Source organism: Psittacula echo, assembly GCF_963264785.1.
Source record: "Psittacula echo genome assembly, chromosome: 6".
NCBI classification, from domain to species: Eukaryota; Metazoa; Chordata; class Aves; order Psittaciformes; family Psittacidae; genus Psittacula; species Psittacula echo.
The window spans coordinates 52,403,118-52,547,296 of NC_137743.1; the positions used below are offsets into that span (position 1 = coordinate 52,403,118).

At 38.0% G+C, this 144,179-nt stretch overlaps 1 protein-coding gene across 3 annotated transcripts; it reads left to right on the forward strand.

The window, feature by feature from the left end:
- Positions 1 to 1,057: 1,057 nt before the first annotated feature.
- On the forward strand, positions 1,058 to 118,218 carry LDB3 (LIM domain binding 3; the record flags this gene model as incomplete). Of its 3 annotated transcripts, XM_080620825.1 has the most annotated exons (17): positions 1,058 to 1,545; positions 32,728 to 32,879; positions 48,194 to 48,269; positions 60,593 to 60,615; positions 64,054 to 64,257; positions 70,780 to 70,949; positions 71,926 to 71,962; positions 86,732 to 86,767; positions 93,276 to 93,440; positions 95,056 to 95,163; positions 100,265 to 100,312; positions 103,056 to 103,183; positions 109,774 to 110,068; positions 111,289 to 111,469; positions 113,685 to 113,805; positions 115,214 to 115,329; positions 117,387 to 118,218. In XM_080620825.1, exons 1-17 carry the CDS (start codon positions 1,453 to 1,455, stop codon positions 117,474 to 117,476), a joined length of 2,043 nt encoding a protein of 680 aa, XP_080476951.1. In that variant the 5' UTR covers positions 1,058 to 1,452. The 3 variants fall into 3 exon arrangements, with proteins under 3 accessions (XP_080476951.1, XP_080476950.1, XP_080476952.1); XM_080620824.1 differs by lacking the exons at positions 95,056 to 95,163; positions 100,265 to 100,312 and adding an exon at positions 88,908 to 89,114; XM_080620826.1 differs by lacking the exons at positions 86,732 to 86,767; positions 93,276 to 93,440; positions 95,056 to 95,163; ... (5 more) ...; positions 115,214 to 115,329; positions 117,387 to 118,218 and adding an exon at positions 75,840 to 75,936.
- Positions 118,219 to 144,179: the final 25,961 nt, after the last annotated feature.

Here is a 144,179-nt window from a genome sequence, read left to right on the forward strand (position 1 = left end):
GTTGCCCCATGGTTTTGAAAAATGATTGACCATCTCCTCAGATAAAGACTGGGCCCCTGATAGTGTTTGCTCTCTGCCATTTCACCATCAGTTTTTCTACCATGTTTTAAGGTAGGTGTATGGGCAAAGTGCCCTACTATCAGTGTTCAAACTGAGCTACCTCATTCCAGTGCGTTACGTGGTTTTGGTTGTCTTTTTGATTATCAGAGTAGAACCCATGCGTTTTTTTTTTGTCTCCCACACCGCAATGTAATGGGAATTTCTTTCTAACCAGAGAGTAAAGGCAGGGATGCTGTGGAGTTACAGGAGAGCGGTTCTGGAGGTCCTGTGCGTATTAATGACTTGAAAGGGGTGAGTGTTATTTATTGTTTCTAGCTTTACCATGAGAGCAGAAGCTTTTTGTTTGTATCTGTAGTTCTGCCAGCAACTTCTTCCCTTCGCTCATATTCTCTGTATTTTAGCTATCGCAAATCTAAGGCAGAAAAGCTATCCAGCATTACTGAACAAGAATTATAAAGTTTTAAAGTTTTATGGAACACCTAATGTGGGAATATAAACTATGAAAAATCAAGGAATGAATTAAGGAAGCAGTTAGCTAGCTATTTGTATTCTTAGCCTTCTATTTAAGTGTCACACCTTTAGAAGACTTGCATCAAAATAATGAGAGAGGTATGTAGTGAAACTGTGCTTTTGCTATGGAAATTAAATGCTGATTATAAATAACTCAAAATACCTCTGCATTCAAAGAGAACTAATTTTTATTTTCCCTTGAGAAGGCAAGGGCTATGGAACCAAGAGCCAAACATGAAATCAGGGTGGTGGGGGGGGTTGTGATGCTAAATGCCTGTAGCATATACTTTTTTCAGTTTAACAAACTAATGCAAAATAAAGTAACCACTTACTTTGGTGCCTTTCCTGCTACATATGGAAACATCTGTGTAAAAAAAAACTTGTTTGTAGTACATTGTATATCACAATGCAATAAACATTCTGAAGCAGAAAGTTAAAAATGGCTATGTAGCTGTTAATGGGTTAGTAAAGAGTTTTGGGTGTTTGGGATTTTAGCATGGAGTTTTGTTTTATTACAAGATGTGTTTTGCCCATAAGGTAACTGAGCATAAAGAGGGCCTGGAGAAGCCTAGAAAGATCTGTCCCCTTCCCTGGAGGCTATATTAGACCTCTGAGTCATGAAGTCTTTGCATAGTAGGTGTCTGGTTACACACCTTTTATGGACCCTACTCAGCTGGGATATCAGCATCTGCATTATAGCTCCCATCTATTCTTAGGTGATATCAGAGCACAACTGAACAGGCAAGGCAGAAAGATAATCACTTTCGTTATATAAAACTCTTCCCTGTTTTAGTTCTGGCTTTTTTTTTTTTTCATTTTCTCCGTCTACCCTATCCTTCTGTTCTGCAGTGCCTTCTCATTGCTGTGTGAAAGAGATACACAATGGCTTACAGCGTGACTCTGAATGGACCTGGACCATGGGGTTTCCGACTGCAAGGGGGCAAGGACTTCAATATGCCCTTGACCATCTCCAGAGTAAGTGAGCAAAAAAGCCTTGTTGAGCTTGTTTAGGTTGGAAAATAGCAGTGAACTAGCTATGTGTACACTGACCTGGCCTAGCAAAATAGAGGATCTTTGCAGCTAGGTCTGAAAAAAGAGAATATAATGTGGGCTTAAAATTTACCACTTCAAGGCACAACCTGGCATTGAAGAACTGTCAGGAAGACAGTTCGCATTAGTATATTTTTAAGAATGATAATACTGTCTCTTTTAAGTAAGCTTCCAGTTCTGTTTTGTGTGGTGGTGTCTCTTTTTTTGCTGATAGGAGCCTCAATGATATGATATGATATGGTGGTGTCTATTTGGAGGGAAGGGAGTAGAACAACTGTGAATGGGAATATAGAGCTATATTTTTAGAAAATGATCATGTAACTGCTTGTAAATATGTGAGGTCTAGGTGCTAAAACTGGACAAAGATAGGGATACACATCCCCTCTTTTTGGGGGGAGCAATAATCAGATGAAAATGAGACATGTCAAGGAGAAGTCTCAATAGTACTTAAAATACTGTCTTAAATTATGCAGAAGCCTTCCATTTGCAGCTGACAAACAACATGTGATTTAATAATTAATTACCTGGTATATCTGTTGATTACAGTTTAGTCCATTTATTTCCTAGCTGACTCCTCTAAGATCAGTATTTTAAGCTGTTAGAGTGTTATTACCTGAACTCGCTCAGTTGTGCAAAGGTTTTTAATCATTGGATGGTTTTCAGGAAATTTGTAAATGTTTCCTTACCTACCTTTTTCTTGTCAAGCTAGACAGTTCTGTGTAACTTCTGGTTTGGAAACTCTACTTTCTACTCTCTTGTAGCTTCTCTCTCTTTTTATTTTTTTTCTTTCTTTTGTTTCTATTCTGACAATCTCAAATCTGTTCCGGAATCTTCAGATCTTTTTAGAGACATCTTGGTTCCCCACAGATCACCTGCAGAAGGCTTGTTTTGCAGGGCAATGATGAGAGGGGTTACTTACAGAAGTGTTTAAAAGGAATACCAGGATGATTTCATCAGACAAACAAATAGAATGCAAACAAAAGGTCTGCTCCACTGCAAAAAAAAAAAAAAAAAAAAAAAAAAAAAAAAAAAAAAAGCCACTACACTACCCTGAAAACTGTTTGGGTTTGTTGTTTGTTGGGGTTTTTTTTGCCTAATGAAAATAGAGTCTGTGAAGTTGTGAGTACCAAATTGATTTCGCTGCATCATGACTCAGTCATCAATGACCTTCTTAAATCTTAACTGCAGTATTTCATATTCATAATATAAAGCTTTATTTCATCTCTTTTATTCTTATGCACAATATCCTTTTCTCTGAAGACGGAGCCACATTTAACTTAATACTAGGTCCTGTGATGGTAAGAGGAACATTTCATAACCCCTTTTGAAGAAGAGGCATAGTAATTGCAAAGAAGGCTGTTCTGTTAGTGTTAAAAACAAACAAGAAAAAACAAACAAAAAGGAGCCCTGTACACAAAAATAAACTAACTTTATAAACTTATACTAATTTCAGTATGATAAATAATTTTGATATTTCTTTTTTTATCCCACCCAAGGTAAGTATGGAGAGGTGTCAACATATTTCTGTAGGCATTTTCATAACACTTTGCAGTGTGTACTGTATGGTATTGATTTTTTTTTTTTGTATAAGTCATACCCAGAGGCTGTCCGTCAAAGGCTGGTGCTGTGGCACTTGCACTATATATGACACTATCAGAAAGAAAAAAACAGTTGTTTCCCAAAGAACCCATTTTCTTAGATTATAATATCTTAAAGTATACTCACTATGCCCAAAGGCTATAGATCTTCATAGGGCTTTTGAGAGCATATGGTGAGTAGGAGTGAAACTGCAAAGACTGGATTCCCAGAGGTGTGGAGAAATTACCTCTTCACACAGCTGGCTGCATTTCCAGCAGTAGAAGCGTCGAAAGCACTGTTAAATGTTTTGAACTCTTTCCCAGTGAGGCCCAGTTTTTAGTTGCTTTGGGGTTGGATTAGATTTATAGCCTGCCTTAGGGGGAAAAATCAGGCATGCAGAAATGAACGTAGCCTCTTTAGGCTACGTAGCATGGGGGAGCTGGAGTAGGGAAGTCTGCTAGTTGTGATAGCTTTTTAATTGGAACACAGAATGTTAGCATTCTTAAAGTCCATTTTTAGTTTAACATCTCTTACATAAATATATCTCCAAACAGATAAGATATTCCCTTTAATCAGCAATTTGCCATCATAAATGAGTTGATCTGTGAATTTAGCCGTAATTGCAATATTACCATGGGGAAAAAGGAAAGATGTACTTGCATTCTCAAGATATTATTGGGGAGGGAAAATAACTGAAGAAAATCTCTTTCTTGGGAAAGGCACACAGCTCTAAATGTTGCCAGTGGATGCCATACACTTACATGTGGACTGGTTTTGATCCACAGCTCTCCTGAGATGGAATTGGACTTCCTAGGTGCAAGATGAGTCCTAAACCCCAAACACTTCAGCTTTAAGGGTCTTACAATTGCTTTTATTACCAGATGGAGTTTAATACCAGTGCAGTGGCCCTTTTTGTCTACATATGCATTGTATCCCTCTATGTAGGCAGATAGAGTCTATATGTAGACATGCTCATTATTTTCTAACGGTCCAAAAGCAGTAAGACTGACTGGGTGGGCCACAGAGGAAAATTAAAAAAAAAAAAAAAAGACTCATCCTTTCTCATGGAGGCTTTGTGCTCTTCTGTCTGCCACAAGTCATGCTATTAGAGAGTTGCCTCCTGAGAAAGGTGGTGACAACAGTCAACCACACTGGGATTGTTCATCCCATCTATAGTCTTACACATGTATGTTTCAAAGGACTTTCCTGAAAGGGAAAGCTAGTATGAAGCTGGCCCACGCTTAGACATAAAGTGGCCACACTGGACTTATGAACTAGGGCTGTGGCTTACTTGACTGTTGACCTGCACTCTGTCAGCCATTACCTTACAATTCCCACTCAGCCTGAGCTTCACCTGAGAAGCAGGGGTGAAAACATAAAGGTCTTTGAAGCCCAACAAAAGCACAATCTGAGGCTGTGGTACCACAAATGCTTCTGTTGAGGAAAATGCCTTTAAAACAGTGAGCAAGGAAGATAATTAATCAAAGCTGTTTGGCACAACAGTTCAGTTTTAAAGAACTCTTTTTAAAATGCTGTCTGAGATACTGTTATTTTCTTCCCTTCAGGTAGGTTCAGGTGATCAGCTCACTGTTAAATAGTCAACAGCCTAAGACACAGGAGTTATAGTCAGTGAACTGAGTGACAGTTGAAGATGTGTTCCCCTGAAATGGATTGTTCTGCTTATCTGTTCTTTGTCTAAAAATAAGTGCCTGACTAACTTAGAGGGAGTGGAGTGAGGAAAAGACAAGACAGAAACAAGTGGAGAACAGTTAAGGTCACTCTTGCAGCTTTCACATTCCTTTAACAATGGCATTAGAAATTAATCTAGGAATATTGAAAAGTAGTTTTCCAGTCCCCACCCTACAGACCATCCTATCCTCTAAAACAAACTCTGTCATAAGATGTCATGAGGTAGCAGAGGTAGGAAAACAGTATTGATAGACCCTCAGTAAAGCTGAGCATCTGTCAGTCCTACTGAAATGAGTGAGACTTACAGGTTGTTGGCAATGCTAAGAGCTATCACCAGTGGCATGATCATATGCATAAATCTGGTCTTTCCAAATTGATGTGGACAGCAAAGCAGGTTTTCTGCTGCTGCTTGCTTGCACTGTCTAGAAGCAAGGAGAATTCATTAGTTTTATAGACCTAATCCCCTGTAAGAAGGCTTTTATGTATAGTCAGTTACCTGAAGTGCTGAGTTGCCCTGTTACCTAAAATGTTACAATTGCACATGGATAGAAGCAATAGCAGAGCCTCTTCATATGTTGCTGAATAATTATTGGTGAATGGCAAGCTTCTCTAGAGAGATAGACTGGCTTGCAGGTGATATGATGAGCTGGAAGTTATGCAAGAATTATCATCATCTAAGATAGCAGAAATATTATCCAGAACAGTGTGATAATTCGTGACTAGTATATTCATTCTGTGATTATCCATACAGTTTAGTATTTTCTACAAATCTTGCCTGGGTTCCCAATCAAAAGTTGGATCATGAAGCTGAAGAAGATAGTGTTTAAACAAAACAAAAGTTTAGAGGACTATTTTGGCTTTATTCTATGAAGTGAGGAAAATATCTGGTGATATGATTTACATATCTAGTGATGATGTAAATGCAGTGAGGGTAAATGGCAAACACTAATAGGAAAAAAATGAGATTTAGCTTATCTGATACAAGCAGCCTGCAGCAGCTCTTTAGGGGAGGAATCTATTCTAGCATTTTGGAGTCCATATCTCTGGAGGAACATGAAGGCTTTTCTCACATTTGTTGAGTTCTTTCATTTTTATTAGCATCTTTTCCTGATTGCTTCCTGTCCCTCCTCCACTCCCTAGCATGCATATGTCAACCTCTTGCTGTGACTGTATTTCCTTTAGAAGAGCTATGTGAGAGTATTCATTTCCTGTAGGCCTGATGCATATGGGGTATCAGCGCCTTACAACGGTCAAGTGATGTGTGAATGGAGTCCATTTGCACTTTTTTTTGTTCTATTCTTGAATGCAGGGAAACATCAGATTATTCAGGTCAGGCACTATGCATCCTGCAACTTCCATTTAGATAGCCATGTGCTGCTGTACATAACTTTTAATCAAAAGAATGCAGTTTACCTGTTAGACTGAACAAATTAACAAGTTCATTTGAAATGCTAGTTCCAATCATCTGTTAAGCATCCATCTCTGGTGAATCGAACTGCTGAGTAGTTGTCCTACAGCTACAACAGCAACTTTGAGAGTGTGGGTTTGGTTTTTGCTTTAATTTACAAATGTAAAGTCCCTCACAATACTAAAACCTATAGATTAGTATTTATAATAGTTGATATTCTGTGAAACTAACAGGTAAGTTTTTTGTTCTGTGAAAGTCTTCCTTTTTAACTCCTATTCAGTAGAGATGTTTCCTTTTTGCCCCAAACTGAAATGACTGAGTCAGCTTCTGAGAGGGAAAATGAGCTATTTAATGTAATGTCTGTATTATGTCTAGATAAACTGTAGTAATTTCGTATGCATAAGTGGTTTCACATATTTCCAGTCTTCTACAATTCAACTCACTCCAGTTCCTTGTGAGAGGAAAATAAAATACTTCCAGGCCAACTTTCAAGTACACTCCAAAACTTTCCTGTTTCTTTTTGATAAAACATCTATTCTGTGGTCATCAGCATTTCTTTGGGATAGTGTGCTTAACTTGTATATCACTCCTTGAGCAACAGCCACACCATCCAAAGTTATAGCATTCCGAGTTTTATTATGTGCAGTCATTTGTTATATGTACAAATGTGTCGGTGTCATGGGAGAATACTAGTTAGTTTAGATGGTATCTTTGCTTTCAAACTAATTTGCAAGCCAATTCTGGTATGTTTACAGCTACCATTATCAGAAATGTTTGTATTTCTGTATGATTAAAATAATCACTAAACACTAAGCTCACTGGTGAAGGAGTATTTTGTACTCTGCACTGTGTCTGTGTAGCCATCACGCACAGGTCTATTTAATGCTCTGTTTCTCAATTCTATTCATGTTTTGAATTGCAGGAGAAACATTTAGCCCTATTAGAATATAGGCCACCTTAACATGAATAATGGCCTGCAATAGCTGAGGTACTGGCTTAAGTGATGTTACATCATCAAACCTGCTGCAGTTACTATCTTGACACATAATACATAACCTCTGAATTTGAAGCCCTTTCTTTATTTCACCTGTTAAATGCAGCTTTTCTCTTTGGGATGTGATTGTATCTGAATCATCAATGCTGTGTGGCATTAGCTGTCAAAAGAGCTTAGTGTATGAAATAAAATGAGGCTGAACAGCATCTATGCAATTACCAACTCAGTTATAACTACAGTTGGTATTAATTGGTGCTTACTATTCATACAAAAAAAAAACCCTCAAAAAACAAAAACAACAACCCACTCTGCAGTAACTTTACAGCTTTATTTCCTGCAAAAGGGAGGGGAGCAGAACTCTTCATTTGAACAGGAGGCACAGTGTTAACTGTGAGAAACTTGAGCCCAAGACTGGTGAGAAACTGAGACATTCACAAGTGGGGATAACCCTGGTTATTGTGTCTTTATGGAAAAGGAGGAGGTATCTTAATCTAAGGAAGGAGATCCACAACATGAGATATGTTCCCTTTTCTCTTAACATTAGAAAATGTTTCCTGGCAACTGGATAACCTAGTCTGACAAATTGCTCAGCCTTTGGCCTAGAGTTTATTTATTTGAGAATATAATTCTTGTAGTATTTCAGGAAGTTCTTAGATTTACTTAGTTATTATTAAAGTTAATAATTTTGCAGATCCTTTAGAACTAGTAAATACAACAGGAGGTAATCATTAAATTATGAATTTAAAGCTGCTGAACAGTTAGTGTGTTATAAATAAAATGCACAATAAGCTTTTTTCAGGTAGGACTTTCTGTTATTATCTGAACTCTGTAAATGGCTGTTTTCTAACACAACAGATAACCTTGTCATTAGCCCCATTCTGAATACATAATTGCAAAATATTCTCCAGCCAGTGGAACACAAAGAGGGGAAATTAGTTCTGAAAATACATTAGCATTAGCTTTCAATACCAGCAACAGCAGTTCTCCTCTGGTCAGCCTTCTTGTTTAATTAGGAGCATTAAGTGTATGTTATTTTATAACTATAAAATGTATGTATTAAAAAACCAAAATGAAACCTATAAAACTTTAATAGCACTGTGAAAGGATTAAAATGGTGTGCAAGATACAATGGTCTTCACTATAATCTAGTTCGTAGTGGGCTGGAGTTAGCAACAACACAATTTGATGTCACTGATTTGTGCGTAACTAGAAGTTTCTGCACATAGGTACCTGAGATGTCACCATTTTAATATATAATACAGTGTTAGGTGGTGTCCAATGTAATATCAGGTACTGCTTTTTTTTTTTGTGTGTGTGTCTGGGTTTTGTTGCAGGAATAGCCAGATGCTCGATGTGCGCATAAATTATTAATCCCCATTGAAAGATCATGAGAAGGGCAGAGAAAGGAGGGAAATTTTTGCTGAACATGGTAAAAATCAATTCTTGCAAGTCTTGAGGACAGAAACTAATTTAAAACATTGTCTGACAATGTCACCTATGATATGCTTTGAAATGAGTAATGCTAGTTGAAAAAGGATGGCTTATATACAGCATGTTAAAGGGCTCTTTCTTCTGTACTAACGTAATTAAAGCCTTAATAAAAAGGTTACCTGAGAGCAAAATCTCAGGATAGGCTTTTGTTACAGTTGTCTAAATTCCTAAATCCTAATTTGATGAAAGTATGCTATGATATATAATAAATGGCACTTCATAAAGAATTTAATTCTTGCTGGTACAGAGCGAGGACAAGGATGTCAACAGGTGTGCTGTTCTGTCATAATGTGTTGACCTATCATTTACATAATATATGTTTAAAAGCAGACAGGTATCACCTGTTAAAACGTACTGCATAAGTGATATATTTTGTTTAGCTGCTATCATAACATAAGGGCCTAAATGAAATAAAAGCTTGATCATTTGAAACTGTCCCTGAAGCTTAGTCCAGTCCTACTGTTGGACATCCTTTGGAAACAGTTCTAAAAACTTCCATTTTCCAACCTATGAAAAGTGTAACATTTCCCACAAACATTGAAGCTGTTTCTGTGTTCTTCTGAGAGATTTTCAGGAGCAAAAGCACCCAGCTCTTATTTATAGGGGGATGAAAGAACTACTTTTTTTTTTTTAACCCACTGACTTTGAGCGTAAGCACTCTGTGTTTCAGGAATTAGCTACCTGAAAATTAATTGTTTCCACCTTATGAATGGCTCCAGGTGACATGTTGAATGTGCATCATATGAGGCAACTCCTCTTTTTGTTAGTAGCGGCTATCAGCCATTTTTCCAAAAAGTCAATGAGATCTTGCTCTTCTTTTAGGAAGATATAATGGGTCAAATGTCTAAAGGCATGCAAATCCCCTGGTAAGGGTAGAGTTACTTTCTGCACCTCCCACGTGCATAGCTGATGTTGTGATCATCTGTTCCACAGGTGTTCAGTGCCTGGACATTGTGCATAAATAGGTTTTAACCTTTCCCCAAAATCCTTCCAAATACACTTGATTTGTAGTAATGGCAGCTGAGGATTAGGAGGAACACAGCCTTTCATATGCTTGCACCATATCCCCTCCTTTCCCTTGCTCAGAGTCTAGACTCCAGTTGCTGGGCTATTTTGGCTGCCTTACTTCCTGCCGTTGGTTAGCCATACTTGTTAATACAGACATAAACCCTTATTCTCATTAAAGGTAACAGCTTTAAGGGCATACACGTACTTTAAGCAATTTATGGCTCTTCAGTTTAAAGCCAGTGTTAGTGACAATTAGCCTTTGGCATGAAGATAAATAACTGTGAGGCATCATGGTGCTTATTATACCTGTTTAGGGTGCCATGCACACTCTTCGGAAGCCTCTGTGGGACTCTCATGCTATATTTAAAGCATCCTGTAACTTAGGAAGCTATTTTGAATTGGAACGAATACTGCATTTACCTCAAGCTTCTGGAATGGGACATGGCATCCAAAACTCCAAAAATACTACATGTAACCCCAGATTCTTGTACATAGTGCCAAATCAGAATGCTCTGGTATTAGGGTGAATTTGGGTTGCCTTATCTTGATCCTGGGGGTCACTGGAACCATCCTGCTCTATTTGAGAATGTCAGCATTCTCTCCTTACCTAGTCATAGCTGGTTCAAAAATGGCCAAGGGCAGTTGGCACTATGGCAGGTGTTTAAAAAAGAAATAGGCAGCCGAAACAAGATGTTCTTTTTCATCAGGGTTGGCCATGATTAACTACTCTAGGAAATAAATGGGTAGGGGTTTTTGTTATTTTTTTGACAGGCATTGTAAAATACAAGTACCTTTCTGACCTACTGTCAAAATTGCTTTCCTGTCCAGAAGATTATCTCAGTTGTTTTCGTAAATTGTCAAACAGATTATTCAAGATTAAGTCCTTTTGGTCAACTGAATGGGGTGGGGCAAATGAGGATCTCTATTACATGGCTTTTCTTTCTTGTTAACAGGAAGTGGTCAAAAGTCTGTTAAGTGTCATCAGTTGTTTGAACAACAAACCTATTTGAACAGCAGCCTCAGTTTAATTTTCTGCTGCTTCTTTTCAGTGTAACATTTCTAAAATTAAAATGTGTGCTGTGTTGGTATATAGTTATCAGTAGTTCAGGATGAGCACACAGAGTTGTGGGTAGCAGGCCGTTGAAAGAAAGCCCCTGACAGAAAGAGTGGACCTGGTGAAGGGTGATGGAACTGCTTGACTGTTTGATCCCCAAGAGATAGCAGAACTACCCTCTTTTGATGGAGGAACTATCTTACACTTGAAAACTGTATGCCTTAATTGTACCTACTCATAATTGTATGCCTTAGTTGACTGCAAGAACAAGTACTGCTATTGCTGTGGTCTGTAGTCATGTGGGAGACTCCTAATGCTGGCTCTTTGCATTCATCCTTGCTCCATGTGGGATGGTACTCTGGTGTCTCCTCCTTCCATATGCCTGGATGTAAGGCTGCAGGAAGGAGCTGGCTGACCAGGGCACCTTATGAAGGTTCGCAACTGCTCTGTGTGTAGCTGTGGGGTTTCTCTGATTGTATACATACCCTCTGTCAGGGAACCCATGCAGCAACTAATACCAATGTAATTTCTGCATTGAGAATAGAGTATATGCCCACTGAGAATTCCTGAAAGAGACTTTTCTCCCTTTACAACCATGTATCCTATGACCAGCAAAATGATGGTTTTGTCCTGCTTATCAGCGATTCCTTTTTCCTACATTTCTGTGCTTAAGTTTCTGCAGAGCTTTGCTTGCTCACCCTGCAAAATGCCATTTTAGACTGTAACCTCAAACCTTTTCTCTGAGGAAAATGTGCTGACCATAGATAGTAGGACACATTAATCTTATTGAAAAAAGAAGAACCAAAAAGACCTCAAGCAGATAGTATTTCAGTAAGGTATTCGTGGCAAAACACAGGAATATGTGCATCTTTTCTAAGGCCATGAGGCTAACATCATTTACTTTATTGTATTTCTAGAAAACAGTCTTTAGGTGACCTAAAGAAATAGGCAAGTGAGCAAAAGAGTTGGGAAAAAAATAATCGCCCTATGAGTAACATAATAAGCTTTTGTGGAGAATGTGCCAAGTGAAGATGTGCATGTATACATATGCCCTAAATGACAATGGAGAGACCCCCATGACTCACATCAAGAAGGTCTGGATCTTCAACTAACACAGATCGAGTATTTCTTCTTTTATACAGTATGATAATGTGTTTCAAACTTCAGGAGTCAGAGGTGAATAAAGTGGTGGGAAAGAACAAAGCAGAATAAACCTTCTGTAAGCTGTACACAATTTATGCATTCAGTTTTAATTTCAGATCAGTTGCATATAGACCCAATTTTAATTCTTTTCCTAGTATGAATGGGAAGAAGTCTGATTTACACAATCAGGGTTCTTGTTTGGAAGAATATGAAGTGGTTTTAATTTTTCCCAGTGTGTGTGATTCGTCATAGAGGTTATCCCAGCTTGTGGGAATATTCCTGGAAAAAAAAAAAAAAAAGAAAAAATTTAAAAAAAAATCACTTCCACAATATTGAAGACATATTTGTTGCAATATGATTGACAAGATGAGGAGGTGGTATATAATTTCTTTGCACATCAAGGGACTGGCAGTGAATGAAACCAAAACTAGAAGTTAGCTGCTTTATTTATCACTTGAACAGATGCAGTACAAGCAGCTGCAATAAGATCTTTTATACATTCCACCCATGATTCCCTGGTGTTCATGTGTCCTAAAGACAACCTGGAGAGGAGGCAGGACACTTGGTTGTACAGCATTATATTTTATAAGTACAGTGTGAGATGCTGATCCTTCCCATGGGGAAGGAATTCAGAGCTGGATCTGAGTTTCATGCCATTTGATTATATGGTTAAGTATCTCTTTCTTTTGCCACTCTGAGTGTTTAGTTCAATTACTTAATGTGGTCTTTAACTTTTTTTGTTTTATTAAAACTCTTTGTAGGCCAAGAAACAGCACAAAGGAGTACTTTTAATATAATATAACATGATTATTTGCCTTAGATGAATCTCCAAGCTTAGGAGGCCAAGGAAGAGCTCTTGCCATGTAATTGGTTGTGAAACCCCTTTGTTCAATGTGTAGATAAAGGGTTTAGGAAGAAACTTTGCTTGTTGGTATTTAATTTTAGAACATCCACCTGGATGCCAGAAGTCCTTACTTTTTTATTTTCCCCTGAATCATCTGCTCTTGGATGCTGTATGAGTAGTGGCTATCTAGGCCATATGTTCACACTAGTATGAGACTTTCTTGGGATATACTAATGCTGTAAAGAGAGATGCATTGAAAATACTCTCTAAAATATTATCTTTTCCCACTGCAGGCAACCAATTTTACAATAAAAAAATGTAGATCAGGAACTAGCAAGAAAATTATCCAAATTGCCAAAGTCTCTTTGAAAAAAAGAAGAACGTACACACCATCTTCTGAAGCTGTTCCTATCTTCCCACCATTGCTACCACTACATTAATGTGATACTCAGTAAAAATTAGTTTTTCAGTGTGTTGTAAGAGAAGAGCATTTTTTCTAGCTAAATTCTAACACCCTACAAGAGCTGATAGTGACCACCTTGAAAAGGCAAAGTTGACACATGTGTGGGTTAAAACTTAAACAGGGGGAGTTTAGATTGGATATAAGGAAGAAGTTCTTTACTATAAGGGTGGTGAGGCACTGGAATGGGTTGCCCAAGGAAGTTGTGAATGCTCCATCCCTGGCAGTGTTCAAGGCCAGGTTGGACAGAGCCTTGGGTGACATGGTTTAGTGTGAGATGTCCCTGCCCATGGCAGGGGGGTTGGAACTAGATGATCTTAAGGTCCTTTCCAACCCTAAGTATTCTATGATTCTATGATTCTGTTTCTTTTTTTAATATTTATTTGAATATTTCATATATTTACTGAGTAAAGCCATAATATTAAAAGCTGAAAATACCTTTTTTTTTTTTTTAAAGGAAATATGAAATCAAGTAAAAGCATTTACTTCATTTAGAAAGGTATCAAACCCTAAGAAAAACTGAAGAAGGTGGTGACTTGCAATGTCCTTCATCCTTTTTTTTTTTTTTTTAGCTTAGTTTTACATTTTTTGTTGATACACAAGAAGTGCTCTCCCTATTCCTATTTTCCTTCCTGAATGTATACTGCCTGTCACTTATGTATTTATCTTTGGATGCAAATGGCCTATAAAAAAATCTCCTACTTTGTTCTGTATGCCTGTGATGAACAGGTAACTCTTTAATATATATATATATTCTTTCTCTGTCATTTGTCAGGCTATGACTTACATTTTGCTCTGTTTATCTTGCTGTGCTGCCAAAATAAGTAAATATCTAGGCTGTTTTGATTGTATCTTTCTACTTTTTGTCCAGTTTAATTCCTTCAGTATTCAAGAACATGGATTTTTTTCCCAGAAAGTGCTTTCTTTGCAGTGCTTTGTTTCTTTTTGCTAATCTTTTTCTATGCGTTGCCTAGTTAGACAACAGTTTTGATAGCTGTGGATATTTTCTTCCTGGATGAATTTGCAAAACTTGTCCAACAGGCTCAGCATCTCCAACTGAACTTGTGGGCACTACTGTGAGAGCAAGGACAAATAGCCATTGGTTTGACTGTGCCTCTTGACACTTTCCTCTTTTCCTCTGGTGACTTGTCACAGTGACCTATTGCAAATAGGTTGCACTGTGACAATTCTCAATTTAATTAGATAAAAGAGAGAGTGCCATGGCTTTATGTTTAAGGAGAACTGTCTGTAAGCTGTACTTTAAAATTAATAGTATGAATCTTAACCTCTGTTTAGCTTTGAAATACAGCTTTCTCTTCCTGTAATGTCCGACGTTGTCTTGAAGTTTAGTGGATTTTTTCTTTTCTATTTTTCTCCAACACCTCCATCTTCTAGGGGTTTTTATGGCTAATTTTCATTGCAAAGACTAGTGAGAGAGAGAGGTCTTTATTTTTTGATTAAAAAATACATTGTCTGTTTTAAGAGATGAGAACATCTTATTAAAGTTAACTTGGTGTCCTTCTAGCTTCACTCCAACCCAGTCTTATACTTACTCTTATCATAAACATAGCTGTTTATATCCTCTAAGTTGAACCCAAGTAAGAAGTAACTACAAGGCTGGACAAACTGCATGAATACTGGAAATGTAGGCATATATTCCAAGACAGTGAGGTTGCTAACAAATTATGTACATATTAATGGATATCTAGAATGCATGTGGAAATGACTGGTAGTTTTTGCTTTCCCTGTCATTCACTGTCAAAGCATTTGACAGTATTCTGCTAGGACTGAGATAGTATATTGGGGTTTGTATTTGGATTAATGTCAAGAGAAATGCCAGGATCAAGTCTGAAAGAAGAGAGAGCATTTGAAGCCTATGTACTGGACCATAAGGAATGAGTTTGAAGTCTTGCCTGGTAGTTTTCCTGCTATAACAATACTCCTATTTTAATGAACACAAGATTAATCTATTTTAATTTAAACAAGGAAGTTGGAAGCTTGGAGAATAAATAGCCCTGCTTCCACTTCACTGCTTGCTCACAATATTTACTCTGGGGTTTAGAACAAAGATGATTTATTTGGTGTTCATAGCAAGAAGGAATGTTCCTCAGTAAAAGTAATAAAAAGCCAAACCAACACCAAAAAATCCCAAAGGTAAATTCTCAATAATGTGAGAAATTTAGCCTTGAAAGAATTTAGGTAAATTATCATTATATAATTAAAGAATATTTTGTTTACACATATGTTAAACTGAGTACATGCCCAGTTCTCTGACATGCCCAATTCCAAAAGTCAAATCTTTTATTTTTTTTTCCCAGTTTTATCAAAGTATGAACGTATTGACTGAGTGAGATGCTATTGTTGGCAAGCCTTTGATGAACACTCCTGGAATTTCATTGCAGGAGCCATGAGTTCTGTTTTATCTGAAAGCTCACTGGCTCTTGATGACAGACAAACTCTGTTTTTAGCATTGCACTGAAGGTCAGGCAAATGACTAGTTTCCAAATTGAGTAACTGAAGATACTGGAACAGATTTATTCCTGGTGTAATTCCACTAGTTCTGTGAAGCTGCGGGGGAAATATATTTGTCAAGAGAGCCTTAGGAGTTGAAGAATAATATCGCTGTTCTCAATCACTTGTGTGTAAAAGGAGATTGAAAAAACTGTCATTTAATGTACAGTTAAAATTCCTTTTGCAAGAGAAACGCTATACTCACTAAGATAAGAATAATGCTTTTAATTGGGATACTCCAGCATAACTCCATTAAGGAGAGTAGGCACCATAGAATGTGATATTTTTTTCTAGTATCTGAGAATCTAGCTCTAGTGTTTTAATCAGAGATGAGGTTGAGGTTTTCTGGCTGTGTATGTGTTTTATCATTATCTAGCAAATGTATATACTGCTTAAGGTGCTTTCCTAGTGGAATTGGGGATGATTCTATTATTTTTCGTAGATCTTTAATTTTAGCTACAGTTTTGGCATACCTCAAGTCTATAACCTGACTTATCTAGCAGACTAGTTAGATATTTGACTTCATTTTTACAAGTTATCTATGACCTTAATTCATATACAAAGCAAAAAATTGATTTTTCAGATGGATCAAGAAAAGTCAATAGTAATTTATGAACATGAAAACAATACTGTTGTACCATTGCTCAGGTATTAGGAAAGGAAGAATCAACATCTTTTTAAAATGACATTGCAAAAGCTACTAAAATCTGTGAAAAGTTTCCTGTAGGAGAAGCTTTGCACAGATCACTACCACACTGACTGTTTCCAAATCATTGTGGGAAGTGGAGGAGCATAGACATGCTTATGGATACAAGAAGTGTATGTGTGTCAGCAGGAAGGTGTAGCTAGGGCCAATGAGGGGCTTTTTATCTCCTACGTTGTTAGAGTGAATTGGTCAGTCTAGGTTGGGGACATAGAAATTCAAAGATGCAGAGAGATCTTTTGGTAAAGGCTGTCATCTTCTATGCCTCTTTGTGCCTGAAGTACTGGAGGTACCTTAATTGCCAGCATTGGTTGGTGCAAAAATTCAAGATTAGGTTTTCACGAAGAGGACATTAAGAATGTGAAAGAGATGTAGAATATGTTTACATGTTGTAAAATAGGTGCAATTATCAGTTTTACAGTTGTGTGGCAGAAATGTATCATTTAAAGTTCAAACAGCATTTTCTAATACTTTGGTTTTACTTTCACCAAAAGCTTACACTTCAGTGATCTTTTCCATTAGAAGTGGCGAAATGTTTCTTTAATGACAGATACACTGATGATCATGAAGTACAAACTACTGTTGCCATGAAGAGGCAGGATTTCTTCAGATTCAGTTAGCTTTGACTCTTATGCTGTACCCTGAAGGCTCTGCTTTTCCAAACCACTCACAGCATATGCTCTTTTCAAATCCATCCGTTCTACACTCGCTCTATACCCTACGTTCTAATGTCAAAGCAAATCTATGTTCTACTTGTGGCACCTGCTGTGGCACATACTTCAGCTACTTTAGGGTAGTACTAAGCATACCACCATACTTAAAGTCCTGTCAACATAGCTGTGATAAAGACCCTTTGGAAACTGTATAGCTTCACCCTAAAATAATCATTTATCATAACTCATAAGGGAGAATTAATTGGCATTTAGTACATGTAATAATTTGGATTAGTGCCCTTCATGAAACAGCCATGTACGTAAGTACAGGCCGCATATAGAAGTAATTTAATTTTTAACAAGGCAAATCAATTTCTGTTACAACTAAACTCCACTTTTAAAAAAATACCTAAGACAGTCAGTGTATTAGCAAGTGCCATTGCACTGAATACTCTTAAGTCAGGCTTTGGAAACATCAGTCTGTATTACTAAATACTGAAAGTGCTATCATAGCTAAATTGCAAGTTTATAACAAAAATAGATCAAACTTTGTTTACTTTACTAATATTAACATAGTTCAAATGATGGGTTGACAAAATAGTGTATTAGAATATTATTGTCCACTATATAGAAATATATATGAAAATACCTGTTCTATGGACACTTTGTAGCTTATACAAAAACGTACACATCCCTCAACCTCTTTGGGACATTGCATATTATGATTGGATTTGAGAGTGTGCACTATCTACACGTGGATGTTTCCCAGTTGATTGTTGTATCTATTGCATAAAGCTAGAATGGGAAACAAAAGATGGTATTTGTTAGGTTTTCTGGGGTAGGACGGGGGTACTTTCTTAGTATTTACTCATGTTTACCTCAGAAATTTCTGTAGTCATCCTTTCTTCCCGACGAGATAAATGTACAACTCTAAAATGCAATCTGTCCTAAGTCCATTATACTTTTATTTTTCTTAAATGGATCACCATGCGTCATAGGTTTGTCATGACAAGGATTTGCTTAAGTGAACTTCAGGTAAATGTAGGTAGATCCTTTTGATCCTATGGACCATTCTTCTCACTTGCTGCCACTAACATGGGCTTGTTGTCTGCATTCTGCCAACATAGGCATCTTCAAACTTTAATTTCTGGAATTTGGGCTTATATGTAATTCAAAAAGTTGCAATGATTGTGTGCTTTGAGTGTTTACACAAGGGCGCAAAAAAGGACTCTGGTACAAAGAGGAAGGTGTGCTACACACATTGACTTTGCAAGATGGGAAGTTATGTGTGAGTCCTGCCAGCTTTCTTTTTTTGTGAAGTGAGGCTGCTGTGGCCCTAGCCGTAGTCATCAGACATGGGTCTAAATGGTAGAGGTGAGATGGACTTACAAGTTTTTATTTTTGATAAGAGCAGCAGGGAGATTGCTCTTCATGACAGAAGGAAATGGGGACGTGAACACTAGGCTGCCCACAAACTTGGTTTTACTTCAGTATTCATAAAACCAGCAAACATTAACATAAAACTGTAGAAGAAGTAGAAGAGCTTTGAGAACCCTGTTGTAAATTAAAGATATGTTGTCCAAATGTTATTTGAGAAGAAATCATTGATATTTTGCCTGAGGTGAAAATGCAAACTTTTGTTTACCATTTCCAGGGAGCTATGCAGTCATTTGTAGTGCTACAAAGCAGTTAACAGAGAAACTGAAATATTCGCATCTGCTGTGAAGGGAATAACTTTGTGCTAAGTAATGGGGAATTTGGACCATAATGTTTTTGCTGTGCTAAAGCTATATTTCTAATGTGTTGACAGACAGCACAGAAAAATAATATCCCAAGAGACAGAAGTTCTCTGGTCTTCCAGGTAAACAGGCTGGGGTCATGGGAGGAATATGCACAATGGAATTCATTTCTTGCATCAGACTCCTTGACTCACAAACTTCTGAACAGCTTGATTCACACCTTGGGGAAGGTGCTTGTAATCCTGCTGTTTCAAAATCTGTTAATCATAGAGTGGTTCTGTTCTTTGCCATTCCTTCTTTAGGAGTTAACCACTTTCGATATTCAGACTTCCAGTTCTTCATTCTGGGGTTTTGGTTTGGTTTTTGGTTTGGTTTTTTTTTCTTTCTTTCTTTTCTGAGGGCTGATTGTAAGTTTACTTACCAATAAAAGCGTAAGACTTTCTAATTACTCACTGATACAGCATAAACAACGCATGGCCACCTTATCAGTCTTTACATAAGATGGGCATGACTTGGTGTCATATCTGAGTTGCAGCCAGCAAAATTTCAGATTGACAGCCTAGTGCTTTTTCCCTCTGGACTATCGCATTGCACATTGTTACAGGGTCATCCATGATAAAAAAGGATAAGGGACCTCCAAAGAGACGTGACTGTTACCTTATTGTCTGTGGAGCTTTTACCTCTGTGCTACCACTGCAAGTCTCTTCACAGAGACTGCAACAGGTGCTAGAATTATTGCCTAGACTACAAGGGCAAGTAGTATAGAGCTTGAAGTCCATGCTTTCATGTCAATTCTGTTTGTCTGTGGCATCACACAGGGTAGCAGAGTTAGATGAGATGATGTTAGATGTTTTGAAGTGGAGAGTGAAGACAGTGTCTTGTTCTTCTCTGTCATAGCCAGAATCTTGTAAAACAAGTTTTATCTTTTTATCTCAGTTTCTCCTTTTTTTCTATTTGCATTTTTATTAGGAACTCATTTTATTAACTGGGGGATTTCTTTATACCAGTCTTGTGTACCATTTGGCAAAAATACTGCTTGATGTCTTGTTTGTCACTCTGTGGAACTTGTTGGTTCTTTATTTGCAATACTTGTATTACCTTGAAGTACAGGGCCAGGGAAGGCCTGGGCCCTCTTGTGCTAGGTACTGTACATATGTCGAAGAGACGTGTCAGTGCCTCACTGTTTAAAACCAGAGAATTTCCTCAGATTTGTGGTGTGTCTCCATCAGAGAAGACAATTAGCCAGATTAATCCTAACCTATATTTACATTTTCTGTGTGGTTGATGCATATAGCTTTAATATCAGCTACAGGTTATGCTTTATATTTCCCTCTGCAGCTTCAGAAATCACTCCAATTTGATAATAAAATTTTGGTAGTAAAATGCTATTTCCAGTAGTGACTCAATGTTAAGACGGACTAATGTAAGTCTTTTTCTAGTTCTGACTTTGAATACCTGTTGAAGAATAGCATCATTATGAAATTGTTGCTTTGTAGCTATAGAATAGGAGGTTGATATAACTGGAATAGAAATCACTTTTACTTCAGTGTACACTGGACTAAGTATGACTCATTGGTATGATCTGGATTTGCAAAGGAGCTCTTTTCTGAGGATTTTAGATAGGTGATACACAGGAAATGGAAACAGAAGGTAGAAGGTGAATTTCTTTCAATCCTGGAAATGACACAAAAAGGCAGAGGGGAAGGCCATTCAGAAGAAAATGCCTGTCACCAGCTGAGAGAACCAGATAAACATAATATGTGGTACTATTTAAAATGGTTGTAGTAACAGTTTGGGAGCATCTTTGGACTTTATTAGGCAATTGCATATAAAATGCATGTCTTGCTCCCGTCATATACATATGTATTCTTACAGTCTATTGAAAAGTTGTTTAATTCTATAAATAGAAAGCTCATCCTAGGATAAGAGAGCTTACTAATACAGCTCCATTTGGTGCTTCTGTCTGTCCCAGGAATATCCCCAGCTGGCCAGTAGGCATCCAGGCATTCTTAATTTTAATTTATTTCCTCTTCTTGGTAGCTGAAGTAAAAGCCTCCTGTTGTTAAATAGGTGCATATTCACTTTGAGAAATGTTTTCTGCTGCTATTGCAGTTGGAATAGTCTTGATGTGAAGCACATCTCAGTTCCATCGCTGATAGTTTTAAGGTATTTTCTCTGCAAACATAATTCATGAGACTAAGCAATGTTATTGAACAAGATGCTGTGAGAGAAGGAAGGATACTGAAAAAAGGAAACAGATGAAAAATATACAGTAGGGAGGGTGGGAGCCCGTCATCCACTAAGTAATCTCGTGATTGAAGAGGTTTTGGAGAAACTTGGCTAAGACCAGACTCTGACAACATATTAGAACTCCAAAACTCCTACAGACTTTGTTTGTGCGTGACTGTACAGCTCTGAAAAATATTTCTGTAAATATTACAGAACAGAGAACTTTCATAATTCCGTCAGTCATATTTCTGGCTGGATCTGAGATTTGTATGTTGGTATTAGGGAATACATCAATCTTTAAAGACATTTTTGCTTTATGCCGTCCAAAATGTCACTTTAATTTAGCCTTTCAGATGCTTGCTTGACAAAATGGAATGATGAAGCTCATTGTCATGCAGTTTAGCTATGTCCTCATTTGAGATCAAAGTGGAGGGTTAACTTTTTTCTATGTGTTCCTTTCATTCCTCATTTGCATCAGGCAGATAATGGTTTTACTAGCAGCAGGAATCCCTATTAAAGTAACTGTCATATTTTGTCATCTACACAATTCATTGCTTAGCAATTCATTTGGTACAAGATGAAGGAAAAAAGACAAACTGGGCACAGAAAGCCAGACCACTTTAGACTTCGTGAAATTCTGTCTTGGTCAACCAACCACCTTACTGTTACCTCTTCCAAACCAATTATTTTGACATGCTCCACTGCAGAAGTTACAGTGTCTAACACAGCCAAGGAAAACACTGTTAAGCCAAATTCTGAACTTGATTGCATTCCTTCCATGGACTTAAATAGATGTCCTGTGACCATTTATTCCATAACAAAATATGCAATCAGATTATCATAATTAGTGTATGTACCTTGGACCAGGGGAGGAAAATTCCTAATTTAGACATGCAAAATTTTGCAACTCATTGTGGCTAGGTGCGTAGCTCACTACAACCTCTGCTTCTGAGAAATATGTCTTTAGTTACCAAGGAAGGAATAGAGACAAAAGTAGAGCTTTGAAATTGAAGTGAAACACCCTGCAGAATAATTTTGCTATGCAGCTTGATGATCCATAAGGAGCTGTGCTCTGAATCAAAGATGAATGAATATCTTAAACTAAGAATCAGAACCATGTTCATCTAGATAAAGCCTTGCTAATTACATCAACCAGAGTAATGATGATTTTCACACATAATTTATGCACCTAATCTTTGTTACTCAAGAATATTTTTTAGATATGAATGTGTAAGCTGATTTTGAAATTCTGCCCTAAGCTCCTAAACCACTGATCATACTGCCAAACTGGTAGAAATCCTTATGATTCACTGTTACTTTCCTTCCAAGTATAATTGACTACCTGAAAGAAATAGGAATGAACAGAGGAATAGGATTTGTCGGAGTACATGTAAACAGTGTGCTTCAAGGCCTTACCTGAAACACTGTTAAAACCTGCATGCTCTGGAAAAGTAACCTGCCTTCGCTTGGTGCTGCTTGCACCAGTAAATGGTGAACACCAAGTCTAGATGAGATAAAACAGCAGAGAAGCAGAGTGCCCAAAAAGGAGTTGATAGAAACATTGCTCCCAAGTTTAACAGGTAAAAGTATCAGTAACCAGCAATGTCAGTACCACATGCAAATCTGCAGGCTGTGTTTTGCAGGGGCCTCCTGGTTAGATAGAAAGTGTTCATTCACAGTTCATGGTGCTTGCTTTGCCTTCTGTAACTGGAACAATGGAGACTTTTCACTGGATCCTCTGGAATGTAGTACAAAGAGTTGAAGAATTTATTAAGATGGGACACACCCCACTTAACATTCCTGGTGCAAACTGAAAGCTCTCTAAACCCCATCTGTTGATCAGCAGGGTGAGCAGCTCAGAAGGTGAAAGGCTGTCCACAGGAGCATGTCAGCTGGATAGGAAATACTAATTAGGCTTCTCTTCCTGCCTTAATACCTTTTTTCAAGTGCCAGTTACTGGTCATAGTCTTTGCACGTTGAAATCGCCCTCCAAACACACATGTGCTGCATAACTCCTTGGGGAATGCAAAACCTGTCATCAGAGACAACAGATCAGCTTGTCCACAAGGGAGTGCTTCTCTGTGTGCCTGAAAGACTGGTGGGTGAATGTTGACAAAGTAGGGAATACACTTGGTATTACTGCTGGCAAGAAGTCCAGATGTCATCTCTGTCACAACAAGAAGCAAGTTCTGTAAATGTCAGAAAGTTTCTAGTTTTCCTATTGTAGAAGTAGTCCTGTATACAAGTAGTCCTGTTTTTCTAACAGTGAGTATTTGGAATATGCTGCTGAGTGGGATGGTCCAATAAACATGCTTTACCATTTTTGAAATCGTGGAGGGACTGGAAGTCTGAATAAATAATTTTCCCTCTGCCAAAAAAAAAAAAAAAAACCCAAACAAAAAACAAAACAAAACAAAAAAAACCAACCAAACAAAAAAAAACCAAAAAACCCCCCAAAAACCAAAACAATCCAGTAGTTTATCCAAAGATAATTGAGGCTGCTTGAACTATGCACTCTGCTGAATTAGGAATCATCACAGACTCCTGCCTTTATCTGGAATGGAAATTCCCCAAGAACAGCTTTCTTAGTAGTAGTTGGGAATTTCTGAATCATTTCAGCCCGAAATAGAAGACATGATGTGATGAAGGTGAGTGGCATTTTTTGGATCTGCATATACAGGTCAATTTAAATGAAGAGTCCTTCACCATGGGCAAATTAATGTTAACTAGCTGTGGTTATTAATTTCTTAAAGCTCTTTCTAAATAAGCTGCTTCTAAATCATCTTCTCAAACATCTTCTCAGATTGATGGGACATTCTTGTTAAAATCTTAATTCAGTGCACCCTTCTTGATGTTGCATTTTCTTAACTTAGCAGTATTTTTAGATGTACCTTTCAGGATGTGTTGGCTCATAAACAGTATTGATGTTTAATAAAGACTTTCTCTAAGTTTTCAGAACATAATATCTTTGTCTTTTGTGTAATATTTTGTAAAATATTTTTACTTCAGATTCTCGCTAAGAAATCGTGCAGGTTGGGAAGGGAAGCTGATGAAGCAGTACTCTGTGGGGAAAGAGGACTATCAGTCCAGCTTTGTGTATAGCACATCCACCTGATCTGACTTCTTTCTGACCAGAAATTAAACAAGCTCGTGAGCCCTAGACTAATGTTAAGAGCCACTCAGGGTTTACTTGGCCTCCTGGTTCATCACAACAAGTTTGTGATTCATAGGGGAGAGAAGTCAAGCAGGTCACTGAATCCACCCATGTTGCATTAGTAGTGTTAGTAGTCACTGTATTTTTCTCAACGAATGGTACTTTTTCCATCTTACTTTTAAGTCTGAAATAGCCTTTAGCTACAGACAGTAAGTATGTTTAAACATTTCATTTCTATTATTTCATTTTTTTCTGTAAACAGGAAGCCACTCTAAAGTCACATAAAAAATTGATATTATAGAGTTATGGAAAATTAGTATATGGGAAAAAGACAAAAACATACTTTGAAAACTTTCCATCTTACTACTGCTATGTGCCCTGAAGCCACTGTGAGATGTGTGGGAAGTTACTCAGCTACATTTATGCACTATAGGATTACAAAGCTGATGGATATAAAATTCACTTAGAGGGATGCTTTTACCTTTAGAAAACCATATATGTCACTAGCTTGTGCTTTGTCAAATCTGGGGGGGTTTATTATACTCTGCAAGCTTTAAGTGGAACATTTTTGAAGATTGTTGTACCCACCACTTTACTGGGTTGAAAACCAGCACTGGCATCATCACACTATAAATAAAGTGCAGTCCTTGTCTTCAGCCATATCGACATCCCTCCTCAGTAAAGATAAGCAGTAAACCAAGATACTTCCTTTTTTAAAATTCAGGTTGTGTTGCTTTTAATTATTATTCTGCTAGTCTTCACAATCTTCAACATAACGAGTTTTCCTTTTTGGACTTGAGATTATGTCAGTGGTTCAAATTATTTCCTGTTAAAAAAATGTGGCTCCTGTGGCTTCACAAGGGAAGTGGCATCTCTGTGATCGATTGAAAAGCTAGGAAAACAAAGCTTAAGGTATTACGTTTTAACACATAAAAAGAACACCCTCAGTCTGTAACTTCCCTTGCTTCCTGAAACAACCAGCAATTTACGTACCTGTTAAATGTGACAAGATTGTATTTTAGCTGCCATGTCTCTAAATTTCCAGGGATCCTGCTGGGATGCCTTTCAGGATGTCGCATTATGCACTAAACATGATACAGCATATCACAGAAGAAATTTGCATTGCAGTTTCTCAGGGGAACTTTGCTTCTATTCTTTTTTATTCACTTGGATCTTGAAAGGAATTCTTCACTCTCTGAAGTCTGAAGCCTGTGCTTTTGTTTATTCTCTCACAGAGCATGGATGAATGCTACACGTACAAAACAGTTATGGATAAGGAGAGTGTTTGAGTGATGGATGCTATGTGATGGATGGTTAATGCTGGGCCATCCAATTGAAACAGATCAACATTGGGCTGTATGGCTCCTTAAAATTTTAGATGTAAAAGGAATGGCACAACACCTAATGTCATTCCTGCAAATTTAATTCTGATTTGACATCTCTGTCACTGTGTACATGTGCTACGTTTCGTCTTCTTTCATACAAATGCCTATCTATGTGTATTATACTATTCTAGCGTCTGTAGGCAAAGCATGGAGTTGAATACCACGTACTTATGGTTTAGAGGCAGGACTGCTATTTGCTGTCAAACTGGCAGTTTGTGTTTTAGTGATCAGAGGAAGAATTACTCCCCTGGTATTCTGATGGCCAGAAACAAAAAGAACTCAATAAACAAATGCACATTTAAAGAACAGTTAAATGTAAGCCTGTATCAATGTAATAAGTACCCTAATTTAAAAAAACACAGGAGCAGAAGAGTCACTTACACATCTGTCAGATCTGTGATAGAACCTCAGGACTTACTCAAAGTCAAAGCTATTTTAAGTTGCTTAATATCAGAAGTGACTGCAGGCCACTAACTGCCAAACTGAAAGTCACAGTATTGTCTCAAATGCCCTTTTAGTCAGGGCTTATTGTTGCTGAACCAATCAAAAGCCCTTCAAAGTTATAAAGCATTGCAGTCTTAGTTACATACAATGAACTGCATTAAGCAGAATGAACTTGAAAGAAAGAAAATCTTACCATAGTGGCCAATAGGAAAGGACACAAAGCCCTCAGTTTATTGCTAATGCTTGTAGGGGAAGACAAGACAAATTGTTTTTGTATGAGGAGGTAAAAAGGCTGCACAGGATGTAAAATTGAGGAAGCTGATTGCTGTGAAAATGTGAAAGGCCATATTGATAACTGAGATCTGCCTAGTTGAAACACAAAGAAACATACCACCTTATGAAACTGCCTTGACATTAATTAGAATTTGAAAAAGAAGTAGGGAAGAGGAACGGGAACCTTTGAAGAAACTTGGCAGTTCCAATCCTGCAAGCACTTACAAGCTGAGTGTTACTTTGCTGCAGGGAGTTGTCCTGTGGAAGTCAACAGAACTGCTCAGGCACACGGGCTGCCAGAATACTAAGGATCAGTACCTCAACAGTCACAGTTTTAATTTGCATTAAGGTTATTAAACTTTGATACCAAAGAACTTACTCACTTTTTCCTTAAAAACTGTTGTAACAAAACAATCAAGTTTTGTTATTATATGACTCACTTCTCTGCTTCCATTTCACTTGTGTAAGATACGTAGCACACACTATCTTGGCACAGTATGTGATGCTAACTGAGAATAGACTGAATAGATCTAACAGCTATTTTTAGATGAAGATTATGAAAAGAGAGATTACTATTAGTCACACCATACAAGATTTAGAGAGCTGCATAGTTTTATAGCTATGCCAACACATCCCATTAAAAAGCCACATCCACATTTTTACTCTCATCTGTATAGCTGGTGTACATAGACGAGTTATGCTTCTAACAGGCTAAGCTGCAAAATATTTCTTTTGTAACAAAGGGCTGAAAATTTTTCATTTAGGTGATATGGAGTTGAGGCAAGGAATGGAATAGATCATCTTTCCAAGCAGGAACCAGAGCATTCACACTCACTCTCAAGAAATTCCCCAGAAGCCTTGCCTAGGGCAATCTCCTAAGCATTGGCTATATACTTCCTGTTATTTCCCAGCTGAAAATATTTTACATTTGGCTTATTTTCATCACCTGGGTGTATGAAGCTTAGCAAGAAGGACTAGTTGTCACTCTTCTTCCTGGAAGAGCTTATGTATAAACAGCAGTCTTATAAAAGCATTAAGTAGAAGGAAAATTTCTGGTGTTAATTGAGGTACCATTCCAATGTGGCCTGGCATACCTGAGACTGAGGTAAACTGGATAGCCTAAGTGCTGGTAGCCCTTCTGCTCTTGTAGTACAGATTTCAGTACAGGGTGTCCTGAATTGTAAGTGTTTTGACTGTCTGCCCCATGGAATCTCTGTGCTGCTGTAGCATCATGGCTCTCAGTACCTAAGAGAGGTAGATTAAAGCTATTTTGAGTGTTCTCACATGTCTTGTAATCTCCTTTCTTAACTACAGATGAAGCATAGCCTGAGAGGCCACTTGAGAGTGTCTCTGCAGCTTGCCAGGTCAGCTCTGTTTAATATAAATGGAAGCCCTTCAAGGTGTCAGTGGCATATTTTGCAGATGCCATGAGTGCTCCTGTAAGGCAGGTTTTGTTGTCTCATTAAAAGCAAAAGCAGAAAGGAGAAAAACCAAATTAAACCCTGGTAGTAAATTGAAAACAATGAGACATATTATTGAGGAAAATGGTTGCTGCAAAAAGAGAATTTTCTTTAGGCTTGGTTAGTGATACATGCAAAGACTTTCATTTCCAGTTTCTTGCAATTCTCTGTCTTTACATTTATCAGCTGGCACTGAAAGGTGTAAAAATCATCATCAAAGATAGTCTACACCACAGAGCAAACATTCCACTATCTAAGCTGTTTCTTTCTCTGTTCCTGTTTCATGTCTTCTCCTAATGTGTCACATGAAATGGTGTATTTTCTGCCTGTGATTTGTCCTAGTGGGTTTTATTCCTTTTCTTTTCTGTTTTATTGAATTGTCTTATATTTTCTAGGAAAATCCATGATTTTCCCTTTGAGCAGTATTATAGAAAGTAACACATTTAGATGCTCAGAGGGCTGGAGTGCCTGTGCTGTGAAGACAGGCTGAGAGAATTTGGCTTGTTTAGCCTGGAGAAGAGAAGACTCGGGGGAGATCTTAGGTAGGGCAGCTTCCAGTACCTAACGGGAGCCTACAGGAAAGCTGGAGAGGGAATTTTTGAAAGGGCATGTAGAGATAGGAGAAGGGGAATGGCTTTAAACTAAAAGAGGGGAGATTTAGGTTACATATTAGGAAGAAGCTTTTTACTGTGAGGGTGGTGAGACACTAGAACAGGTTGTCCAGAGAAGCTGTGTTTGCCCCATCCCTGGCAGCATTCAAGGCCAGGTTGGACGGGGCTTTGAGCAACCTGGTCTAGTGGAAGGTGTCCCTGCCCGTGGTAGGGGATGTGGAACTAGATGATCTTCAAGATCCCTTCCAACACAAACCATTATATGATTGTATGGTTTAGGAAACATTAGTATAAATTTCCTCAGCTTGTTCACAGTGGTAGAGAAACTGATGTCTTCAGTCCAGACATAGCTACTTGTATTCATCTTCAGTGTGACTGTACTGCAGTGAGGTTTCAAAGCATGTCTTTCCTCGTTTCAGTAGGTTGTGCTCCTATGTGCTAAATGAGGAGGCTAAATGAGCTGTCATGAGCCTCAGTGCTTAAAAAGCCTATGAAGGCTTGTTGGAAGCATCTGTACAAAAATCCACTTGGAAAATTTAACAGGGGGAGACTTAAATGCTGTTTTCTCCGTAAAGGAAACATATTTTCTAATAATCCTTATTGTCTGTCCTTTCGTTTTCTTGTAAGAGTATATTATAGTCTACTTTTGTAAAAGTATATTATACTGTATTTTCTTTTAATATTTTCTTCTCTTCCAGGGATCCTGAAAAGGAGAGAGTATTCACTCCTAGTGCTTTAGCATGTTTAGTGCTAGCAAATACTTGATTCTCTGAAAAGTGGAAAATATAACTTGTTGATTTTTGGGTTGGGGTTAGGAAGGGGTCAGGCATAACTCAAGGCCTCATAAAAGAAGAGACCCTAGCTAATGCTGCAAGCTACTGTATTAACACCTTCTCAGTTCTATAGGCCTCTCTATGTATTTTTGTCTGACGTGTAAATTAGGAGTTCCTTGAGGTAGGAAAGCTGTGTCCATCCATCTGTTTGTACAAGCATTCTTGTTAGTATTTTAACACTCAGCCATCCAAATGATGCCTGATCCCTATTCTGTGCCCCTCTGAAGCATAGCTGAGGAGGCTTGGATGGGAACACTTGCTGTTCTCAAGGTGGTGCAGCAGCTGCACTTTGTACACTGCCTCCCAGAGCTCCTGCTAAGTAGTAGTTACTCTGAACCCAGTGCAGACAATGTTTAGGGCACAGCTGTCACTGTCGTACTATATATTCACGCAGTATACAGATCTGCTCACAACAAAGTGTAGTAAGAATTCTCTATAGTGCACTGAAAGCAACATGTGGTACTTCCAGACTGCCCACTTGCTTTAAGCTGAGGATATTGGAAGTCAGATGTCTGCCTCATAAGAAATTTGTGAGGGCAGAAAATTCATGTATGTGAAGTAGCAAGTGTTCCTCTGCTTTTCTGAGAGAAAGATACTTGGCTTTTCAAGGTGAAGTCTGTGCTTGGGCTTGAGGTGCTAAAAAAATACTGTTAAAACTAGATGTCAGTGGTATCCTGGCTTGGATTTTGGAAATCAGTTGACAGAAATAGCTATACCCTGACTCTCTGGGGAAGATATCTCTGTAGCCTTGAATAAAGGTGTTTGCAGCACCTAGCGTTTGTAAGCTAATGTTGTAATCCAGAGCAAGTGAGTTACAAAGGTTTTCTGAAATAGTTCTGTCTAGATCTTGCTCAGAGAAGTTGACCATTGGTGGTCAAATTGGAAAATGCGTATTTGGTCTAGATAGTACTGTATTTCTTTACTTTTGTTACCGCTGTTAATAGAAGAGAGGCTGAGATGAGGGCAAACTAGAACTTACTGTGCAGACAGATCTGGATTTGCAGTCTGATTCCAAGAGTTAATTATCATTCATCCTTCATTTATAAAACTATTTTTAAAAAGCTTTTTAAATAGAAAATAATCCTGACAGATTTCTCAAAGGCACAGTGATATCTTCTCTGCTTGTGATTATATTTAGTAAATTTTTAGTGGATCAGAGATGAGTTTTCAAAGGAAAATACCAACAGATAAACACTTTGCATTCCATTCCTTTCTGCTGGATCTTTAAAAATGGGAACAAGATAGTCTTGAATGTGCCTTGACACTTCAGATCTGGCTGCCCTGTATCTCCATCTGTACACTGGTATTTTGTCCCCAGCAATTACTGACTGTTCTTAATGTCTACTGGAAATGCACACTGTGGGTTCACTTGAAAATCTCAGGGAAGCCTGTTAGCTTCTAACTAAAATAGGTGTAATTTTGTACTTTGATTTGAATATTTTAAACAGATTACACATCCAGGGTCTTTCAGTAACTGTACAAGTAGGTTTGCAAATAATCTGTATTCTTTATAGGCTTCTGGATTCTGTGTACTTCACATCATGCAAGTCAATGAAATTACATAGCATAGAACTAATATTTGTATAATAGGCTAGGAAAACAATGCTTGTAATATGAGTCTCTTGTTTCTACTAATCTCTTTCTATGAGGGTGCATTAGACAGCAGAATAAAACTCCATCATTGAAACTATCAGGAAGCATTTTCCTCACTGCTCGGTTCCTTAACACCGGAAAATACGTCAGGGAATGGCACTGCAATCATCAGTCAACTAACTCTACTTTGTGTTAGAACATTGTATCTCTGGCTGTCCTTCACTTGGAAAGCATAGAGTTCTGATTGGTTTTATCTCTAATGAAAAGGAATAGAAAGCTGTCTCTTCCAGTCAGATCAGTTCTGGGATGTTGTTTACAGTGCCTAATTCCGGAGTAATCTCTGTTTTTATGTAGAGTGTCCAAGTATTTGGGGTGCTGTGTTCTAGCATCCTGATAGTAGAGCCTGTGTTCTAGCAAGATGACAACTCCTATTGTCAGATTACACTGTCAATTAGACTGCCAACATCAATACTGAGCACCTTTAGTGGGGTGTTAAGAAAGGGGTTTTTTTCTGTTTTTTTCTTCTTTGTCAGTGGAAGAGAATAAAGAAGCAGTCTAGGGAATTGTTTTGGAGGGACTTTTTTAAGTGTTTGAAGTTCGTATTAGGGAAAGGCAGGTTAAGGAATTTCATTTAACATTTGATGATGAAAAGTGTATGGATTTGTGTTGGGTTTTGGTTTCCTTAGGAATTTAATTTCCCAGTTTCAGTCTGGCTGAATTCACAGGAGAATTTTGGCTCATAATGAGACACATCTTTCTTTTACATTCAGTGTGGTGAAGGAACAGAGTTTTTGACTGTAGCCTTTGCTGTAGTATTTTAGATTATCCTAGGATTTTCTTAGAAGTGAGGAATATAGGGGAATATCTAAAAATAAGAGCAAAGACCTATAGCTTATGGCCACACCTTTTAAGTACTGAATGCTGAAAACAGAGGATGACTCTAATGTGCTCACTAAAATCTGATGGTACGTGAAAGCTCTTCTGTTTTAGCTGGAGTTCCCTAATGGAGTCAAGTTTCATTAAGTAGCTATACTGTATCAGTGTCATCTTTATGAAAGCAGAGGGGACTGTGTAAAACTGAGGTCAGGACACTGTCCATTCAGAGAAGATGCAGTTCACAAGACATCTGGAGATAACAAAATGTTATGCCATAGTGAATGACCAGAACTTTTGAGCTGTTGTCTCAGTAGCTGGGTTTGTAGTTGAAGCATTGTGGCTTCTTATTTCTATAAGTGCTGGTCTGCCTTTGGAGTGTCAGGTCCAACAGGTTGATGAGGTCATCTCGGGTATGTAGTAATCTGTCTTGGTAATGGAGCTGTAGTTGTATATGGATAAGGGTAAGCAGAATGGTTTCCTATCAAGCTTGCTGTGAAAGATGCAAAGCATGTCCAAGGCCCTTCACACACATTCATTTTCTGTCTCTTCAATATAATGAATCAGTTTGGGAAAGATGGGGTTTAGGAGGAAAAATACAATAAAATCATGCAGTAGTTCATTGTTTTTCTGCTTCTGAGTAATGTATCTATATAGTAATCCAATATAAATAATAATTATTATTTCCTTGAGGAGGAGATAGTATATGGTAAGGGAACCACTGCATTGGGCTTAACCTCTCAAAATGGAAGTAATAGCAAGTAGATGTTGTCCTGAAATGTGAGTTAACTTTGAGTTTAATTTCTGCAAATTTTGTTGTTCCACCCATACAATAACAGGTACAGCTAATGTTGTATCTATTACTGTATTTATTGCTGCATCTATTCCTCATTAAAAATCTGGTTGAGTTCTCTGTGAGAGCTTTACGTACAGAATGACTTACCCTGATATGACTTTTTTTTCCTTTTCCCACACAGATCACCCCTGGCAGTAAGGCAGCACAGTCACAGATGAACCAAGGCGACCTTGTGGTCGCCATTGATGGAGTCAACACTGACAGCATGACCCACTTAGAGGCCCAGAACAAGATCAAGTCAGCCAGCCACAACTTGAGCCTCACTCTTCAGAAGTACGTTGATACAAGTTAAAGTCCTTCTATTAACTAAGGGCTTCCTATGAAACTTGTGACTAAGTGATATAAGTGTTTTTTCTCTGTCTGTTAGATTTACTTGATGTGTTCAATGCACAGATACGAGATAGAATGCGGAAATCTGCTTTGATTCTTGTCGAAATCAGCATAGATTCTTACAGAAATCAGTATGGTTGATATGTTGAGTATATCTGTGTTGAATTTAGCCTACTGTATTCAGGTGTAACCCTGTATCCATTCAAGCTTCTGGTTAAAATTTGCTAAAGCAGAATACGTAACAGGTCTCTCAGCTCTTCCTGGTTAATGTTGCTTCCAAGGAAACCTGCTCTCAAGTCAGATAACCTTGCACAGAGATTTTCTGTAATAGTTGCATTAATATTTAAAGATCCATGAAATTATAAAGCAGAGTAACTGCTATTTTTATTGCATTCTGGAGAAGATAATTTTTCCAGAGGCTAGGCAAAGACTGGTACAGAAAGCAGGTTGTAATGTGGAAGTATGATTTCTGAGAATATACCAGAAAATCTCATACATGGATGTGCAATAGAGCTGAAACAGTATCGGGAACAGACTAACACCTAAGGGAAAAAGATCTTTACCTGAGGTTTCCAAGACAGAGCAGGGTAGTCTAAAGCAAAATGTATGGCTGAATTTTCCACATGACTTTGTAACTCCCATGTTTGCCTTAAGTGGACATTCCAGATAATGTATTAAACAAGTACACAAAGTAGAAAGATGCTAACAAAATTGCAATACATTTGTTAGCTTCTGTGAGAACACTGGGTAGACTTAGATATTTCCTAGAAAAGAGTTTAAATTAAAACTTTTCAGATGTTCCAGATTCTCTCAAAGAAAAATCTTTGAGATTTTTCTCAAAGGGCATGCTCTAGCTGTTTCAGTGAATGTAAGTGAGGCAGGGAGATGTATGGAGTAACTTCTGCTGCCTCATAGGATGTGCATGTGTGCCTCTAGTGTGCTTAGGCAAGGTTTTCAGCCAGAGTTAGAGAGACCAGGAGTCTAATCCTAAATGTACTGAAATGGGCTTTATATTAGACACCAGAAGAGAATGGTCTTCCCAAATTGTTGAGGGCAGATGGGGTGCCATTTTGATGCATGTAATTGAATTCTTATAGCCCAGTCCAGCTTCTTTTTCTCTGTTCTAATGAATGCTAGATATATTATATGTATGATACCTTTGTTCTGGATTATTTTGGATTTGAAAGTTAACTAAAGTTATTTCTGATAATTTATTTTAGAACTTCTATCTGCTTTTCTGTTGAATCCTTGTGTTTTTTTCATTGAAAGAAAATGTTTCCTTTTGTGCTTTGGCTTTTTGCATATTTGAGGTTAATTTTCCTGAATATTGGACCTGAAAAATGATCCAGTGGCTGTCTCTGTGACTTGGCATTTAAAACTACAAATAATCACCTCTCCTTCCACACAGAGGATGGATTCCCAAATCTTTGACTAATAAAATGATTCTATGATTCTAAAACCAGATTATCCTAATGCCTATCACAGATGTAAGTTGCTTAAAACCATAATCGTGAGTAATTGTGCTTTTGTACTTGCTGACATCTAAATTGCAACAAATCTAGTTGCCACATCATTAAAAAAAAAAAGGTGATTTACAGCATCCAGGACAACTTATTTATTGTTGAATGATTGAAGTATTTGTTAGTTTTAAAATATTTTCAGAATGCTGAAGACTTATTTATTGTGGTATACATTATTCTTTCTCCACATAATTCTTGTGGAAGTGTCATTATTTACTGCTTTCTTGCTCATCTATTGTTTTGTTTCTTTTTTTTTTTTTAAGGCTTGCCTTCTCCCACAGTTCCAAAACAGTAGTATGTGATTCAGATAAACAAGTAATGTCGATAATGGACAGCCGAAGTAAGCTGTAATGGAGCATTCCACAGACTGAAATATGCTTGCATAGATAATAGATGTAGATGAGTTAAGATCCATTTTGAAAAGAAGAAAAATGGCATAAAGTGATATGAAATACTATTAAGCACTATTAGGTCAGACAACTTCTTTGTTAGCAAATGAGAACTTTCATGGATGATGTTTGTGCTCTAAGTGTGTACAATTCATAGAATCTCCTCTTCAGTACGACAGTTGCTTTTTCATGTGAGCTATTAGCTTGCATTGGTGACTCATTCAGCCTTGCTAGAGCGGTATGGGAAAAACTAAGATTAAAAAGTAATTATTTTTAATAGAGTGGTTTTTAGATGATTCGGGGCTATTCAGAAAGTTGTGCTCAGAGGCATTAAGCTGGCTTTCACTTTGCACAAGTCAGTGTTTGTACAAGCTAAACCATATCAGCATGTGATCTCGGCCAACTGACATATGGATGTCAGTTACACAAGTCCAGCATCCCAATGTCTTGAACAAAAAGCATCTCCACAGTACTTGGGAAGTTAGCTTAATCTCACCTTGAAAAATTATTCCCCTAAGCACAAATGGGTTCATTTGCTGAAGTACGAAAAGATTGTGGCAGTTTAGTCACCTGCACAAAATTTACAATGATTTCTTTTCCCAACAAAAATAATTTCATGAAAATTTTATTGGTGAGAGGAAAAATAGTTAACATGAAAAATATGGGAGCAGTCACTAATGACAGCAATTTTCAACCAAGTAAGAACAAAACAGGAGAAAGGCAGAATCTCCTGCACTTGGTTACCAGGAAAATGACTGTGCTAAGAGATCATCCTCACTTTTTTAGACATGGCTTGCAGCAATGAAACTGGAGTGGAGTGTTCCACTACTATGGAAAAAAAAAATCTAGTTTCTGTAAAGATGGTAGAGATGGGTACAGCCAGTTGTCTTATTCCCATAAAAGTCTGGAAACTTTGGAAATCCTTTCAAATGGAAAGATATATATGTGCATTAGGAAATTCACTGTTGTGATGGGAAAACTTAAGCCCTAAATTTTGGTGATCTTGGACATTCACGTGAAATGGTCACGTGGCTCTACGCAATATGTTTCAAAGTCACGGAATGCCTTACCAGGCAATCTGTGACTTGGTTTCCCTGTTGCAACACTGGAAGTATAAGTGAACTTGCTTGTTTAGTCTAGGAGGCCATGGAAGAAGTAGTGGAATGTGAAATCTAGACATAAATGCTCTGAGACAGAAAGCTTTTTATTTTTCTAATGGCTCTTGGCTCTCAAGAGCAATGGCCTTTCCTTTTATTGATCCTGGCCATGAAGGTTTCATGGGTATTGTTTATAACCTGACAGTTTGGACAGTATTTGCTGCTACTCACTTTTATTATCACACTCAATTTTCCTTTGGGGTTCTTTTTTCAGGGTGGGGAACTGGTTTTTATATGGCTGTCAAGAAAAGCTGTACACGGTGTCAGCACTTGTGCAGGACATCAAATTGCAAGATATCAGACGTAGGAGAAGGGAAACATTAAGAATGCCCATTTGTACTTGCCTCCCTACACAGTGAGAGTCTGCACTCTCTGTCTATACCAACTTAGTTTTTCTTCAAGTACCATCAGTCTGCACTGTTCAAGGTACACTAACAAATTAGAAAATTAGGATGGAGGTCTCACCAGCTGTGCCAGAGGTTTGATCAGGCAGACAGAACTTGTCTTGTTACTAGCTTGCGTGAAACGCTGCGTTTTAGGACTGCTCATTTTCAGTGTCTGGCTACCTAGTTCTCCAGAGCCTGAAGTGTGCTTCCCTGTGCTGCTTTGGGGAAGTTAAAGGATGCAGACAGGCAAGTGACAGGGATTTGAATTATTTGGACCATTCTTGGAGAAAGAGACATGTGATCCAGAGATGTGGAAAGTGTGCACCCTCCAGACCACCTCTGCTTCCTTCAGTGTAGAAGACAAAATAGATCTAGGAAGTGAGTTCTCTTTGTTGAAGAAAAGAGAGCAGCAGTGAAGGGAGAAGGAAAAGAAATTTCTTTGCAGTGTGCACTGTTACCCGGTAGAACTCCATGAGGTGTGATAGTATTGAGGCAAACAAGGCTGATACTCTAAACCATTAGATACTTAAATAGATGCAGCTCTTTCCTTAGAAACCTACATTAATGTAGATGTACTGGTGGGGATTGGTGCAAGTTCTGCTAGACCATGCTATGGAAGGCTGTGATCATACTCTAATGACCTGGGTTGTGGTGGAAAAAGACATTGGTGGGCTTTAAGTCTTTTGTGACCTCCTGGAATTTAGTTCTCAATCATTCTTCAGTATCAGTTTCTAATCAGTTACTTGAGCTACACAGCTGTCCCAGGCATTTTAGTTCTAGGCCAGTCAAAGTTCATCTTTAACGGACTGGCTGTCCCACACATACTTGGCCATGAACTTATTGTCCTGCACGTCACAGGTGAAAAACGAAATGCATGCAAAATCCATTATCATTCCATACAAATGGGTTTCTTTTTAAAATTCACAGTAAATGCAATGCACTAGACTGCAATATTATTTGTCAACTGGTTTCAGTGGAGTATCCGTAACATTCATTTGATCTTAACTCAAGGAATCTGATCAGCCTCCTTGGAAAGGATTCACCAAATGTACTGGCTTGGTTTTGGAAAGTGCTGTAACATGAGCGCGCCTCATTCTGCTGGCACAAACATTCCTGGAACACTCTAAGCCTCCTGCCTTGGTGTCACCCTGTGCTGCTGGATGGGAGCAGGGGTTGTGCAGACTTTCTGTGCTTGGTGTGTGTTGACACAACCTTCCCCTCCCAGGGCATGCCAATGGTGCTACCATTCACTTCCAGACAGGCACAACTGACTGTCTTTTGCTGGAAAATTGTGAGCTAAATAATCCTTTTCTCTAGTGAAAGTCTTAGAAATTAAGCTGTGAGAGACTTACGGTAAATATTTAATAGCTTCCCCTTTTTGTGCAGCTCCAAAAGATGGCTGATCCTGCAGTATTTATTTCAGGCCTACTATAAATAAAGCATGTGGTGACAGCAAACTGCAAGCAAGGGGAATTCAGTGGTTATGGCAAACTGCTTTCTTTTGTCTGAAGCTGTGAATAGTAACCAGTTCTGTGCCTGTATTAGGTGTGCTGATGGGTGTATTTTAAATTGGAATCAGATTTAGGCTGAGTTTATGATCAGAAGAATTAGAAGAGAGTATCTGTCCTAGTTTAAGAGTAAATTAAAACTATATAAACAATATTGATTAAAGCATAGTCTGAAATAGTGGTACTAAGACTGTTCTGTAGAAATGTTTCCTAAAAGCATTGTAGGATTGTAGCATTGTAGACAATTGTAGACAAACAGAAAAGTAAAATATGGATTTGGAATTTTTTACTTTATTTGATTCTGTTACATTCATCAGACTAATGATGTTTTCATTCAGAGGCTGCTTACAGACTACAGGGAGGATTTGAGGCCATATGAATATGACTTTTGGTTTCTTAAAAGGAACACTAATGCTAGTGGTAATTTACTAGTGTTCATGTTCAGCATTGTGAATATATCTCCTGAAATCCATTCTTAGAGTGACTAAGTTTTCCCTGGATGTTCCTGGCTTTCTCACTGCAGTCTTCAAGCTATGGAAACTGAATGCCCAGTACCAAATGACTGCTCCTTTGGTGAGGCTGCAGCAACACTTTCACACTCAGGAGTCCCACCTGGGACTCAACAGCTAGTGTAGCAGCATTTAAAAGTTTAGGGAACAAGGATCACATCAAGACTTTAGTAAGGATCTCTGAATTACTAGATGCAGATGCGAGGTGGTAAAGGCCATGGATTAAGGATATGAATGCCTGCCTCCTATCAGAGCACAGTATTTAGCAAAGTGTTGACAAAGATGTGCCATTTATGTTTGATAATATTTCACTAGAAATTATGAACTCTTGTCCTATTTTAAAGTAAAAATATGTTCATATTGCTGTAGAAATATAGCTTGAAATTTGAGGACACGTCAGAAAAAACAAGAGTATAAAAAGAAAAAATTGAAAAATAAAGCTCTGTTCTTTAATCCATTCCCTTGAGTTCTACATAAATTTTGTTTAAATATGCCACTATGAGTCTCAGTAGGATTTAATGCTTAAATTAAGAAAATACTGGCTAAATATCAGAAAGAAATAAAGTCAAAGCTCGTGCAATGTTAGATATTCCATGTGCTGTTCACTGGAATAATTATGACCTAGACTGGCTCAAGTACTCAGACCTGTGACCATGTGGACAGTCTGTGTTGGAGCTCTCCATTCACTCAGTGAGCACCTTAACCTGTAGGTAACTCCATGTACCCAGGAGAGGTGTTACAGAACCTACCTTCGGGCAGACAAGAAAAGTAGTTAAGCAGCTGCCTGTGTGCTTTCCTGAATCACAACGAGGTATAAATTTAAAATTTTAAGCAAATTAGTAGATAAAGAAGAGGAACACTAATTGTGGATGTGAAATGTGATACTAGTTATTTTGCTTAGGCATGTGACTCTTGAACTCTTGAGAGCCATCTGCCTCCAGTAACCGAGGTTTCCTCCCTAGGCTTCTGATGATGCTGTATGTTCAAAACATTAAAAAAAGCATATCCTACTAGTGGATTAAAGAAGCTACCATGTATTACTGTGAGCTGAGAAGTGGTCCTCTCTCACTTCTTATGAAATAGAGGAGAATCCTATTGCATGGCCAGTTGTCTTTGTATGTGGGTATGAGAGGACAGTTAACAGATGTCAGGCTAGCATTTGGAAAGGGCTGTTACTGTCTTTGAGTAGTAACATTTAATGCTGTTAAAATTAATGAGCAGCTTTTTCCATGGAAAATGAAATAAAATATCAATGTCAGTCACTGCAATAAATATAAATATATTCCTTACACGAGCAGTTTAACTGAGTTTAACTATTTACACTCACTGCATAAAGTGTTCTTGTTAGTATTAGAAAAGAGTCTGGAAACTGTAGATATGTGCCAAGACTTTAAAGGGCAATGAAGTTTTCATTGCAACAAGATTCTACTTAGGGATTGGAACTCTTCTGAGTGCATGTCAATTTTCTTTTTCCTCCAAGTACCAGCTTAGAGCTGAGGTTAAAAAAATCATTCTTACTTGTCTGAGAAAGATTATCTCCGTGAGGATTTTTTCACATATTACACTGCACTCCACCATGGAAAGGTCAAGCTAGGGAAACATGGGCACATCTCACCAGAGTCAAGGGGCTGACATAGCTTACTAAGTACATGACAGTTGTACTCTTTCAGACAGTTACCGGTTGTATTCTACAATGAGGAAGTTGATATGTTACCCAAAATGTTATAGTAGACGGGAAGGTCACAACATATTAGGGCTGGGACCTTTTCTTATTGTTTAATATTGATTAGCTTAAGCATGGTCATGTCAAAATGTAAATTACACGGTTGAAGCTGATTGGAATGGATGATAGAGTATTTTTTAGAAATGAAATGAGGAACTGTTCAATCAGGTGAAATACTTTAGTATTACTTTTAGTATTTAGCTTTACTAGATCAATCTTATAATGTGTTATTTATGCAAGTGAAGTTCATGGTTTCCTTTGGATCGTTTTTACTGTGGTGCTTCTTGCCCACCAGCCACTATAAGAGCTGCCAGGGCTCATTCTTTTTTCACAAAATTTTAATCATTGATGATCCCATTGTTTCTTACAGCAAGAGCAGTGATACACCAAGGTCTGTTTTGCCTGGCTTTCAGGCGTCTTCATGTCTGTGATCTCCCTGGCTGGAGTCTATGGCAGCATGGCAATGCTGAGCACTGGGTACAGGCTGGCCATGTGGAGTTTCTGCATTACTGTAATGACAACTTCAAACAGGACTTGAGTACCTCAAAAGGAAACAGATTATTTTGATAACTCCTGCCTAACTTTCTTGACTTTCTTTCCAGTCAAAGCCTCTCAGATACAGGCATTAATGGAAACCTCATTGAAGTGTTTTAGCTTGGAAACAGAAAAAGACCTAAATGAGGTGGACTGTAGTTAATTTTCCATGGTCACTAATTTTTCTCCCATATATGTCAATTAGAAATACTCTAAAAGCTATGTAGCACACGATAAGGTGCACATCCCAAGTAAGAGGAGTTACAGGAAAATCAGCTGAGTAAATATGCTTCATTAACATCTTTGGGAAACTAAAGAAAGTAATTTGTGGTCAGGATGCTCAAACTATCCTGAGTTAAGCTTTTGCTTTTTGAAAATGTTGAGTGTCAAGGGAAAGAACAGAATTCATCTGCATAGTATAGAAATCTAGATTTGGACAACACTTGAACTCCTCTGTATGAACAGAGGAAAGATAAAAGACAAAGCCTTGGGTCGCATGGTTTAGTGTGGGGTGTCCCTGCCCATGGCAGGGGGGTTGGAACTAGATGATCTTAAGGTCCTTTCCAACCCTAACTATTCTATGATTCCATGAACAAAAGGCAGTTACAAAGCTCTATGTTATTTTTCTGTGAGTCATCATATCTTTGAAGTTCAGTTGTGATTCCCTGATTCGAGAGCTGTCTCTTTAGGGTGATGCTCTACAGCAGTCCCCAGTGCTGCTCTGAAGTCTGTACCTGCATTCTTAAGAATTGTTATTTATTATGTTTACTGGGCACGGTTGAGTCACATCTCAAGACCAGGGTATGGTAGGTTACATACAGGTGCTGAATCTTTATTCAGTGCCTCTTCTGTTCTTTATTGATAATAGCTGATTCTTTCAGCTGTGCTATTAGATCCTTTTATAACTCAAATGTTCTTTTCTGCTCTTAAACTAGCAGATTATCTTCTTACTTGTATGTTTACCTTAAATAGATTTTTTTTAACATCTGTCAGTAATTACAAATAATGAATATAGTAATGAAATTATTACTAATTTATATGCTGAATTTAGAGATTTCAAGAGAGACACTGTATCTGAATATATACCCTTAAGCTTTCATCCCTCTCTGATAATTTTGATTGTATTTCAGCCTCTCTGTTTTGATTCTGTAACTCCATTCTCTATAGTTAGGCAATCCAAATTCTCCATTTAGCCGATTCATTATTAAGGTGATAGTAGTGCCTTTCTATTTATAATCAATGCCTGTTTATAATTTCTGAGTGTCTGAAGTAGTGTGGTTTTGCCTGCACTGTGCTGAAAGTACCACTTTTATTTCCCTTAATGTTTCTGCTGTTATTTTAAAGCAAGCTTTGAGAGGAACTTTTAATGTTTTTAGCTTATCAGTAATAGCTGTAGAAAACATGTAAATGAAAAGTAGAACGTAAAAAGAACCCATCTCCTCCCTCTAATAGACTCCTGTTTCAGCCTAGTTAAAATGTGTTTTACTTGTGAAACCTATGCTGTTCAAATTGAGTTAGTATGGATAACTAGAAACGCTGTGAAAAACTCCTGTAATGAACTCTGAAGTCAAATGTGAATTTCGATTAGGTTAACATTAAAAATTCAGGTAAGTACCATTGTGATTCTAATCTATGAATGAATGGTCTTAAGCAAACTAGGAAAATAACATATTTAAGCTTAAGGCAACTCAGCAAATTAGCGGTGTGAGATGACATTTGAATGACAATATAGTGATGTCAATAAGGTTTTGTGAGCTACAGTTGATCACTGTATAGCAGTGATCTGTTTGGTAATTCAGCAGTAAAGCTCATTTTCAAATTCTTACGATCTGTTTATTATTACATAGAAACCAAGTTATGGATTTGATAGAAATTAATGTATGCTTTCAACAGTGTTGATGCCAATACACTTCTACATACAAATTCAATCAGGACAGCAGGAACAAGTTCTATAACTAGATGAAATTTGTAGGGGATAAATCCACCTTTCTTTATGGGTTACCTGAGTTGAGTTTTTGGTAGCAGTAAGGGGAGGAAAGGTTTGAAGATGGTTTAAAACCAGTGCAAAGACAGGAAGAAGAGGATAACAAGAAAATAACTTGCCTGATTAAAAGGTGTCCATGCTCCATGGAGGTTAAGTGTAGAGCCTGCTGTGTGTGTTGGGTGAGTGCCAGGCATGTGCTCAGCTTCCGTACTTCGTATCCTTTGGAGAACTGTCACACACAGAGCAGAGCGGCAGGGATACTGGCAGAGAATCCCATTTGCCCTTAGAAGCTGCTGGGACGGAGGAATTTTAGTGTTGGTACCAAGACAACTAAAAAGAGATGGAAGCATCAAGAGGTAGTTGCTCCATTCAGGAGGGAACAGAGTGGAGGACAGAATTCAGGGCAGTTGGAGAAAGAACAGAATTTGCATAGCAGGAGGAAACGGAAGAGTTAAGAAGGTGCAACAGGCACTGTGCAGGTGCCACAGAAGTAGAAAGGGTTGAAGAGAGACCAGGAGAGTAGAATTTTCTTCTCAAATGTCTTTTTTTTTTCTTTTTTTTTTTCTTTTTTCTTTTTCTTTTTTTTTTTTTTATGCATACTCTTTTTCAAAAATCTCAGCTTTATGCATACAGTCTCTAGTTCCCTTCCTCTCACAAAAATCTCCAAGGCTTCTTCCCTTTTCCGTTCCCTTTCTATCCCATAATGTTTGTGGTTGCCTGACTCAGTTCCCTTCTAAGGGATGATGGGTACTACATACTTCCAAGCAAATTCTTTAATAGATTTTTTTTTTTAATAGCAGTTTCCCTAAAGGGAAAGGTTGATGTCATTTATACATAAGAAGTTTTTGTCCATATATAGCCGTGGGTATGAACGTTAGATCTGGAAAGCATAGTTGCCTGTCTTGCAATCTGAGTGCAGCACAATGCAGCGAAATAATTAAGAAATCAGTCATCCAGCTAAGCATTAATATTTGCGTTCACCATTAATATATAGAGAGCAAAACTGCTGATGGAAACACTTTCCCAGTTTTCTTGCAGGCACAGATGATAACCTGAAGAGGGAAAGTAGGTCTCATCCTAGCCCCAAAGTGATCACAGTTACATTTTAAATACCATCAAGTGCTTCTGGGTTTTGTCTGTGAATCTCATTGGAATCACTAAGACAAGTGCTTGCTGATGTCCCAGGCAGGGCTTAGAGAATTAAATCATGGTATCACAAGACTCAAGATTTTCTGTGCAAGACTTACAAACAAGAAGCAGCTTCTGCTTGGCTACTTAATTTGCTGAAGATTTAAGTGACAGATTACTGATCTTATCAGTTATTAAATGATCACCTCAAATTGATAACCATGTGTAATATTTAATCTGTCCCTTCTATGCCTCTTACCCCCATCACCCCTGCCAAATGGTCAGGGATACTATTGCATTAAAATAGATACATAGCAAAAGCCCAATTCTACATGCTCTGTTGTTTTGCATCCTGCTATGTGCATACCTGCTCCACTCCAGAATGACTCTGTTTCAATTAGGTGATAAGTAAAGTATGTAAAATGTTTTCTAGGCACTTCTAACCTAATCTAATCTGTTTCATTACCTATCCATGCACTTGATCCCTTTTCATTTTCTAGTCGTTGAAATATTAAGATAACACTATTAAGATGCTCAACAAGGTCTAAATAAGTGCTCATATGTATTAAAATGAAAGGAAAATCTTACTGTAAGAAAAGAAATGCTTATTTTAGCTGTCCTGAGAATTAGAATGACACTGACTGATGAAGATACAAAATATAAAAAAGCCACATAAAGACAGAAAAGAGCTGTTATCTCTTAGATCATGTCACCTCTCTGCAAGTACAGTATTGTGCTCCTCTGAGGACATGGGTTAAACTGATAGTGCATTACAGAACTTTCTTGCAGCCCTTCCTGGGGCAAGCAGCTCCTCTTGATGCAGTTGACTTCAAATGACCCTCTGTTGTGAGTGCAGATACCAGGATTGAAGTGCTCTTCAAGTAAAGATATATTTATATAGGTGGGAACAAGTAGAAATTTTGACAGCTGTATCAGCAGTGCTGTCAAATTGATCTGCTTTGCAAAACTACATCCATCTTGGTTTTGAACATCGTTAAGAAAGAGAACCAGTGTTGAGGAAGAGTGGAGGTGTATCTGTGGAAAGGAGGAGAATTAATACCAGAACAATGTATTTGGTCATCATTAAAACTGTTCTGAGTTTTCATTTTTAAATGAGGTTTTTGCTTCCATTTTTAACTTTGAAAATATAAGAGAAAATGTCCAAAAGTTGAAATCCAATTGCAATCACAAAACCAATCTTGATGGAACATTTCAACATCAAATCTAAAATTGTCACCGTCATTTGTGAGATTTGGACTTTCATCTTCCTCATAGCCCTGCTAAGCAAATGCATTCCCTGAAGGTTTGGAATAAAATAATTTTGTAGTCAATGGATTAAGATGTAAATCTGGACACACACATTTACAACAGCACCATCATCAGCTGAAAAGCAAACTTGTGTTGCATCTAGCAAAAGAGGGAGGAAAAAATTGAACTGAACTTGCAGATATTTTTCCCAGAGGAGTAATGGCCTTTATGTAAATAATCACTTTATTCTGTAAGTGCATACACTTTCATTCTACAAATTGACTTCACCTCCTCTGCCCTTTTCGCTGTTTCAAGACTCTGCTAAATCTAGCAAGTCTCATAATTCTGTTTTTAAATCTCAAAGCTGTAAACATGCAGGGCTGAGTTATGTAGGAAACTCATTGTTCTAAAGTAGCATCTTGAAACCTCAAAGTCAGTGTGAAATAAATATCTTGGTTGGATAGCACTGTGAATGACAGATGTAGCTTATCAGTAATGTGGAAGAAATACAGCTTTTTAACATCATCTTCTCTGGTCAGGTAATGAGTGAAAGAAAATAGACATACAATAAACAACTGAAGTGATGGAGTAGTTTGGTAAATAAATTCCTTTGCTGCAATACCAGTGCTTTCAAATATGAGCCAAACATGCAGTATGTGGTTGTTTGCTATACCTCTGTACATGACAAGCAATTCACAGTGCTGAGCAACTTTGGCACTAAAATTTATGATCAGTGAGCAGAGCAAGGGGGACACTTAGCGTTTACTCTGCACAGCTCCGGTCTTGAGTATGTCCAGGTTCCCCCATGTAACTTCAGAGAAATAACTGAGTGTACCCAGAAATTACACCAATGGAAGGAGGATCAGAATCTCCACCTACATCTTTGTTCATAAATTGTCACAGTCAGTTTTCAGCAATTCTAATTTTGTTCTGGAGTGCAGCTGATTTTTTTCCTTTCTTTGCTGTCTTTCATGCTACATGTGCACGAATATGATTTATTGTTTCTCTTTTTAAGCTGAAATGGTTGAAGGAAGGGTACAGCACTCTCTCCTGAGTGAAGATCAGTCGGTAACTTGCCTGAGGAAATTTTGTTCCAGGCAGTTAGTGGTTAACTCTTGTTCTTAGAACTTAAAGGTATATGTTTCTCAGATAATTATATCTTAGGGAGTATATTGTGACAGATTCCAACTGTGAATATCAGCATTAGTGCCTTTTACAGTTTTCTAGCTTCTTGTTTCAGGAATACTTTGTCAGTGAATTTCAAAGGATAATTATCTGTTGTTAAACAAAATGCCAGTTTTCATTGCTCCTTAAACTGTTCACTTTCATAGTATCTCATTATGAGGTAAGCATCTATTGCGTCATCTGTTTTCAGCTCTCAAAGTAGTGTAACTTCTATATTTTCTATATGGAAATCATACAGTTCCTGTAAGGATTGCTCCTTTTTCCAAGTTGTTTGTTTGTTTGTTTGTTTACTCCTGTTTATGGAAATATTACAGATGTGGCAGCTAAAGCTAAACACACAGCTCAGTGTGGAGCTAGGTATTAATTCAGAGATTGCCTCTGTGGATGAGCCCAGTTTTTGTCTAGCTCAGCTTTCTAGCTGATAGGTGCCACTGGGAAGTATTTCAAAAGAAAGTACAACACAGCCTTCAGTAAGGAAATAATGCTCTTCCACTATTGGTCTTCTAAGTTGTGCCATGACAAATGAGAGTCTTTATAGCTACTTATTTTTACCCAAGGTACAGCAGCTGTTGGGCTTTTTCTTGAAAGTATAAATATCTAATCCTTTCTAATATCCTGCTATTCTTGTAGTCTCAGTGGTGTCTTGTAACAATTAGTTTCACTTCGGTTGATCAAGTATTCTAGGAAAAAGGTTTTTGCCTTTATCAATTTTATGTGTGTTGTCTTTTTAATTTCACTTAATGTCCAGGAATGTAGCTTTACTTCCCCTTTTCTACCACTCATTATTTTCTAAACCTTGGTATTGTCTTCCCTTACTCATCTCTCTAAAGCAAACAATTCTGAATGCCTCAGTCACTTCCACTTGATTTTGCATGCTTTTAAGAATTCGTATTTCGGTTTTGTACCTGTCCTAATTTTGAAATGTACTTTTTAAAGATGAGAATTCCAGGCATAATCCTGGTCTGTAGATTGACAATAGGATATTACTTATATAATTCTGATTCTTTTGTTTAACTATTTTTGCATTTTTCATTTCATTTTCTCTGGTGATTCCATGTGCACTGGAAAGACTTCAGGAGGATATTCAGAGCTATGTAGCTTCTTGCAACACCTCCCACAAATACATATTCATTTACCTGAGCATCCTAGAGTGCTTCAGTCAGGATTTGTCTCTGTGATTTCTTTGTTATGTTCCAATGAAAGGGCGAACTGTGTGTTTTGAAAGCATTTTAATTGAGTTAGTTTTTGTTTTTTAAATGCTCATGTATGTGTATTTGTCTAATACAGGTGAAAGGCAGGCATTTGGAGTGGAATGTTGTTAATTCAGTAGTGATCTGCTCCTTTTTTAAACTATACTAAACTGTCTGAAATGAAGCACAGTTTCTTCCTGCAGAGAGGTTTAAATTATGGCAGTTGCTATACAACCTAAGCTATTTAAATAATAATCTTTTGAGGAGCTGATCTTGAGATGCCTCAGTACCGAAGTTTAGTCTCTGCGTTTTAAAGTCCTTTTTTCCAGAATGCTGCCCAAACCTATATCTATCTAGTTGTGGCTGAGTGTCATCTATGAAGATGCAGTTTGTCACAGGGTACTGGAAAAGGGATTATCTCCCAGGTCAGAGGCTGCTTCTGTAGCTGGTGGCTTTTCGTCATTTGTAGAAACTATAGCAAACATTTTCTCACATTTAAGACCTTTGTAAATCATAGAATCATAGAATAGTTATGGTTGGAAAGGACCTTAAGATCATCTAGTTCCAACCCCCCTGCCATGGGCATATAATGAGGATGTAGAAGAAGCATGGTGGTCGCTAGAAGAAGTCTAGGCTATGCTTAGCTTTCACTCCTGATGAAGCAGCATTTTTGCATTAAATTAGAGCTGAAAAATAGGAGTCCAGATTGCTAACCTATTTTTTCTTTTTTTTTTCTTTTTTTTTTTTTTTTTTTTTTTCTTTTTTTTTTTTTTTGGGGGGGGGGGGTTATCCCTAGATCTAAACGTCCAGTGCCAATTTCAACCACAGCACCCAGAGTTGATACTCCCAGGGCTGTAATTCCCCACCAGAAGGTATGTGACAATTTCTCTTCAACCAAAATTAATACCATTTTTACCTGCCATGGTGAAGGTAAATACTTACTACAGGAAATAGCTTTTGCCCACCCCAAATAAGTAAGCATTGAATGAATGCACAGTCAGCAAAGCTGTCATAATGCAATGTGATCTGTATGTTGTTAATTTCTGATTAGCAGAACCAAAGCATCCAGCTGTCCTCTGATGTTATCTGGTCTAACCCATTCTGAGCAGCTTATTTTCATCTGGGCTGCAAGAGGCTACCAAAGCTTCTCAAAATTTGCTTTTGTAGATTCATGGGGAAAAGAAATTAGACTGTGCCTGAATGTGTTGAAGTCCTGACTGCAACTGAAAAGATGCTGATTTGGAATGAGAACATTAAGGCATTTGGAAGCTTGCATCATATTATATTCTTGTCACATTATTCAAAAGACATGGGAATAAAAAATAAAGAGGATAAGTCAATTTAATGAATAACGGTGGCAGAGGAACTGGATGGCTTGGTTTCTGTTGTCAAATCTTGTCATCTTCCATAAAATAAATGTCCATATCAGAATAAATAGCATTTATTGACTGTACCTGGTAACTCATCATCTGTATCTTTGGGTGGTACTGGAGAGCAAGGGTACCTGAAAGATGTTACATATCCTTAGGCTCAAGCACTAGGTAGGACATTTCTATTGCTGATACATTTAATTAGATAAATGGAGAGGGGGAAATCTCCATTTCTGCAACTTTATCCCTTCTGTGAATGCCAGTGTCATCCCTAACATGTTGTGTAAATAAGAAATACTGAAGATCAAAATACATGGGGAATTAGGTGATGTTCTACTAGTTTTGGCAGTTCTGACTTCCACAGATACAATTTTAAGTAATTTTTATGAAAAATGTGTTTTACACATTCAAAGCTCACAAGATAACATCATGCCTGTAACCACTGCAAATTTGTGCAAAATAACAGAAGACAGCACACTTGGGGAGATAAATTTGATTAAATTTTATTATGTCAAATTTGAAATGAACCTCTCTGGCTGTTTATTAGTTGAGGAAGAAATAATATTGTTTTGCTCTGGATCTAGTAAACTTTGTGTCCAGGGGAAATGAAATTAAGAATTGATCTGCTCAGAGTTGTTTCTGCTTCTATCCTAATTTTATAAAAGTTAGCTTGGAGAAAGTTATTGCAAGAGTCACCAAACAGTACTTTGAAATTCCTAGAAGAAAAACAGTGGATCTCATTCTTCCAGTTAGACTTGAGTTCAGCTGCACCAGCAAAGTAATAGATAGAGGAAGGGGGAGAGAGTACTTATTTTCCCTCACGAACTACACAGAATGCTGTTAGTTTTCAATGCAACAAGTAGACTTGTCTATTCAGAGTAATTCACCAGCACAAGACTGACAGTTATCTTTTGGGACCCTCAGTAGCACCTGTGCAGGTATGACGATTACCTTACTTCCACCACAGGCACACAGGCTTCTATACATGAGATTTTCATGACTATCGATCAGGTGCATTTCTTCCCTGGCAAGTGTCGATTTTAAAATTACTGCCATATGTATTTAAAGCTGTTTACCACACATAACAGTTTTCTCCCTTAACTGTCTACCCTATAGAAAAGTTAACTTCACTCACTGCAGGGTTTTTTCTAAAGGTCCTGAAAGTGTCTTTGGCATGAAAGCTATGAAGTCACTTTACATTTCTTATTTTAACCCTTCAGAGAGAGATGAGGATTAAGGAACTCAACCCTTTCTCAGGAGCATGTTTTCTCACACTTGAGAATCGTGCACATCAGTGTTTAGGAATCACAGAATCATAGGGTGGTTTGAGTTGGAATGTGGAGGCCACCTATTCTGAATGGGCTACAGGCAGTACTTGCAATGGAAAAGAGATTTACTGGAGCCCTTCTGGAGGAGAACAGTGGTATCTAGGATAAGGTATGGTGGGAAACAGAGTAGCAGTATTCAGAAAGGTCTTAAGTGCAGGGTTTTTGGCCCAAGAAGAATAGGTAACAGTAGAATGCTGGAGTGATGTTTATGTCACTAATGTACACTAGTAGACAAAAGTCAATTTTTAACGGAAGAAAAATTCTTCCCTGAGGGTGGTTTGGAAGGGTATGAAGGCATTGAATCATTGGATAAGTCTCAAAATATGGAAAATAAAGTCTTTACTGATACAGACAGTGCTCTAGGGATGTTGCAATAAGGTATGTTACAGTAAATATACTTTAAAAATCAAGGTTTCCATGTTTGTCCCTTTATTATTTCTAGTAACAGTATCACTGTAGAAATGAAGAATTCTGTGTCACATAGGCAGAAGCTATCACCTCCACATCACTGCTTGACAGTGTTTAGACTATCACAAGTCACATGAAATGAATTTAATTGCATTTCAAAAGAGAGCAAAAAACCACATTATAAGGCAGTCACGACAGTGTTGTCCTCAAACATCGAGAGAAGTTTTTCTCACCTTTCTCTGAGTCAAGGTGTTAGCATGGCAGTGTTAGCTAAAAAAATCTGCATGTGCAAGTTCAGTATCTAGTTTAAACCATAAATTTTCTTGTACATTGTGCTGATCCAATTGCAGGTTCCACTAATTTTCAAGCATGTATGTCTTCTTAGACTGCTATAGTTATGGTTCTTTGTGTCTTAGAAAAAGAAGCATACATTATTTTAGAAACATGTAAGGAAGGTAGAAAAACGACAGAGTTCTTTACCATGATTTTTTAATTTTTTTTTTTTTTGACATTCCTTTCCATTTCACTCCATTCTCTCCATAATTCCTCGAGCTGATCAATGTTATGGATGATACAGGTTCTGCAACCATAGGTACGGCGTTAATGAGCTGTGGGGCTGTTACTGGAATGATTTGCAGTTTCACTATTTCCTTATCTGACATTAGTCTCAAACTTAAAACAGTTTTAATTCAGTTTAGTTAAAACTTTTGGATTTAGTCAACATATTTAGTCAAGTCTTTTGCACAGGTGTGGCATAGCTGGAAGAAAGGATATAACTAATGCTGAAAGCACTCAAGTAACAAGAAGAGTCAGCATGATTCCAAGGACTGAAACAAAGCCTTGGTGAATTCCTAAAGCTTTTCAGGGGGAACAAAACATGGTTGAAGATTCAGCTCAGCACAGTTCAAAATGTTCAAGCAGAAGCTATAACGCTAAGCATAGCTTTAACATTTCCCCCTTTACATAGAGGTATCAAGGCAGCCTCTTTAATTTTAAAAATATGACTCTGTGTTGTCCTGTTTATGGAACAGTACTGAACACAGTTATTTCAGAGACCCGGTGAGCATCTCATGATGCTTATGATTTGTTTCCTGACAAATTTGGGAATCTATGTGGCTAAGAGAAAAGAGATGAAGGAGTGACTGACTTTTTAAGTGAAGCACAGGATGGAAGAGCTGGCTGAGCTAAAAGCTGTTTGTTGGATGTCTTTGTGCAGTCATTTAATGTCATGGTGCCACCATTTCCTTCTTTCTGTAAAACATTTAAGGCAATAATTTGGCATGTTGGGAGGTCAAATTCGTTAGTGTATCATTAAAATTTTTCTCCAAGAAATGAATAAAGACTGTATGGTCATAGCAATAGATAAATAGAGCATGGGTTCCCAAAGGAAGAGGAGCTGAAAAACTGGTGTTGTGTTTTCCAATATGAATTTGTTTCTCTCTTCCCTGATATATAAGGAGCATTTGCCTTTCATGGAAACTGAATGTTTATAAAGAAAGTAATAATAATATTTCGAAAAGGCAACAGTCTGAGACTTCTCTTCATTTATCAGTTTTTGAGCTCATTCACTGACATTACACTGGGACATTAACACGCAATTTTCCTCTCGTATTGAGGGATTGCTGTAGATCTCAGCATTCTTCTCGAGGGAAGAAGCCCATTGCTCTGTGTCAGAGCCCCCTCTTCTGGTCGGCCGAAGGGTAGCATCAGACTTGCGTAGCTCGAAATGTTAGCTTGTTTTCCAGCCGCAGAGAGTGCAACAGAACGGGGTAAGAGAGTTGTGAAACAGGGGAACGTTTGTTGCTGTTGGCTGCATTTCGTGTGATGTAATGCTAAAAGCCGTGCTGTTGCTCAGTATTAGAGATTTGACCTTCACATTCAGAAATGTTTTCAAAAGTGCTGCACTGGTCTGGTTTTGCCCCTGAACTGGAGGAAAGAAAAATAATCCTAAAATGTCTACTGGGAATAAACTGAATGAGAGATTCTTAAGCAATCACAAAAGGGAAGAGGTAAATAAGCTGATTATTGGGTAGTGAATCTTTAGCAGAAGTTATAAAGCTGCTGTCTGAGCACTTCCTGTTTCATCCCTTTCCCCCTGAACACAGCAAAAACAACTACCTTAAAACTACCATGAATATTAACTCAAAATGGAGAATGCTAACCTGGCGCTGCTGGGTTCCTAGGAATTCTAGTGTTGAGTTGTCAGGATGCTGGTATTGCAACTAGAAATTGTTTAAGCAGTGAAACTAAAATTCCACTTATGTCATAAAGGTGAGCGAAGTCTTTTTTTTATGGTAGTCCTGTATTTTTCCTGTTGCCTACTGTTAGTGTCCAGTACCACCAAAACTCTGAAAATGCATTAGGATTAAGGAAATATCTGGCATTCATCTCATTAGAAGTCAAAACTGATACTTTAAAATCAGATCCCCTTGCAAGTCCTTTTATTGAGGCGTATGGAAAGGAAACCCACAATTAACTTAGATAAAAGCCACAGACTTCTCAGGGCAACAAACAAGTATAACTGTGGCATATTCTTTTTCTTCTCTATTGCCTCTGTATTCTATTTTTTATTAAATATTTCATTTGTCTCTCTCTGCTAGCATGTAAAAGTCATTTGCACAAGTGGTGGCTTAATTTATGAATATGTCCTTGTGCATTTGTGCCACTTTTACAACACATTTTTAGAGAGAATCCCTGTTTTCTGTTTGTTTAATACTTGGAAGCTTGTAGTAGGCCACTTAACGGTTGGTTATTTGCTGTTGTTGATGTCAGAGTATAATAACTGAAGTATGTAATTCAAATGTATTTATTTAAGAAGGCATAAAATAAAATGGTATATATAAAAAAAATATAAAAAGGCTATAAAATGCTTTTAGGATTATCTATTTCTACAGCCTCAGGCAGCTATTAATTTCAGCTAAAATCTCTTCCTGTTTATTCCTAAGAAAAATGTTCTCAATTTATTTTATCTGCCTTACATTTTCGATTCAAAACAAATGTATTTGATGTCATTATTAATTGTATCCTTAGACCTTTAGGGTTTTTTTTCAATTAATTTTAATTAATCTGGCGGTATTATCTCCCTAACTTTAAATACGCAATATAGACAAATCCAAAAGAAAAATATAAAATATTTCTCTTTCTAGTGATCCTTAGTATCAATATCAGTAAATAACCAATACCAGCTAAAGTAGAAAATCAGATGCCAGATTATTCTCTCAGGACTATGTTTCCCGCAAGGCTATGGGGGACACGTGTAAGATGTTAAAGATGATGACTGAAGCAGTTGCCAGCCCAAAGGAGGCAAAATGTCACTGCAGGCCACCATCTGCTCTTGCATTGGCTTTCATTGAGGGTAGGCTGTGGACTCCATCCCTTCTTCAGGATAGCATCCCCTACCTGTCCGTGTCCTCCAGAGCTGGACTGCAGCATGGTGCCAGCATTACTGGGGGGCTTCTCAACTGTGAGTGGGCGTTGTGGCATCTGGGTACCAGTTAATGGCTGCAGTGTAATCTAGGTCCAGAGGGAGAGGTTAAAGCAATCCTTCTGTAGCAAAAAAGCCCAAGTTAGGCTGGAGCCAGAAGCTTCTGAGATAAACTACAAATTGATATTATAGCTCTAGAGAAATCTGTAAATTGCCAAGCATTCAAATAGTTTGTTGGGTACCTCAGCTATAGGTTATTTTTTTCACCCCAAACATGTAATTACAGGCTAACAGCAGTGAAAAATGAAACAGCTGTTGAAACCATAAGATTCCTTATTTTAAAACATGTGCTAATGAGTTCCCCCACTCAGGATGCTATGTTCAAAAGGCAGTTATTAGAGAGATGTTAAAGATAATCAGTGTTAGAATCATGCTATTCATGTTCCGATCACTGAAGCTTTAGAAGTTAAAGAGTAAGATAACTGAGAGTAAAGGTATAAAATGCTCACCTGAAAGTGAAGTTTGCATTCCTCTTTGAGAAAATTGTCCATACTTCCAAAAAGTACAGTGCTGTCTACATGCTGCCAGTAGCTGGAGTGAAATGAGGCAATTTAACTGTAAGGGAGCTCTATGTTTCCACAGAGTGTTGAGTGCCCTCCAGTCCTAGGGATTTAGATGGTGTTGCACCAGAAGGAGTTTGAAGCAGTGATAGGGTGTTTTAGGCAACATGAATACTGAAGTTTTACATGAACTTCCTCAGAACTCGTGCCACAACTTATTTCCTGCACTGTGCTGCTGAAAAGGCAATATTCCTCTTTTTTTTGATATTACCTTTTATTTTAGTTTCACAAAGCTGCATTAATAGCAAATCATTTATGAAACTAAAGCATGCTACTTCATTTTTCCAGGATAGGGTTTTGGTAGAATGTTTCTAATCTGAGCACCAGCATAGACTTGTGTGGGTACAGCTATTGTGGGAGATTCCAGGGACTTCAACTAAGACAGTACATCCAGCTGTCCTAGTTAGGAATATTATCTGGGACATGACTGTGGGATCATACCCTCATCATCTACATACTCATACACATATTCCTTCAGGTGAAAATTATGCAGAAATGATCAGAATATCTGTTGAGCAGTATCTGTTCTCGAGTCCTGTTGGTCTATCTGCTAACCATGCTGCATGGCCTAATTAGCATGAACCAGAGCCTATGAAAGCAATGCGGTGTGTGGGCTTCAGTAACTTGAAATGTACTCATGGAAATTAGAATGGTGTGGTTTACAATTATGTTTTTATAATAATGGCATTGACTTTTATGTTTGTATACTATCTCAAATGATTCTGACCTCAAGACTTAAGATTTCTTAATTATCCTAGAAATTAATGATCAATGTTGTCTTTATATAAAACTATTGGTATGAGGTTGACTAGTAGCAAATGCTCTTTTAATGTTAAGCTTTATTTGTTGGTTTCAACTAAAACCCAGTTAAAAAAATGCCTGAGTATGTTTTGCTTCCCTTATTTTGAAACAATGCCTTTCTTTGTTGAAATCTTCCCTGAAAGGTTGGGTGCTTTGGCTCCAATCTATTTATTGCAAGCTTATCAATATGTTTAGAAAGCAGTAATTGCAGATACGTTATTTTTGCATGTGTTCTATGATTGCTCTTTTCTTTTTTTCTTTTCTTGGCTTGCATGTTTGCTACTACAGGAACCTGCTTGGGAAATCAATGGCAACAGAACAACCTTCAGTCCTCTAACTAACACGGCGACTGGGCCTGTGGGTAGTATTTTAGCAACCAATGGAACGTTTTCAGGCTACCTCAACAAGCAAGAGATCTGCTTTTCAAATAGCTCTTCCTACTTAAAGAATACCACAGTTAGATCTTCCATGTCCTCTCAGTCTGTGACTCCTGACATTTCACCTGCAAAGTGTAATCTAGGTTCAAAACTAAGCCCTGTACTGACTGATGGCAATAGTCCTGTGCCTCAAATGAGCCCTGCAAGGCAGTATAACAACCCTATTGGCCTTTACTCAGCAGAGACTCTAAGGGAAATGGCTGAGATGCATAAATTAAGTCTCAACCGAAGGGCTTCAGAAGGTGGACTTCCTAGAGGGTAGGTAACGTGGTAAAATATTAATATTAAAATAAGTAATGGATTTGCTGAAAAATGAATGTAATAGTACCTACCCTATTGTATATTTGTCTGGTAATCATGATTAAGGTCTGGAATGATCATTACATTTTCCAGTACCCCCAAAAACATACACACAGTACCATTATAGAATAACTCTTGGTCTTTGGCATTTGAATTGCAATATGGATTGGCAATAGTCACCAGAGCATGAGGAGGACACTATGGCTGAAGTAACTGATCATCTCAGGGTTGGCATTTAGCAATTTAAACTAATGCATGTAGTCTCATAGAACCAACTATCACTGTTGGCCATTATAGAAGCTGCTATAAAACAGATCTGATCTTTAGTACTTTCCTAAAGAGAAATTGCAAATCTGACATGTTAGTCAGCTAGTGTGTCCGCTATAATTCTTGCCTTCCTATGCAAAATGAGTCAAAATTGCAGTATTTTGAATCCTCTGGTCTGAGCATTGTTGGTCTCAGATCTGTTAGCTTTGCTCTTACCTTGTATGTAACAAGGAATGATTTCTAGGTGCTACCCAAGTAGTCTGATCCCATGCTGTCAAAGTTTTCAGTGTTAGCTCTGTTGCAGATGAACTAGTAGGTTTGTGAAGTGGGGAGCTGGGACTACAACATGTGAGGAAAAGCAGTGTGAAACAGTTTTCCTATTTTTTCTGTCTTCATGTATTAATTTGCAAACAAATCTCTAATTTGCTTATTTGGATTTATTTAAAATGAAGATAAATTTCTTATTATGAATATGGGGAAGAGTGTACTAGGGAATTGGCTGTACGAGAAAAAACAGGAAATTCGACAATCCACTTGAGGTCTTATAGCAAATGCATATATTCAAGTATGTTACATCCCATTGCAGAAGCTCTTTGCAAGAGTAAAACTAGGGGGTTGTTAATTTGTAGCAAAGTAAGGATATTTTATCCTTATTACAGAGCATATATCATGTTCTCGATGATTCAGGCAGTTTAGATGATTTGTTGAAACTCTCTTGAGCACTTGGCATTAACAGTCCTAATTATCTGAAAAAATCCTAATCTCCTTTCTTAGACTGTATAATTAAGAAAAGCAATTAGTGTTTAAAATATCATTTCAGTTAGTAAGCAAGATCAGCAAAATAAACCTCAGAATGCTTCCCTGTTAATTTACAGTTTGCTTGAGGAAAATGACTTGTTTCAATATGCAGAGTTTCCAGGGAGTATATCTCACTATCTTTCTTGCACTATCTTCACATATCTCCTTAACATCTGCAAAGGCAAGGGTGAAGGGGTTGTGTTTTGTATGGCTCAGCATTCTGACTATATCATCAAAATTACAACACAGCTGCATCCATTCTCTTGATTCCAGAGGGCATTGTGATTGGACTACATTAATATGACGGTGATTGCTGGGGTGCATAAAAGGTGAACCTGCAGAAAACACTTCACTGTCTTCACTTTGCTGCTTTTCCATGGTTTGTGTCTCCTTTATATGTAAACATTAGTGCATGCCTGTGGCAGTGCACTGAATTACAAAGCAAGGGTCTGCCTTAGAATAAATCTGAGATATATTTTATTTTGATCAAAATTGTAGGGAGTCGCTGTCTGTCTGCCTGTAATATCTGCAGCACCAGTGAACAAATCAGAAAATTTATGAGAGATCATCTAACTGCTCTGTAAAAAAAAAAAAATCAGCCTTTATCCTGCAGCCCAGAAGCATTCTGAAAACATGAAAGGGCCCAGAGCTACAAAGTACATGTGTCTTTTCAGACAATTCCTCTGAGAGTTAGAGAGCTGTACTTCTCTGTTTACATGCAGAGAAAATTCAGAGTTCAAGAATCCTGTCATTCCTGCTCCCACTTGAGTGTTAGTGATGAAGTTAAGGACATCTTTCTCACTGCTTTTTAGAGAGTAACCTGGAACATCTGACTACCCTGGGACTTGGTATCATCCATGATAATCTTGATCTCATTATGGAAATACATGGAAGAGTGCACAAGGAAAGCACTGTGCGCTCTGCAAAATCATCTCTGCCCTTTTTTGTGGATGTTTTTATCATATAGTACAACATGAGATAGTGAAATTATGGTGCTCCAAATCTCTTATGCATTCATGAATATGCACTTAGCACTATAAGCAAATTCAGATCTGGGGTTGATCTTAAAGGATGTTTCGTATTCCAATTTGGTGTCCTTTTCACCAAATCATTTAAACTTTATTGTGTGAATTGCTGTTAGAAGCTTAGCTAAACTCTTTGGAAAATCCTATCAGAAAGGTAAAATAAATTTTGAGATTATTTCCTTGATCTGTGAAGAATAACAAAGCATCTGATTCTCTGATGCAGTTTTACACTAAAGCTTTATCACCCTGGCCCAGGGTGAAAAACAGATGTGGCCTGTTAAGTGTGCGGAACTTGATGTGCTGAAAGCTCTGGAAAGGGGAGTATTAATAAATATGAAGAGTGAGTAATAGCTTGTAACGTAGTTCTTTTTCATTCCAGTGTAAGTTATTTTTCACATTGTAGATCAAGGGCAGTAAATACCTGTACCACAAGTATGTGCCAGGTGGCTTGGGTTACTAGCTTCTGACTGTGTGACCTCTGAGAGCAGCAAGTTGGGTGTTTCATACATGTCTGTATTTAGAATCAAGCTAAAATAACGTGTGGCTCTGAACTGGAGAGAATTTTCTCATCATGTACTGAACATAAGGAGAAGTAAAGCTTTACTCTTTCTGAAGGAAGCTATAGTAGCCTCTTCACATCTAGAAAAATCTTTACTGAGATGTTTAGTAAATTTTTCGAGCTGTTCTTAGTGTGTGCACGTAATGATTTTTATCATTATAAGAACATATTCTTATATGCAAAAACGTGGTTCCTTTAATTAAGGAAGTTCTGCCTTTAAAGTATTATTTTAGAATAATACAACCTGGATTAGAAGATTAAAGCAGGCATTGGAGTCCACTTCAGAAAATGATACTATTACACTATGTTTCGTTATAAATGAGTGCCCAGCTGTCCTGCACATACCTAAAATGGATATAGGATCACTGATGTGCTTACAGGCTGCAGCTTGTTCCTAATATATCTCTCCTGGCCCCTGGGACAGACTGATATATTTGGCTTAAGGTAGGGTTTATAAAGTTAGAACATTCACGAATCTGAGAGTCTGTGATTGCTTTTCCATGGGAATGCAGAAGTGCAAAGTCTGTACTGCTGCAGCTTTGGCTCGTTAGTATTTTGCATCAAGGAAAAGGCAGCTGGATGAGCTGGTGCAAAAGGACTTTATGTAGAAAGAAGCAGTAATATCAAAGGTTCTGCAAGGCAAAAGCAGAAGGAGACAAATCCACTTTAAATGTCACTCTAGCAGTATGACGTTATTGTCCAGTATTTTGTATCAATCCCAGATCCAGAAATATTACAGCAGCAAGTTGGAAGATTCAGTGCCCAGTTCTATCAACAGCATTCTGTGCAGCTAAATAAGAAGAAATGTTTATTAACTGATCCTGGACTCTCTTCCTCTTTAATTTGTGCAAAATACAATGAATTACTCTTTACCCAAGAATATAAGAGCAAAATACGGGTATTCTAAGCTCTGAGAAAACTAAGTTAAAGTCAGTGTCATAGCCCGTTAATGCTATTTGTGCAACCAAAAGAAAGAGTTATTAGCAAATAATGTAATGCAACGGTCTGAGCATGTTATCTGTTCATCACTCCCAGCTTTGGCCTGAGTAAGGCCTATGTTGAGTTTTGCATTAGGTTTCTTTGGAATTGCTGTGCAAGCCACCCTCACTTCTTGTTCATGCAGTGAAGCATAAACATATGAGTTTTTTCATACTGTGTACGTACGGATGGAATAAAATATCCTGATATGGGTATCTAGAGAAACACGGAATGCATAGGCTTGCTTCCTTTCACATGGAATAAATTAGGAATGACTATTCTGAAATTAATCAGCTTGAACCACTGTTGGCATAATGTAGGTACAGACAGATTTAGGCAAATAGTTTGTTAAATACAAAGGCATTTTCCTTAGTTTTAGGTTTTAAACACTCACCAATATATTCTTTGGATATTCTCCAGCGTTTAAAAGACAAACCCGTCAATCTTGCAATACCAACTTCGAAGGTGGCCTCATGAAAAGATTTCGTCCCTGAATATTTAGTATCTGACCACTCATTTGATATTTTCAAATGATCATATGCTCAACAAATGCTTCTTTCTTCCCTTTGCTCCCTCTCCCCATACACTTTGATAATAGTACTTTTAAGGATGCATGGCAATAAAATAATGTTCAAGGGTCAGCCAAAATGCCATGGTACCCTACTAAGTCTCAGTGGATCAACTCTATAATCCCTATTTTTTTTCCTTTCTTAATCATGTTGGGGTTTTCAGGCACGCTTTTAATTTTTGTTCTTATTTGTGGATGGTCTGAAAAAGCTTTAGTAAGCTTCTGCAAACACATTTTGCCCTTTGCACTCTAAAAATTATTGACTTTTTCTGGTTGGTTTTGATGTTGTTTGTTCTCTTTCTCTTCTTTTAGGTCATAACCAACACTGCTGCCAAGTTAGTATCACTTCTGTATAGTTCCAAGTATTTGTGTTGTGCTGTACGCGCGAACGTTTCTGGGGTAGCATGATCCCTTGTGTTCCTGCTGTGTCTGCTTGCAAGTGAAAGTACTTTTAAGAACCTTTTACTGGCATGGCAAGCGTCATGCACTGCCACTGGTGTCCAGTGGGGCTCCCTTCTAAGCACACCACGTGTTCAGCATTTCTTGGTGATGTTCTAATGCTGCAAATTGAGTTAGCATCTGAGCTTGCTCAGTTCTTGTAAATGGTTTCAGATGTTTTAATCTCTACAGCTGGGGTTTAATTCTTCCTAACTCTTTAAGCAGTCTTGAGGCCTTCAGGATTTGGAGAACTTTATCTGAGCCTTTTTTGGTGTTTTATTAGAGATGTATTTTTTAGCCTCAAAATTCATTTCCAAGGTCCCACTCCACTAAAATTCAAATTGAGGTTGGTATAAGATACTGATATGGAAAATATCTAAAAAGTAATTTAACTTAGTAAACCCAAACAAGAAGCAACTATTGATTTGAAAATGTGATTGGTCTGCTTTATTTCGGAACATTCACAGAGTCCTCAGCTTTGATGTTTAGTTTTCTAGGAGCAGAGGATTGTCTCTCAGTTCCTGCTTTCTGTCTCTGAACTGATTGTTGTCCAGAAATTGCTGGAGACTGTGTTAAATTCAGCATAAAATAAATAATTTTATTAATTAAATGTCAAATTTAAACTGACAAGAGGTCAGAAGTAGTAGAATACATAAAGTTGAAATAATATTTAATACATATCATTCACACTGACCTGGCGTTCTCTGTTGATTTTAATGAGGTGTGGGTGTGATGTCAGGCAAATGATGTAACTCCTTTGGAGTGATGAAATTGTACAATTTACACTGATAAGTACTCTGATACACTTATCTTAGAAGGCAGAAGTCACATCATTATGGTGTTTTTAATCTTACCTGCTTTGGGATTTATTTTTTCTGATCCTTTTGCAGCTTAGTAGGAAAATCCCATTTATTTTGCAGAGGTGCTTCAGTTTTCTCTAGGGTCTTACCTCTGCCAGTGTGTCTCAGAGCACAGCACCTCTTACAAACACTAATCATCTCTTCTGTTTATGTCCAGAGTTACAACAAAAACTCTGCAGTTGAAAGCACTGTATGTGTTTCTCTAATATTTTTTTATAGGAATCCTGTTAACTTTAGTGAAAGTTTTGCCTTGGTATGTGTAATGTGACTAAAACCTCTTGAAAGACACCACTGAAATTGTTTAAATACCACAAGTGGAAGCCTAAATCATGACTACTGCTGCTGCTGTTAGGGAAGTATAGGGTGTTCTAAGATGACTAGCTTTTATTTTTCTAATTGTGGAAACCAGTTGCTTTGAACTTTATTCTCTAAAAGTGGCATATTTAACCTCTGTCTTTTCATTCAGTCTTCTCAGATTTTTGGTATAGAATCTCTTCCACACTTCTAACAGTGTGGGGGAAAGCGAACACTAAATTCAAGATCTTGAGGACCTGTGTGTTTGTAATTATCATGTGATCATTTAGGGTATTACGAAGAAAAGGGGTACCATTGTTAAAGTAAGGCATGTGCATGCTGGAAAGTCAAGATTATTACAACCTGCATGTCTCTGCACATCACCCTCCAACAGATGATGTCAGTGTAATAATAATATTGTCACGGTTGATGAACAGAGACATATTTTAAGTGTGAAAATGTCATTTTAAAAAGATGATTTTCACTTTTTGAACGCATAATGCAGTTTCCCAGTCCCTTCCCTTAAAATGTTGATGTATGTAACTAAAGCCTGTGGCTGTAATGCAGCATGTGCTTATTCATGTCTTTGTTCCTTGAGCATGCAGCTTTTAGTGTTCTATCAGGTATGTTGAATGATGTTTGACTGTATCTCTCTTACTGTCAATCTTCATTCAGTCAGAGCATCCTACCAAACAAAAGGCTGAAAACAGAGGAATCCCCTGGCTGGGTTCAGAGGTGGCACATCACCTTTGATCATCTTGGGAAAACTAAATCAGATGGCTGCCAGCTTTACTTGATTTTCCTTTTTCCTTCATGCCAGGTTGAGGGTTCAGTTTGAACACCCATCCTCTGGGGCTAACCTACAGCAGACAGGCACTGTATTGTTCCTTTGCCAACCAGAGAAGCTGTTCAGCCACAGGAAAAAAATCAGACAAAGACGTTATATTAGCTGATAAACTTATGGTGTAATGGTTTCAAAATGAAAAGGAAGAATGTTCTGATCAAACGGGATTACCTTTTGCAGATTTTTTTTTGGGGCAGACACATAACCATTTCCAACTTTTGGGTTCAGTTCAAAGTGAAACCTTTGTGAAATACCCGTTATTTCCCAGAGGACAGAATTATCAGTTTTGCCAAGTTTCATGAGCATACAAAATCTATACTCCTGGCATCCTGCTGCTGTCAGGACAGGAACAGCAGACTAGAGATTCATCTGATCTCCCATAGGCTGGGGAAGAACATCTACTCCAGTGACTGACAGCTGAGGTTTAGCTTGCTCATTGAAACTTCAGGCAACAGTCAGTCCTAACTCTCCCACTACAGCATGTACAGCTAGGCACTGCGAGGAAGCCAGGGGCTCTTTGGTTGAAGTCTGACTCATTCTGTTGCAATGGGAGCTTTGATTAACTTGCTTATGGCTCATTTTCTCAAATAAGTGTCCTTCCTTACAAATGGAGCCACTGGAAAATATGGTGGCTACTCTTCCAGCTGCAGTTCTGTTGATTGCAATGTAGGATATTTTGATCTGAGGCTGAACATTTTATCATGCTCTGGCAACCCTTACAGCTGGTTGTACTGACATTTTGGGAAGATTAATTTAGTTTTTGTTAGGAAAGCTTTGAAGATTAAAAGGCACAAGTACTAAATTTCACTATGATTAATAATCCAGACAGAAAGTATTGGAACCTTCTAAATTGTAGATGACCTGTCATCTGTTCAGCCCATTGCATTCTGTAGCACTTTGTAAGACCCTTCTGAATGAATGAATGGATGAATAAACTGGAAATTCTCTGCAGTATGTATGGGCATGCATATATATGTGTGTGTGTGTGTTTATATACCCTTACGTGTATGTATGCATGTAAGAATAGAATTCTAATATATGTAAGCATCACATAAATACTTCAGGATTTGTCATGAGCCTTTATACAGTGACAACTGTTTCACCTTTTTGTCTCTTTATACTTGAGCCAACACAAAAATGTCACCTGCTAGCTCAGACAGCTTTTATCTGTTACTTTAATGTTGTCTCTTACCCTCTGATCAGAACCTTTTGTGGTGAGATGCCAGGAACAGACATGCACGCTCCTGTCTTGGTGCTTTTTTCTCTCACTTAACTGTCACACCTTTCTCCTTTCTTCCCCTCCCTTCCCTGTCGACACTCACTCTTGCATAACCCAGCACGGAGTTCACGGAGCGGTTCAACCCCAATGTCCTGAAGGACTCTGCCCTGTCTACACACAAACCCATTGAGGTGAAAGGCCTAGGCGGGAAGGCTACTATAATTCACGCCCAGTATAACACCCCGATCAGCATGTATTCCCAAGATGCTATCATGGATGCCATTGCAGGCCAGGCACAAGCCCAGGGTGGAGAATTTGCTGGGTAAGGTTATTTCCTTGTGTGTAATGGTGTTGTTCTGCATGATGCATCTAGCAGTCCCTGCACGCATGACACGGCAGCTCTTCCTGGACCTTTTTTTTTTTTTTTGGAGTATCTTACACATGAAAAATACAAATTGTGCCTAGACAGTGCTTGAGGACACTTAATCGTTGTGAAGCTAAAAGGATGGATAGTTGGAAAATGTAACATTTCTCTTTTGGTATTCTTTCTAGAGCTGGTAAACTCCACAAAAATATATCTAGTGTTCGATAAATGACATTGGATGAATTTTCATTTATGATGACTGTGCTTTGTAATAAGCACTGTATTATATGCACAACTTAACAGAAAAGGGGGATGGAATTTTTATTGATCCACGAAGAATGCAAAATATTTATTTAGTACTGGCTACTGTTCTGTTCTTCAGAATGGAGTGTTATGTTGTATTATTCCTAGCCCTAGTTCACATAGTGTACATGTGTCTCACACATATGCTTTGGACTATGGCAAAATCCATTGATCTTTAATCCTGCTTTTTAAATGCATGTTTCTGGTAATCTTAGCTGATCATCTTATCCTCAGTTGTGATGACTAAACTGAAATTACATATGCGATGAATGTAGCCAGGTTTCTCTCTTACTTGGTATCTTTCTACCCAAAGAGAACTTTCCTTCTTTTCATGTGACAAAATACAGGTATAGCAACACACTTTAACATAGTTTCTTTTGGTAAGTTAGCTGCAGGCCTGTTAAACAGGTAGATAGTTTTATGTATTTGCTTGTTCTCTCTTTTACTGGCCATTTCTTTCTTTCTTTTTTTTTTTTAATTCCTTTTTTCCCCCCACTGATTTTTTTGCACCAACATTACTCTGTTCATTGCAACTCTCCCTAATGATGGTTTCCAAACAATACCTTTAGCTGGTTTTGACCATGACTTGGTGAATCTCCACAGGGGTATGTAGACTCATTCCAATTAGCAAAGTACAATGAGAAAAGTTCATTCTATCAGTATCCTTTATAAGGGTTTGTGTCTTTCATAGGCATGGATTATGAGAGACATTTTGTGATATATTGTCATTGTCTACTAAATGCTGTAACGTTGTAATGGGAATAGCAATGTTTAAAAGTTTTACCTATTTAAATGGCTAGATGATTATAAAGTTGCACTACTGAGCATGTGGATCCTTTTCATTTTCTAAACAGCACATTAAAAGAATCTCTGAAATGCACTTCCAGTCACGGGAGTGGCTCTGCTGGACTGGAAAATGTTATAATCTTTTCCTACCAGTGGAAGAGATCAAAACACCTTGTGCTGTGGGGTGTAGAAAATGCCCTTTCCAGAAAATCAGATAGACTGAGAGAAGGCCAACGAGTGCAACTAGAACTGGAAGACCAGCACACTTCTGAGGGGCAGGGATTTGTTTTAACATGCAAAATTATGAAGTAAAGAATCTGAAAAACTAGAGAGGCTTGAATCATAAATCATAATGTGGTAATTAATTATATTGGTATATACATTTATCTTGAAAAGAGTTAAATGAATGGATACATAGATAACAAATAAAAATAGGTTTTCATGGACTGTTGAGTCATTGCACCAGTCACAGCAAGAGCTGTGTTGAACGCCACTAGCAAAAGCTCTGTTCTAACTATTTATCCTCATTTTGAACATGGAATTCACCTATTGCATGGCTGGTTTTGAAATGAAGTGATTATTTCCATTAATCCTTTTGTAACAGGCAGTTCTAGAGGAACACTAGTCTTTGCAGACAACTAACTCCATGACTATGTTCGCCCCTGTACTTTTGCAAAAAAGTTTTTCTTCAAGATCCAGTACATAAACTACTGTTTAAGCTTGTCCTTCATTTTGGAATGCAACCCCTAAGCCTGACATTCACCTGGCCCCAGAATAAACTAATGTTCCTATTTTTATACACGGTCAGGTGCAGGGGAATTTCTAAATCTACTGTGCTGTAAGCTACAGCCTGTCTTGTAACTTCTGGTTTTTAAACTGATAACAGTGACTAAACAATTTTCCCAGTAGATTGTTTTAGTACAATGAACACAGCATTTTTGGTCTAGATATAAACACAAGGTCTGTGTTGATATAACGGCCTACCCATTGACTGATAAGCTTTTAATTAAACCTGTAACTCCTTTACGTAATGTGTTGCTTTGACCTTTGTGATATTCTAAACTTTAATTTGCTGTGGGAAACCAAGTTTAGTTTGCTTGGCTGATAGAGTGTTATTGATTATGCTTATGCAGACATATTTGTCTGAGAAGACTGTCATATAAAAGTAGACCATTTTGTACTGCTTCAGTTTGTCTCAATTCTCTGCTTATCATTTGGTCTCTCTCACTTAATTGCTCTTCTTTGGGCTTTTCATTTTGCATTAGAGATAAGCCCTGAAGCCACAGGGTGATGGTAAGCATATTCAGACTGTAGATCTAAAGGGCTTCTGTTCTTTGTGGCAGACAATAGTTGAAAATGCTGCTTACTACTTTTATCAGTGATGAAGAAACAGGCTTAGGATAAGAATTCATTTTCTAGCTTGACCATTTGAAATTGGTGATGTTTTAACTTAAGTCAGTGAGATCAGAATCAGGTTCATGTCACTTAGAAAATATAACCCATGGAAATTGAAAACACAAAGGAAAGCATATAAATTATTTCTACTGCAGTTATTCAGACCTCATGCTGGAACTTAAAAGTAGAAGAAATAGAATACCCTGAGTTTATATCTTTTCTGCTCTATGTTGCTTTGTTTGAATTGATTTTGCTACACCAAGAGCCAAGAGTTGCAGTATAACTGTGTGGTCAGTACATTTCAAGTACATTTCTCTCAAACCTCTTCTAAATTCTGTTATGCAGTTTTAGCCAAATTCACTAGTCATATAAGTATGCATAAATCCAATAACTTTGTCAGGATTAAGATCTAACAGTTCTAGTAGCAGGATCAATAATGTGATTGCGCAAATTAAAGTCTCATGTATCCTCTACAATAAGTCAACTTGGTCAGATAGTTTACCAGTCTAAATGAACTGTTTGTTTGTTGGGTTAATTTAATTTAGACTGGAATCAGTCTAATATCTGAAGTCACAATATTTTATCAAATGTGTACACTAGGGATAGAACACTACAGTGTTCCTAAATTTCTACTTATGTACTTAAATCTGAATAATGACTCCAGGGATTGATTCACATGGTAAGCCTTAGTTTATAATGAATTGCAAGGAAAAAAGTCACATTGCTACTTATTCAAAGAGGTTTAACTATCTTTAAAGCTTGTTTTAATGTTATTAGTGTGTGACTTGTATGATGATGTGAAAAAAGGGGACAGTTTTCTATTGAAGCCTACTAAAATAGCTTATAATAAGGAAAGTCCTCAAAAGCTCTAACCCATTTGGGAAGAATTTTTTTTCAATAACATCAATTTAAAGTAATATGCTTAAAGATGCATGATATTGCTGCACACACACACCCAGATGGAAAAAAATTAAATTAAGACGAGGTATAACGGAGGTATTAACATGGTTATGTGCATCTATATGCTGTCTGTAAGAATCAACTGTCACATTTAGGTTTATTAAATGCTCATAATCAACAATGCACTCTATTTTACACTTCCATGCTGAGTGGCTTATATGTCCTAGTTACTCATCTACAATATAATTATGATTTAAAAAAATGAAAAAGGCCTGTTGCATTAAAGACAGAGTTGGAAATATTCCAATGTATTTAGTTCAATTTATATGAGCATGTTTCACTCTGCTAGGGAAGGTTAATTCACCAAGCTCCATTTCCTGCCTTAATCATCTACCAAAGGATATTAATATCATATTAATGCCACACATTGCTACTGTGAAATTTGTGGTCCAGCCTTTAGCATTTTTTAACTACCTTTGAGCTAATGGCATTATCTATGCATACACTTTTACACTGCTTTTTTGTATATTATAGAAGATAATATGTCATAATAGAAGAACAAAGCATTTCAGCTGGAGGATTTAAACACAGGAATTTGAAATGTCCGTGACTCGCACACTGCTGTTGCCACAGTAGTCTATGGTTGAAATCGGCAGTGCTATCTATCTAGTGGTTTATTATCCACCCTACAACAGTCTGCAGCTGTGAAATTTGCTATCACAGCATATTTTTAAACTTCAGTGGGATTAAAAAGTAAGTCTGGGGATTCAAAGTTAATTGTTGGCCAAAGTCAGGCAGTCACCTGTGACAATATTACAGGGCAAGGTCCTGTCTGCTTTTAGCCAGTACCAAGACATAGGCCTGAAGTGCCTCCATGCTGAGGGACTTCTTTATGTAACTTTTATGTTCTGTGGCAGAGCTTAAAGTGAAGGGTCAGGCTTTTTTTAAGCTATGCTCCATCACATAGGTGATTGTGGTGAAACATATAAAAGAAAAATAACTAGGTTTTGTACCCTGGTGGATCCTCAAGGAAGTGAGAAGTTTGCGTCTACCTGGGGGTTATGAGGAATATAAATATTCCTCTAAGAAAAAAATCCCATAGCATATGTGTATAAGCACACATCATGTTCCAGAGCCCCTTGCAGTCTTACTCAAAGAACACATCCTGCACTATTGTTAGGTGCAAATCCATTAAAAGAGCATATATTACACAGTGCTGAAGAAGAGGAACGTGTCAGTTGTAAATACTGATATTTACAGCACGACCTGGTAATGTTTTTTTATGACAGTAGTTACTGTACATAGGACATCAGACATGCTTCTTGGTTTTTCCATGATTGATCTCAGGCTTTCAAACCGAACTTCTCTGTAGATTTTCTCTGTACAATGCTAACTTAGAGAACACTAACTTTGAGTTAACAAGAAAGCAACTTTTATAACAGGTAACTGCTCCTGGAATTTTATGGCAGTGACTTAGCTGGAACAAATGGCCCTTAACTTTTAAGCCATTTCACAGTTTTGATGAAGTTGAGCATGCTGCTTGCAAAGCTCTGTATGGAATAGCATATTAAAGCTGTTACGATAAATCACATGCTTGAAAAATAGATCTTGTATTTACAGAAGTCATGGAGCCAGGTTATGCCAAGCACACGTCATCCCCTCAGCGTATATTTCTGCAGCTCTGCTAATTTTAATTGTATGCTAGGCAGAAGTTACTTTCACAGGGGGGAAAAAAAAAAGCTATTAAGTTACTAAGTCTGTTTCTAGCTTGCATCATAAATCAAAGAGAGGTTGCCACACTTGTGCTACAGAGGTTGGTAGCTTTGACTTTGGGTGTGCAAAATTGGGATTTTCTTCCTGGATATATCACTTTGCAAGTTCAGACTGCAGAGGTGTTGTCGTGGTTTAAGCCCAGGCCGTAAATCAGAACCACGCAGTCCACTTCCCCCCCCCCTCTTTCTTCCCTCCGCTTCTGGAGGGACGGGGAGGAGAATCAAAAGAATGCAACTCCCACGGGTTGAGATAAGAACAGTTTAATAACTAAGGTATAACACAAATCACTACTGCTACCACTAATAGTAATAATGATAAAGGAAATAACAAGGAAGAGAATACAACCGCTCACCAACTGGTACCTCGCCCCCACCTCGCAGTGATCCAGCCCTTCTGGGAACTCTCAGTTCTACATCCTGGGCATGACGTGCTGTGGTATGGAATACCTCTTTGGCTAGTTTGGGTCAGGTGTCCTGTCCCTGCTTCCTCCCGGCTTCTCCTCCTCCCTGGCAGAGCATGAGACTCACAAAGTCCTTGGTCAGGGTAAACATTCTGACCAGCAACTGAAAACATCGGCTTTATCAGTATTATTCCCAGGCCAAAAGTCAAAACACAGCACTGCACCAGTAGAAAAAATGACTGCTACTGCTAAACCAGGACAGGTGTCATAAGCCTCTGAGATACATTCTGCTGTTAAAGATTTCAGATACGAAATATGTACGCAAGTGGAGTACAAGTATAGACTTCTTATGCTTCACATGTTTAGTTGACAATGAGTCCAGTTACAGCAGCTGGAAGTTTAACTCAGAGTTTGGAAAGAATAATAATATCTAGAAAAATTTATAAAAGCCTATCACATTATTTTTATAATGAGATATGGGGTTTATTTCTACTTGCATCCTTAAAAGACACTGGCCCCAAACTATAATAAGACATAACATAAAACAGTATCAACATGAAGCTGTTTTTATAAGAAATAATATGGGACAAGAATGCTCAGAGGAATAAATTTGCCACCACCCATTATTTTAACCACTATAAATTGGTGGCTGATTTGGCTGAGGAATCATGAACAGACATTTCCAAGCATTTTCACGCTGGTTTGAATGTGCAGATTTGAATGATAACAGGCCATTTCAAAGGCAGAATGAGCCACAATAGTCTTCGTTCACATAAAATTAATCTATGTGGGGTATTTTTGAAAAATGGTATTTTCAAAGCCATGTTTTGGATTGCTGTTATGTTGGATGAGGAGCTAAGACCAGAGGTTGGGATGACAGCTACCATGTGCTATTTCACAACATTTCACTTTCTGAATTGCAGTACCCTTCCTCTTAAAGATCCTCACGTAGACAGTGCCTCTCCGGTGTATCAGGCTGTGCTTAAAACTCAGAACAAGCCTGAAGATGAAAGCGAAGACTGGAGTCGCCGTTCTGCCAATCTGCAGTCCAAGTCTTTTCGCATCCTTGCCCAGATGACTGGAACTGAGTACAGTAAGTGGAATAACAAAACATCCCTCTCATCCTGATTTTAGACTCATGTTTTTATTTTCTTAGGCCAGTATTAGCAACTGATACTCAAGGAAGACTCACATCCAGTACGTAGTCATTGTCAGTGAGGACTAAGAGCAGAGAACCCTGAGTGTAACTGGAAGGAACTATGAAATCACAGTGTTCAGTCTCACGCATCATGAAGAAAATTCTTTGATCTGCCATGGGTCTCACCATGGAAGTATAACAGACTCTACAGTAAAAGAGCATTTGGGACCCCATAGCTCTTCTTAGCTACAAATTGTATCTTTGCAGCATAATCTTTCATTTTCCAGCAGCCTAGACATACAAAGCTGTCTATTCATTAGAAAAAAAGATGAACAACTTATGTCTCTTGTCACAGTCTTATAGAAGTGACCCCCAGAGGTCAAAAAAAAAAAATCACAGATCACTACTTGTGGTGAACCTACGGCTATATCAGCCCTGTTATCTGAACCCAAAACTGCTGTGAATGTCCTGGGAGCTTGAACTTTGTTGCTTGTGCCTATGGAAGTGTTTTTCTGATGGCTTGGTACTAACCTCAGAGGTTGTTTCTGATCTAGATAGAAGGAAGTTCAGGGACTTTTCCCACACCAGGGGGAAATACTTAGTATTTTCTCATTAAATGAAATCTGCTGCTTCTTCTCATGCTTTCCTGCAGAACAGGTGGCCCTCTGTGTAGGATCATTGTCTACAGCTGTGAAACATTGCTAATAAATGAATGAGGAAGCATTTGCAGTAGCTACTTTCCTACAAATGTCTTTCCTAGCTCTAGAGGCCTGCTCCTTTTCATGCTGTTCTTATAAAATCTGCTGCTGTGAAGTCAGCATGAACGTACCTTTAGATATGCTTCTAAAGAACTTTAAAATTTCATCAGAAAGCAAATTCTTTCCTTCTTTCTTTCCTTTGGTTTTTAACTGAAACATTTTTTTGCCTGCAGTGCAAGATCCAGATGAAGAAGCCCTGAGGAGGTCAAGGTAGGCAACTCCTTATGAAAAATACAGTTTTCTACTTACTGATAACCAAAAATGTTTTAAACCAGCATTAATATGAATGTGCATTATTATATTTTTGTTTTCAAATATTCTAATACGTTTACTTAAATCACTAAAAGTGCTATTAGTGAGACGCATTTGAATGAAAAGGATAACAAATTAGCACGTTTCTAGGAAAGACAATGCAAAATTCCTAAAGTGTGTGTCCAAACCTGAACACTCTGTGCACATGCAACTTTTGCGTACTTTGCTGGGTCTGTGAATGCAATAGTTCCTAAGACCAAGCCTTGTGTAGCTACTTGATTGTGTAACTGGATGACAATATACAATGTTGTGATAGCACTGAAATTTGTGAGCAATTTATTTGGATGACCCTGTGAGTGACATTTTATTCTCCTGAAAAGATACTGTAAATGAATTGTTTCCATCCGTATCCATAATCCCTTGCTTATGTCTTACTTGGAATAAATACAAACAGATTTGTAGAATATGGAAGCACAGGACTGCTTTTGCTAGTGGGTAAATATATTTGCTTCATATGATCTACCCAGAACACTGAAAAAGTGGATATATTCAGAGGTATAATAAGGAATTAAAGATTTATCATCTTATGTTGTCTTGCATTGCCAGGAAATAGATATAGATTTATTACAGAATTTTTTGTTGAGCTTAAAAACTGCAGTTGAATGGGAGCATCCTGCATGCAAGCCTGATTTTCTATTTGCATACTTCAAATCCCTGTATCACGTTAGCTACTCTGAGCTGCTGGCTGGGTTTGTGATGGTTTTGATACTCAATCCACCTATTCCTTTTTCTAATCTTTTTTTTTTTTTTTTTTTTGGCAGCCATGTGGCTTCTATAAAGGTTCTGAGCTTTTGATCTCAGCACAAGTTACAAATGTTTAATCAGTGAGAAAGATGTCTGTCATCTTTCCCTGTGAAAATACAAGTATACTTTCAGTTTGTGTTTGCTATAAACCTTCCATTGCGGTTCACTGAAATTCATGGCTAGATGCCTGAACATCAGGCTTGGTATTACATCCCTTGGGGACTTATTTCTTCCCTCAAATGTGCAAGCTTAATTCTGATTAAATATATTGTGCATTATCTGTTTTGATGTAATGGCATAAATCCAAATCCTTATGATGGGATTTGAAACATTGTGCTGAATTTAACAGACCCTATATATGTCTGGGAGTAGTCTGTTGTTTTAAAGAAATAATCTTTCTAGGTGTAGTCTGTGCCTTTGGAAAATAATAGATATTGGAACTTAACAAGGCATCAGATATGTTGAAAATAATTTTCTAGTAACACATCAATGTGTAAATCGCACGTTCTGTTCAGTGTAACTGAAAGTACATGACTATATCCACTGTGCTTCACATATTTTTTTGCAGTCTTGAGGTATCACTGTGTTATCCTTTTTTCAACAAGAACACTTATGGTTATAGCTAGGCACAGCTGCATTACCCAAAGAGATTCAAGGGCATTTATTGGTAGTAGAGGCAGAAGGGAATATATACTAGGTAGTTACACAGTGCGGATTGCATGAGCTCTGGTGCAAGGAATGAAATGGGGTCTCCTTCCTACCTGATAGTGCTTGCTCATCTTGGTGTCCTCATGCCTCAAACGCTGCACATCCTCCACTGCAGATCTCATAGCAACAGCCCTGGTTATGCATGCATCTATCGCATACCACTCTCTTGGGCATACTGGACCCCCTTCTGTTTAATCTTTTTACAAGGCCCACTTTAGATTCTGTAAAGGATAGAAGGATCTGTGTCAGATGCATGGAATCTGTACTTTAACTCCACTCTTTCAGTACAAAATGGAGTAGAACCTCCTCTTTGGTGTCTACTCTAGGCAGCCTGTACAACCATGCCTTCCTCCATGCCCACAGTTTGGGATCACCTGGAAGGTTTCCTGGGCTCCCAAAAGCAGATTTCCATGGAACTGTGGAAACTGGGTCTTGTGAGATTCAGCATGCATTAATCCCATGCTGTGCTGGCATTCTGGAAAAATCCTTCATGTTCCAAAACTTAAGCCACCAGAGATTTCACAGGGTGGGGAATTCTGGTCTCTGGGCACACTGTGAGCGATCTCTCTCTGGTGCTTTCTGTTGTCTCTCTGTGTCAGCTCTTCAGTGTAATCAGCAAGAACTGCATGAAATGGTGATCAGGTTTCTTACAAATGATTGGGGGTGGGGGAAAGTAAGAAAAAAAACCCGATACAGCTGAGTTTTGGTGGAACTGTTTTACACACAAATAGTCACTTTTGGATTGCTGCTTCTAACTTCAAAATGTATGCTCTGAACAGAACCTATAAAGCTTGGGATTTTTCAGGTGGCAGAATATTCCTTTCAGTTAATGAGTGCACTGCATGATTTTCCTTTGCTCATGCTACTGGTATTCTGAAGGCAAGTGTAAGACTGTAGCTTGCTATGAAAACTTTCCATTGCTGTTGTGATGATTGTTACGGAATATTTTCCGGAAAGATGGTGTCCATTTCAAGCCAAACAGATGTTTCTGAATACCTTTTCCATGATTGGAGGGGTATGTCTTTAAAGCAGTAAGCGGATTCTTAAATTTCCTCAAGACTCACTGTGGCTGATATGCTCCATTGTAACTTACAAAAATGCCATCATGAAGCTTCAGCATTTCAGCTAGGAATACTTTCTGTCTTTGAATTTCTTAAAAGCATGAGAGGTTGCTTGAGAAGTCATACATCAGGACTCCTTCAGGAGTGTTGCTTGCATGACACTGTGTTATTAAGAACAGAAAATTTAGAAATATCAGTGAATTTGTTGCCGTTGACTCTGTGTATTGTTTTGTGCTTTCTTCAGCCTGAGAAGTAAAAGCAGCCCAGTCTGTTCATTTCTGTTTGGCTGGTTTCACTCTGAAGTTCTGCTGCATTAACACAATTGTCTTGTGTTTTGGGTGTAAATAATGAGAGGAAAATTACCTTGCCTGCAGTGAGTCAATGACATTTTGCAAATAACCGGGACATTTTCCATTCTGTTTGATACACTTCCTGGCTGTGCTTGCATCCCACAGCCTCTTCTTCCTGTTTTTATTAAAAAACAAAACCAAACCTGAATTTAAACTATAGAATATCTAGCAAAGATAAAATCTTGAGAGGTGCTGTACACTGCTTACAACTTGCTTGAGCACCCCAACTTGCAAGCAGAAGTAGCTAGGGGTATTGGCAGGAGGTGGCCAATGTTTCACAGGACTGCACTTTGAGAATCTTGTGTTATTCTGCTTTTTGACACAAATGACCAGAAATACTTATGCAAATGTGAAGACTTGCATATGTACTCGCTTGCATTATACTGAGAAGAGCTTTAGAAAAGTACTGCTGAACTGGTCGCTGGTGGTCCTTCCAGGAAGGACAGCAGGATATATATATGCTGCCCTAGGTATTACAGAATGGAAAATATCTGCATTCATTTTGCTCTTGTATGGAGTTAACTTTCACTGACTGCTCAGCTGGGGGGAGGGAGGAAAAAGCTGAGAGAATCTGCTGGCAGGGAAGCAATGGGATTATACTGCATTTCTAGCAAAAGCAGCCCTGTATTACCAAGCACAAGTCAAAGAATATGAAGTTGCATCAAGTTACTTTTCAGCAATGAACAACTGCAGAACTTCTTGTGCATGGTCCAAACATGATCATGCAGCTTTTCCTTGCGCTGATTTGAAAGCCAAAGAAAAAATCCAAATAAATTGCTATTGCCCTAGTTATAAGGCAGGGGAGTGGTAGCCATGGTCCTTAACCCCTTTCTTTCTCCCTCCTTTCTTTCTTCTCTGTGTGTGTGTGTCTCTCTCTCTCTGTCTTTCTCTCTCCCTTTCTTCATGCCACAGGGAAAGGTTTGAAACGGAACGTAACAGCCCACGCTTTGCCAAATTGCGCAACTGGCATCACGGCCTGTCAGCGCAAATCCTTAATGTTAAAAGCTAAAAGCCCACGTTTAGCAGCCACATATATGAGACAGAATTACAGTAGAAAATTAACCGCTGTCCTGAGTTAGAGCCTAAGAGTGTCACACACAGAGGAAATACTTACTGCTAGGGCCTTTCTTCTTCTGAGTGCCTGTCTTCTGTAGATTCCTATTGTTAGCCTGTTATCCATTTGCTGTCACCACAAGTGAAAATAATGATACAACCTGGTTCATGTTCCTCATTATAAAGTAGATTAGCTTTTGTCCTTTACTATATAAAATGTAACTTCAGTAGACAGGAGAACATCCCTGTTGTGCTCTCTTGACTTTAATTCTAGAAGAAAATGGGAGGGAAGTTATTGGCAGTATTTTGTTAGGAGGAAGAGTAATGAGAGATTACTGAGTTTTACTGCTGTAAAGATAATTAAGTAGGCGGAAGAAAGATGAAAAGGAAAACTAACTGAGCCTGGCCTAGACTTTGCTAAATGTACAACATACTTAGTTTGCATAGTTGAATGATGCTGTTTGAAATAAGATATTAGCAACATGAAGTGATATTTCTTCAATATATTATACTGGTAGAAGTCATTTGCTGAAACCATTGCTGTAAGTTTCCTGTTGGAAATCTGAATTTGTCATTATATTAAAGCTAGAGATAGCTGTGGTTGCTCAGGATCTGTGAGGAAATGACATTTTACTAGAGGTGATTTAGGAGTGAGAAGAATATATAGTTCTACTGGTGCACTCAAGTTTGTAAAAGCATCTGCAAGTTTTAAGGAATATGTAAGGTTTAAAGGATTATGTTGCCCGTTCTGTATCACTCTTGCTTTGACCCGCATTTTTCTTCTGTATATAGCAGCATGTTTTCTCTGAAATAAAAGGTTTTAAAACTAAAATAATTATGTGCCTGTTTTAGAGAGTACTTTATTCTGTTTCGAAACAGTAACTGCTTCAGCTGATTATTGTGGAAGGGAAAGTTCTTACTCTTTCAGTAGAAAATCTGGTCAAAAAGCTTTCTCCTATTACCTATAATTATTACTGACTTTTAAGTTATCTGAATTAGAATAAACCCATCAGAGCAGTCGAAAGAACAACAACAGAAATGAACAAATATTGTATTAGATGTGAATGAGAACAAAGCATGGTTAATACATGTTAGATGACAACCTATTGATAGTATCATTTAGCATTGCCATTTGAATAATACTCATTCTCTAGCAATGATTATTAATTTGTGCCCATGGTGAGGGTAGTAGAGACATTGCTGGTGCTTAGAATGGGTTCTCTTTGTTTCAACCTTACCACGCTTCGCTTTTAAGCTGTGTCAGGAAAGATATGGCGAACCTACCAAAGGCCCCCAGGTTTTTCTGTTTTCTGCTTGAAGTACACCAAGAGCAGTGTCACTCCCCTTTCTAGTTTATGGCCACTAAATGAAACAAAAAACGCAACTCAAACTGTTTGTGGTTTCCACAGAAACACTTGATGTTAGCCCTCAACAATCTGCACTAGGAGTCCTTAGCACTGATTGAAGCAAAAGTTTCTGGTGAAAAAACACTGCTCTGTGCAATGAAAGGCTGACTGCATTGCAGCCCCGCATATACCCTCTATATTTTATTTTTCCATTAACTTCTATAAACTGCAAATTAGGTACCTTTATCTGGTAGCAGCAATTCTGATCAAAGAGATTAGTGCCTGAGATTAGATTGAATCTCTTGCACTTTTTGCTGCTTCCAAACATCTGGAATTCATATCAGCAGTCCATATAAGAGCAAAGTTCATTCCAACTCCCCTTTTTTTTTTTTTTTTTTTTTTTCTGCTTTATGTGGAGGAAGAAAAAGCTACTGTTCAAGGAGAATTTGGTATGAACCAACAAAATATTGGAGTGTTTAAAGAAAAAAAAATCTAGCCATCATACTTAAAAAATAGTAATTTTTGACTATTATTTAAGAGTAAGTGAGCACTGTTTCCTTTTAAAATGCTTTTCACTTTTCTTTTATAATTACCATAGCAGTTCCATAAGCATGCCATTTAATACAGAACATCTATTTGTATTCTCCTTATGGGAACACAGATTTTGATCACACCATCTTAGTAGTGCCTGTGGAAAATCGGCATATCTTCATGAAATAAGAGCAACATTTTAACTTTTCCTGAATCAAAGATCAAACTTTGATTCAGAGTGGTTGAATTTTATTTATATATGGGAAATTCCGATTGAATTTAACATCTCAATATTTTTTTTTTTATAAGCATCAAAGGTACCTAAGTAAAAATCTTCCAGTTCTAATTTCAATCAAATGAAATGGTTTTCTGAATAAGTATTAATAGTATTTTCACATAAATAGGAATTGTGAATCTTTAATGTTTTATGAACCTAATACAGACACTATTTGTTTTGAATAGTCCTAGTGCATGTATTATAATGGAAAAGAAAATGTCTAGATTATATCTCAATGTTTACACTTAAGGTTATTTTTAAAGGTATTTTTTAATAATCAGAAAAGCATAGTTTGATCAGATAAGAAATTAATGAAGATGTAGTTAAGGAACCCCTCCCCCTTAGCTCTGCTTCAGATGGATTTAATCATAAAAATTGAGTACGTATAAACCATGTAATCAGATAGGAAAATAGTTGTAATCCTTTTTCCTGGAGTACACAAAAAAATAGAATCTAAACATGCTCCAAGCTTGTAAAATTTCAATTATTTATGTAATTAAAGGAAAAAAAGTAATTGAAAAAAAAAAATCTTCCAATATTTGGTAACTTTAGGAACTGTTGCAATGATAAAGACCTTTTGTGAAGGTGCTGTTACCAATCCCTAAGGCAAGGTTGTTTACTACAGTATATTTCTACTGCTTAGTCCAGTCCCTCTCAAAAAACCTCCCAAGTGATGGGCTTTGTTAGTTAAACTGTCAGGCAAATTTTTCTATCCAGTTTCTTGTTCATATTTTGACTAGTAATTCCCTAACTCCTCAAAAATCTGCCTTCTTGTTGTGATGGCGATCCTCAAGCCCAGTAAATGAACATTATAAATCTTTCTTTATACTATTAAGAGGTCTTGTTTTTCCCTTCTGAGTAGGGGGTGACTTCTTCTGTAAGGTGGAGAAATTGGGCTGGATTTCTCATTCTACAACATCTCGTTGCTACAGACTGTAACAGACATAGGCCTGATAAGAAATCATGAACAGCTTTAAGAAACCACTAGCTTTATTCTATGAAAAGGCCAAGTGTGGCCTCATTACGCCCTATTCTTAATACGTCTAGGCTTATCTCACTGTATGTTGCTTCTGATTAACCAATGCCATCTTGCAGTGTTTCTTGACCATTTGTAAAAGTCTGCTGCTTTGCCTAGGAAAATTATTCTCAATTAATGACAGTAAGGCTTGAAATAGGTTCCTGATTGAAGACTTGATGAGTCATGTAATCCTTTGAAATAGGATGATAGGCAGGTGTATGTATGCCATGCTGAATATAATTTGAACCGTGACTGTTCTGCTGAGCAGAGGACAATGGTTGGTGACAATACTGTCTTCTAAATAGCCTCCATGACAAAATTAAAGCAAAATGCAGGATGTGGATAGTGATATTAATCCCCTGCCCTTCCCAATATTGCCAGTAAAGCATAGTGTTATAAGCATTTAATGAAGATACAGCAAAGCTGATGCCAGTAGGAAATCAAAACCAAAAGACCTTCCAGGTAAATCTGCTTGTCTGGTTATGACACAGGGAAATGCTCATTTTCTGCTGTGATATAAGACCGTTTGATACAAACTAACCTGTTTACTGAATACTGCTGCCTTGTATTCTACTCAAATCACCTCCTCTTCACCAACGATGGTGCTTAGTGTGCCGCAAGAATACTGAGTGCATGCAGTGTGTGCTGATGGGACATGGCTAAAGTGTGACTTCAGGAAAGCAGGCATGAGAACTTGACCTCTCTTCCTTTTGTGCATGATAAAAATACAAAAGGAGAAAGGTTCTGTGGTGGCTCCTTCCCTTGCTTCCCTCTTGTCATGCCTTCCTGCATGGGAAGGAGAGTAAGTTTTTGCTGTGTAACAAATGCAGAGGTCACTTTCTCTTCATTGCAGTTTTGCTCTCATGATGCACAACTATGTGGAGTGTATCTTCAGGATCAAGGAACACGTATTTTAGGGACTACTTTATCACTTATGGAAAGTCCAACTCTTGCTGCCTGAAGCCTTCTTCAGGGGCAGAAGAAGTGACACCAATTTTTCACTTGTGCACTTGGGTTCCCCAGGGACTGGGTTGATTTTGTAGCTTCTTCAGCAGTGTCACAGTTCAGTGACCAGGACTGTCATTCCGCATATGAGAAAATACATGGATACTTGCATAAAGTTTAGTTTGCAAAGGTAAAAAGCTAGAATTTTGGTATGGTATGTGGTAGTACCAGATAATGAATTTCTTCAATCAGCCTTTGACCAACAGCTTTCTGCAATATACACAAAATTTAATTGACTAAAATTTGCTGTCAGGCACAATAACATTCTTTGTTCTACTGCTGCTTATCAAAGCCATCTGACACCACCAAGATAAGCTGAGGCACCTTGATCCCCTTCCTTTGTTTGCCAGAATTTCCAATGATCAGCATTGCTGACTTGCCCAATTGCCAGAAACTTCCTATCTATACGCTAATCAGATCTCCAGAATCCTTTTGAAAGAGATACCTTATTTTTCCACAGCAGCCCCTGAAATAATACAGACTTCTATAGGTAGCTTTCTCATTTAAGGAACGTAGCTGCAGTAAATAATAATAAGCACATCAGTTCACTATATTCTGATCTTCACTTACCTTTTAGCACCCAAAGAGTGAGAAAAACATAGTAATAGTGAAACAACTCAATTGTCTCTGTGGAATTCTGAGTGAAACCAGAAGGGAAAACTGATTAACTATAATGCCTTTCTTCCCCAAAATATTCCTTGAAGTTCTGTGGGGAAAATTAATTTAGAGACCATAAATTCCTTGTTTTCAAGCCAGTTCTCTGTGGAACCAACTGATCAAAGATGGTGACCATAAGACATGGTGTATCCACTTGAATGAACTCTCTTAAAAGAGTGAGGCCTCCAAATGAAATCAGCAAATACCATGAAGGTTTTCTCAAAATAGTTTATAGAGAAAGTAGTGCATAAGCTAACAGATCTTGTTAAAGCTCAAGATTCAATTGGGTGGGCAGGGGGGAGGAGGATGGGTTGAGGGTACTGACCTATATTTAACATTTTGTCTTTACTATCTCAGTTTTCTGCATGTTTCTGTCTACCACTGAGCTTTTGCATGGGCAAAAATTAACTTCACTTTTATTCCTATTGTGCAACCTTTAATATTCTGGTATGTGTCCTTCCACTAATGTAGATAGCTAACTAAGATACCAGTGCATAATGCCACCTTTCTCTCTGACTACTCCCTTGCACTGCCTTCAGTCTAACAAGGAAATAGCAATTCATGCATGTAGCAGGCTTTTCTGCAGGCGTGTATAACCCAGAGGTACTCAGCTGTGGTCTGTGGATCATCAGACTGGCTCACAGAGCTTTGTTTAGGGTGAGCTGGGGAACTGGCAAATAGCATAGCTCTGGCACTGCTTCCTTTTACTCTGCTTCTAAATTGCATTAATGTCAGTAAAATTACCCTAAATACTAATAGCTTCCTAATAGTTCATTTCCACCTATCCATTTGTTGTAGCTGAACCAGGATGTTATATGATAACAAATGAGAGAGGGAAGGTAAGAACATACTTAAGAGAATTTCAGAAATGAAATGTAGTCTATGTTCTGAAAGAATGACAACTGCTCTAATTTGTATCACTTACTTGCTTCAGGAACTAAATAGAAAATACATGTTACTGTATTTCAGATGCAGCCTCAAACTTAGGATAATACCATGTAGAGAAAGTATGAATTTTCTTATTGATGTGCAAGATTAAAAAGTAGCTCTAAAGACCTACCAGCTGAAATTGAGATCGATGGGCTCTTGTTCTTCTCTCAGCTTCCCTAGAGAAAAGCGAAGTCCTAATGAGAAAGAATACTTCAGTGAAAGGGGAATAACTTCCGTGTGTACAGTAGCTACATGTGTTGTGCATTAGGTTTGTCTGTACTGGTCACAAATACAAATGGAAAGTCCTGATTCTGCATTCAGGTGCCTGGTGGCAGATAACTGTGCTTTTACAGTGGGGTTATCAAAAATTAGAGGGAACCGTTCGGATAAGTTGAATTGCACATTTAAGGCCAAGATAGGGAATAATTATCTGAAACATATCCCAGCTCAGTTGCTCCACCTTTGCAGTCTTTGTGCAGTCTTATCATCTTTGCTCATCTTATCAAAGTGATGTGTTTACCAATAAGATAAATTGGAGAACATATACTTGCATATCAAATATCACTGTGTAAATCTTGGAAAAGTAAACTTTCTCCAACACTGATGCTGCTGTATTTCCAGGTGCATTTATGCATTTATTATTAAACTGTTAAATAAAACAGCATACCAGTAGATGCCACTAAAATGCTTCCAGAGGAGGCATTTGCTTTGATTTTAGTGAGATGCTTTGATTGAGTTCAGTACTACTTGTAGAAAGTAAGTTGCTGGTTGTTTTTCCTTCCCCGGAATATATGATAATGCTTTTCTTATTCTGTGGCACTGTCTGCACAAACCAGGTTGCCTTCTGGGAGAAATGTATCTCCTCATTTTGGATGGAGGCATACTAGTAGGATATATTGCAATTGTTTGGGCGTGGGCTGCTCACATTCTTAACTACAGTGGCTGAAAAAGAGAGACTGGCTCTTCTACCCCTTTTTTCTGATCCCAAGCTAAAGTTTTAGCTAAACCAGCATGATAATTGTCTTCTGTCCTCTCCAGTTAACTGCCTGTGATATCTTTGTGTGTCTTGTGGTGTCTTTGTTAAGATAACAAAAATATAGCTTAGAGGGAGGAAAGAAAAAGACAAACAGTCTTAATAGCTTTATATTCATCTGACCATGGAAAAATTCTCTGCTGCGAACACAAAGGTAGAAATAGCCTCACTGGATCAGAACAGCAGTTAATCTAGCTCAGTGTCCATCTTCCAGAAGTGTCAGGATCTTGTGCCTTTGAGACAAAAATGTTTGGAAGGCAATTATGAAATAGTTTTCACATAACTTTACTCCCAGGCACCCTATAAGAATTCTTTTTTATAGTATTTTGTGATTTCTACTTCTCAAAAGGGAATTTTATTTGTAGGCAAACACTGGCGGTGTTCAAGGCCAGATTGGACAGAGCCTTGGATGGCATGGTTTAGTGGGAGGTGTCCCTGCCCATGGCAGGGGGATTGGAATTTAGATGATCTTAAGGTCCTTTCCAACCATAACTATTCCATGATTCTATGATTCTAGGTTTATATAATATAAGTACCTGTTAGGATGAAAGCTATTGTAACGAGGACAAGTCCAGAAAATCCACAATATGCTATTAGAAAACCAGATTTTTTTAAATTTCAGTAGATATAGGCATTAATAATCTCTAAGTCTTAATAACTATTTCTTCTTTGAAAAAAAGCAAGTATGTATTGGTAAGGTTCTATAGAATACTATTGGATGATCAATACAGGAAAATACTGATAAACCGAAAAGTCATATTTAAAAATCCATAATCACTTATTAAAGAGGGTGAGCTGAGAATTTAAATGCTCAGCTGGGATTCAGGAGTTATTTCAGTTCTTTGCCCTGCTATGGACCTTCTCTTTGACCATGAGCAATTCTAGTAAGTTTCAGTTCCTCATTTGTAAACTGAGAAAAAGAAATTCTCTCTCCATGAGAATATGGAGGAACAAGTCAATTACAATGTTCACTTGTTGCTTCAGTACTGAAAGAGTTGAAGGACCATGTGATCTCTCAGGATGCCTAATGTTCCTTATGTCATCAGGTCTTCATTACAGATTAAATGACTCTCTGCCTACAGCATTTTAATGGATCAAAGAGGTGCTATTCGAGAAAGTCTAGATCTGTCATTCTCTAAGGAGAAGGTAGACGGAAGGTGCACAAGCTCCAGCAAGTTTCTTTAGGCTATCTCTAGGATCCTGTCACACACACAGGCCTGGCTTGCAAATAAATTTTACGTTTTGTTACTCAAACTATTACAGTTCTTTATTATTTCATTAACTCTGTCTTTTTAAGACCATATCATGTAGCATATTTTTATGAGAAGGAAACATTTAATTATTAAATTATATACTGTCATTTAATAATTAAATTATATACTGTGTAATTGGGAAGACAGTATATTGCATAAATAAAACTTGTTTAAGATATATGTCCAATATTTAATAAGATCCGTGGGAGCTGCACTGTTCTCGGAAGTCATTGACTAAGGCCCTTCTACCAAAAGCCATTTCAGGTGGGGTCTAAAAGGGCTGTAGACAAAAAATAAATAAATAAAAATGTTGAATCTCTCCCAGGTAGCTCGAAGCTGCTGTCCACTACCGTCAGCTCTCTGAGCAGTTTGTGTAGCCAGAGATTCAAACCACTTACAGTGTTTTGAGCCAAATTCTTTCATGTTGTGAAGGTATCGGCTTCACTGAGCCTTCTGCCAGGGATGTATTTGATTCAAAAGTAAAATGAATTCTGTGTTTAGTTTTAGCAAAAAAACATTTGATAGTAAAGGCTGGAAGTCCAATAGTCTGTTCCACAAAATACAGGTGTTGCCAACAAGAGGCACATCTGATCATGAGCCTTTCTCGCTGTTAGCCAAATGGGAATTACTCCTGTTGACTGGGAAGAGGAGTAGCTTGTGGAAGCAAAACCATGAAGAAATATTGTGTACCTTTGAACCCAGCTTTCCCTTTACTCTCTGCCTTTCTTCTGCTTTATTCTGTGGAAGTATGTTTACTATACTTCTCTCCCTCTTTATAACCATCACAACTCCCCCCTGCCATTGTCATTCAGTGTTATCCTATGCTTGTACTCTCAGGGAAATGTTTTTTGTGAAATTCTGACTTCAAAGTCAAGTGACCATTTCTTTTGCGTTCTTCAGTATAGCCACAGCTAGTGGGGCAGAAATGTTTGGATCAGATTTATAGTAATGCTATTAGTAATTAATAGTAACACTGCTTCTGCCTGACCCTTAACTGCCTGCCTCTTGGTCTTGACTGTAATTTCTCATAGAATATTTGGTAACACTGGAACTAAACAAGGCTTTATTCTTCTTCAGGCTGTGACAGTGTTCTAACATTGTTGCATGGTTATGGCACTTGGTGTACTAACACTTCTTCTTCACACCTGCACAGTTTCTGATCCATCCTCCTCTGCCTTGTTTCACCCTGGCTTTCCTGTACCTGGTGTTCTAGTGAGCTCATGGCTTGGTTACCTTAAAGATAGTGTTTGGTTTCTCATTGCTTTAGAGTGGTGCACCAATTGATCTTATTGGTGTATTTACTTTCAGGACAGGTTCTTCCATTCTGACCATAATAACATTCTTAGTCAGCCACATCTGAGGGTTATTCCAAATCTACTTCTGGGTTTGAAACTCTGGCTTTAAGTTATATATTTTAGGGGTTACATTTGAGTTAGAGGTTTTGAAAATTAGTAGAGAACACGTATGCCCAAACCTTTGCTGATAAAAACTAGACTGGTTTTTATAACTTTATGGGAGCTAAGCCAAGGAAATAGTATGACTGTACATAAATATGTACGTGTGCATACATAAACACAAAAATATGTTAAATATTACTAGTAATGTGGAAAATATTAAGAATAGCTTTCAAAAGTTAATGTAAGATGATAATTTGAGCCCAACAAATCCGTATAAATAAACGCATGTCCTAATTTACCCAACTGAACCTTCCTTCTGAAAAGTCTTGAAAAATAGGGATACATTAGCTTTGTTTTTTGTGATCCTAGATCCCAGTTAAAAATGTTCTTATTTCACGTATTTCAACTTTAAACATCCTGAAATTCCAGCACAATCTTTTAAATGGGAAAGGATGCAATCACCCACTAAATTGCTAAATATTGAGACCATCTCAATTACTAAACTGGATTTCACACTTGGGTACTTTCATAAGGACTAAAATCCTTTAGCCTTAGACTCCTGTGTCTTAACTTCTTACAGATCCACAATTGTTTGCACTTAAACTGATTAGTTATTTTTGTAAGCTTGTATGTGTGTTTACAGAATAACAACCTAATTCTTTATCACTGAAATTGGGGCTGACTTACTCTTCACCTCAATGAAGGAATGATTTCACTTGTTTCTAATCTGGCTTAGATTGAGAAAACTAGCAGTTAATTGGGTAGGGTGGAGAATTTTTAAGTGATGCCAGACATATATAATCCTTCTTGTATGAGTCTTTGCTAACCATTTAACTGCTTATCACTTCAAAATGCTGGATTCTTGAGGACTGCCCAAATCTGATTATTTTTACCACTTGCAGTTGGCATCAGACTGCATTCTGCTGGAATATTCTTGACATTTTCTTTTAAGGAGGAACTTACTAAAGTCAAAACTATGCCTGAGATTATATACATACACACATAAAATGTCTAATTTGTAACTTAATTTTCCTTCCTTTTACTTTAATACTGAAACAAAGTTGTTTGCAACTGAGAAGCAGCATACAGTAAACTGCATATTTGGTGGGTTTCACTTGGAGAGCTGAAGAGGTGTCTTACAACTATATTTATGAGCAACCACTCTAGGATGCTTTTTGCAACCAAACATTTCTCCTCGACCCATTATCTTTCTCCCTGGGTTTTGTTTTTGTTGGTTTTGGGTTTTTTTTGCCACCACTGCATTAGCATTTACTTTATTCATACTGTATCCCCTCCTTTCACAGAGACAAGGAAAATGTTGCTGCAGCATCAGAAAACAGGTAACTTTTGATATGTGCGTTTAGCTTACCTGCTATTTGGAGTTTATCTCTGCTTTCTAAATAATGTTTTCATCTCAAAACCATGAAGTTTGTACACTGTTTGAGCAGATGATGAATGCAGAGGTTTCAACTAAGTGGATTTGTTTTTTTCCTTCAAAAACCTCTGTGAGATGGAGCAGGTGGGGATCACGTTTCTCAGAACTTACAAACCTGAAAAATAAGAAGCTGTTATCAAAAGTTCTTGAAATATTGTCAGTTTGTGATGGAGTTTTAAGAAGAATTTCCATTTTAAACTTTCTCTAGATTGTTCAAGGTGTTTTTAAAACATAAATAAGATTATCCTTTTGGTATATTAAGTACATTTATATATCAGATTCTTACATATCTAGATCGATCCTCAGTGGGTCATGTGGTTCAAAACATAATATCTCTCTAAGTAAGTTCTTCCATTTCAAAGTTGCTTTCTCCCAAAGAATCTCAGCACATTTTGCAGTTACATATAAAAATGTATTTGTTTTTATTAGTTCATATACTAAAACACACAAGTACTGAAACACAGATACTTCTTGAGTGAATCTGACCAATTGTTTAATGGAGCAAAGAAGTGCCTCTTTCTAGTTTGTCATGGAAAGAATTTTATAGCACTCCTTTCCTGCCTTGTTGATTCTCACCTTTTTATTTTTGTTTTTTTGTAAGACAACTCAGATTTGAACAAAGATTGCATACAGTTAAAATCCAAGTGCAAGCATTAGCATTACTTATGACAAGCAATGGCAACTGGCACTTGGAACAGTAGGGAAAATTTAGTTTTATTTTTAAATTATGTTGAAAGAATGAAATCAACCCCTTGATTCCTGTATAACATCTGAATATAAATTAAATTGAAAAAACAACTAACATGTTGTTAGTTCAATTCTACCAGCAATTTCATTTATGCAAAATCACCTACAGGACTATGCAGCTGCTTGACTGAAATATTATTTTCTTTTTCTTTATTTTATCAGGAACAATTTCTGATGTATGACTGGTGTTCATGTCATACTACAATGTCTTAATCTTGCATGGTTTGTCATGCCATAGCTTTTCTCCACCACAATTATCATCATAGCTCTGCTATGTGTTTTATTTTGATATTCCTACCAATATGGTTTCCAGATTTTACACAAGGTACTTTTTGATTCTTAAAAGCTTTCATAAAATGGTTTGGGTTGGAAGGAACCTTAAAGATCACGTAGTTCCAGCCCCCCTGCCATGGGCAGGGACACCTTCCACTAGACCAGGTTGCTCCAAGCCCCATCCAACCTGAACTTGTGGCTGCCTCATCCTTGGCAGTGTTCAACTTATCTGGGCAACCTGTGCCAGCACCTCACCACCCCTCAAAGGGAAGAACATCTTCCTAATATCTAATCTACATCTCCCCTCCTTCAGTTTAAAGCCATTCCTCCTTGTCCTGTCTCTACAGCCCCTTGTAATAAGTCTCTCTCCAGCTTTATTCTAGGCTCCCTTTAGGTACTGGAAGCTGCTCTAAAGGTCTCCCCGGAGCCTTCTTTTCTCCAGGCCGAACAAGCCCAACTTTCTCAGTCTGTCTTCATAGAAGTGCTCCAGCCCTCTGAGCATCTCCATAGCTCTCCTCTGGACTTGATCCAACAGGCCTATGTCCTTCTTATGTTGGGGGCCCCAACTGTCAATATTTGTCATGACTTTGTCTGCAATATCATGATGATCTCCTATGGTATTAAGGAATTTTGGGGATACAAAAAGAGGACACTGGATATTTAAGATATAAATCTTCTTCCAGGAAACAGAAGACAGAGAAATAAAGTCTTCATTATTAAACATAGGCTTAACTTTTCAATTATGAGGTTCAGCACTTTTGTTTTTAATTTTTTTTCTGAAGGCTTTGCTCTGTATAAATAACTGCTGTCTCAAAGGGCCAGACATTAGCATTCTACAATGATGCTGTATTTGATATGGTAGACAGTGAGCACATGTATCTCTGAAAACTAAAAGTAATCAAACAAACCTTTCTCTATTAAACCACCAGCCTCTTCTGTGGCTGGAATTCTGTCTCTCCCTCAAATACCTGCTATTACCTAAGAAATACCTCATTTACAAATCCCTTGTAATCTTTGTTACTCAGGCCTACAGGTACTGCACATGCGCCACAGTATGTGACCTCAAGTATTTGGCATCCTCCTAAATCATGCACCATGGATGCCAACACTGACAATGCTAAGCCAGTGGCCTCCAAGGGGTCTGTGAGGCTTGGAGCGGGTACAAGTCAGAGAGAGGTCAGTTTCACCACTACTGGCCAGAAAGTCCCTCTTACTTCATCCAGTCATCAAAGGTACACTGTGATGTGTAACTGCATAACTGACCTGGTTTGGAGCTTTGGAGTGGTTTGGTAATAACAACCTCTAACTCCTTCAGATGGAAATGTCCATTGCCTAAATGGCAGATGATGAAGTTCTACAAATTCCAGCAACTTCTATTTCATGTGGGCTTTATGTTTTAAGTGGCACTGCTAAAGATTGCACCTACCATATACAGACAACAGTCATTAAGCACCTTCTGCAGAGAAATAGCAACTGATGAAGTTTATTGTATTTCTACAAACATCCCTATACTCATATGCAAAGCTCTTCCATGCTATGTCTTTCTCTAAACACAGTTTATTCTTCAAATGCCGCAATAAGCAATAATTTTTGCCTATTCATTTTTATTTTTGCTTACTATATTTTGAATTCTTTACAAGAGACCTGTTGGAGTGTTCGAAATAACTTTATGAATTACATAAAGTAGACAAAGTACTGCTCTAATAATGCACTTGATATTTGCACAGAAAGTCTCAGAATTTAGGACTTTATTGAAGGAAAGAAGTTAATCTGCACTCATTTTTTTAAAATGTTTGAGTGCGTTTGTTGCTGTGGTTTCTCATTATGATTGTTAACCATTATTATTCACTTAACTTCTACTGATCGTGTTCCTTTTCTTGAGTGAAAATCAGCTGAGGAGAGAGATGTGTTTGTTTTCATCCACCTAACTTACTCACAATGTGCGCTTTGTTTATCTGTTACCACAAATATGGAGATGTTTGAGAAGATCCATTTCCTTTCATTTTCCTTAAAATACAAAAAACTATGAAGATTGAAAGTGTACAGAATAATTATATTAAGAAAAAGCCACAAACCTCTAACATACGTAAAATTGAGACTGTTCTAATAAATGAACTATTTCATAAAATAGCATTTACATTTATCAGTTCTTACATTCTTCTGCACCTCTGAAGGGCTAAAAAAAACCCCAGACTGAAAATCTAAAATGAGGGCAAGCTGAGGGAATAAAAAGTTATGTTATTTTCTTTGAACACCTAAATAAAGTTATTTAAAATATATAGTGGTTAAACTAAAACCAATCAAGTTAGTCTCAGTCTTTCTATAAAATTGATTAGAGAATGAGTTACCAACTGCAAATAATTTCTATAACCAGATCACTCTGATTTTTATGGTTACAACTACTTCATTTATACTTATTGCAATTCCTTGTTCTGTTAATGAATATTTTTTGCCCCGCAGTCTCTTAACATTTTAATCACATAAAAGAACCATTACAAACAACATGCAAGATAAAATTTGTTGTATTTCCTTTAAATTTATAAGGTATTCCAGTATTAGTTGCATTTATTTCATCTATATGTGTTTGTCTAGTTCAAATCTGTTTCCACACAGGTTCATGTCCACATATTGTATAGTATGTGTTTTGCTTAACATTTTGGAGATCATTACAATGATTAAGTAACTTTACTGTTTTCTTCTGTTCAAAGTATGAAGTCTTTATTCTTTCAAAATCTGTAGCAAATTCCCTTTTATATCAGTGAAAATAAATGCAAAATATGTGAACTCCTAGTTTGTATTTGTTCTTAGGGCATATATTAAGGTCCTTTTTAATGTGCAGTATAGTTTCAGTTGTTCCCTGTTTGTCAAATCAACGATATGTAAAGGGTGTTGAGTTAGAATTTAGTACTTAACGTATTAAAACTTGGTCACAGACTTGCCTGTGATCCATAGCTGTGATATATAATATACAGCTACGCTGCTATGTAGTCTATGCAATTGATACTGTATTAGCTAAGCAGAAGAATTTGCATCATAATGCCAGTGCATCAAGGTGGAAGAACTGATCTGAATTTCAGATGCATATCATGATGGGCAAACTTTTGCAGAACTGTTGCAAAACTTTTGGTGTAATGATTTGAAAAGCAGAATTGCGGACAGGATGAGTATTTTCAGGAGCTCACTTGTTAAGTATATAATAGAAGATGAAACTCATAAGGAAGAAAATAACTTCTTTTCTGCTTTTGTCATGGGATGCATTCAGCTTTGAAGATGGTAGGCATAACAACAATGCTTCCATTTCAGCTAATCAAACAGTAAAATACTCAGTTGAAATAAAAGACCATCATTTAGACTACTAAACCATACAAGAAAGTGGAGGAAAGGAGAACAGGAGAAATGGGACAGTCCCTTGAAGAACAAGGGGTGTCACAAATTCTGAATTACCACGCACTCATTCTAGGTCCTGAGGAGTATAACTTCTTGAATTCATGCTTCTGAGAGAATCCAAAGAAAACATTAGATAGAATGGCTGAAAGACAGAGGAAATATTTGCACAATGACAAATTCACATAGGAAAAAAGCTGAGAGGAAGAATGTTTGAGAGATAGTGTTTGGCTGAAAACCAGTCATGGAACACTAAGCTTTCTTCTGCTATTTGATACTGTGCTCAGGAAGGAATATGTTGGATATTCTTTGTACACAGCACAAGAGAATTGCTGAATTTCATCACCATCAATGATCACAAAGGAGTCATTTGTAAGAACTCAGAGATGTGGCAGTATACTTACAAGTCTGGACTAAAGAAGTAAAAATATGTCCATTATGTTCCTATACCACAGCTTGTGGACAAGACAACTTTGTTATGTACAGTAATGCCCTGATTATAGAAAAAAAATAGATTAGGATAACTACTGAGGAAGATTACAGCACAATAATATGGCACGAAGAAAAATGTCCCTTGTGCCTGGGGGGCACATGCTTATATTGCCTCTGAGGTCTGTGCCTAAAATAGTATATAATAATCTGGAAAATCAAATTGCAATTAGTTATTTTTCAGTGGCTTATTTGTTCTATGGATAATAATTTAAAAAATCCACAGTAAAATCTGCCTAAACATAAAATACAGCTTTTGTCTTTTGTTTCTTATTTTTATCTTTCCCATTCCCCTTTTAATTTTAAATGACCTAGTGATTTTTATTAGGTTTCTTGGCAAGTGAAAAACAAAGGTACATATTATTGTTCTTTTGTTGATATTAATTTTATTGAAACAGTCAGCAAAGAACTTGATTCTTGTAAGTCCACTTAATGATTGTTTTTTTTTCATTTGATGTAAGAGCTAGTGGAAGACAGTAAACTGAATCCCCCCAAAGATTGTTTCATTTCTTAGCAGTGGATGGCTTTGACTAAACTGTCTTGCAAACTCTAATGGATAACTTTGCCTCATTTGTCTCTCTGTAAGAGATGATTAATACTTTCAAATTTGAGTGAGGTTCTAAGGCTGAAATATGTCAATAAGCACTGGGTGCTCTGATAGGAGGTGATGAAAGACACTGGTAGTTCAGTAGCTTACTAGAATAGCCACAGGATTTTTATTATTATTATTAATTTCAATTAATCTATTTTGCAATCAAATAAAGAGAGAAATAATTAGACATTAGTATTTCTCTACTCCATGTTATCTGTGCCAAAATAGCACAGGAGCACCACAAGGATAAAACTCATGCTCATCACCGAAGTGATTTTAAAACTGGTGTAGTAAAATTTTATTCCACATCTTACCATTTGCATAGTCTTCTGTGTATAAAAAGGCATCTTATTGTTTGACAAGTTGTCCAGTGTAATGTAAGGTGAATCTAGGTCAGAGATTGACTCCTACTAAGCATCTTCTTGCTACCTGTATTGCACAAAACTGTGCTGACTGGATTCCTAGACTACCAGAACTTGCAGGAAACATGCTGATATAGGACTGTGATAATACCCTTTAAATTGCTTTTCTTCATCTAATTAAAAAGCTTACTCCTAACATAAGCTTCAGCTCCAGGAGTAAATACCGGATGAAGTGTACCTGAACTCAGAATTTGTGACAGGCTCTTTGCAACCATTTAAGTGTGTATGCCATGTTTCCTACCACTGGCTTCAGTGGAAGCAGGACTTAAGTACTGAGTAACACCTGGGATAAATTTCAGTCAAGCAGCACCAAAACTGCATTAGTCTTAACTGCGCATCTGAGAAGGCCTAACAAATGTCTTATTTTTTTCTTTCTTTGCATAGTTGTGTTTTCCCCTCGGTAACACAGCCTGCTACTATGTTTGCAGGTTCAAACATAGTAGTTCTACATTTAAATATGCACCTTTTAAGATGCTTCTTGTTTTATTTAATTTAACTCTAATTAGTACCCCTGTTGAGCATGCTCCAGTGTCTACCAGTTCTGCCTCTGCTCCTGCACCACATGCTTCAGCCCATCAGCCTGCTGCTGCTGCTCAAAATACAGCCTGTCTGATGATGCCACCAGCAACCACCTCAGTAGTGCAAGAGTGTTTCTCATCCTCCTTCCAAAGGTAATGCTTCATTGCTTTGTCCTTTCGCAGATACATCCCTGTATGGCTCTGGAAATGCTGCATACACATTCTTAACTTAAGAATGTAGTATGTAAAAGCTGTAATCTATTTTATATGCTTTTATATATTTTAGTGTGTTTTCTTATTTTGAAGCACATTGTTCATTTTACAAAAACTTTGCAAAATAAAACTTCCCTAAAAATGTAGCTTTAAGTCTGCAATACAGCCTACATTCTCGGAAAGCAAGGCAAGGGTTAAAACTAGAACTGGTTTTCACCACTTGTAATAAAACTAAAACAGCTCCTCATAATAGTTACAGTGAATGAGGGTTCTTTTAATAGTGTTTCTGCATTATGGCATGAAATCCAAAATTAGAAAATGTTATTTACTCCTATGATTCAGCTTAACCATATCATAGCAGAAGTCAGTGAAACATGGTGGACAATGAGCAATGTGTCAATAAAACCACACACTTGATGTTTGACTTGCTCTGTAAGATATTAAGTAATTTCTGTTAGATTTCTCTGCTCTCTTTTCTCTAATGAGATTTAGCCCTAGAGCTAAAGTGAATTCCAAAGAGGTGTGTATTCAGAACACTTATAGTGCAGGTGTTAGAGTTGTATATTAAAAGCTGTCAGGGCAATCTGTGACGAAATGTGTGGGGTTTATATTGCTGTCACTTACTTTACAGTAATTTTGGAGATAGTAAGAGTGAATTCCCCCCCCCCCTTTCTTTTTTCCTGTATGAATGTTCCTAAAAGATGTAGCATGCTTTAAAAATCCAAGTTAAGACACAAGTAGTAATGTAAACCACTTTAAGTAACTGAGATCTGAGGTGCAATCTGTCATATCTTCAATTTGTGTGAATGGGATTGGAAATGTTCTCTCAGCTCTATTTCTTGTTTAATTTTTCCAATTGGCTGAAATTATTTATGTATACAAACTAGTTTCTCACTTTAGTCAGTTTTACCAAACTGTGACCTACCAGACTCCAGTGTTTTTATTTCAGTGCAAGAAAAGCAATCATCCAGCCATCAAAAGAGGTTTGAATAAGGTACTATTCTGTACTTTAGACTGCACTGTAAGGCACTTTCATGTGAATTAATGATATGGTTTAAATAATTTTTATCCCTCAGTTGAAACTGTAACATGAAGAAAATGGATTGTCTAATATACGCTTCAAAAGTAAATGCCTCTACTAAACCAATCATGCTGATGACTTGGTGTTTTAAATAGGAGAATTGTTTATCTACTACTACTTTCATGTTAAAAAGTCTAGCTTAAATTCAGGTTCAAACATCTTAAGATCTTGCAGATCAAAACATGTCTCATTGACAAAAGTCCTGTCCTGAAGTACTGTCTTTCTGAGTAACCAATAGACTCTGGTTTTAAGATTTTTACATGATGTGCATTTTGTCTTGTGTTCTGTAGGAATGTGCTTGATTGTCCTATTCTATAAGTCTGCAGATGTATGCTACAGAAAACCTGTTCCTGGTAACTATGCAGCAGTCCTCCTGTATCTGAACTCCAACGAAGCTTGATTCTGATGTCACTATCTTTGCTCCTCTGAAATTATTTTGTACATGCTTTCATGCTTTTACTGTGTCTTCTGCAGAGTTCCTGCAGCCCCGAGCTATCTCTCACAGCCTAAGGCTTATCATGGGTCCAAGAACATGTCAGTAGCAGCTTCCACTATTTCATCTGCTATCTCATCTCAGTCTAGGTATATCTGTAAAGCTCTCTTCTTTTACTTTGTTTTTATTCTGTATTATTCTCTGTGATTTAAGGGTTTCACCTTCTCAAGAGATTGGCTTGGCAGGGACCACTGAAAAGCATGATGTGTTTAAAGGAACAGCCTTCTTGCTTACCTTTCACATTAAAACTGAGCTAGGAAACACCTAAGCTTTAGATTTAAGATATGTGACCAAAACAGCCTTTTGGAACAAAGGTGTTTAATTTGATTGGTTTGTGCTGGTTTCACCATCCTATGTCTAGGGACACTGGTGAGAATGACAGATTTATTTTTTTTTTTTTCTTGGTGAAAACAGGGCCCCAGGAATCACAGATCTTCTTTTATTATGCTTTTCATCATGACTTAATGAAAGACCACTGATAGGGAAAGGTAGCATCTATCACTAGAAAGAGAGAATGTGGTACTGCTTCGCTGCTAAGCCTTTTCACTGCTTTCATTAACAGTTTGTCAAGACTAACAGAGGAGAAAGCAGTACATTTTAAGATTCATTATTTGAACACAATCTTCAGAAATAATGAAAAGCTGAATCAGCAATACATTTGAGATTATAATTATCCATGTCTCTCTTATCTTGATATGAAAAGTAATCATAGAATGGTTTGGGTTGGAAGGGACCTTAAAAATCATCTGGTTCCAAGTCCTCTGCCATGGACAGGGAAACCTTTCAGAGCTATACATCAAGAAGTATAATGATCTTTCTCAAGAGTGAAGAAGGATCTTTCTCAGTGAAGAAATTTATCCTAAAATGCAATCTAAACCTGCCCTGGTGCAACTTAATGCTGTTTTCTCTTTCCTGTGGCTTGTTACTTGGGAAAGTACTCACTGATTTTCAGAAATCTTACATTGCTTTTTATTCAATACCTGTGGTATGATTAAGCTCATAAATATCACCAGTACTAGTTCATCCACTGTTTGTTTTAGTAACAAATCTCTTTTAGCCAGTTGGAATGATCATTTAATCTCTGTGAGAAGAGGGTTCTACATGGTTGTTGCAGGAGACCATTAAAAGTCGCATATAAGCAGGGAAGATCCCTCGCTGCCTGAGCAAAGGTAACTGTGAATATTTGAGCTTGATTAAGTGCTGGCATTTCTTCTGAGCTACAGAAAAGACTCAGTTTTAGGGTTTCTCTCAGTTGAGTACTGCAGTGTATCCATCAGTCAGAAGATGAAATTAGATTGAAGCTTTGGTGACTACTCTGGCTGGACAGAGGATATCTATTCATGTTTTATCAGTCTATATATTAGGACCCATATACCTCTTTATATTTATATTTTCACTTACCTGCATAAGAGATTGCCTTGGTATTCTACTGCCTTCAGTGATAATTATATGTAGTAGCTAATAATAGCACTCTGAAGCCTGCATGTAGTAGTAGTTCTGCATATGATACTTTTTATTTCTGCAGTATATGCATATTTCATTGAGATTAGCATTGCTGTCACACAGGATCCTAGTTTTTCTCCTTCAAGAAAAACGATCAGAAAATATAAGACTTCCTTTTAAAGAATAATTTTTGGAGGAATGCAGAAAGATAAAATCACAGATGCATTGCATCTATCAGTTTTAGGACTCCATTGGTAAAAGCTTAATCAGATTTATTTTATTGCACATCCATGACTAGAAGGCTTGAGTAAAAAACATTCGTCTACTCATTGTCAATTTCTGAGTATCTTGAATAGGAGGATATAAGGGAAGGGCTAAAGAACACATCACACATTGCACTTTCAAAATGTCAAAACTACAAATTTTCCAGTTTTAAGAAATAGCTTTATTTCAGATATATTTTTTTTTTTATTTGTTTTTTAATTATTCTGTGAAGCTGTCTGACTGGGTGAAGAAAGACACAGACTTAAACACTGGGAAAGCTGCTACTCCATTCTGAATTAGTTATAAGACCCTACCCGGAGTCATCTAAAAACTTTGGAACCCAATATTAATATATGAATCATAGTGTCATGAGCTTTTAAATCAGAGTCATAAAAGTGGTAGGTCTGTAGAAACCTTTCAGAGCAGCTTATCATCATAGAAAATCTTTAAAATAAGGCTGCCAAATTAGGCAGAAGGAATATTTTCACAAAATGGTCAGTGTGTGCATACTCTTTTTTTAACTGAAGGCTGTTCATTTAAGAAGCTCATAATTCATTTGTATTAATCCCAAAACTAAGGATAAACCTTCTGAATCCCAGAACAGGCATTCTTCACATTGAAGTACAGTAGCTGTGTTAGAATATGTATATACAGAATGTAACAGTTACTTGGGGCAGATTGACAACTGCTGGCATAGCTTTTGGTATAAGAAGTAGATGCAGATATCTGTTGTTATCTTTTGGGATAGATCTGCTGTTCCATAAATGACCTTTGTTTTCATTGCTGTCTTGGAAATGACAGTCAAGCAACAATTATGTATAGTTTACATATAAACACCTAATAAATTAGTATAAAGATAGCCATTATTTGCTGACACTACTTGCATGGCTGTCTTAGAGCTAATATAATACTACTTCTTGATTTATCGACCTTAATTTTACTTTCTTTTAATGGGGAGAAGTGAAGCAGTGTGTGGCCTTGACATTACAAATTAATTTGTAGTTATATATCAATATGAACTAATCAGTGTGAATCACAACTTCAGTGAGTAATGAGTATAAAAGGTCACCTTGAGATATTAAAGTTTACTTCCAATTCAGATGCCTTTTACCTCTTGCATTATTGGCATGAACCATTTTACCTTTTCCTGCCCCTTTGAGAAGGAAGCAGGTTGTCTGGGGAGACTCAGTGTCTCCATTCTTTGAAGGTTTTCAAGACACCACTGGATAATACACTGAGTAACCGGGGCTGACCTCAGAGCTGGACTTGCTTTGAGCAGGAGGTGAGGTGAGAGACCTCCTGAGGTCTCATCCAACCTCAGAATTCTGTGAACCTGTGAAAACAACTGTCCATTTCAGAAAGCAATGCCTTAATCAGACTACTAAAAAACTATTGCTCGTACCTGGCAATTATTTAAGTCAAAGATGTAAGGTCTACTGCACATCAGCTTTATATACTACTGTCCTAAGATCTTACTTGCCAATGGATGACACAGGGTATCATGCTAACTTATGCTTTGAGCTGTTTTGAGCTGGCAAATGTTGTCTTAGCTGATGTCTCTCTTGGAAGTTCAGTAATTCAGCAAACCTTGGGACACGAAGGCAAATCAGAAACTTGTCAGATCTGTAAAAAATGTGTTCCCTAATAATTGGATAAAGAAGCAAACCCCGTTTGTTTAGTTGGTTTTTTGAAGGGCTGTGTTGTACCTGAAATAGGTTCTTTATTTTTGAGCACTACTTCCATGTTTGTTTTTAAAACTGTCATATATTATAGCTAGTGTATTCAAACATAAGGGACTAAAACTGACTTCTAAATTAACGTGTAATTCAAAGCATGCCAAAGTACTGACTTAAAAATCAAGTTTCAGCTTGACATATACCATTGGAGCATTGCAGCATTTCATATGATTTTACTTCAAGATAAAATATGGATGACCTTAGTTACAACAGCATCCCCACCCTGTAAAACATGCTCAGATAGATTGAGGCTGAGATTCTACCACCATTGTTTCAGTGTTTGTTGGTTTGGTTTTGTTTTGGTTTTTTGTTTTTTTTGTTTTTTTTTTCCTTCTAGATATCTTAAAAAGGTCCGCCAAGAAAATGTGAGAGGATTTCTTAGTCACTGTCCTTAACTATTTAAATCCGATTTTAAATTTCGGTAGATGCAGTTTTTATACTGATTTTGCCTTTGTGAACAAGGCTGTATGCATAACATCTAACATGAGTAAAATCTGTATAATGTTCCTAAAGAGGAATGATTGAAGTAAGTCATTAATCCTTAACTGACTGTTACACTTACTTTTATATCTGAAATGCTATCTTACTTTTTCACTTGCAATCTTACTTACAAACAGGAGAGCATAGTCGGAGTGTTTTAAATACACTATGAAGCTCTTTATGCAAGTGGTTGTTCTATCTGGAAGATAAAAGCAGGGCAACCACTGAGACAGCACTCTGGGGATACAAAAACAGGAGAAATGATGGAAAGTTACAACTACAGTTCTAAAGGGAAGGTGTAGGTTTTGTGATCCTAGGATTTTAATCCAAGCACTGTGTCTGTGGTAAAGGGAATTAAAACTCTTCTTCAGAAGCTACGGAAATGACTGATACATATGACAGGCTTCCAGTAATTCTGGCAAATGTGGGCTGTGCTTCTGTGGGATATAATTGATGCCATGCAGCCCTGCTCTGCTCTGCATTTAGACCAGAGCTGTGTTCATTCTGAATCCTCTTGTTTCTTGTATCATACATTATTCAGGCTTTTAAGTACTTTCTGTATTTATAGAAAAGAATCATTCATGTTCTGAAACGATACTGTTTCCCCAAGAAAAAAAAAAAAATCTCCCTGTTTCCCTAAGACTCTCTGTACTAAATGAAGAGGAGAATGGTACAGCAAAGGAAAAGTTTAATGTGATGGCTTGATGTTATTGCTGCAACTATGTTCAGTCTGTCCTTTCTGTGGAGTTGTCCTAATTACTTCATAAGCTAGGAAACTTAGGTGATCTTTGGACTTCAGCTCATTCAAGGTTTTCTTTTAAGATTTGATGCAACTTTAGCTTATGATACTGACAAAAAGAAACTCGTACTTTTTCTGGGCTAATTCAAATAAATAGTGAATGTGAAAGCAAACAATCCAATGGTTGAGTTAAAATTCAACAACTAAAGAATGAGAAAAACTGAATGAGAATGACTTAGGGAGCAGTACACCCAGCTCATTTATTTATGTTACCATTATTCAGGTTTTGCTATGATTCCTAGCTTAAATAAGATAAGCAAGCAAAATGTAATTTGTAAAGTAATACTGATCTTATATGATTATAAATGTTATTATTTGATTATATATTATATTGTATATATGATTATAAACATGTTGTTTACTTTAGCACTTAAGAGCACCTCTTAATCATAAGGAAATTCACTGTAGGACAAGATATCCCAATTTTCTTGGTATATTTTTTCAAATACAACTTTTGTCTCATTTTAGTTTCAACCGGCATTCTTCCACCTCCATCAACTATCAATCAAAGAAGAGGTATAAATATGTTTTCTGCAGCTACACTACCTTAAAAGCACTTAACAAAACAGTTTACTGCTGCTAGTAGGCATCTAGTGAAGTGTTAACATAAAAATGATCTGCTTAGGAATATTTACTCTTTCTGACAACTAATAATTTCTTCAGAGCCAGTATTTAATTTGCTGCCTGTCACATGTCATTGGCTACTACAGATAAATTCAGTAAGGGTGCTTTCACTGCTTTTCAAGGTGCCATTGCTCCATTGCTTCCTGTCTCATTAAAGCATCTTTGATCCTTAGGACATCTTTTTATTCTTTTCCTTCTTTCTTTTTTAATTTTTTTTCTTTTTTCTCTTTCCCTCTTTTCTTTCCGTTCCTTCCTTTCCTTCCTTCTTTCTTTTCATCACATGCATCTTTTCAGCAGAAATTCTGATAAATCTTTTAACTTCACTAAAACACGTAATAATGTATTGTGTCATTTTATTTCTCTTTGACAAGCCTTCTGATCTTCCTCACTGTAATTAATATGCATCACACACTAGTAAAATAGTTCAGCAATTGACTTCTTTTAATTTTGCCATGATTTTGGTACTATGAGTATGTGGGTGGTTTTCTGTGTGGTGTTCTTTGGTTTTTCAACTTTATTTCCCTGAATATAGAAGTGGTGTTGTTTTACCATGCTGTTAACTTTGGGAAGCACTTGAATTTTGAATAACCACTTTTCTTCATGACAGTCTAAGTATCAGTCATCTGGCTCAGAACTTCTTTATGTATTTTGTACATTAAGAGGGCCTCAAATGAGTCTTTCTACCAGTGGACCTGCACATCTGGGAGTAGACTTTCCTGAGTGTATGCCATTTTCAGATTAAGGCTGTATGACGCATGATGTAAAATCTTTTAATCCACATTGTAAATATTGATCACTGATCTTGTAAAGGTAAGTATGTTTTACTGATTTTCTGTCTCGTTTACATTGAATAGTAGATTTTAAAACAAGGAAAAGTCTTTGATAGTATGTGTTTAGCTAAAGGCATTTTGAAAGCTGTATGTGAAGCCAATGTACCTGAAGTGTACAACTTCCTGACTGTACTATGGTAGGAGCAATTACCCTCTGTCCAGTGACCTCCGAGTACAGTGCAGTCTTATGTACAGGTGAGAAGGCATCAACAGGAAATAGATGGTATGAATGAAAAGTAAAAAGTCTTACTGTGCTTAGAATAGCTTTGGTGGTTACAAAATCACAGCATAGTTTACAACAGAATTTACAGTGAATACAAACCCACTAAAACAGTTTATCTTGGGAGAGTCCTGTTCACTCACGGTACAGTTCACTCATATAGCCCTAAGCCCTAGACTAAGTACAGAAATAATCAGTTGCAGTCATTGTAGCAATAGCTATGTTTCTAGATCTAACTAAACAGACAAAATAAATTAGCCTGAGGCAGTAATGCTGTGCAAATTAGATCTATAGTATAAGCCCTGTCAGAGTAGCAAAAACCTATGTTGTGAGGATAGGTTTGGTTTGCTTAAAATTAAAAATCTGACATTCACATGTGTCAGAATGGGGTTTTTTACTAGGACTCGAAGGATTTTTTGTTTGCCATATGTAAAAAATTCTAAACATGGCATCTATTTCTACTGCTAAAGAATGTACAAGTCAAGATGGACCAGTGGTCTTGCAAAGCTGGATGGTTCTTATGCTGACGACTGTTTTCCTATAGACAAAGCCACTATGGAAATAACTCCTAAGCTGTCAGCACAAATGGATAGGGATTTGGTTCATACAGAGAGTGAAACTGAAGGGGAAAACAAAATTTGAAGTATGTTTTCCTGGTGAGTAAGAATGATGTTCAACAATGAATGTGTTTTTTCTTGTACACATCTCAGTATCTGTTGCTTCCCTCCCTTGTACCTTATTCTTTCTCGCTTGCTTTGTTTATAATGCTCTTTTAGTGGTCTGTGAAGCAAAGTCACTACAAATAAAATCATCCTAAGTAACAGGCAAATAGAAGAGGCATGTATTTCAATGTGTTACTTTGGTCAAACTGAGAATCACTATCCAAGCCATAAAACGGAGAAAAGCTATTTCTCATTGATGTTTGGAATCCTGAGCAAAAGTTTTTAATCTAGGAATGCAGCAAGTGCATCATAATATTGCATATCATGTGCTTTTGGGTTAGCTGAATCTGAACATTAGAAAAAGTATTGTAAATTCTGTTTTCAGTTTAAACAGGGAAAAGAGTTAGTTTCAGAAATGTTTTTTTAAAGGTCGCTACAGTCTTTCTGAAAAGAGTACAATGCTTATAAACAGTAGTTAGCATTTGTAGTAGCAGTAATTGGTCTTAAAATTGATCTTTTTAAGTCAAGGAGATATCCCTCATTGATTTCTCTTACACAAGAACAGGCCTGTTTGTTTATAGAGGGACAGAAGATCAGGAACATGCATAAAAAGTTTGGAAGTCTGATCCCTTGTTAAACTTAGAATTCCTTTAATAAATTTCTGATATTCCTTCAGTAAGCTATTTTCTGTGACAAGAAGAGCAACTTGGCATTATTCAAAATCCTTATTTGGTTGTTTTTAATTTCCAAAGAATTGTCTCAGCCTTTCTTAGCAATGACAACTAATGAATCTCACTGTGTTCTCTCCATAGCTCTCAAGCACAGTTCCTCTCCCAGTGCTTTGGAAGCTGCCAAATCCGTTATTTCAGTATCAGAAAATTTTGCTGTTTGTAAAGTTGCTCATACCTTCATTTTGCTTTTAGAAACACAAGCCAGTCATATACTCCAATGCCAGTTTCTGGAAGCTATGGTGAAAGTCCTGCTGCTTCTGCTACTTCCAAAATGAGAGTTGTTACTACTGCCAGCATAAAGCCTTCTGTCTACCAGCCAGGTAAGGTGGCTTCAAAGTACTGAGAGGATTCAGAAAACAAATGCACAAGCTTTTTTTAGAAAAAGAAAATGCAAAGAGTGGACATCTTGCAATAGGACACACATTAGGAAAGATTTACACACATGGAACCAAATGCTGCTAGTTGGTAGTTTTGCTTCAGGTTATCTTAAGATCAAGGATTATGCCATCTTTGTATTCTGCTTTGGAGTGAAAATGTGGAACAAATGGAAAAAGAAGAAAAGCAAGGGGGAAATCTGTAATAAAAAATAGGTAGCTGGGTTTTTTGAAAGAAATACATTTGTAAAATGACCTTGTGTGCCCAGTTGGGAGCCCAGTTACACTTCAAAGTTGCTAAAACAGCTTAAGAATGCACAAGTCAGGAAGGAAATAAAATAAATAAAGGTAGCTTGAGTTGGATGTATTTGCAAAATAGACAGGGCCACATACTGAACTTCTCAAACTCAGGCTTATAGTTGAAATAAAGATCGACCTATTAAGGTATTTCATATGCTATGCTTCTATTTCCCACATACCTAGTTTCTGAAGGAATACATGTGATTATTCATTCTTGTGGAAAATATACTCCTTGATGTTATTTAAATTACCCTTGTATTAATGTGTTACCAATAGAGTGAACTTCTAAAACCACTGATGACCAAAATGTGAACCCTCAAAATGAACAAATTAAATGAGGCAGCAGTATAAGTCTAAATGCAGTTCTGTTTCAAATTAAGCTTCTCCTGATCTTAGCAAAAGAATTAAAGTGTGATTTATATCTTGACAGTCAAGTAAATATGAAAAGGCCAAGAATTCGAACAAGCTTAGACTCTGTCTTCTGTAATGTTCTATCCCTGGATATACTGGAATGAAACCAATACAGAAATTTTACTCAGACATAAAGCAGACAGAAAGATTAATTGCTAGATTTTTTTGTATTTGAGATATAAAGGTGGAAATGCCAGTTCAGAGTTATCATGAGCTGTTTAAGGGTCTCAAAGTAAATAAAAATTTCAGCTTCTCATTTGCTTTTGGTTAAGTGTGTCAGCATATACCATGTTCCCACTGAAGGCAAATATTATTATTTTTGTCTTGCAAAAGAAGGAAAGATGAAGACAGGGTTTATTTCCATAATGCAGAACAGAGCAAACTTTGGCAAGTCAAACTATCTCCAAAATACACTGATTGATACTAAGCTCCATGCTCATTTGGGGGAATTATAAACTCCAGTTCTCAATATGCAAACCTGCCACAGAAATGAATCTGTAGCTGTAACAAATTAGTAGCTGTATCTGCTAAAGAAAAAGCTGACTGTTGAATTAGACTTGGAATAAGAGGCAATGTTTTTGTTCTCTCCTGTGAGGGGCATGTTCTTTGCAATTCCTTATATTGATGGTTTTGAGCCCCACTGCCAATAAAGGCTTAAAATACACAGTTTGGAAACTCTGTTCTGTGGCACTATTTATACAGCAAATTTATTTCAGCTACGCATATTGTCTGACTGCATGTGGAAAATTCTTATTTTGCAGGCACTGCAAGGATATAGTGTACTTTAGAGGGCAGGAGAAAATTCAGAATAATACCTAATGTGATATATTGCAAAGACAAAATTCAAATAGCATTAAGATGGCAGAGAAAGAAACAGTAAGTCTCCCTATATTGTCCAAGACTTTGAAATATCCAATAAAGGATTCTAAAATACCTTTGTAATTGAACCCCCAAATTATTCAGGTATAAAAGAGATTACAGACAAGGATTTTATTGAAGATGTTTGGGTTTTCTTTTGGTAGATTTTTAAAGTTTTATATCTTTGATGTAGCAGCACTTCATACTGGTTTTGTAACATAAGATGGCCCTAGAAACAGTTGCAGTCCTGAGCAAACAGGAAATTGTCACTTGGGAAGAAATGGAGGAAACGGCATTTCCTGTCACAGATGAGAAAGTTCAATAGTACTTTGAAACAAGCCATCAAGACAGTTATAAAACTTCCTCACTCAACTTTGTCAATGCACATAAATTCTGTCCAGCAGCATAAAATTCAGCCACAATTTGAGAGACCAGCTGTTCTCAAATTGATAAATAAGATCACAAAATACCTATATTTCTTCCAATCTAAATACAACCTCAGGCTTTTGCAATAACTGTACTCTCACTTATCAAATAATTTCTTAGATTTCTATTTTTCTAAATCTACTGTGTGAAAAGGCTGAAATAGTGGAGATTACTTTAAGGATTTGCAACATAGAATTTAGAAAAGGAATGTCTTTATCCTAGCTATCAGTGTTAATGGGAATGAAATGACTGGTTTCCCTTAAAAATGTGGACCAGCAACTTCCAGATTAAAACATGCAGCAGCAGCCTCATACATGCAATATCCAGAAAGCTGAATCAATCACTAAGAGAATTTACAGGACTATTTCAATCTGTCAGTTTGAAAATAAATAAATAAATGGGGCTAAATTTTGTTTATACTGAAAACAATCTCAAAATTGCATTGGTAAGTATCTCACTTAGATCTGAGTAATATACACTTTAAAGCAAAGAAAGAGCGCTACTTTGACTAACCTAATGCGGTAGGAATTGGCTGCTGCTAAAAAATCTTTTTCCTTCCTACAGGGAAAAATCTGAACTCAAATTCTTTTCCCTTCTCAACTTGTTTTTAAAAGGAGCATACTTCTTTTCTGAACATGGTCCACTAGATGGCAGAAAAATACTTGTGTTTCCTTTCTTATAAGCTTTACAAGCCTAGAATAGCGCTTTCATACAGTCCAAGCAACTCAAACGCCAGAATTATACTACAAAGTAACGTGATACCTAAAAGTAAGAAAGCAAATCTTTCCTTTTAAATCCCAAGCCCTACTAGGGCTACTCATGTATGTAGAAGTGCTCAAGTGTAAAGGCCTAATCTGCTCTTTTAGAAATTGGTAGAAAAATTCCCACAGATCTCAAATCAACTTTTCACTCAATCCTGAGCACCTTTAAAACAGCAAGTTACATACCATCTTCTATATTAAATTCTTCTAAATAAGAATATAGAGGACATAGAATAGTTATGGTTGGAAGTGACCTTAAGATCATCCAATTCCAACGCCCCTGCCATGGGCAGGGATGCCTCATAGTAGACCATGTCTCCCAAGGCTCTTTCCAACCTGGCTTTGAACGCTACCAAGGATGAAGCATTTGCCACATCTTTGGGCAACCTGTTACAGTGCCTCACCACCCTCACAGGAGAGAACTTCCTCCTTATATCTAATCTGAACTTCCATGTTGTCTTATCCGCTTTATCCATCATCTAGTATGTACTGGAACAGTATATAGGAAAATATGGGGCTTCAAGGATGTGGTCAGTAAGTGTAGAACAAGCCAAGTCAGTTGTGATTATGAATTACATTTGTTACTGGAAAATTAAGAATAATCATTACGTGTTTTACTAACAGAGGAAAACAGAAAAGGGAAATTGTTTTCACAGTGTGAACTATTATGTAAGACTAAAGTAGTTGACTATATGAATCTTTATCAAATGCATCTTTGGTAACACACCTTCTTTTCTGGAGGGAAGATATCCATTGACCACAAATGAAGAGCTGATGGGGAGAATTCCAAATTCCCCAGAAGCAAGGAATTGGCTTGCTCCTACTGCTATTAAGAGAAACCTCTTCTGCCGTTCTCTCAAGATAACAATAGTCTCATTCTTTCTCTCCTACTCTAAGAGAGTCTGAGGACTGAGTGAAACAAGGAAATAGAGGCTGGGTTACAGAATTATTGTAAGTATTAATTTTTGAACAGTCAAGGGTCAGCTCAGTACTGATATTTTGAGGCTCTGTTCTCTTATATACTGAGTCTTAGTACATTTTAACAGCAAACAGCACCTTTTTATCCGCTGCATGTATGTTGGAAGACTTCGAAATACACAAACATACAAAGGTGAATCTGTATGGCAGAAGCTACGAAGATGAGAGTTGTTCATATAAGCTTAGGGTTATAGCTCTAAGATAATAGAACTTCCCAGGGAAGTTGTGAGTGCTCCATCCCTGGCGGTGTTCAAGGCCAGGTTGGACAGAGCCTTGGGTGACGTGGTTTAGTGCAAGGCATCCCTGCCCATGGCAGGGGGGTTGGAACTAGATAATCTTCAGGTCCCTTCCAACCCTAACTATTCTATGATTCTATAATAACAACTCCTTCTTAAAAATAGCTAAAATCTCCAAGTTACTGAAACCCTTCTAATACATTGCAATGACACTATTTTAAATAATAGTAATTCCTGCCTGTTCATGGGGAGAAAATATGTTGTAGTAAATCCAGCCTGTGAAAACAAATTAGAATGGCTGAAAAGAGAACTCAGAGCAGTTACAAATACCCAATATTTGTAATTTTGCAATAATTCCCCTGGTATCTTCTTTCAGCAACTGGAAAAAAAAAAATCTGCTTTATTTTACTGCAGCAAGTAGAAAAGATAGAAAAGATAGAGTAAAAAGAAATAGAAGGTAGAGAGAATAAGCAGTTCCCCAGTGTTTATCCTTCATAGGAGTCTAGATTAATCCAAATCCAGATAAATTATATGCTGTCTACACTGGTTGGAATAAACAAACTGGAAAAATAAAACACTGTCATTGTGAGATTAAGGGAGAAAAAGTGAAAAGCTAAGAGGTTGTAAGCATTTATGATAGACACTCATAGAAAACGGTATCCTAAAAATGGTACCTGAACTGCATTTGTTTTTCACTTCTGGAACTCTGGGTTTGAACATCTAACCATTTTTGTTAGGCCCCCTGTGGGATACACTGCTGTTCTTTGCATGAACAAGAATTGGCTCTTGGGAGAGGGAGAATCCTTTCACAAAACTGAGTGAGCTAGAAGTCACCTTATTTAATTAGAGAGCCTTATAGGTGGGAGCCTTTTGAACTCACCAATTAGAGATGAAATATTGCCTTCTAATTTTGCCTAGCTTAATACCTTAATACATAAATAGCAACAGCCTCAGGATTTAAAGAGATTGCATATAAACTCAGTTCTGAAATCTTTAAACACTGTTTACCACAACCAAGTTAAAAAAGAAGCCTGAAGCTAAGGTGGGATACAGTTTTATGAAGCAGAAATTTTGTTGATAGTGTAGCATAAGAAAACTTTATCAAGATTCATTAGCTTCAACTCTGAACTCAGTAAAAAGAAGAAAATCAGAGATCACTGGGGTGATCAGAGTGGATTGATATATATGCAATTTCGGTACCTTTAATTGCTAATAATCAGTATTCTGTGTGGATGGGTGTGGGCTAAGGGAGGAGTGTTAAGTAGAAAAATCTTCTTGCCATTTAATTATGCAGAAAGATCCATGTTACACTCAGAACCTTCTTGGTTGAAATACCTTTTATACCTGCAAGCTCCTTCAAACTGTAAATGTTGTATTTGATCATCATTTTATTGGCATTGTGATCTACAAGGCAAGGTGTTTGACTAGACTGCAGGAGAACTGACTTCTGTTCCCAAATCTGCGCTCTCTTACTTGGTTAAAACATTTCAACTCTCCAAGCTTCTGTTCCTCCTCACACAAACCAACTATGATTCACTTTGTTTTCCTTGCAAAGGGCAAACTGCATTTAGTGCTCCTGTACATGGCAAAGCGAGGCAGTTTCTTGGGCAGTGACTTCAGTCAATATGAGATCTGACATTTGAAAAGAGATGGGCAATGGGAAAGCTTTTTGGTATGTGCAGGCTCTAGCTTCTGCTTATTTTTATGTGATAAAGCTCCACCCAAGATTAGAGCCTGGTGCATACAAACACAGAGGCAGTCTGCACTAAGATTTCATGTGATAGTCAAAGGGTGGAATAAAGGAAGTCTAGCATTTCCATTTTATACATAGGAACTGAGGCACAGAGATACTACGCTTTTCCCAATGTTATACAGGAAGTCTGTGGGAAAGTGAAGAACTGAACAGAGATCAGTCATAACCACAAATCAGGCCTTCCTCTAAGTGCTCTTGGCTTTGTCTTGCTGGTCATGTGAGCTGAACTAGCTCCCTCAATATTGCTTCTAGTGCTCTCTAGCTCTGTGTTCCTTGATGAGCCTGTGTTTCTTCAGAAACCTAGGAGTAAAACCTACAAATGATAGATAACAGTGACATCTGTGGCAAATGCTGCATTTTAATGAATAGAACCAGATCAAAATTCAAGCATAACTTATTGAAAATTGTGAGGAATTCCATCTGAAACTTTATTATATGACCTGGCCTTTCCATTTTTAACTTGTCTTAAATAGATTATATGGCAGTCTTTGAAATTATCACGGAATTGTCATATCCATTCCTACTAGAAAATGAAGATATGTCCTTAAAAATGATCTCCATAAATTCTGTAAAAGCCAGCAGACAATGACTTCTGTAATGCATGTGGATTAGAAGTCAGTGACTGTGCTGATGTCCTCGGCCTCAGTCCAGAATTAATGAGCAATATGGGACAGACCATAATAAATATCACCTGAAGCTTTTATTTTTTTATGTGTCATTTTTTATGAGTACATCTGGTAAGTGTCGCTGTTTTGCCGTCAAAAGAAAAGACTTTAAAATACTTCTTGGTTTCTTTTGGGATACTTAAAACAGCACCGGCACCAGTTCATTCCTACACCCCTGCCAACGCTGAGCCTGCAAGTCGCCCTCCCTGGGTAACAGATGACTCCTTTTCCCAGAAATTTGCACCTGGAAAAACCACCACCACTATCACAAAGCACATCCTACCAAGGGGTGCTCCAGTACCATCTCCTGCCTCAACTTCTGCTTACCCATCTCCAGTTTCAACTTCTTCCCAAGCTCCTGCCCGAGGAACAGTTCAGAGGGCTGAGCGTTTTCCAGCTAGCAGCCGAACTCCTCTCTGTGGGCACTGTAACAGTATAATTCGGTAAGGTCATGAGGTTTTGAAAAGGAATGAAGCAGAAAAAAAAATTTCAGAGACACTGGTTATTGTGTATTAATATACAGTACCAGAGCCTAAGACTCAGTTAAATTGCCCAGCAGGGATGTCTGTTTTCTGCTTCATTAATTTAACATTTCCAGAGCTCATTTTTCTATTCTGTGGTTCACTTTTTATCATTGCAAAGTTATAAATGCTAATTGTTTGTTTCTTGGATGCTGTGGCAGATTGCTGTTTGTTTTTTGAACAAGTTTCTGGTCCTAAGGTACCCCTTGAAGGAAGTACATATAGCTTCATTGGGAGAGTTTGGGGGCTGAGGGGAGGATAGTGGAGAGAAAGGGAAGAAGACATCATTTTGGAACAGCAGCCAAATGTAATTGTTGCTTTTGTGTCTGGAGAAAGATAATGCCTATGCTCTATTACCAGTGATTCATAGAATGCCTCTCCCTTCTCCTTTCCCAGTTCATTCTGCTGGACCAGTGCCCATTGTTACCCTGTGGACTGCTAACCAACTTTAAGTAATCCATGTTTAATGACAGTCTCCCCCCACTAAAAGGAGCTAGTTTGGTGGCGTGGAACTGCTGATTATTGCCCTTTATATATTCTGAAATTGAAAGATTCCAGTAATAATCACTATATCTAAATATAATCAAGAGTAAATCACCAAAATGAATTTAATGTGTCTTCAGTATAATGAAACGGCAAGCTGTCATCTGATAGTCTGACATTTCTTGAACATGCCACATGCAGTGCTCTCTCAGATGAAAAGAAGGCAGGAGACTTGAGGAACTATTGTGAGATGTGGGTGTTTTTGTTTGGAAATTTGTCTGCTTTTTCATGCTTTCAAATAGAAGCATTATCTTCTGTGTTACAACCCTTGGCCTTTTCCTGTTGTCTTTGAAGGTCTTTACAAAGGCCACTTACAGCTATGCAGATAGGAAAATGATGATTTTTCCCATAGTTGTCTGTTAAATCCAATAGATATGACTAAGCAATAATGAAAGATTTTAACCAATTGGCAAAGTGCATGAGTAATGATCTTGAAAAAGACCATTTCTGTTCAGGCTTCTGGATCTTATTTTAATATGCACCTTCATGGTTTAAGTAGAATGCTTGTTATACATGTATGTGTTGTCTAACAAAGTGGGTTTGTAATCAGGGTCATTCAATGGTTTTTTACCTATTAAGATAATTACAATTGTTTACAGGGGTCCTTTCCTGGTAGCCATGGGTCGCTCTTGGCACCCAGAAGAATTCAATTGTGCTTACTGTAAGACATCCTTGGCTGATATGTGCTTTGTGGAAGAGCAGAATAGTGTGTACTGTGAGCGCTGTTATGAACAGTTCTTTGCACCAACCTGTGCCAGATGCCACACTAAGATCATGGGGGTAAGAGAACAAGCTTAACCCTTTCTCCAACTGCATCATTGATTGAATTAATGAAGTAATTTAGACTGTAAGTAGTGAATGTAGATATTTAATTCTTTCCCCCATTTAATAACAATTTCCCAGCCTTTTGATTGTTCCAGAATAAAAAGCATATTATTTTATAGTAATTTTTATCTATCCAAAATCTTAGATATTTCTGTACCGTATTCAACTCTTAGAATATGTAATCCAGCTACCATCTCACTGAGTGTAAAATAAGTAACACTTCCTGGATAGTTCTTTGCTACCTGATACATACTGTTACTTTTTTCTATCTTTTCCTTATATTTATAGTAAGAGACTTGAACTGGGTTGTTGTTGTTTTTTTTCTTACACAGGACTTAGTCTAAATTTCAGTGGAGAAGTCAGTGATCTTAGGAAGAGGCCCATTGCTCTTGCTGCACCTCACTGGTAGCTAGCAACACAGCTGCTGAGAGGAATTCTGCTGACTTCTTATAGTTATGAAATACAGAATAAATACAAAGATCTGAATTCCAGAAGGGCAAAACTAGGTGCCAATTTTGTCTTAATGTACTCATGCTTAGGTACAAGTAAATTTGCTATTCATATACCTTAGATGGTGATGAAGTTGCAATACCATAAAATAATTTTAGCAGGGTAGTTATGCTTGCAGTTATAGAGAATATATGACATAATTCTCTTAAACAAGGAAGCAAGTAGTACCACAGTGGTTTTTCACTGTTTAGCTGTCACCTTTTGACATCTGTCTAAATGTTAGCATTGACAGACTAGATGCTTTTCTCTGCAATTGCCAATTAGGCATGGCAGCATCAGACATCTATGGTGAAGCTCTGGCTCCAACCAACTCTTGTTTGCTGCTGCAGCAGTGATTTTACAGCAGAGTACTGACTTAACTTACCTAATTAATGCTGGCACAAATCAGTTCCCCGTTACAGATTTTCATCAGGAAAATAGCAAAGATGCCAGCTGCCTCTATTTATAGTAATAAGATTTCTCAATCTGTTTTTTGCTTCTTAGCTCAGTGAGGTTCATAAATGGATCCAAACCTATTTATCAGGGATAGTTGTTTGCAAACAGTAACAGAAGTTAATGAATCTCAAATGGTGGTTCTCTAATGAGATATATGGCAAACATAAATTAGACTATTTTGTCTATTCACTCGATGGAAGAGGGCTTCAATCCCTTTTGTCATAGCCAATGGAGACTAAAAATAATCTTTAGAAGAGAGTAAGAGTCTAGGTATATAGCTGGAAGCAATGTAAAATAGGATCTAGATTCTCAGCTGGTGTAAGTCTATGCTGTTTCACTAAAGTTAATGAAGTTAAATTAATCTGCACCTGTTATGCAGCTCTCTGAAAACTGGACTGTTTGGCAGAGATATATTGTCGAACAATGTCTTGGGTACAAGTAAGATTGACAAGTTGGCAGGGCTCAGTGCAGGAGGTTTTGGACTTGGAGGGCTTCTGTGTGACAAGATAGTAATGAAGCAGTAATAGACATTGATCTATACTGGATAAAAGAAAGAAGCTGATAAAAGTCTGGATAATCAGTTGAAGAGAACATCAATTGCACAGAATTTGTTTTCCTGTGCTGAGCACATGGCCTAGGAACAGACAACACAGACTCATTCCCACTGATTGCATACATTAAAATCTAAGAACTTATTTTTCAGATTTTTTTTTTTTTAGATTTTCACATTACTTTGTGAAGCATTCTTCTGAGCAGCTTAAAGAAATTAGTAATTTCTTAATTAGTAATTAGGAATTAGTTACTTTGAAACATCGGAATTAAAATATTATTACCTCCATGCATTTCTTGGTCTCAGAAAGAAAATTATGCTTTAAAATTTAACAAATCATACTCTTGCATTGAAGAGTTCATACTAGTTATGTCAAAACAAAGGAGAAGATAATCAGAATCTTTGTGCAGAATCTCTCCTGCAACAGCGACTGGGCATGCTGATACAAACAGCTGGCTGAACTATGTTGTTTCAGTTTGGCAAATATGTTGTTCCAGAAAGCTTGCAGTCCTATTTCCTCTTTCTCTCCAAAGGAGCCCAATTTCTGACATACTTCTTTCTTTTGAGGGGGGGAATTGGGAAAAAATTAGAGCATCTCTGCCCTCTGTTTGTTCTCCAGTAGGTAGTTACAGGACATGCTATTCCACTGGAGGTTTCTGTTTGTTTGCTTTACAGGAAGTGATGCATGCCCTAAGACAGACTTGGCACACAAGTTGCTTTGTCTGTGCGGCTTGTAAGATGCCATTTGGGAATAGCCTCTTTCACATGGAGGACGGGGAACCTTACTGTGAGAAAGGTATGGCAAACTGGACAGTTCTGCTCAGTAATCATGTGCTTCATGTTTTATGGAAGCAACATAAGAATAAAGCAGTTGAACAAAATAAAATCAGTTACCCATCCAGCATGGATTTTGTTTCCACTCTCCACATACACAAGTGTTTCCCTTGTGTTCTCCACTTTACATGATAGACTTGCAGAGCACTGGCCTTTTGCCTCTATGTCCCAGAATGCTTACCTCATTTCTCCCCCTCACATATTATGATACTTATTTTCCACTTCTCTCCCTGCACTTTCCCCCCTCTCCCCCTCCCTTTCCTGGTAGATTCTGCTCACCAGAAATCTACATGTGATCGGGTGAAAAGTTCTTCTTTTAGGATTCTAGTAGCACTTCTAGACAGTATGTGTGGGTTGCTGCCCACATTCTCTCTACTAAAGTTGCTTGAATTATGACTTCTGGTACTGCTACCTCACCCTAAAACTGATCAACCAACATATATGAAAAGATAGCTCTGTTAGATGTGTAACACATGGTAATGCAGATTTTGTTTTCTGAGTGTTGCAACAAATGAACTGCTTCTTGCCAACTAAGAAAGGAAGAGCCTTCCAAACTATGGAAAGGGTAATACAGTTTAATAAATGGCGCTTGCCATGCAAATGAGTTGCATGACATGGTCAGGAAGCAGGTTAAGGTTTAAGTGATATTCCCACTGTTAGCCCTGTGTTGTCTATCTAATGAGCTTCTGGCCTCTTCCTCTCTGGAGATTCCTACCTTATGGTTGTGCAAATCAAATTTTACAAATCAAGAGTAACTCTCAGTGAAGAATGAAAACCATACAGCATGACTGCCTTGGCACCTACCCATTAGAATCGGAGGGTTTGCCATAACCTCTAGTGACTCATGAATTCCACCTTTGGAATTTCTGCTAATCTTCTTCAATGTCAAATCTTTCAGGCTGCATTTGATGTTCAAAGTAAAGATGTATTAACCAGTTAGTATGGGGTTTCCCCAATATTCTCTCTCATTGCAGAGAGAACATAAATCCAGTCATAGAAACTTAAATTATGCTTCTATACCACCCTTAAGGTAACACTCACTGGCATTAAATTGTGTTTTGTATGACCATATTTGCCCTTATTAATAGCTTCCACATACATTAATTTAAAACTGAGAGAAACATAACTTTGTATTTCATGATTTTTTTGTTTCTAGTGCTTGTGATGACAGCTGTCATGCTGATGTGGGGTTTTGCACTGAGTATTTAAGTAATGAAAGAAAAGAAACAGATTTCAGTGTGTTTCAGTTAATGCAGGAAGAAACTGAGCAAACAAGAAAAAATTAATCTTCTGGAAACTTTCTATTTCTCTTCGATTTAATACAGTTAGGTTAAGAGTTTGTTTTAAGTTTGCTTTTTGTTTTATTTTAGATTATATTGCTTTGTTCAGCACAAAATGCCATGGCTGTGATTTTCCTGTTGAAGCTGGAGATAAATTCATCGAAGCACTTGGACACACTTGGCATGATACCTGCTTCATTTGTGCTGTAGGTTCTATACCAAATACTATCTCATTTCTTTATACTCATAAATTGTGAAGTAACATCAGAAGACCTGAAAGCAAGAATGGCTAACATATGACTAAGAATGTACAGGGATTGAATTTCATTTTTTACTTGCAGGTGGAGGATGGGAATCATTTCTCCTCCATAAACCTTTACTAGAATTATTATATTTGACCATTACAACTGAGTGCTTTCTAATAAATTATCCAGTTTTAGAGAGTACATACAGTAATACGTACCAGCATTGCTGTTACTCTTTCAAATGTTTACCAAATAACGATAAAGCAGGATTTAAAATAAATTAACACCATACCCAACAGTATAGCCACAATCTTACTTACAAAGCAGTGCAGTTCATATTTCCATGCAAAATGCTTGTTGAAACTTGCAAAAAGAAGTCTGCTTAGTGAGAATGAATAGTAATTAGCATAGAAGTTGGTCAAACTCATCAATCTGTGGTGTATGTACAGCTATGTAGTGTGGCCAAATTCCCACACTCTGCACACAAAATAGTAAAATCCATATGATAAACAGTACTCTTCATATGGTTCTAACACAGCTGTGCTACTCTGCAATGTATTATTCCTAAGGTAATAATATCTAGAGCCTCTAATTAACTAAAAATAGTGTGTTGGCGACCCCAAAAATGACAATGACAATTTCTAATGTTAGTTAACTTTAACATTTAGGTTCAAGAGTAGAAGGTATAAAAATGTTTATAAATATCTAAAACTAAACTAGCTACTGGTCTCTTAAGGTACATGGAACTGAGTGACAGAAAAAATTCCTGTGAAAATTAAAGTCTTTTTGAAACTCTAACATAGAAAGGAATACTAAGACAGTGAGTTCCTTCCCAAATTAAGAGCTATTAGTCACTTATAAGAGACACTTTCTCTGAGTATTTTGTGTTCTTTTTTGTTAGTTCATATAACTGCATTCTTATGTATTTATTTAAATTGGCAACCCAATTTTCTGTGGAGGCTATAGTTTTGTTAATGCAGTTCTCACAGCATTTTTTTGTTAGGCACTAACTTATTTTCTTTCAGTGGGTTAAGTCAAATGCAAATAAACACATAACTCTTAATTTCTAGCATGCTATCCCCATATCTTTTCACATGATTTTCCTTCCACTTGCAGAAGCACATCACTGATGTTATCACTCACCGGTCTTAAGCCTGCCATAAGCATTATGCACAACATTTATTCTTATTCCTAGTTTCTGATGTATGGACTTTCTTAAGCGGTTCTAGTCAACTCTGACCTTGCAAGTGGTGTTGCACTACCCTGTGTAGATACCTATGCAATTCAAAGGCTGTTTATCTAAACCTGGGCTGCCCTGCCTGGGCCATGCATTCTCAAGTGCTTTGTTATGTCAACATCAGCACTTCATCAGCCAGGCAGAGAGCTCTATCAGTTTAAGAATAACCTGGTAAGAATAAGTAATTAGTTTTCAATGATACCGGATGTCCAAATGACTCGTTCCTTGATCACATAAGCATCCATACCAAGACAAAGTAATAATAGGAATGAGTATCTAATGGTACCATGGAAGGATGGTACCTCTGGGACCATGGCACCTAACCAGAGCTTTTGAAAAATCATACATGAAAAGATAAGAAGCTAGGTCTTAGATGAGCTAGCTGCATGTGCTTGAGTGTTCCACTCTCCTTTGACAGTCTGCACAAAGACTGCTGGGACATGCTGGAGCTGCCAAGGGGATTGTATGCCCTTTTTTAATAGAAACTAGTGAATTTTAGTGGTTAGTGATGGCAAGAAAGTAGTGAGAGGAGAAGAAAAGCAGATGCAAACCAGAACCTAACCTCAACATGGAGTAGGAAAACTACTAAGGCATGCACTTTGATCCTGGAAATCAGATGCACTTCTGTCAAAGAAATGTGTAGGCAGAAGAGAAATACAGTTGTAATAATTGTGTCTTTCTCCCTCTCTCTCTTTTTTCTTCTTCTTGTTTTTTTTTTTTTTTTTTTTTTTTTTTTTTTTTTTTTTTAATAATTCCTGATTGTATTTATTATTACTTCTAGGTATGCCATGTGAATTTGGAAGGTCAGCCATTCTACTCCAAGAAGGATAAGCCACTGTGCAAGAAGCATGCCCATGCCATCAATGTTTAAATGAAGAGGAGTTGGTAGTCAGTAATGCTGAAAAAACCCAGATGGCTAACTGGGCAGTTACAAAGTTGATAACCATGGCTCGCGTTTCTTTTGGTAAAATCTAGGAAGTTGATGCTTCTGAAGTTTAACTTTAACCTCTTTTGTTAAAAGCAGGAAATGCTTTTGGAAGGTTCCTACAGGAACCTACTGAATGAACAATCAAAAACATATGAAGTAGAGCAACAGTTGGGGAAAAATAATGAATTTAACTAAAAACTGGAATATAAAAAGTAATATGCAAATACAATTTCAAATTAATTACCCACAGCAGTTTTACTCCTTAGACCACACGCTAGTGTTTAAGAACAACTGGAAAAGACCTTTTGTAATAAGTCATTTTCTTTCATAACAAGAATGAGTAAGTGCCACATGTACAATAATCTGTAGAAGCAAAGGCCATAGGTTTCCAACAGAAATAAATAAATTAGGGTTTCCTCTATGAAAAGTGAGTGCTATTCCATTATGTTGTGGTGCCACCTTATAGCATCAAACATTTACAAATCTTTACAAATATGAATTCTGCCTTGAAATCCATATTGGGATTTCAGTAGTTGGGAAGCCTAGGAGATAAGCCATAACTTAGTTTGAAAATAAAGTGGAAACAGAATAATGCCTTCCATAGCCCAGTAAGACTGAAAAAAGCACATTGGGTCCATCTTCCTAGCACTTGGCTTATACATGCACAGTAGATTAGTTCATTTTCAAATCCTCATGGAAAAGGACAACTGACTTTCTCCAAATTACTCCTACATTGAATGGAATAGAAGTGGCTGGAAAAGCCAGCTTTTCATTCAAAACCAGTTTTCCTTTCCTGTTGCTTTGGTTTCTAATTCCCATTGATATCAGTGGGAAGTAGGAATCTATGTACGGACCTTCACGTTGATGAACACAGAAGACACACATCCATCTAGCACAGCTAGGAAGTCGGAGATAGCTCGCAGAAGTTCCCTACTGTGTCCCATATAGTTAGGAAAAGGGCATCTTTTCTTTTTCTTTTTTTTCCCTATAGTAAATTAACATTGATTACAAATTCCTAAGGGAGCATAATAGGCACACACTCTTCATCACTTTTACTAGCTTAAATGTGACACATCCTGAATTGTAGTAGTTATTTACCACTGTGGAACAGTAGATAGGATCTGACAATGAGGATAACCATAAAGTCATCTTTTCTAATACTTTAAGAACAACTTTGAAGTTGTCCGAACAGTTATTTATGAATTTTTTTTTTTTTTTGGCTAAAGAGCAATACTTGTACTACTGATAATACTTTTGAATTTTGAATTCTAACTATCAATGACTTTTGTATTGGAGATAGCAGTCTAAGTTAAAATGGAAAGGCTGATCACTACTCAAGTTTTATTTATTTCTTTAAGTGAGAATTATGATGCGTGTATTGACAGCTTGCAGTATTTTGAATTCACTAATTTTGAATTAGTGTTTCTGAGGCTGAGGATGCATTCTATGGGCCACATTCTGGTGCCATCTACACCCTATTTTACTTTTTTTGAGTAACAAGAAATTGCAGAGCATTGTCTGCCTTTTCCCTCCTATGGGTAATGCCCATTTTAAGGAAATGGTTGAGTCTTTTCAGGGATGAAGAACTATCCAAAGCTTGGGGGCAGAATAAAAGAAATTTGGAGCTCTAATATGAGAGTTATGTTAGTTGCAAGCAGTCTGCATCTTGGACAAAAATAACAACCTGAACTGCCTGTGGCAGTTTTGATATGTATGACCTGTATTTATTCAGTGGGTATCTTGGTATCTTAGTTCTCACTGATCTTAGCAGTGATTTGATCTGAGTGCTACAGGGTTAGATTTTTGTGTGCATGAATTATTCTAAACCACTAGTACATTATATGGAAAGCCCTTTTTTTAATATAACAAGCAAATTTTCTGTTTTCAGTTGGTGCTGGGCTGGTGTGAATATGGTTCAGTTAATTACAAAATCCAAAGATCAAGCTCATAATATTCTCTAGAGGAAAAAATCGTAATCATGGAAGTATTTCTTTCACTCATATTTGACTTCATGGAATACCTTTTCATAACAGTGAGACAATTCCAGATCTCCTTTTAATTTTTGGATGTAATTCAACTAAATGCTGTTTATTATTCTCTGTTATGTAAGAAAATTCACATCAGCATTTTATATATTAAGACTGCATTGAAGATTTCTGTGTTCCCACTGACTAGGACTAGTCTCTATCAGCATCAAACAGGGAGTTAGGCTCCTTGGGAGGACACAAAATGCTAAGACTTGTGATGCCTCAGAATGTCATGTGTGAAATTTCATTAATTTTAATCTGCATGTGTGTATATGTGTGTCTCTCTCCACCTTCCCCCTCAAAGTCCTAAAAGCTCTCTCTTCATTGATAGCATAAAGGAAGCATTTTAGGAGATGACCATAGATGGAGGTCTGCAGCTTAGGCAGGGGTACAGTCTGTGAGGAGATGGTGGTAGGCAGCACACCTGGGCCTGTCTCTTCTTCGTGTTCACACAGAAGCCCAGATTGCCAGCTGAAGTGGTCCAGGTCAGCCTGCAAGCTGCTGCAGTGGACAGGGGTGTGGGAGGCAAGAATCTTAGTGTGGGCAGGGGAAGGGGGACTTAGATCAGAGAAGGGAGAGCACCTGTGGCAGCCAGAATGTAGGGGCTCTGGGGGCCCCTGGTTGAGTGTGAAAAGATGACACATTGAGGAGACTGGAAGCCCTTAGTGAAGCTGATGTCAGAGGAGGGGGAATAGCTAGGTAAGGCCAGTTTCACTAAGCTGACATGTTAGATAGTTGGGGTGGGGCAGAGGGGTTTAGAGGGTAATTCCCAGGGTAACTGACTGCAGTCAGGGAAAGGGCTTGAAGCAAGAAATTAGGGCACAAGTAGCTTGCAAGTAAAGTAAACTTTTACAAGCTTTCAGCCCAGAGAGATAATATGAATACTTACAGAAGGGGTGAGGAAGGGAGATACAGGATCCAATCTGGTACATTTGAAGTCAGTACGGCAGAAAGGTGAATGCAATGTCTGTAAGCGTAGCTGAGCTAGCTTGCAGAGTGGCAACAGTGAAAATGCAGCAGCACTGACTTTAATGGGAGCTGTACTAGCTTGAGAAAGTCCTGAAAATTTCCTTGGGCAGATAACCTGCACTGTAATATATGCCCTGACTCCAGCTGGTGTCTGAGCAAGTGAGATTAAAGCTAGTTTACATATCACTATATGAGGTACACTGGTATCTCTGAATGAAGAACAGAGATACCCTGAGGATTATCATGTAATAAATTTCCTGTTTTGACTTGTGCTGCTTCATAATATGGTCCAAAAATAGGGAATCCACTTACCTGCCCTTGATATCTATATTAAGATATAATTTTTGCACATATCTGAACCAGAAATTTGTGAAGAATAATGTAGTATTTTGACTTTCATGGGGGTAGAATACCACACAACTGCTGACACTCTTTTGCCACATGTCACCTTTGTGATATGGAGGGGGAAAGATGCACAGATATATGTAATTCAGAATAGGGCCTTTCAACTATCACTGAATGTACACTCTGTACAAAAACTTGCAAGATGAATAATGTATACTTCTTTGTTTTAGGTCTTGTAATAGATGCCAGGGACAAGTTCTAAGTTCCTCAAAATATTTCTTTTCATTCAAATTAAGGTCAGGTTTTACATAATAAAGATACTGTACCCCTGAATGACCAAATAAAAAGACCAATCTTTTATCTAATTAAAAAGTGTTCAATAACTTTTCAGTCAAATGCTGCAAAAATGGTCTTAATGCTTTTTCTTCTGTTCTTTTTGAGGAAGAGGGTAAATGAAATGTTTCCAAAGAAGGCTGCTTTTATTACCTGAAAAAAAAAACCACTTTTATTATTTCTTTTTTTATTTCTTTTTTTTTTTTTTTTTTTTTTTTTTTCCCAGAGTTAGTTTTTCCTACATTGGGTTTACACATTACAGATTTCTAAAATCAATTCAAAACAAGGAAAATATTTTCTTTTGGTCCTTCAGCGGTCAGTACTTCTGGTGAAATATTTTGTTAAAGATTATTTGTATTTATGCTTAATAATGTAAATGTCCACGGCACTGAATACACTCATTAGTGTCTAATGCTGGGCACCCTAACATTTATTTGTAGCACTTGTCTCCTGGTAGCAGATCTTAATTTCTTTAGTATTTATAAACATCAGAATTAGAAAATGAGTGGTTTCTTGCCTGCAGTGATCATATTAGAAATCTAGGTTTTATAATATATTGACATGTTGACTTGATGCCGCAAGTGCCCTTGCTTTTAGATGCATTTATTTTTCCTAAGTTCCTAGTTATTTCAGAAACAGAATGTAGTGTGGTTTATGAAGTGTGAGTAACTACCTTGCATGGATTACCTGTGTCAACATGAATAAAACAGTCTAGTAATAAAAGCAATGTGCAAATACAGTTAAAGCTTTATGATTTGGGCATATGTATTAATATGGCATGTGAACAGCTGGCAGCTTTCAGCCATGTAATACTGATAAGAAAGTATATACAAGCTTGTTCTCTCTACTTCGGACCTGAAAATAAAAAATAAAAGCACTGGTTTCAAATTTGTTGTGTTTTATTATCCAGATACTACTGTTTTAAACAAATGCTGATGATCGGAGGGCTGGAGCACCTCTTCTGTGAAGGCAGGCTGAGAGAGTTGGGCTTGTTCAGCCTGGAGAAGGCTCTGGGGAGGCTTTAGAGCAGCTTCCAGTGCCGACAGGGGGCCTACATGAAATCTGGAGAGGAACTTATTACAAGGGCATGTAGTGATAGGACAAGGGGGATTGGATTTGAACTGAAAGAGCGTAGGTTTAGATTAGATACAAGGAAGAAGTTCTTCACTGTGAGGGTGGTGAAGCACTGGAACAGGTTGCTTGAAGCATTTTTGGCTGCCCTATCCCTGGCAGTGTTCAAGGCCAAGCTGGAGGGGGCTCTGAGCAACCTGGTTTAGTGGAAGGTGTCCCTGCCCGTGGCAGAGGATTTGAACTGGATGATCTTTAAGGTCCCTTCCAACCCAAACCATTCTGTGATTATATGATGGTGTTAGTCTGCTTAAAAAAGTTAGTGTACTGACAGTACATGTTGTAACTTAGCAAGGCTTGTATAGTCACAGACCTTATTGTGTCAACAAATACTGTTTATAGTAACTTTATAAGGAATGGGTAAATTCTGTCTTAGGTTACATTGATGCATCTGAGAACAAAGTTAGATTGCATAAGTTCGGTGAGTGTTCTTCCATTTCTTAGCAGAAGCAACTTAAATAATACACAAAAAGCTTTAAACATCCTCACTGAGCTCTAGTGCTGAGAAATACTTCCAAATGAAAGAATAGCTTCGTATAACTGTGTGGTTTATAAAACCAGCCATTTTGAGCATTCCTAATGCACACCCCTCAGGAATGCAGGATTTTTAAAAATACAAGTAATTATATTAAACCTAATTAAGAAGTTAGATGATAAATTGACAGACTTGGCTTTAGATAACACTACGAAGTACAGCATCAGAAATCAGAACTTTGTGCACTTTGATTTTATTTTACAGCCCTAATTTATGTTTACAGTGTGCACAAGGAAAAAAACAATTCAAAAGAATTACCAGAGCATCTGCAGTTTTCTGACAGTTTGCAATTGCTGGTTTTCAGATTGTCTGTTCTGACCTTTAACCTTTGCACAAGACAGTGATTCCTAAACTGTGCACTGTGATCCCCAGAGAGTTCAGCTGTTTGAAGTGGAAGCAATAGAGGCAATAGCATAGCACTGTGCCAGCTAAAGGGTGCAGAAAGTGTATAGAGCAAAGTTCGTTAGAAAAGGACACAGTGCAAAATAGTTTGACGAGAATTGCATTAAGAGATTCTTAATAGAAGTGAGATTATGGTTTGCTCCAAAAAAAGTGGTGATTTCAAAACTATAGGCTTTGGCATTGTTTCCCTGTCTTGTCCCGTCTGCCCTCCCCCGCCCCCTGTCATGAATCTTAAATTCAGCCAGTTTCTGTTGATTAAGAAAGGAAGGAATGTGTGAATAAGATTGCCGAAACCATTATTGAATACACAATGAAATGCTTTGTTCTCCCAGCCAAATCAGAGTTATGGATGAGATTCAGATTATATTCAGGCATAAATTCTGTGCTGTATGCCTATAAAACATGCCTTGGATTGCTGTTAAAAATACAGTTCCTCCTCCTTTTAGGAAGATTACATCAAAAGAAAACAGTTACAAATGTGTTGTACTAATAAGGACAGTCAGACTGAGTCACAAGACTTTTCTGTGTAATAAGGGCAAGCGGAATGAAATTTTTTTGAAGGAAGCTAAACTTTTGAACAAAACATAGAATCATAGAATCACAGAATAGTTAGGGTTGGAAAAGACCTTGAGATCATCTAGTTCCAACCCCCCTGCCATGGGCAGGGACACCTCCCACTAAACCATGTCACCCAAGGCCTCATCCAACCTGGCCTTGAACACCGCCAAGGATGGAGCATTCACAACCTCCCTGGGCAACCCATTCCAGTGCCTCACCACCCTTGCAGTAAAGAACTTCTTCCTTAGATCCAATCTAAACTTCCCCTGTTTAAGTTTGAACCCGTTACCCCTTGTCCTGTCACTACAGTCCCTGATGAATAGTCCATCCCCAACGTCCTTGTAGGCCCCCTTCAGATACTGGAAGGCTGCTATGAGGTCTCCACGCAGCCTTCTCTTCTCCAGGCTGAACAGCCCCAACTTTCTCAGCCTGTCTTCATATGGTAGGTGCTCCAGTCCCCTGATCATCCTCGTGGCCCTCCTCTGGACTTGTTCCAACAGTTCCATGTCCTTTTTATGATGAGGACACCAGAACTGCACACAATACTCCAAGTGAGGTCTCATGAGAGCAGAGGAGAGGGGCAGGATCACCTCCTTTGACCTGCTGGTCATGCTCCTTTTGATGCAGCCCAGGATACGGTTGCTTTCTGGGCTGCGAGCGCACACTGAAGCCGGCTCATGTTCATTTTCTCATCGACCAACACCCCCAAGTCCTTCTCTGCAGGGCTGCTCTGAATCTCTTCTCTGCCCAACCTGTAGCCGTGCCTGGGATTGCTCCTACCCAGGTGTAGGACCTTGCACTTGGCATGGTTAAACTTCATAAGGTTGGCATCAGCCCACCTCACAAGTGTGTCGAGGTCCCTCTGGATGGCATCCCTTCCCTCGAGCATATCAACTGAACCACACAGCTTGGTGTCATCAGCAAACTTGCTGAGGGTGCACTCAATCCCACTGTCCATGTCACTGACAAAGATGTTGAACAAGACCGGTCCCAACACCAATCCCTGAGGGACACCACTCGTTACCAGTCTCCAGCCGGACATCGAGCCATTGACCACAACTCTTTGCATGCGGCCATCCAGCCAGTTCTTTATCCACCGAGTGGTCCTCCCATCAAACATGTTTTTTCTTGAAAAGTTTCTAGATTTTAACTGCTAAGGGGATAATAAATTAGTACGCATCAGGTATCATTGATAAATCTGCCTCCACCTCAAAAGTATTTTATAATCTTACTACTTTAGAAATCACATTATTTTCATTCATGACAAAGATGTTATGGAAGTTTTTCTGCTTCCTCTTAGTTTTCCTATGTGTAGTGTTACTGAAAACAAGTTGAGGCCTTTCTGAAACTGAATTAATGATTTATTCTTCTTTTAATTAAGATCTAGATAAAAGTTCATCTTTAAATTGAATAAATTTGATGGTCCTTCCAGTGGCTGTGGGATCAATACTGCTGCTACAAGAAAGCTAGAGAATTTTCTGTTTTTCTGGAATGTTTTATTCTTACATTGAATGTGATGTTTTGGATTTTTAGGAAGATTAATAAATATCCATAGTCATAATTAAGGATTTATTTCAGAACAAAAAAAAATCATAGGATTTTAATTATTTTAAGAGCTAATCACACGTAGTCTGGAAAAGAATGTTAGGATGTTAGGATGATTTAGTTTGATTTAAAGAAATCTTAATGTTCATGAATACAAACATTCCGATATGCATGTATGGAACATGTATGTTAAGTGGATGTGTTTCATACCTGCAGTATTTGTGCCTAAATTGTTGGTATATGGTCCCTTTACTATACATAGCATAATAATAATGCCTTAAACCAAGTGCACCTACAGACCTAGTTTTTGTTACCAGTTTTTCATTACCAGTATCTTTGTGCTTTGAGGTAACATCTCTACTGTTCTGATAGCATAGAAGATGTGTGAGCAGAAAGAAGGGCACACTTGCCAAAATCTGACTTCTCATAAAAAATACGAATAAAAAATTTATTTGTGCATTATAAACAAAGACTAAATATATTCCTTCACAACTAAATGTTCTCCTGCAGTACCCAATGCCACTGTTGGCCTGCATGTTCCCTAACCCATTTTCTTTTTCTTCCCGGAAATTTTTCTCTGTACGGATTCTGAGGACATTATAAATTTCCCTATGATTTCTGCACATGTGGAAGCCTGGCCAGACTTACTGTTAAACATGCTTGTAAGCTGGGTAACAATGTGGAGTAAAAAGAAATACAATGTGCTGTGCTGCTCAAGTGAGTGTATTCAGTCAGCCTAATGCATCCTGGAAATACCACCTTTACTGAGATTTATTGTGGATACACAATATATATGACACTAATTAGAAATTTCTGCTTTACTGCATATATGCTACACAGCTTCTATGCTACACTGCACTATAATTCTGGCCAAAAAATCCTTGCAAGAATGTGACAGTGTTAGCGAGGTTCAGGTTCTAGGTGTTGCATCAAATTTAGCATACCTGAATCTAAACTGTGTTGTTACGAAATAATGACAGAACATAGTTATCCTTTGAGTCTCTTATCCCAGTGCCAGCTCTGCAGCAAAAGGGGCTGTATTTTATGTGGATGATTATTTTCTGACATGATGCACATGATGCATTATGTAAACCAGTTTATGGGAGCTTTTCTGCATTGTCATTCTTCCATTATTTTGTTGTAACACCAAGTAGGCTGAATTCAAACTTGCAAAGATTTAAGTTCATTTGGCAGGATTTATTTGTGCTCACACTGAGGGACTCCATATTTCCACCATGTCATTTACTGAGCTTTGTGCTACATATCTTATAATGGACTGGAAACAGTCTGGTGATGCTAATTACACCTATGCACACAACTATGGACTTTTAGGTTAGAAGAAGCATCCTGACAGATTAAATTCTTAGTATCAAATACATAACATATTATCTACCTTTTATAGACTTACATGGCTGGTAGTTGTCAGAGACTTGATTGATTTCCTAAGCAGTTGCAGAAGCTGCTTTCTGTTCAGAAGTTCTCTAAAAAAAAAAGTAAGTGTTATTAAAAAGTAGGCATTAAAGTTTGGGGGCAATATATATCCTTAGGGTCCAGACTGTCATTGTTTAGTACAACCAATGCATAACAGAGAAATGCTGGGCTGTTACTACTCCTCCCTAACTCTGGGTAAGAATCCTTATCTCCCTCCAGCTTAGGGAAATTCACTGGCACAGAAAGGTATCTCTGTGTGCCAGCTTCAGAGAACCTGGCCACAAATACTTAAGCTTAGAAGATTTTCCTCATTCCTTTATAGGCCAGGGACAGAGCTTTCTGCTTTCTCTGCTTCCATAATGTGAAGAAAAAAAAACCTCAGAACAATATTTAAATCAAAGGACAGTTAAGTAAACATTTATTTTAGACTTTCATTATTAAGTGCCACTACTTAAAAGTGAATTGCTATCAAAGAGGGCACATGTGAAAGTTGTAAAATGAGATAAAAATTAAGGAGAGAGAACATGCAAAAAAATGCAGCTTTTACCATAACAATTAACTACTCAATCTACCCTTCCTTTATTCCTTACAGGAAAATTCACTGAATTAATGGTGAAACATTCAGCAATAGGCCTCGCTAAGGAAATAGGAGCAGTGTATCAGGATATCCTTTTTCCGCCCCAGAGTACCAATACTTTCAATTTTATATACAACGGAAGTAATTAATTGTAACACAAAGAAGCACAGCTGTGTTTCCTGATGGTCACGCATGCAATACCTACTATTGTTTAGCTTTTTGAGTATGTAAACTGAAAAGTGTTCAACTGCTTTGAACATGCTATATTTTGGGGATTTAATTTCCATTAGTAGCTTTGAATTTATAGTGGAATTTTAATATGCTATTATCTTAGTTCCAATCCTGCAACACTAATCAGGTAATTTTCGCTGATGCCAGCGGGAGTTTAAACTGAATTTGGTATAGCTGCCAAATCAGGAGATTTGCAGACACAGGGCAGTTCCTCACTGGAAGCAAAGTAGGTTATAGACTATTTGTGAGGATTTGCATTTAGTAGTTTGTGTTTCTTCGACTTGTTCAAGTTCCAGTTCCAGGTATGCTACAGACTAAGGGAAAAAAGCTTTATTGCTATGCCTTTAATTTCATTACGTATTTTCAGACACAATAGTTGACTGCTGTAACTGAAATACAAGCATATTATTAATTTTGCTGCATTTGTTCTTATTTAACAGCAATGCATTCATGATTAAATATATGCTTATACCGGAAAAAATTTAAGGATTTGATAAATTGAAAGTATTTAGTTCATTTGTTTTGTAAAGAATTCAGATCTGTTAATCGAGAAATGTTAATACGTGCTTTTCAATCTAAGGATTATTCAAACTTGTAAAAGCAACTAACGAATACCTCATAATAAAAGGTGGAGGCACACAAATATATCTTAGATGTACTCTTAGAGAGAAGCTGATCATTAAAACTTCCTTGTAGAGCATCTGGCACTGCAGACTGATAGTTAAGTCAGAATTCACACTTTAAAATCAGCACTAAAGCGACTAAATCTAAATACTTCATCTTCTCAGACCAAATGAAGACTTTCAGGATTTTATTTGCAGGCCTCTAGAGAAAACACAGTACTAATTCACCAAACAAACTGATGTGAGTGAAGCACCCAGGTGAGGCCTCTGCTGAGCCTGAAAACATTTTCTTTTTCTATGAAGACTTTTGATGTTCTTACTATCCAACATTGGTTTTAAGAAAAAATAATTTCAAATGTTTCTTTGTACTTATAAAGAGAGTTATCTCAGGGTTTACTATGGCCTGGTGAAAAGACTGCAATATGGGTTTTGTACCTGGGAATCCATGAAAACAGAAATATACAGTTCAACTAGGCATAGGAAGAAGAAACAGAAAAAGCATCTGGAAGTTTTGCTCAACTGGCAAAATGCCTCCTAGAGCACTTGTAACATCATGTAAAGTGCTCTCAATACTACAGCCCTTTGCAAGATGCAACTGAGTTGCATACTACACAGCTCAGTAAGGAACCAGTTCACATCCTGCAGCAGCTGCGTAAGGCACATGACAGGTATAGCCATGACATCCTTCTTCCTCCCTGTCCACCTGCACAAAGCTAAAAATGAATCTGGTCTGCAGAAGCCCAGAAGTAACCTGTAAATACATCAAGTTCTTGAGCTCTGTAAACAGTTTCCTGTTCCCTTGTGCCTGTGCTCTGCACATTGAGCAGTGCTGCATTGTGCTCAGCTCCACACTGCGCTTCGTGGGCTGAAGGTTCGCCAGGGCTTGTGGTGCTGATGAAGACTTTTGCCTTTTTGCTACCAGTGCTTCATTAGCAGAATTTTTTTAAAAACACATTTCTTCACAGATTTGATTCTGCCTCATTGAATTAATTATGCTTACATTTAAAACACTTAATAAAATCCATGACATCTCTAAGTAACAAACAGCTGAATAAATTTATAATCAAAAGGATATGCTTTCAAGTAAAATAATTCTGAAAAAAGACAAAGCCAAATTCATGTCATTTTAAGTGAAAAAATTGTGTCCCTGGCCAAAGGATAATATTCTTTTAATATGTAACATAGAATATTTATTTTGGTAACAGTAAGAGAGAAACACTCATCTAATTGCAAACAGTTTTCAAAAATGTATTTGGACCACAGATTTAAGACATATGAATTCCAGAGACTGAAGAGAAGAAGGATCTACAAAGATAAAGTCGCATCACGTGGCTGACCTCCCTATATATGCCTCTTTGTTCTTAAAGATCTTTCAATATTTAAGATTTGCAGTTCCCAAGAGATTACAAGAACTACTAAGAAATTCCTGGAGAGGAAATGACAAAGAAAGCAGCTGGAAGACTATCCTATTAATGTGGGGGTTTTTTTTACTTTTTTTAAACGCAGCTCTCTCCATCATGACAGTCAGTCTTGAACTGCTGCTTCTGCTTCATGTTAGACTTCCACACCCCATCCTGGCCAAATTTCGAATGAATATATTCAGATTTTCAGATTACTGTCTTTGAGTGTTGCTCAATTAACAAAATAAATATTTAATGTTACCAAAACCTGATGTGTCCGAGTTTTTGCAGACTCCCAAAATCTTCGCCAGGTAAGATGTCTGTTAATGATAACTAGCTCACTTGAACCCTGTGTCTTTCTGACTGTCATCTAAAGTATTCATTTTCTGGTTTAAAATAGATATCTTTACTTATCCTGAAAAGGTAAGTAAAAGCAAAACAAAACAGGTTTGATTCTTCACAGTTTAATTGACAAAAATCTTGGATTAAATTTCCAGTTATTTTCATTTGGGAAAATACAATTGGGTTCTTCAGGTGGTGCGTAAAGAAGACTCTTCTAAGACAGGTTGAACATCTCGTGTCAGGATGGGCCAACACTCCCCTTCTCATACACAGACTGCTGTATGATTGTAAATAAGGAATTTCATCCTACTTGCATTGTTTTCATACTTTGGTTAAAAATCCATGTTTCAAAAATGACAGTTTATACCTGTATGAAACTGAAAATATACTGTAAGTTCTGCACTGTTTTGAAAGACACCAGTACTTTCCATGTGATGTTTCATCAGACATCCATCACAATCTAAATACTTTTTAAGGGTGTTATGATTCATCATTTTAGATCAAGGTTCAGTTCTGTTTTCTGCAGCCCTAATATTATTATGATATAGTTTACTTCTACTGACTTTATTCTGTGATTAAGACAACTATTTACACAGTGCTTATTCATGCAGAGAATAGGCATATTGGCCATGGCAGTGCAAGCTTCATACACAGCAACATGATTTCTGACCTGACAGGGACTATCACTTGTGGCATCTTCAGTGCCTTGCAAAGTACTAGCTGTGACAGCAGTTTCTGTGATGTACAAATTTACTCACCATGAATTGGGTGGAAATAGTTGATCCATTTCACACAAAGGATCAAATAAATTTCAAGTGGCTTTTGCTAAATGCATGCCTATTAAACAAGTATCCAACATCTGAAAAGTACAAGAGTGTATAACCACACAGATACTACTTAAAGAGACGCTAGCTCTAACAGCTTTGGTTCTGGTTAGGAGCACACAAACGCATGTTGCATTCTTCTTCCATATTAAGTGTCTATTCTGTTGGTACAGTCTGATAGTAGAGTGGAAGAACAGCAGACTCATATTTTCCTTTGAAATTATAAACATAAGTATTCAAGTTCTGTATTATTTGGCATGAAAGCTGTGATTTTGTCTTTCTTGGGCTGTCTTTATTTTGGACACTGACAAATTTTCCTGGATGATGGTTATGGGAAAAAATTTTCTAGAAGTCTAGTGAGATGAAACCTGTATTTTTAAATGCATATCACAGTTGTATCTGGCCACCTACACTTCCTAGGTGTGCCCTTAACTGCCCACATTTTAAAGGAGTCTGTGAAGTTGCTAGGTTTAAACTTACACTTCCTCTTTTGTTTTGCTGTATAGGATAGCGTGCCAGCTAAGCACTCACCTAGCAATCCATGGGTATAACACAGGTGACGATACTGCAGAGGTAGTGCTCTCATCTTACATTCAGAGGTGCCAGCTCTGGAGTGGAGCACACAGTATTTACAAGACTTATCTAATATTAGCATGCTAAAATGGAGCTAGGCTGCAGAGAGGTCAACTAAATAAGCAAGCCTGTGTTTCCCACAATCTATGCACATGTGGTTCTTTGGCACCGGTAAATGAGATTACCTCCCAACTGGTTATTCTCTAGAAACAGTTTATCTGGACAGGCATCTTGACACTAGCAATTGCTGGTCTTGAAGACCTGAAGGGTGTTTTGGTTTGCAGCAAAGGGAAACTGAGTAGGTTTGTATGATCCATATGAACTTAATTTCTCCCTATAGTTGGCTCTGTGTACAAAGACCTTGATGCAGAATAGCCAAGTGACAGGAGATGCGAAAGGCAAGACCACTTCAACAACACAACTGCTGTCGCTTTGTTGAGTGAAGGGTTAAAAGGAGTAGCCCAGGTGGGAACAGTGTGGTCTCCTTGTCATATGACATCCAGTCATTAAAACTCCTTCTGCACTACTGCTAGGAGACCTCATTTGAAGACAGACAGACAAATTACTACTTTGCTAATTTGTCCTAATGAAGAGCTTGGAAGTGCAATGCAAATCATGGCCTTCAGCAACCTTATCAGTGAGCAAAGCAGCTCATTGCAGAAGTTATAATGTATTCCAACCTAACTAGCTGGGTTATTTATTTAGATACAGGTGGAAAAAAGCAAACAGATAATCCTGTCCTTTGCAATGGAACTCTATCTCTCATAGGGCACTGCAGTGTCAACCTTTTCATAACTCTTTTTCCACAAAGCTAAAAGGCCTATTTGAGGCTCTTGTTTCCCTGTGCTAGTGCCACCATCGCCTGCTCGTTGCCCACCTCAGCTCACACACAGGCTCCCTTTTAATTCACATCAAAGCGGCTACGGTAATCCTCCACCCCACCTACTCTCTCAATCTTGGCAGCTTGTTCATTTTCCACGGCGCCAACTCTGCCAGCATCTGGATGGAGCTTCCGGGCCCTGCAGCCATATCCAGCCCCAGCTGCTTCCCATCTCCCAGTCCCTCCCCTTGGCCAGCAGTGCCTCCATGACACCTACTTGGCCAGTTTCTGCCCGCACAGCTTCCCCGTCTTCCCTAGAGGAGCTCCCCACGCTCTTCACTGGGAAAGCCCTTCCTTCTTTCCCAGGGAAGGGAAAGGTCCCACCACTTCTTCTTTCCCAGAGAAGTGGTGGAATCGCCATCTTTACAAGTGATCAAAACTTTTAGACGAGGCCTTCAGCAATACGATTTAGTGGTGGACTTGGCAGTCCTGAAGTAAAGGTTGGACTTCATGATCCTAAAGGTCTTTTCCAACCTAGTCGATCCTATGGTTCCCGGTGGCAGCAGCGTAAGAGAACGTCTCGGTCCCAGGGCGGTGGGCGGGTGCCCGAGCGGGGAAAAGAGCCTAGCGACAAGCTCACTCAGGCGGCGGCTGGCTGCGGCCTGCGCTGCCGCCCGAGGAGGGACTCCGGGGGAGGAAAAGCAGGCCCGGCTAGTCCCTCCCGGCCCACTCTTCCCGGGATGCCCCGCCAACCCTCCCGCCCACGGCACGTGTTGATGGAAGGGCGGTGGAGAGGAGGCGGCCGCCACTCGGCCGTCCTGCGCGGGAAGAGGGGAGCGAGCCCGACACCCCCGGAGAGGGCCGTGGCGGGGCGAGGGGGCCGCACAAGGACGCCCGCCGTCGGCCGTTGCTGCGGCGGCTCGCTTGCGCGCTCTCGCCTACCCTTCTCAGCCCCCGCCGTGCGCGCTCCCGAGGCCGCCGGCTGCAGTGATTGGAATCCGGCTCCTGCCCGCCCCGCCCCGCAGGGACGGGCCGCGCCGCACCGCGCTGAGAGCTCTGCCGGGACGGAGCCTGCGCCGAGCCGGGGCCGCGCCGTCCCGCCCTCGCCCGACACGCACCCGTCTTCGCCCCCGTCTCACCGGAGCCGTCGGGGCCGCGGAAACGGTCTGCGGAGCGCGGCGGGGAGCGGGCTCCCTCCCCCTTCCCTTTCCATCCCGCCTCGGAGGATGAGGAGCCCCCACCGCCGGTGAGTGCGGGGCCGGGCCGGGCCCGGCCCTGGTTGGGCTACCCTTCTGCGCGGAGGCCCTGGCCGTGCGTGCGTGCGGCTGAGGAGCGACGGGGCGTCCCGGGCAGCCCGCCGCGCCCCTCCCTCTCCCGGCCGGGGGGCGCAGGGCTCTGTTCCCATCGCCGTCGGGAGTTCCTCCCCCGGCGGTACTTGGCGGGGTCTGCGCCCCCTCCTGCCCCCGGGGCTCGCTCTCCGCCGCCTGGCCCCGGGCAGCGCCGTCGAACGCGAACACCCACTGCGCCTTCCCTGTCTGGCGGCGGTTCTACCACGCCGACCTTTCTCCTTAGGGGGCCTGTGAGCGCTCACAGCCCTGCCCCGCCGCGGCACTGGGGGCGCTGCCCCTCCGCTCCTCGGCTGGGCCCGGCGCCGCTGGCGGGGGTCGGGCGACGGCCCGCGGGAGGCTTGGCGGCCTCCGCGCCGGCGCAGGGGCTGCTCGGGGCCCTCGGTTTCCTGCGTGGGCACGGGGGCCGCCGGCACGGCGCTGGCGGGGCCGGGCCGCCTGCGCTGCGCCCTCTCGCCGTGCGCTCCCTCCCCCCGCGTCTGCGCCCCTGGTGTTGTAATGCCGGGCTCGGTGCCGAGCAGCCCAGCCGGAGCGAGCGGCAGCGGTTGTCGTGGGGAGGGTGAGAGGAATAAGGTGCTTCGTCTTCCTTTTATAGGAAGACGGCTTCCCGAGTCTGTTGCCGTTTAGCGATGTGAAATAAAAACCTGAAGGAAAAATAAATCCAGATCATAGCGCATACCTTAGTCATAAAGGATTGTGCTGTTGAGCACCGATTAAGTACGATGTTTTCATAACTGATTACAAATTCTGTTGAATAGGGTTTAAAAACGTAAATGCTTCTTTACCACCCTTCAGTCAATTTTGATGAACTTAAGACGGAATTCAGCAGCAGGGAATGATAGTAAATGATGGTATTTCCATTCACCAGTTGCCTGTTACTTTGTGTCGAATGTTGTGTGATAGTTCTTCCCAGTGCAACTTGATTCCGGTTCTGATTTACATTTTTTGTTCTCTCTGGACAGGTACTTATTTTTTGAGTTCTTTTATCGAGTTAGCGTCCTGGGGATTGTTGAGACCTGTTATGTATAGGAATAGAGTCTTCAACAAGGAAGACTCTGCTAGATTGCAAAAGTTGCCTGGTTTGTGGTAGAACCTAGTCCTGGAATAAAAAACGTTAACATGAGAGCAGTTTATATTCAGATACTTTATCCAGTCCCTAGCCAGAAATACCCCATGTTGTGGCATTTGTAGCAATCTGGATGAAATTTTTGCTGGCAAAGTATTTGTTCTTGTGCTTTTGCTCCTTTTGTAATTTTTTCTTAGGTTATTCACCACATTTCGTTTGTTATGTATGTGTTTTGTATGTATTTATACAGAGACATACAGCCTGGTAGGCTTTGACTTCTAGTCTGAAATTTTGTGGAGGATCTTCTCACACAGCTGTGAGATTCAGCTGCCAGTCCTTACTATGTCCCGCTGGCTGCTCTTTGCCAAGGATAATGAATACATGTGCCTGGGTCGGACTTTTTTAATTTTTTTTTTTTCAAGTTGCGAAGTAATTAGGTTTGAAAGGGAACTCTGGATGTTAACTGGTCCAGCCCCTGTTCAAATCAGACAAGAGAGCTGTTGGTAAATTTCAAGCCTGAAATAGCATGTTACTTGGAATTCATTGGCCAAATAAGTGTTTAGTAAAACAATATGTAGCTGGAGCGTAGAGTTTCTTAAAGTCAATGTGTGAATCCTTGCAATGAGAACTGTGTGCTTCATTATGAGAATTAAAATACTGAATACGGTAGTGTGTCAACAAAATATGTTTTTTTGGGATACCAGCATTCAGGAATTGAGGATCTAAAGTGTAAGTCATGTAACCAAAGTAATTAACTTTATTCTTTATAGTAGTTGGTGTGTTTATTGAACTATTCCAGGTCAGGGCTAACAAAATAATGATTGTGTTTAGGATTGAATATGGCTTGTGTTCAGCTGTGGAGTAAACAGTGCCTTCTAACTTCTTTCCAAATAGACATGCATTTGTCATAGAGGAGCATTACTGATGTATGGAATGTCATGAAGTATTGCATTACAAAGAGAAAAGGATTTTGGAGAAGCAAGTGATAGCTTTGTCTACTTCCCAGAGTCCTGAGAGGCAACGTATGAGTGCATAAATTGTTCTGCTTTGTTTTTGTTTTTGGTTCGGGTTGATTTTTTTGTTTGTTTGGTTGGTTTTGTTGTTGTTGTTTAATTGATTATCTTATTATTTTTTCTTGGTTTTCAAATTAGCAATTATGATAATATGTTGTTTGTCCTCCAAGAAGTAGTACACAGGTTCTGTGGCTATGCAATATTAACAAAAACAAACAAACAAAAAAAACCCACCTCAAAACAAAAAAACTAGGGAAGGACTTGCTGAATATTAATGGAATTATATTTATGTAATGACAAATCAGTGCAGGCTATATTCTAGAGTCATTTAACTTGGAAAAGACATTTAAGACCATCAAATCCAACTGTTAACCTAGCACTGCCAAGTCCACCACTAAACTATGTCCCTAAATATTTTAAAAGGAAAAAGTGTTTTGAAAATAGTGATATTAAATAACTGAATCAATGAAATATCTCTTGAAATGTTTGTCAGTCGGTGTAATGAAGAAATTTACAACGTTCAAAGGAACACTGGAGCACAAATATATAGATTGGAGGATCCAAGTACATTCTTTTCACAGAAGGGATTGAAGAACTGATATTAGTGCTTGCAGTAATTTTTGGTATAGCCAGACTTTCCAAAAGAAACAAGCTGATCTTCTTTGAAGCCCATAAAAGAGAACAAACAAAAGGAAAAAACCACCCATTATTTTCTTTTTTTTGTTCATCATTGGGGCTGGTAACTTATGATGAGGGACAGTACCTCTTTCCAAGAGCTGGTAAGGGTTTGATGCATGTTGCTGCAGTGACTTTTTTGGTAAATTGTTGAAAAGCATAGATGGATGAATGAGACCAGACAGTACGTGGCAGGGAATGTGTTACAAATGTGTATGTTTCTCCCTTGCTTATGTTGAAGATGAGTTGCAGATCTATCCTTTCTAGCTGGATATCTGGGAAAGTGTCTAGTATTTCTTGGTTGCCTAGTAAGAAGAGGACATCTTTTTGCTGTCTCAAATCTTCTTCACTTGCCTTACTGTCGTCAGTAATTTAAAGATATAGCATGTCAGAGTTGTACGTGTGTGCAGATGGAGTCCTTGCAGCCTTGCTTCACTTGCTGATATTCCCAAAATGCAGGACTTGGGGGCAGGCACAGAGTGCATGTGCTCAGTGGTCTGACAGCAGACTTTCCCTTTTGCTGCTTCCGATTTGTTCCACTTTTTCCTTTCTTGGACAAGATTTGTAGAACCCTCTGCAGTCACCCCACCACACTCATTCTGATGGTCCCCCGGGCATGTCTTCTGTGCTTTCCACAATGGTTAGGGCTTTAAAAGGAAAGCAAGGAGTTTCTTTGTGCCTGGTTTTCTTGTAGTACCTTAGAAGTTGCTGTGAAATCTGTTGAGGGTTTGATATTTTTAGACATAAAGTAGTTTTACTTATTCTGAAAAATGTTTAAAACTGAAAACAAAAGTAAAATTTAACTTGCTATATTGTATCCTTTGAATGTAGTATGCAGACTGAAATAGATGATCCTTAAAATAGGGCAAAAAAAGTTCAAATAGTGACCTTATTTGTCTTCATTTTACAGAAAACATAATTTTAATGTTCTGAATGCTCTTATTGAGTAGATAAATGAAGGTAGCCATTTTGTGAGGGATTCAGTTCAGAAGCATCTGCTCAGTACTTTGTAGGATGGGTATGTAATCCTCAAGAGATTTACTTTGATACAAATAGCTAGCCTGCCCCTGACCAGGCTAATCAACTAGGAAACAAGCAGATAAGTTGCCAGAATGGTCTTCCCAGCACCTCACTGGGTTGTGTTTATGGAACATATTAGGTGCATTTTATGCCTACTATCCCCCCAAAGCAAAATAGATTAGTCTTCTGGTCTTCAATATCTCTTCAATACGTATTTTGAAATTCATTGTGTTGGGATTATGACACAAACATTTTAGGTCACTGTATGTCTGATGTATTAAGAAGCCTGTGAACTTTATTGTGGTAATGATAAGATGCATGAGCTTCTTGTTATGACTTTGTTGTTTCAGCTGTACACAAATGGTATGAAGAATGTGGTCAATCTGTTTTAGACTTACCATCCAGATAGTTTTATTTCTTGCCATTTTTCTGTTTGGTATCTTGTAGTTGCCTTCCCATTTAATTTGAATTTCTCGCTTAGGTTTACTGCTTTAGAATTATAATATACATTTTCATTTTATATATGGTAAATAAAATTGAAAGTATTAAAGTAGGAAAATTAGCCCTTGTTTGTGATTGGGATAATATTCATAGATTGTATATGTATGATGAAAGGAGAAGCAACAGCAAAGCCGTGTTTAAGGTCCAGCATGTTACTACCTCAGACTTTTTGCAGGGACATCTGTTGTTACACTGAAGACGATTGACTTGATGAAGCTCTTCCCTAGTCATCAGCCGACTCTGCTATCTGTACTGGATTCAATGGTGGTTGTATGTGGGATTGGGAGAGGTGTTCTGAGTAGCTGAAGGGTATGGACTTTAACTGTTTTATAAGGTTCTGGTAAGACAAAATCTGTGAAGTAGTAGTTCATAGCATGCATACCTGCAGCATGTGACTGTGTGCTCTGATGCTCATTTTTCCTCCAAAATAGAATTTCCCAAAATACAGAGGGAAATATAGTAGGTTTAAGCATGATTTCAGTATGTGATGAGTTGGCTGTGCATTTAGAGAAAAAAATCAGTATTACTAACACGGCACTGCAGTACTGTAGTTTAATTTGCATCATATAACAGCAGCAGTGCTCTTTACAAAAAACCTGAAATTACTTAAATTTTCTGTGTCCTCAGATAATTGCTTTACTGATGCCTTCAGTCAACTTTATCAGCATAAAATGTGGAAGCAACTAGTAATTCTTTGTGCCTGTATTCCTTCAGTTCACTATCTTAAGGAGAAAACTATCAGTCTTGCCATGTTTTGGCTGATAAAAATACAAGCAGATGTAGCAGGGATAAGTCAGGGAAATATCAAAGAAAGTCTTAGAAGGTATGTGCCAGGATACAGACCTGGTTCATGGAACTGATTTCCTTTTCACTGCTGCAGCTGTTGAAATGGTCTAAATTTGATCTTCTCTTCTCTTTTTGCTGTTAAAAGTTTTTCTTGGTTTGGAAAAAACCTAAAAATGTTCATAGGCCTTCATACTTCCTCTGTGAGAGCCTGATCCCAAGCTTGGCTGGAAATAGTGGGCATAACCCACATAACTTCTGGAGGACTGAAGTCGTTAGAGGCTTTGCTTCTGCAGAGAATTAGTATTCTGCCCATGAAAGATTTGTTATGGAAATTAGTACATTATGTGCTTAGAGTCAGAATTTCAGGGATATACAAGTGGTGAATAAGCTCAGATATAATTTTCTTAATTTAGAAATGTCTTGGAGAAGGTTTCAGACACCCTTCTCTGTGCTGTCTGAAGGGCAAGCCTTGCAGTTGTCAGACACTGGTTTGAACAACCGAGAGTTAATTATACTGTGGGATTGGGACAGGGCACGAGAGGGCATTGCCAGCTTGTGAGGTGCAGCCATTCTTCTTAGGCTCAACGCCCAAAACATGGACTGTCTTCTGGTCATGTTATTGAAGAGATTTTAGCAATAAGAAAAAATTCAGTAGTGGTACTGAGTGCTAAGCAGAAACTTCTCTGTTGGTAGACGATAAGGGAGGTTTTATTAAGAATTTTATTTGTATTGCTTTAAAGTATCTTTTTAGAAACTTGTTTTGAATGTCTCTTCTCTTAAAGACAAAGCAAACAATAAATCCCACAGAACAAAAAGCATATTTTTCATTTTATGTATTGATGCATTTTTTTTTAATTTATTCTATTTTCTATATTTGCTAGTTCACAACCTTTTTTTTTTTTTTCCTCTGAAAATATTCTACAGAAAAATTTCTGTAGCAGTGTTCTGGAGTGCATGTTATTCAGTGGGATTGAAGACTGTGCCCTTTCTCACCCGGGCTAATTGTTATTGTGAGTATAAAACTAAAATAAAAATTCAGTAGGCTTTGCAGCTGATTTGTCACACTTGCTGAGCTGACCCAGTGATCCTACTAGTGATAATTCTTCTTTAAAACTTATAGTGTGGGCCAGATTTTCAGACAGACAGTGTTGTATGTTCTGTCTTCTACTTTGGTTAGAGGAACAGAAGTTTCTTTTTGAACGATGTTAACTCCATTTAAATTTTTATATATATATATATATTTTTTTTTTTTTTTCCTACTTTTGCCTTATTTGATTCCTTACCAAGTTGATTTAAGTTGACAACCATTGGTACTGCTTAACACTAATCTCTATATGTTTTGTGAAACTCCTGGTACATGGTGAGGTTTTTGTGTTTTGGGTGTTTGGGGTTTTTTTGTTTGTTTTGGGTTTTTTTTTGTTGTTTGTTTTTGGGTGGTTTTTTTTTTTTTTGTTTTTTTTTGTTTTTTTTTTTAAGCTTACAACTATAATTAACTTAAAACTTTTAAGAGGAAAGAATCAAAACCTGGAATGTTGTCCTACTCAGAAGTTAGGGCAGAGGGTTCTCATGAGGTGTAGGAACATTCCCATATAGCCGATACTTTTCAGAATCCTGCTCTTAAAATTTCTTGGAAGGAATGCAGTTAGAGACTCACCAACTTGGGTTAAACCAGGAACTGTAAAATAAAGCCTGACCCAGACAGGACAGTTTTTATTCAAAACCAAGCCTCTGTTGAACTGTCTGTTTTTGTTCCACCCCGGCCCTGCTTCACTCCCCCACCTCTCTTCAAATTCACAATTTTTTAAATGTAGAGATGTTTCTAATTTAGAAAATTATTTTGGTATAATGAACTAAAACAGAAAGGAGGGGACTAAACTGAGGGAGGTCAAAAACCAGATGGAAATAGAAAATCCGAAAACATCTAGAAAAAAAAAATCATCCTTAAAATAATGGAATCTAAATGCTGAAATTACACATCTGCTCGGCAGCTGTGCATTCCTTAGCCAGAGGTTCTGCTGCAGAAATGGCATTAGTCAACATTTTCTCAAAGTTTCAAATGCTGTTGTATAATATTTACATCTCTGTGTAATGCTTTTGGTAACAGCCCTGGGAGCCTATGGTGGTGGGGAGAGTAGAGGTGTATGGAAAAGCTGGTGAGCTGATGTAAGAATTTTCTTTGTCCTTAAGCATCTGTGGTGTGTACAGTTGTTCACTGCAATGAAATTCTGTGATTTTCTTTCCTGTTGGTTCTTTATGAGAATCTTTTCATTTCTGTTGACTTGATTTTGGAGGTGAGGTTGATTACAGGAAAAGTAACCAAATAAAAATACATGAAATGAGGGTGCACTGGTGAGAAAAGAATGTTACAAATGAAGAAACATCCCTGAAGTGTTTTGCTTCCAACAATGGCCAGTGGTATTGCTCCAGAAGAAAGTGCATGACAGTCTGCAACAAATGACTGGCATTTTACCACTATGTGGAAGCTTCTTCCTAATAACCAGGGGCTGGTTGAGACTGTAATGCACATTAAATATATTTAAGTGTAGGTCTATAGCATGTTTTTATACAGTATCTTAAAATGTTAAACTATGTTAGTTAGAGAAGTTCTCTAAGTAAGTTGTAAAATGTATAATTTTACATTTTCCTTTGTGTTCTTTTCTTCATACTGTTTTGATGATGACGGTGTTCATCAGAGTTACCTGTTAATACTGAGATGTACGTCTGTTGCAGCAGGTGTTTGAGCAGGGATTGGTTTGAGTGCTGATGTAAAGGGTGATTTAGTGTAAGAGCCCAGGATGTTTTCTGCTCTGTAAAAAGATAACAACCAAGGTGACTCTTGCTTCGAAGAATTTAGACCAAAATTTTAAAGCTTGAGGTTATGTAAGATAAATGTCCTGTTTTTCAGAAATGTTGAATGTTGTTTATGAAGTGTATCTGGTTTTGAAAGAAGTACTTGTTTACAGGAAGATATTTTTTACTATGTGTACTTGGAGCAACTGCAGGTGAAATAATTCTTCAGGTTACTTTCAGTGAGAAGAGAAGCTGTGAGTGTGCTCTCAATACAGATTTATAAGCTCTCCTGAGGATTTGAAAGAGCAGAAATGGGGCTTGGGGCAGGGTAGTGGGTGGGATAAGGTAACAGGGAAAGCGGGCAGAGGAGCAGTGCAGTGGTGATAAAGGCGTGCTGGGTTTGAGCACTGGAGTGCAGTGGAGAGGGCAAGGTGGGCAAAGGTGGGACTCATCCTTCACCAGAGCCCTCCTCCAGGTTTTTTACCTGGGAGCAGGAGCAACAGGACTGTGTATCTTCTTTGTCTGTATATACCTGCATAACACCTTTTTCCATATCTATACATATATTTCGTTTCCACCAGTAGTTATTCCATTGTCACTATTTATTTTTTTCCTCCAGCTTCTGTGACTTTCTGATAGCATGAAATGAGGTTTCAGGCTGTTAAAATGTGGCCAATACGAAGTTTCACTCCACACAGACATAAGTTGAATACTTCATTTGGATTTCACTCAGTTTGCTGGAAGTTGTGGAAAACACTGGGCACAAACAAGAGAAGTCGGAGGTCTGTGTGAAGCTGCATGGGTGCAGTCTTGTTGATACCAGGCATGTGGTGGGACAGCTGACATGGCTGGAGTGCTGTGAGGACTGATTGTAGGCTCTCCAGTAAGGACAGGCTGGGATGGCAAAGGGTGCAAGGTGTTGTGATATTTTTATTTTTTTTTTTTTTTTCAAGAACACCATAGGAATTTGTGGAGCTCTGTCTTTTGAGTGGGTGAGGAGTCTGTTGAGAGCTTATGGGTCGGGATGAGCAGCACAGGTGATGCTGGTAGGTGTCTGACAGCCTTCTGTGATGAAATGACCAATTCAGGGAGTAAGTAGAGAACAGTGGGTATTGTTTATCTTGACTTCAGTAAGGCTTTGGCAGTGTCTCTGGTAACATCCTCATCAACAAACTGATGGAAGTACAGACTAGACAAATGGACAGTGAGATAGACTGAAAACTGGATGTGCTACCAGGTTCATAGAGTTGCGATCAGTGGTGTGAAGCCCAGCTGGAGACCATTCATTAGCCGTGTGCTCCAGAGGTTGATGCTGAGTACCGCTATGGTACTACATCTTCATAAATGAGTTGGGTGATGGGACAATGTGCACCCTCAGAAATTTGTAGACAATACAGAACTGTGAAGAGTGTTTGATAGGTCAGGTGTTTGTGCGGCCACGCAGAGGGGCCTGGATGTACTGGAGAGGGGAGCAGAGAGGAACCTCATAAAACTCAACAAAGGGAAATGCAAACCCCTGCACTCGGAGATGAATAACCTCATGTGTTGGTACAGGCTTGGGACTGACTGCCTAGAAGGCAGCTTTGCGGAAAAGGACCTGGGGGTTATACTGGGCAACAAGTTGAACATGAACCAGCAAGCACACCTTTGTGGTAAAGAGGGCCAGCAGCCTCGTGGGCTGTGTTAGTCTGTTGTTTGGGCAGGTTAAAGGGAGGGGATGATGCTCTTCAGCTCAGCACTGGTGAGACATATCTGGGAGACCCTGGCCAGTTCTGGGCTCCCAGGAAGAAATCAACAGGTACCCCTGTGGCAGAAAGGTGCTAACAGCCTCACTGGAAGCAAGCGACAGGGCCTGTTCTGTTCCTTGTGTTTGGAACTAGTGTGGAAAGGGGAGTGGAGGGTGAGGTGGTGAAACTTGTAGCTAATACAGTGTTGTGAACTTGTAGCAGTACTGAATGCCCAGATGATAAAATATCAGATGAGGTGCTGTAAGTGCAATGTAATTTAATTAAGACAGAGGAAAACCAGCAATAGGCTCTAAATTAGGTATTAACACTTGGGGAGGCCTTGGATAATTTTCCAAGCAGCTCTTTGCTATGAAGTTCTAACTTCAGATTGCACCTATCTGCATACAGCGTTTAAAACTCCCCCTCCTTTCTTCCCTTTGGCTGTGTTTCTATTGTCACTTTTGTATTTGTGTAGTTGTGGCCAGGTGGAAGGTTGGATTTGTTTGCTAACCTGGCTGAAAACTAACCCTGTGAATAACTCCAGGGTTTTCAAAAGTTCCAGCTCACTGTGATACCATATGAGAAGTAAGGAGAGAGGAGGAGGAGTACTTCTCTTCTTAGAAGTAGCGCAGTGTTAAATAAATTTAAGCCAATTTTGAAGCAGCAGTCTATAGAGTAATTGTAAGATTTTTAGAAAATGTGATTATGCAGCTGTACACATTCATTATATATGGACAAGCATGTTATATAGTTTTAGTAACACAATTTCAACAATCCCATTAAAACTAGAAGGTTTTGTTGTTGTTGTTGTACTTGGTTTGGTTTGTTTATTTCTTCCCCCAGCGGTACAAATGGGGTGCAGTACTGAATAGACTCTGGCTTCTTGAGTCAGGGCAAGAGAAACTGCAGAGAAGGAGATGGTGGTGGTAATTTATCAAACCTTAAATGCAAATAAGAAACTGGTAAGGAATAATTTTTCATTACTATCTTTTTTTTCCCCCCCTCCATGTGTAAGGGAATGGCAAGTTACAAGCACAGTAGAATATGGCGTTTGTTTCC